Below are 108,400 nucleotides of genomic sequence, written 5' to 3' on the forward strand. Positions count from 1 at the left end.
GAATGGCTGAGTTGTGAACGAGCTATCAAGCATTTTCAATTATTCCCATACACTTTCAACTTAATAAAATGTAGTTTTGTGGGTGCCTTAAAATTTTGAGTTTAGTGAACTTATATGGTAATTAAACAGAACTTAAGACACAAAGACCAAATTTATAAAACTCAACTAACATTGTTATACTACGAAAAATGTGAGGCATAGTAAATAAGTATCTTTCATAATGTCACTGTGGCAGTGATTAGCACATGCTTATCTTCTTAATGCTGCTGTATTTTCTCTTGTGTCCTTGGCAAGAGCCAAACAAATTTGTCATGTAAATGAGGTCTTACAAATTTAAGACCTACTCCAAGTCAGGCTCATTTTGGCTGCCAGAATGGATACAATGAAAGAAACAATAACAAAGAAATAAAGAAAATAAAATTCTCAGAAATACAGTTACAGGGACAAACTGTTGGGAAATAACAGTAAATTGTTTGGTGATGATGCATTTGACTTTTAATCAATAAACAATGTTTCTTTATCAGGAAATACTGTTAATACTGCAGCAACTTAAAATTTAGTTTTGATTGTAGGATTTAGGATTAAATAGCATGTAATATTTCATTTCTCAGAGGTAAAAAAACCAAGCCTTTTCCTATTCATAATGCATAATTCATTCAACAATTGTTATAAACATAAATTGAAGTGTAATATATGGTAATCTTTTCCACATAATTAAAATCATTCCAAAATTTTATGGTATGCCAGCCATTTTAGCTTTGTGTTGTTTTTCTTGATCTCAGAAATTAATTTTAAAATTCCACATTTCTAAAAACTAGTAAGTATCATGTTTTAACATTTCAGGTTTTTTTTACTAGTAAAAATGCAATTTTTACATGTGTAAATAAAAAATGTACACACTGGTAATCCTTTATTTATGAATGAGTGCCATAAGTGCCATAAGATTTTTGAGTGAAACAGTTTGTATGAGAATGAGTAAAGAGGAAAAAAACATGAAAAAATATGATGTGCATGCAAGGAGGGCCTGGGTTCAAGTCCCCGACTGGGTGACCACGGTCCTCTCTGTGTGGAGTTTGGATGTTCTCCCCGTGTCTATGTGGGTTTCCTCCGGGTTCTTTGGTTACCTCTCACAGTCCAAAGACATGCAGTCAGGCTATTTGGACATGCTAAAATTGCCCCTAGGTGTGAGTGTGTGAGGTGTGAGTCTGTCTGCCCTGCGATGGACTGGCGACCTGTCCAGAGTGTATCCGGCCTTCCGTCCGATGACAGCTGGGATAGGCTCCAGCCCCCGCCAAACATCCCACCACCTTGACCCAGAAGGAGAAGTGGCTTAGAAGAGTGAATGTGTGTGTGTGTGTGCACTGCTGCAAGTCACCCTGAAAGCCTGAAATCATACTTCAAAAGGCAGAAGCATCCAGTTCTATTTCACAGGAGTTTTTTGGACCATGTCACATTCACAGTCTCAAAAAGACATGTGTGGGTCTTAAATGCATATCAACATTATACTGAGGAAGATATGATGACAGTAGAACAGAAAACACTTACATCCTGGAAGACATGTCCTTCACTTGAACACTCCTTCAACATGCTTGCAATCCTCAGATTCTTCTTGTTGGGGAAGGGGTTACAAAATGGCCTACTGTATTGTTGGCTGTTGCCTCTCAACATTGGTCCCTCCCACTTGTCAGGCCAAATTCACACCCTTACCTACATGGATGCCTCGCACATATTACAGCAGCAGGAATTTCTACATGTAATCAGTTTATAGAAGCTCAAAGCTACATCTCTACATTCAATATTAGTTCTACTCTTTTAGAGGCACTCATACTAATACAGTGAAGCATATAGGAGCACTCTTATCAGTGTTTTGGCAATGATTTAGTACTAGCTTTCAGCTCCACTACCCATCACGCCAGTGGCAAATGAGTAAGAGGCTGCTGCATAGCTCATTCCATGAACAGACAGACCATGCCCTTTGGTCAATATATACCTCCTACTGTCAATAATACTGTAATTAGAAAGTCACATTGAGCTTTGAGTGCAGTTATCGCAAACATGGTCGTAAAAGCTAAATAAATCAAATTATATTTATCATCAGAATGCAAACCACGTATATATGCTTGCAGTCGTTTCAAGTAAGTCGTAAGAGTGCTGACCTTGGGTCAGTTTTTTTGCCCTATGACTACAGCTTCATGGTCAATGGCACCTGGTTCTAGTTCATGCTTGAGACCATATGTGACCAGCCAGTCAATGATAATATTGTCGCGTTTTTATGGTCTCTATGTTTATGGAGTTTACTTGCGTGGGTGTAGAAGCAAGCCGCGACAAAGACACTTGAAGGTAGTTAGCCGTAGTTAGCCGAGTTGTTTACTGAGAATCTTCGGCAGTACAGGGCAATGAAATAACCAACACTCACCACAGTCTCAAAATCAATGGGATGCTGTTACAGTCTCTGTGTGGTTACGGTCTGGCTACAGGTGTTGAGGCACTCTTGCTCGGGCACAGAACGCTATTATTTTCGTCCATGCGGTGAGCTACGAGCTGCCTTCATCATAAACCAAACTTAGACTACTGTTCTCCTACTGCGGCTGCGCATGACTTGCAAAACAATATTAAACACAATTTAAAGTAAGCTAAATGATTTTAATCCATCTACACTACAATATGGTCTGAAGATATCTTTCAGCAGCTGGCTAATGGCACCCATCTGATCCTTTCCATGTGTACGTTTATATATAATGTTAAGGTTAAATACCACCTGTGAATATTTTTGGAAGGACACTGGTGGAAACTATAAGAGGCAAACCCACTTTGAACTGCACTATTTGTTCAGTAGGTTTGTAGGCACCTGCTTTATTCTACAATTATGCATATTAATAGAGAGTTTGTCCCCTTTTGCTGCAGTAATGCCCCCTGCTCTTCTAAAAATGCTCTACATTAGATGTTGGAACATTGCTATGAAGATTTGATTGCATTCAGCCAAAAGTGTGCATTGGTGAGATCAGCTGCTGATGTTGAATGATTCTGGATCACAAACGTCACTCCACCTCATCCCAAAGGTATTGGATGGCGCTCCATCACTAATGCAGACCTGTTGCTCCACAGCCCAATCCTAGGGGGCTTTGTACCCCTTTAGCCATCCTGACCTGACCTTAGCCTCATGTGTGACTGCACTAGAGAGTCACATTCTGCCCTAATGCTTTTTTATAGAGATTTTACAAGCTGTATGTGCAACTAAACTGAAAAGGATAGATCACTGAACTATCATTGTTTTTTTTAGTTTTAAATAAAAGAATTAGATGTAGTATGAAGATATTGTTAAAGTGTCAAAACATCCCATTTGCAAAAACAACTCATTTTTGTCTTGGAAAACCAACACATTTACATATATCCATCTATTCAGTAGTTTAGCCCCATCCATTCAAGTTGAAGTTAAAATATTGTTTCAGCCTAGAGTGCTTTTTGAATGAGGCACAATACAGAGCTGCCAATCATAACAGAATTCATTTACATGCATCAGTCTTTTTCCTTGACTCAATACACCTGATCCAGCTCATTAACTGATAGAGCCCTTTTGTGGGTCATCAGGAGCAGGCTAATGAAATGTTACTGTAAGTGGCAAAGTGAGTCATTTAAAATGAATTATGACCTTTGTTGGTACATAAAACTACACGGATGTTGTAATTCAACATAAAAAAGAGACATATGTAGGATATGGGCAGTTTAAAGGGGAATTCCACAGTATTTTTAAAATGTCTGAGATGAAAACAGTCAGTCAAAGTGATTTGACATGAAAGTCAGAATTGTTCACAGCAGTGGTGATAGGAACCAGATGTCCAACGCACTAAGTGCCTTTAAAAGCTACCTGACAGAAAAATATTACAAGTTGGTGCAAATGTGGCACAAATATCTCTTTTGAGATAATGCCCTAAATGGTATTTTAAAAAATGTAAACTCGTGGTAACTACATGCAGGGTGTTCTGTGGCAAACTGCCTGAAGAAAGCATATTTCTCTTTGATTTACCATTATTTTACTGTTATCAGCATTACATATAAAAATAAATTGCTATATTTACAACATTGAGACACCTGGCTCCTATCACCACCACGGTGAAGAAATCTGAGCTGGTAAGTCTACAGTTAACTATTTAGCATTAAACCACTCTAAATGAGTTTATTCATGTCAGTGATTGAATTATGCAGTTTTTAAAAAATAGGTGGAATTCCTGTAAAAATAACTGAAATTAATTTGAAGAGGTGTCCAGATACTTTTGGACATACAATGTTTAGATAAGACCATTCTCTCATTGTAGTCTTGCTGAAAGACTCCACTAACTCTAGTTCACCTAAATGCCTTTGTGAGGACATTTATGTGGACGAACTTCAAGTAGATTGGCTATATAATTTTTACATTAACAGAATTAATGAGGTGGCTGTTAGATGTAATGATTGCAGATGAGTTTATGGGCTGTGGTGTTCATTTGTCTGTGGCTAGAGTAATTGCTAGCAGGCCTGATGGTTGGCATCAAGATGGCTGGAGTACACACTCTGTTTACAGCCATAAGTTGTATATAGAACAATTTCATGCTTACAGGCTTCTTTGCATGATGAAATGGTTTTTCAGGTTGATGGAGAATGTGTTGTAGACTATATTGCCAAATGTATTCAGTCACCCATTCAAATAATTGAATTCAGGTGTTCCAATCACTTCCATGGCCACAGGTGTATAAAACCAAGCACCTAGGCCTGCAGAGTGCTTTTATAAACATTAGTGAAAGAATGGATCACTCTCAGGAGCTCACTGAATTCCAGCATGGTAGCCATGATAGGATACCACATTTGCAATAAGTCCAGTCATGAAATTTCTTCACTACCAAATATAAGTGGAAGTGATTGGGAATGACAGCAACTCAGCCACAAAGAGGTAGGCCACGTAAAAAGACAGAGTAGGCTCAGCAGGTGCTGAGGTGCATAGTGCGCAGAGGTCGGCAACTTTCTGCAGAATCAATTGCTACAGACCTTAAAACTTCATGTGGCCTTCAGATTAGCTCAAGAACAATGTGCCGAAAGCTTTGTGGAATTGTTTCCATGGCTGAGCAGCTGCATCCAAGCCTTACATCACCACGTGCAAGGCAAAGCGTCGAATGCAGTGGTGTAAAGTGCCGCCACTGGACTCTAGAGCAGTGGAGACGTGTTCTCTGGAGTGATGAATCACGCTTCTCCGTCTGGCAATCTGATAAACGAGTCTGGGTTTGGCAGTTGCCAGGAGAACAGTATTTGTCTGACTGCACTGTGTCAAGTGTAAAGTTTGGTGGAGGGGGGATTATGGTGTGGGGTTGTTTTTCAGGAGTTGGGCTCAGCCCCTTAGTTCCAGTGAAAGGAACTCTTAATGCTTCAGCAGACCAAGAGATTTTGGACAATTTCACACTCCCAACTTTGTGGGAGCAGTTCGGGGATGGCCCCTTCCTGTTCCAACATGACTGCACACCAGTGCACAAAGCAAGGTCCATAAAGACATGGAAGAACTTGACTGCACTGAGTCCTGATCTCAACCCGATAAAACACCTTTGGGATGAGTTAGAGCAGAGACTGCAAGCCAGGCCTTCTCGTCCAACATCAGTGTCTGACCTCACAAATGCGCTTCTGGAAGAATGGTCCTAAACCTTGTGGAAATGAGGAAAAAAAATGCACAAATCGCCTTAACCTTGTGGAAAGCCTTCCCAGAAGAGTTGAAGCTGTTATAGCTGCAAAGAGTGGGCTGACATCATATTAAACCCTATGGATCAAGAATGGGATCTCACACAAGTTCATTTGAGCGAATACTTTTATATATTTTATAGAAATATAGTGTATATGGTTCCATATATCAAATAAAATCAAATCAAATTGATTTGTATAGCGCTTTTTACAACTGATGTCACAAAGCAGCTTCACAGAATTCCAGAAAAGTCAAGGTTTTAACATGAATGTAAAAACCCCCAGGTGAGCAAGCCAGGGGCAACAGTGGCAAGGAGAACCTCCCTCAGAGCTGAGGAAGAAACCTTGGGAGAAACTAAAGCTCACAAGGGGGGACCCATCCCTCTCTGGTCAAACTACCTAGAAATGATTATACTACTAATATTAATAGCAGTAGTACTAGTAGTAGTAATAGCGAGGAGTCTGTGAACACTTCATTGTAGGGTGGGCAGCTAGTAAAAGGCTGATGGCAGTAGCTGGGGTGTGGGCAGCTGGTCTGAAGTGGGTAGCAGGAGAGTTCAACACTCAGTCATCCTTCAGTGTCCAGCCGGACAGGTGGGTGGTCGTATACTTGGAAAAGGGCAGGGAGATGGAATTAGTTTTATTCAGTTTTTTTGTACATAAAACAGGGAATGTGAACATTTCCATAGTGTGGCTAATGACTCCGGCAGATCTGACTATAACAGCTTAACTAAAAGAAGAACCAGAAGGACACAGAGACACGAGAGCACTCTGAAACAGTTTGCCATCCCTCCGCTCCACCATCCACAAACCTGAGTGACCGCGTGCAAGCAGCAGGACGACAGCACCAGCATCTCAGTTTATTATAATTCCCTGTGTCCATGGACCCCTGGATCTGCTACCTTTATCTAAGGGGGAACATTACCTACCAAAAACGAAATTGAACAAGTAAGTTTTCAGCCTAGTTTTAAAGAATTGAGACTGTGTCTGAGTTCCAAACATTTTCTGGAAGATCATTCCAGAGTTTGGGGGTTTTATAAGAAAAGGCTCTTCCCCCAGCTGAAACCTTCTGAATTCTAGGAACTATTAATAAGCCAGCACTTTGGGATCTGAGTAGTTGTGATGGCTGTTAATAGGAAATAAGGTCTTGCAGGTACTCAGAAGTGAGCCCAAGTAGGACTTTATATGTCAATAAAAGAATTTTATAATTAATACAGAATTTAACAGGCAGCCAATGAAGTGATGATAGCACTGGACTGATATGATCAAATTTTCTAGATTTAGTGAAGACCCTGGCTGCAGCATTTTGGACTAGTTGAAGTTTGCTTAGATTCCTGCTCGTACATCCTGACAGTAATGCATTACAGTAGTCTAGCCTAGAAGTAATAAAGGCATGTACTAGTGTTTCTGCATCACACAGGGATAAGGTATTTCTTATCTTGGCAATGTTGCAAAGATGTAAAAAAGCTGTCCTAGTGATGCTGTCTATGTGTTGATTGAATGATAAATCTGAACCAATTATGACACCAAGATTTTTTGCTGCTGAGCCAGGTGTAACTGGAAAGTCAACGAGGTTTAAATGAAATCTGATCATTTATTTCTTGCCAATTTTGGACCCAGAAGGAGAACTTCTGTTTTATTACTGTTTAGTAGGAAGAAGTTACGTAACAAGCCTGTATTTGTCATCAGGCTTGGCTGATATGTACAATTGCCTATCGCCTGCATGACAATGAAAGTTGATACCATTTACTTGTACTTATAACTGTGCCTAACTGTAACATGTATAGTGTAAATAATAATGATCCTAAAATAGAGCCTTGCGGAATTCCAAATCTTACTTTTGAATAATTGGAAGATAAATTGTTTACACTGATGAACTGATAACTAGAGCTGTCTCAGGGCTGTGATGTGGCCTGAATCCAGATTGGAATTTTTCATATATATGGTTCTTATGTAGATATGAACTAAGTTGTTGGGCCATGGCTTTTTCTAAGATCTTAGATATAAATGGTAAGTTAGAAATTAGTACAAAATAATTAGACAATACGCTAAAATCAAGATTTGGTTCCTTGATCAAAAGTTTGATAACTGCTAGTTTAAAAGCTTTGGGTAGATGGTCCAGGCTAAGGGACAAGTTCACTATAGTTAAAAGAGGGTTTATAATAACTGCCAGTACTTCTTTGAGTCATTTTGAGGGAATTGCATTGAGTGTGCATATTGTGCAATTTGCAGAGGAGATAATCTTCTCTAGTTCTAGCTGTGGGAGTGGGTGAAAGTTTCCAACCTTTCTTCTACAACTATGTTTTGTTTTATAACAGCCATGTCAGATGACAGTCAAGTTGGATTTAATACTGTGGGTTGAATTTGTTGTCTTATATTTAAAATTTTATTATTAAAGAAGTCCATAAAACCATGAGAGTTGCTGGAATTTGTGGTTCAGTACCTGCCTGATTTTTTGTGATTCTGGAAATCACACTAAACAGAACTCTAGGATTATATTTATTATTCTCGATCAGCGAGGCCACATATGCTGATCGAGCTTTAGTGAGAGCATTTCTATACTCTATAAGGCTGTCCTTCCAGGTAGAGTGGAACACCTCAGCTTGCTTTGTTGCCATTTCCGCTCTAGTTTCCGAACTGTTTGTTTTAAGGCATGGGTTTTATCGTTGTACCACGGGGTGAGCTTTTTCTGCCTTATCCTTTTTATTTTAAGTGGCGCCACATTTTCTGAAGTGGATCGGAAGGTATTTTCTAAATAATCCGTTAGTAAATCTAACTCCATTTGGTCTGATGGAGTGGAGACTGGGGTTGATAGTTCTGGATGGTTTTCTATGAATTGTAGAGCGGTAAAAGGTTTTATTGAGTGCTTTGTAGAATAGCGAGGGGACGTACATATATTATGGCTAAGACGTAGCTCATAGGAAATTAGGTAGTGGTCGGAGATTGCTGAGGTTTGCGGTAGGATATTAAGCCTGTCTATGTTAAGACCTAGTGTCAAAACTAAATCTAACGTGTGACTACAGTAGTGTGTAGGCCCTGTTACATTTTGGGTAATACCAACAGAGTCTAGATTTGAGGTAAATGCCTTTTTTAGTGGGTCATCTACCTTCTCAAAGTGGATATTAAAATCTCCTACAATTATTACTTTATCATTGCACACAGCTAGGTTTGCAGCGAAATCACTAAATTCTTTTAAAAATTCAGTGTAGGGCCCTGGTGGTCTGTAAATATTAAATAATGAAAATGCGTTCTTTTTTGTGAACGGATTTGTAATCTGAATGGAACGGACTTCAAAAGGAGTGAAGGTGTTACATTGTTTCTGACTAATATCTATGGTATTTTGGTACATTACACATACTCCTCCTCCCTTGCCTGATAATCTTGGCCCATGTACAGAATTATAGCCTACAGGGGTGGCTTCATTTAGTGCTGAATATTCATCTGGTCTAACCCATGTTACAGTGAGACAGAAAACGTCAAATTTATGATCACTTATAATTTCACTTATGATGACTGCTGTTGAGTTTAGTGATCTTATATTGAGTAGTCCAAACTTTAGATCTAAGGTGCTATCATCTGAATATGGATATATGTTGATTAGATTGTTGAAACGGGCTGATGGAGTTTGTCTACAATTAAATTTGGTTTTAATTCGGGGCAAAGACACATTCTCAATAAAGTTGAACCTGGGTGACACCTCAAGGCAGTTCGCAGACAGTCGGTTTAGCCTGTCTGTCTGCAGCCTGGTCCTGGCTCTGGATTGTTAAAAAGAACATTAAAAATGTTCTATATAGCACCAAAAACGGTTCTTGTGTTGTGTCAAAAAACATTTCACCATGCAAAGAATCATTTAAGCATGCAGACGTTTCTATATACATCTCATGGTTTTAAATAGAACCACTGCTTTTATTAATGGGGTAAAATCAACTGGTGATCAACTGACTACCAAGGTTTGTCTCCCTCTTCTGCCACTGTTTCCCCATTTGTAGGGGTAATAGATAGTTTTGGGGTGTGTGTCTGTGTGTGTGTGTTTGTGTGTGTGTGTGTGTGTGAGAGAGAGAGAGAGAGAGAGAGAGAGAGAGAGAGAGAGAGAGTGTACAATGGAGGTGAGGGTGTGTCGGAGTTACACGCGTAACATCTTTATCTTGGTTAAAGCTGTGACATACAGGCTAACTGGCTAACAAAGGCATCCTCTCTGGGAGCCTCTAACCAACCCCCCCCCCCCCCCCCAAATCCCCTCAACACACACACACACACACACACACACACACACACATATATATATATATATATATATATATATATATATATATATATATATATATATATATATATACAGACACACATACACACACAATAATTTACCACTCCCGTGATTAAATTCAAACACTTGTGAGAGAGAGAGAGAGAGAGAGAGAGAGAGAGAGAGAGAGATTGGCGTAGAATGAGGAGAGAGATAAAGGGAGAGAGATGGAGAATGAGAACAGGAACAAAAGGGGAAAATAAGAGGGAGAAAGTGAGTGAGAGAGGGACAGAGAGATAGAGAGAGAGAGAGAGAGAGAGAGAGATAGAGAGAGAGAGATGGGAGAGATGAGTACGTAAGAGAACGAAGGAGATAGAGAGAGAATGGCAGAGAATGAGGGAGAGACCTATAGAGAGAAATAGAGGCAACAGAGGAAAAAGAGAACACAGGACTCGATAAAACAGCAACGAACGACGAAGCGGCGAAGTTATGCGAGCCACATTCTAATCACAGTTTAACCGCCACGCGTCCATTATTAATTTAGTGCAGTGTTATAGTGCTACGCAGCAGTGGGTGGCTTTCCTCTTTCACACAGACAGTCTATCGGAAAGCAGGACGAGAGAGAGAGAGAGAGAGAGAGAAAGAGAGGCTGGCACATGATTGTAATGATGATGACTGAGGCTGACTGACGGGGCTGCGCTGGACGGGCGACTTAATTTGGGACTACAATCCAGTTAAGACTGCCGTCTCTTTTATCCGCCAAACTGACAAAATCGAGCGGTGGAACTTACTGCCGGCGCGGAGAACCAGCGAAGGAAAGGACAGCACAGGCTCGGCTCGGAGAGATGAGAGACGGGCGAGAGAGAGACAGAGAGAGCGCCCAATGCTGAGAAGGTAAGGCAGCGCAAACACGCCTGTCCCCGCGATGCTGAACTTGAGCCTCTGTTCCGAAATTTCCGTTCCACCTTAAAATGGCTTTTGTGCAAGCGCCGAAATGCAACTGCGGCAACATTTAAGGTGGAACGGATAATTCGAGTGAGACGCTGGCGAGCACGAAGCTAACTTCAGCCCCGTTTATCCGTCGAATTAACGTGTGTGCTTCTGATTCATGTGTCTTTTGGTCGCTGTGCTGCCGTTATGTGAACATGTCGGGGCTTCTGAATGAGTGAAAGGAGCTGATATAACAGCCAGTGTCCAGCCCACCCCCAATTTAATGATAAGGAAACAAGCACGGAATATAAAGCACCTGCCACCGTTCCCCCTCTTCTCCTTTTATCTCTGTTTTTTGCTGATGCCGTGCGATTTAAAACATTCAGCCCAGCCCATAATGCAGTGAAGGGACATTCAACATATGCACATAAGTTATGGACGTGGCAAAAAGCTGAGCATGAGTCACACTTTTCCCTTTTATGTGAAGTATGTGTGATATTGAGTATTTATTTTGTTTTACTGAGAATGGCTAAATGAAGAGCTGAAGTGTGGTCGTTGTACTGTTGCTTTCGCCTGTGGAGAAATCGCAGCCTAAAGCTAAGCGCTCTTCTATAAGTAATGAAGGCGAATAGCTTTCACGGCTACATTGTGAACAGGTTTGGAGGGGACAGCACTTCTGACTTAAAGACTAAATCCAACGATTTCAAAACACCTTCATAATTAAGTGGTTAAAATGCACACAGAGTCATTCAGAGTGGTTTGACGCAAAATGTGCCTTTTTGGAGAAATGTACAGACTCAGAATTCTTCACAGTGGTGGTGATGGGAACCAGACGTCCGAATGCCTTTAAAAGCTACCTCACAGAAAGTTGTTCCATGAAATGCTTATGAATATTGCTGCCTGTTGCTTTTGACATTGTTTTATTACAGTTTTGAGATAAAGTTTTGGTCTAAAATAAATGAGTATCCCAAAATATCCTTTTTTCACATTTACCACTATTTTAGCATTATATTGTTATTAAAAACTTTGGCATGTGTATGTTCACTCTTGTACACATCACAATCCCTATCACCACCACTGTAAAGAAATCCAAGTCAAGTTTCTCTGCAGTGCTTCATTTCACATCAGACTCTGAATAACTTTGTTTACATCTCAACTCCTGGCTTATACAGGCATGCTGAAATATCTGTGTAATTCCCTTTTAACCTCCACTGCCTTTATCCTCTTATCTGAGCTTTCCAGAGGCAGTGTGCGACAAGGTATAGTCGATAGGGGAAGCTGTGGTCGATTTTAGCTCGACAAGGAGTTGAGGGCTGAGCTTCAGTGTAACGGCTACGTAAAACATCACCTGAGGGCTACACAGAAGAAGTTAGCTAACTGTTAGCTGCTGGGAGTTAAACCTAGAGGGGTGACAAGGCACTTTGTTTTCCACTGACTAATGCCTGCCTTAGCCTTGAGCTTTCAGGATGCTGAGGATGGTAATTGCGCATGAGTGTGCAGTTCTGGGCCCACATTAGTGTGTAGGAACTATCTTGTTAGCTAACAAATGACTAGCTTACATTGTGGCCTAGCTTCTGAGCCATTTTTACTCAAATATGTGTCGATGAAAACAGAGCTGTGACACATAGTTTAGGTTCTTCCAGTGTTGCTGCCTCCATTTTTCTCAGCAAGTTGCCAGAACGTAGGTGTCCATGCAGATGTCTACTAAGGACTGGCTACACTAACAAAACCATCCTTTCCTCATAGGGAGAGATGCACCTATATGGGAACTGTGGGCCAACACTGACACCAAACATGATTTGTGCGTGATTTAGCTGATATTGATGCATAAACATTCATAAGATGTGGAAAATGGGGTCTGGATTAGCATTACAGAGGAATAGGCTAAAAACATTTATACTCATATATGGTTACAAATGAGTAAAATGTAGACAGTGGAGCTCATTGGCCCTGCATTGCCTATGTAGCTCCAATAAACTGTAAAAGTGAGATAAGGGCAATTTTAAAAATCTAAACTTAGTCCGTATATCTTAATATTTTCTTTTATTAGATTTGTGTAAGTGTTATGTGATTATTCAGCTTATTTCTAGATGTTTTTTGTTTGTTTTAAGCAGTTTTATGCAGATAAACTGTCATTCTATGGCAGATATTTTTGCTTTGATACAGGTAGTTTAGGTTATTTTAAAAATGAATGCCTGTAGACGTGTGCTGCATACAACAAAAATGATCACTGGGTCCATAGCATGTATCTGGGCTCTGTTGTGACCACTGTTTTGACACACCCTCATAAATAAACAATAGACAGCAGGAAATTTCTGCCATTCTCTCTCACAGGCTCAACAGAAGCGGATAGGCTTGTTCTGTCATATTTTCATTATGAATATTTATAGAAATGGAAAGACTGAATCATTTTTGTCACTAATTGAATGGCACATTTATATCAAAATGTGGAAAAGACACCTGCTCCTACCCCAGTGCTGGATATGAGCTTTTCATGTCGATAGTTAAGGATGGGTTTGTTTTTTCATTAAGTAGTGTCTCTCTTTCCTTCTTTTCTCTCTCTCTCTCTTTGCATCTATCTTTCCTTCTGTCCCTCCTTTTTTCCCTCAGCAGTGAGTGTGTTAGTGGCTTTTTCTCCTGATGGAATAGTCTCTCTGTTCCAGCTTGTTGTTCTTCACCTGTGTATGTCCTTTCTCTGCACATCTCACTTCAGTTCTCCTCCCAGAAGACTGCATCATGTTTTCAGCTCCTCCAACATCGAGGGACTCTCTCTTAGCTGTAAACATGCAACACAACTGCACGTGACCAGTTCCTCACTCTCTTCTCTCTCTCTCTCTCTCTCTCCTTCTCTCTCCTAACACAGAATCTTTTTCCTATACAACCCATATATATATATATAAACTCTGTCTCTCTTCCACCTCTCTCTTCCACCCTCTCTGTCCCTCTCCCCCTCCCTCTCTCTCCATCTCTTTCTGTCTTCAGTTCTTTCCCTCTCTCTATCTCTGTCCTTTTCCATCCTCATCTTTCTTTTCTGATTTCTCATTCTTTCCCTCTCGCTCTTGTTTCCCTCTCTTTTGCTCTTACTCTTTCTTTCCCTCTTTTCTCCCTCTCTCTTTTCTCCCTGTTTCTCTGTGACTCTTTACTATATTTTTTAGCAGCATCTGTCTTTTGCTTTCTGCTATACATCCCATTTATTCTCTCTTTGGCTTTCTTTGTTGTCTCATAGTGAATCCTTAGTAGATTTTCTCTCTCTCTCCTTCTCTCTCTCTTTCTCTCTCTGATGTGTCACCATCTCTCTCTCAGCCCAGGCCGCATCTATGTCTCTGCCTCTTGCTTTCTCCTTTACACCCCACATCTCTCTCTCTCTCTCTCTCTCTCTCTCTCTCTCTCTCTCTTACATTATTGTGATGCATCCATCATTTATATCCACTTGGTACAACAGTCAGTGTTTTCATATTTTCCTGCATTGTGTCTGTCTTCTAAATGAGGGACTGTGAATGTGGCCTCTGAATGAGATCTACTTTAAATGGACCATCGTAACATAAAATATTTACTGTCGTATTGACATCATATAGAGCTGCATATATATCTGGTACCCTTTGAGTTGTACTGTATAGCTGTTCATTTGCATCCCCACCCCCTTTCTCTTTTTCTCTCGACTGCCATCGTTTGAAAGGCAAATAACGAAGCGCAGGACGACGTTTAAATAGTGGATCCTTGTCCTTGTGCCAACAGTCTATCCTAATTATAGCAGGAAACGTTTGGAATGGCTGATGCCGAAAGACTAAGGGTCAATCAGCGGGCTCTTTGTAAAGACAAAGCTACAAACGCATGGGCCTAATTACCTCGTCTCGTGGCTCATCTCTGAACGTTAAACACAGCTGTGTGGGTTTGTGAACATATAGGACAAATGCAAATTTCCCTTGCTTGGATTCGTGTCTCTCGCTCTTTCATTAACTTTGCACCAACTTATTCTCTCTCTCTCTCTTGTTTATATCTTCCTGTCTTTCACTCTCAGTTTAATGATGCTTAGTTGGAATGCTGCCTTTTAAAGTTTTTCTCTTGCTTGAACACATTTGTCCATTCAGAAGTCTTATTCTCACAGCACTAAACAGAATACACCTGGCTAACAGAATACACCTTCTTTGCAAAGTGGTCTAACCCTTACAGAACACAAAACCCTTTTCCCATGTGAAGAGCTAATAGCAGGTTTTACAGTGATCTGGTTGTGTATTTGTGTTGTATTTCTGGGTTGTGGGTTGTTAGAGCTGGTTTCTTTCACTCTGGCTAGTGATGACAGGTTCCTCTGAGTGTTCTGGTGTGTGAATCATGTCTCTATTTTGAACCCTTTGTTTATAATATAAAGGCTAAATGCAGAGATGTAACAGTAGCGAGTGGTTTTTGGGTAATTTTGGAGCTGGATTTCTGGCTGATGGATGAAATCACTCTGAATTGTGACTGATGGATGATTTGATGTGTGATTCATGTCACTGATTTAACCCATTTTTGAAAAATGAAGGCAAAAAAACAGAGCAATAATATCAGAAATTAGGGTGATTTTCAGAGCTGAATTGCTCACTGATATTGACATCACAACTTGATAGCTAGTTTGGACCAGGTCTGCTGAATGGTCTGATATGTGTATCATGTCTGTAGCTTTATCCATTTCGATGTTATAAAGGCTAGAAGTTATCATTGCCCACAAATTGCAGGCATTAAGTTAAAAGGCAAACTTTGCTAACACTACAACTTGAAATAAAATGAGAAAATTCTTTGTCACCCACTTAACACTGACCAAAAAAACAACATCCCGCTTTCAGTTTGAACCTATTCAGCCTTCTTGAGTGTTTGTGCTGTTAAATCTGGCAATACTTTATAGGAAGCAGATTTAGAATGTGTCCAAATGTGAGAAAATTACAGAATGGAATCTGTTCTTGTGTCCTAGGTAGTATGTACTGCACAATCTCAACCAGCCAAAAAGATTTCATCCAAAATACTTAGAAACATTTTTCTTTTTAGACTCTGAAAAGGCAGCACTGTAACAAATGATGATGCCAATTCGCAGGCCTGATATGTCAGTAGAGAGATATACTGTGTTCCAAACAGTCCTTGGCTCACATATAAAACAGAGATTTCCAGTAAAGTTCGGACAATTAGACACCATGTCATCAATCTTAGCTTGTCCATTACAGAAGATGGAAGGAGGTCTAACCCAAATCTAAGCTGACACACTGACGCATCCAGTGCAGTTTTTTTAAAAACAGTCTCAGTAGGTAAGTGTGACATTGTATAAATATTTAAAAAGCAGCCGACTTGCCTGCTACAAATCCCTCTGCTGACAAAGACTCCAGCCCCCTGTTTGTCATCACTGTTCGCTATTCTCACCTTTTTCATGTTCAGAAAGCACAAATGTTTTACTGAAAATCTCAGGTGAAATGTTCTTTTTTAGGTGGATGGGAGTGTGCAATAAATTGCCTTGAACATATCTTTATATGATTTCTGGTAGAATCCATTGTTCTTTTATGTTTACAGTCTGAATAAGTAAGTCTATCATTGTGAAAATCAGCTTCAAGGTCTTACCTAGCACCTGTTCCTGAATTGGAGAATGACAGTCTCCTTTATCCATGCATACAGTCGGCAACTGGTAACAACAAATAACTGAGTTAACAATTGTGCACTTTGTTGTTTGCAAAGGTACAGAAAGCAGCTATGACTGAGAGTATTTATAATCTATAAGCTGTCACTTCATTTCTGTCATCATCCAAAGAACATTTGTGTTTTTCTGTGAGATATGTGTTAACTGTTTTGTAAAACTATGTGAAAAATGAGCAGGTGAGAAAAACTGAGTGAAATGGTCTTTTCCTTTCCAAGCCACAGTGATATCTTGGCAGTAGTCAGAGGTCAGGCTGCTGAAACTCTCTTCCAAAGTGCCTGTATTGGAGCTTTAATTTAAGGTGATAATGTCTGTCTTAATCCCTCTGGTACAGTCCAAATGCTTTTCCTAGAGCTCTGGACAGCTAGCTAGTATACGCTCCAATGCATTTATTGCTTTCCTTCCAAAACAGAATAAAACCAATTCAAATTGCACTGGGCATTAACACTGACACAGCTGAGTTTAGCACATGGTTCGTTATATATATATTTTTGTTTTTTGAGCTGCTTAAAAACTTTAAAAAGGCTATATGGACTAATCCATTATATGTATTAAGACCTTAAATATTTACAATGATAGAGTTATGATTTCCATTAGCTTGGCTTATTTCAAATTTTATTGAAGGAAAATCCGGAATCCAAAATTCTGCATAGTTCAATTGTTTGGATATAAACAGTTAAACAGAGTGGTTTGGTGTGAAATGATCTGTTCTATAGAAATTTACCAGAATTTCAGTCAGAACTGTTCGTAGAGATGGTGATAGGATGCCTGAAGAGTTGCATCTAAAAGCTCCCTCACAAAAAGTTAATACATGAAATGGCTATAATTACGTTATCTGATGACTGAGAATATTATTGCGATTTTCTGATAGTTTTGTGATAAAATCTATACGTAGATAGGGGTACATGCAGGGTGTTCTAAAATAAAATAGTACCTGCAACAAAGCCTATTTTTCAGATTTACCATTAGTTTAGCTACACATGAAAACATATAAAATAATTTCAAATCCTTAAGCCCTGTCTTAAGTAGTAAAAACTAACTAATGCGCCTGTCACTTTCACATGATGACAACATGGTCAGAACAAACATATAAACCTGCTGCCATGGAAACACAACAGCAGCTTGTGATGACGTTTTCCTTGGAAAACACCAAGTATAGATTAGAACAAAGTGTACAAGTTGAACTGGTTCAAACCAATTACCAGTAGCAAATGTGTGTTTATTTTTTATTACTTTGTTGTGACACTGTAAACATTTTGGCAGCTGCTGAGTCTTACTGAGCTAGAGCTGTGAGTGTTAGCTTCATGATCGGAGTTAAAACCAGGGCAGTAGTTAGAGCTGTAAACAAAATCACAGCATAACGTTTTGAGCGTAGTTAACCTTTTATGGTTTCAATAGGTTTCCCCAACACTAACATCTGCTAAGAGGGAGGGGTGAATAATTAATCACTACAAGCTTAACATAAAAACTAGTTTGTGTGGTGCAGCCTGTTCTGATTTAGTAATGCGTAAATCCAAACTTATTTATATAAGTAACTAGCCCATTTTTGAACACGTAGAAATGATGCAACCAGCCCCCAGTTCCTTTCACTACCATTATAAAGTAAATATGAGTCAGAAAGTTCTTACACAATGAAACATTTCACATCCGACACACTCTGAATTGCTTTGTTTGCATATATATATATATGCAAGCAAAGCAATTCAGAGTGTGTATATATATATATATATATATATATATATATATATATATATATATATATATATATATGCAAACAAAGCAATTCAGAGTGTGTCAGATGTGAAATATATATATATATATATATATATATATATGAATAAATAAATAAAGATTACTCAATCAGTAAAGTGAAGCTTATCTTGAGCTTTACATTAGTATTCAGTAGAATATTCTAAAATAAAAATATTGGATAGTTGCAGCCTGTCATGCTGTATGTCTGTGTAAGAGTGGAATCAGAGTGGAATCTGTTCTTGGAAATATATTTCTGTGTATTGTACTGCTATCTCTAATAAGCGTTTGTCAATGCCAAGGTCACTTTTTTCAGAATTCTTAACTCACTGTAGAAACAGGCAGCTTGGCATAGCATCTCATATTACACACACAGCTACCAGAACACTGCATTCAAAAACTCCATAAAAAAAAAATCAACATTAGTGTTAATATTGATCAGAGCACAGTCACCTATAAAGAACACCAACAACACTCGGCATTGAGATAGAGCCGCTATTTTATGTAAATCTGTGAAGTACTTTGCTTGATAATATAACTTTTTTTTTTTCAAAAACTCATTACATCAGAAAGCATAAGTATATTATTACTGTATAGAAACAAATAAAGTGATAAAAAACAAAAAGAATGCAATACTTTACATAATCAAGCTACTCACAGCTACACTCTTAAAATGATGGTTTTTCAAGCGATCTTTAGTAAAGGCAGTGGTTCTATTTAGTTTTATGCTTAAGTGGTTGTTTGCATGGTGAAATGGTTCTTCAGATTCATGGAGAATGTGTTGTATGTGGTTCTATATAGGACCTTTTTGAAAATGGTTCTATGTAGCAGTGTAGCAGCAAAAAGGGTTCTTATATTGTTACAAGCTTGACATTTTAACAAAGCAGAACCCTTTATGATGCTACATAGAACACTTTTCAAAACACATTCTCCATCAATCTGATTATTTCACCATGCAAAAAACCCTTCACACATGCAAATAGATATTTGAGTGTTCATTGTTCTATTTAGAACCATTGTCTTTAATAAAGAATTGTTTTCTTTGCTTAAGAGTGTCTGTAAATGCTTAGTCTAACTGACCTTCGTCCTGCATTAAAAACCAACAATGTTAGCCACATATGCTTGTCCACATCACATCTGATGTTCCCTCTTGCTTCTACACAGTGCTGGGCCTGTTACAGACTGCCCATTGTGAACAGAAGTGACTTTTTATAGATGGTGAACATTTTAGAATTACAGTTATCAGCAGTTTTATCTTTATCACCACTATAATATTTTTTAATTGTTGTCCAGTATGGTACAAACCCATTTCCAAAAAAACTTAGCACAGTATATTAAATGACAAATTTAAATTTAAAAAATTTAATTTAAAATTAAAATTTAAGATAGCAGTGACCTGTAGATCTACTTTGACTGTATTAAAACAAAAACAGTACAAAAATAAGAAAAGATTGTCTTTTAAGGTTTCTTTTAACTTAACAGGTTTCTTTTAACTTAACAACTTTTTTTAATGAATATGTTCATTCTGAATTGCTTGTGACACATTCCAAAAACTTTGGGACATGGACAATTTAAGACTATGAAATATATATATATATATATATATATATATATATATATATATATATATATATATATATATATATAAGAGCATGGAAAGACATTTATGAGCAAGGATGGGTCAAAGTGTGCCAAAAATAATCCAACAGTTTCAGAACAACACTCACTCCTCAGTGAACAGTTATAATGATTTGAGGTATTTCACCCTATTGTGCATATTATGATCAAACATAGGAGAATTTGGAGAAATGTCTGTGGCAAAGGGCAAGGCCACAAAAGCACTGACCGACCCCTCAGATGGTGCTGCATTAAAAACCAACGTGTTTCTGTGATGGATATCACTGCATGGGCTCTGGGATACCATGATAAACCATTTTCATTAAACATCAACTGACTGTAGAAAACACGTTCTTCTCTTCTCTTTGAATACTCTTCCAACACGCTCGCAATCACCCGATTCATCTGCCCATGGAGGGGGTCCGAAGCACAACCAGCATTACAAAATATTCTTTTCCATCGGAAAGGTCTCCAAATCCTCAGATCTTTAAATAATATGATGTTTTTGTTGCTGTGCCTTTAAGATAAATATATAATTGTCCTCTGTTTTGGGTGTCTGGCCTGTATAAAAGTGAAGTGAGTGGGTGGGGCTAAACTGCTGTAGGCTGAAAAGGTGGATGGGTGTCAAAGCAGAAAGTGTGACATCACATGAACTGGCTTGAAAATCGGCTACTTTGGCAGCTTAAATGAAGTGTACATACTGAGTGGTGCATTTAACACTTCAAAAAAGAGCGGAAAATTTGGTTTTCCACTAAATTGGCACTTGTGATGCAAATGAATGAATCAGAACAGAGAAGGCAACAGAAATGACATTGATTTGAATGGAATATTTAGTACTGAGACATTTATTTAATGTGGGATAATATTTATTCCCCTCTGTTTCTGAGTTCCATTGTACCAGAAGAGAAATTAAACAGGGCAGAGGATGAGTTTTCTTTTGTGTCTGACTACAATGGGGAGTTGCTCAGTACTGGCAGAACTTTTTTTCTCCCTTTTTCGCAAAAAAATCTCTCTGGTGGTTTTTATTGAGGACAGTGGAGCAGGAAATAAATCTCCTCCACAAGCTCATAGACATAAGCCCCCCAACCCCCCCACCCCCATCAAGCCTCCTTGCTCTTTTTGCTGTATGAACACTGATGCTCATTTCGTCTCTCTCACTGCATCCCTCTCTTTTGTCAGCCTCTGCCGGGCAGCCATGTTGCTTGTGTCATCAGGGAGAGAAGACAGAGAGGAGAGAGACACGGAGCCTTAGGGTGTGTGTCCTCATACTGACACACACACACACACACACGCGCACACACACACACACACACATGCACACACAGTCATATCCCCCCACCTCCGTTTTTCTCTTCCGTTTCCATCCACCCCTCCATCCCTCTCTCGTTGCTTCCTCTCTCTCTCCCCCCACTTTCTCTCTGCCTCTCTCTCTATGTGACAGCTGGCAGTCAGTAGGGCATAGTGGCTCATGCCAATGCAGGAAAGACTTTCACCAGTGTACAGACCCACACCCAAGATGTGAGCACACACACACACACGGATCACGTGTTTAGACACGTGAACACACCCACATTTAACCATGGAATTTAGTGCTGTAACTTTAATAAGCTGTTATTCGATTGAATTAATCTTATCTAGAAATATAAGGAAAGAAGTGTATTATTTATTCTTATTATTATGGTTATTATTCATTTGGTTATCATCATTGTTATTATTATTTATTAATGAAAAATGGAGCAGTATTTGAGAGCATAAATGAACAGTCTCTGTTTTTTTTTTTTCAGTCTTAACATCATTTGTACTGGACTGGTGTTAACATGGATTCTGAAATTCTTCTAGAGATTAGGCAAGTGTGATGTCTCCATCTGAGGTGATTAGGATAGGAACCATTTTCTGTCATTATTGAATATCAACAAAACCTTCAGACAGAATAAAATGTCTTTTCTCTACATGTTCAAATAAAATGTTCTGCTGATTGAGGATCTAATTGATTCTTTCCATGTTGGCTTGTCTAGATATTATTATTTGTCTTTTGATGTTCATTGGTTCTAAAATTCAAACATCCCCTTAGTGCAGATTAAAATTGTGTTATTACTATGTTTTTATTTAATGATAAAAATGCATTCATGTTGTGTGGTTTATGTTCATTTCACCCTCCCCCATGACCCTGAGGGAGAAGCGGCTTAGAAAATGTGTGTGTGTGAGTGTGTGCTTTCAAATGGTACAATGCAAAGTTATACTAAGACAATAATAATAATTTGTAGTATTTTAAGGCTATAAATGATCTGGTTTCGGTCTTTTCTCAGACTTGACGCTATTGATCTTGACTACAACACTATTAATAAAACCTGAAATACTACAAAGTAATAGAAAGGAAGTATTGTGTTAGAAAGTAGCATATGTCCAATCTGGCAACCCTGATCAGGTTGCCGAGGCTGTTTAAACATTTCATTGTTGAGCTGTACAGGAGAGCAGACTGCTTTCTCTTTTTTTGGCAGTCAATGTTTAGGTGACCCTGTGTTAGATTCTATATGACCAAGTTTTTTAAGATGCTTTATGCCAGCTTATGCTAAACTCTGCCACCTGGGGCAGCCTTAATGTGTTTCTTTTTGCTCCTTATGGACTGTACCAGAAATCAAATCTTAAATAGAAATGCAATCATATCAAACCGGAAAGTTAATGTATTGGTACAACCCTATAATTATGATTTATTAGATATAAGTTACGGCCTACTGCATAGGTACATGGGTATTACAGGATTATGTTCTGAAGCGCTGCCAGGGCTACTCAGAGGCATACAGACCCATTCACTCTCTTGCTCTCTCACACACACACACACACCCATCACCCTTTTACCTTGGCAAATGGAGCATGGCGGATCATAGCAGCAGTGTGCAAAGCTCTGACATATTGAAGGACCGGATTGTAACATTGGATTTGGATGTAAAACTGTGAAACAGTACAGCTGTTGAGATGCTTAAACTGCACACACACACACACTCGTACACTAGCATGCCCCAGACCACACTGAGTGGATTAGGACCACCTGCCTTAAGGGTAGATGAAATGGCAAAAATATAACCTGACAATACTAAAAGACATTTTCATGTGAAACATGAGATTCATTTTATTGAGGTACACAATCTCAAGAGTATGTATAGTAAAATATTTTGGGTTTTTTTTCTAAGGTTTGGCAAAGAAGTTGGATAGAGCATAATGAATCAAAAAAAGGGAAAAGTGAAAAAGGAAAATTATTGAGCAGTGGGAAAAATAAATTAATAAAATAAGATGATGACATAATGGACTGGCATCAAAACAACTTGCTCTGCGTGTTATAGACCAAATCACAGTGGTTGTACTTCTAGCTTAATTTTGGACACAAATTACAGTAAATTCAAACATAACATTGACAATAACTAGAAAATCTTGTTGTGTTTGCAGCTGTGATATCAAACATACCTATGTATGTAGTGGATTTTACTTGGCTACTTGGTTTTCCTGTTTTCCAGCTTTTAGAAGCAGGTAGAGCTCTTCCAGATGAAGATGAACTTGCCAAGTGCTACTGTATAACCAGTAAGTGTACCAGACTACAAACTAGGTTTGTGTGATGATGTGTTGATTGATATGTTTGAGAATTACTACTTTGTAATAGAGTTCCATATGAGGTGATAAAAGCTATAAGAAGCTAACACTATTAGCATTTATACTCTAGGATAAGCTTGTTTGCTCATGTTTTACTCTCACAGAGAAAATATAAGCTTCGTTTAATTCTACACATTAAAATATAGATATTTATGTGAGTACCAGCTGACATTAGCATATTGTTTCATATCAGCTAATAAAGTAAGTAGATAATTAGCCAAATTAGATGCTTTAATGTGACATAAAATGCCCAAATAGACAATCAAAGCATTAGTCATGGTTGTTCTAAATGGGTCCAGCTGTCTCTTGAGCAGGTGGGAAATGAACTAGAACTAGAATTGTAAGTTCGAGTCATTTCTTGTTTTTGAACGTGCTGTGGGAAAACGGTTTTACAAAGCAAATGGTTCTTTATTAAACTCTTGCACATGTTCAGGATTATATGGTCTCAGAATTAGTACAGAATCCTGTTGTACTGTTTACTGTTGCGCAGTAAGGCTGCTTTATACAAGCACTGTACTTAGGGCAGTCACCATCACGAAAATTTCAATAGTATCCAAATGCTGACCTGCAATACAACACTTTCAGACCTGCACTATCAGCTCCTTACATGTACGCCTCTAGTGGTTCATTTCAGAGTTGCAGTCAAACTTTCCTGCCCTTAGGCGAGAATTTTTAAATGTGATATTTTTGGGTTTTTTAGCATTAAAGTGTATGCAGTACATAGTAATTCTGCATTCAAATGCAAGTGAAGCGATAGTTTTGTATGAGGAGAAACACTGTTGTATGCCTTCAAGTGGTTTTTGTGACAAAGAGAATACTGGGATTATGAAATGGGTGTTTATTAGCTTACCGGTATATATCGGTTTTGGCCTATTTTACTGGTGTTTTGAACCCTTTGACTTTTAATAAGGATAGATGATGCTTCTTCAAGGGTTATTTAGTTAAGGCAATGGTTCTATCTAGAAATATGAGGTCGACATAGAACCATTTCTTGGTTAAATAGGTCCTGGTGAAATGGTTGTTCAGATTGATATCTGAGATATATGCTTCTTAAACATTATGGAGTAAAAGTAGAGTGGTTCTCTGGTAATAGGCATCTGTACCAAGTCTCCGATGCTGCCTCTTGACCTTTATGTAACCTCATATCCAGAGCTGAGAGTGTAGTACTGTGGCCCTGCAGCTAGACCCTTCAAATATTTAGGAATAGGCAATTGTGTACTGATTCAGTTATACAGATACTTTACACTGGTGCTTGTTGTTTACAGGTTCTCTATCATTGGTCTTATGCAGTTCTAGAAGAACTGATCATATCCTTGATATACTCAGAAAAGCATTGACATGTAATTCATCACAATAATGATCGCATTGTCCATCCCTAACCTGTCATCAAGGAAAAAGGAACTGCTTTATACAGTATACTTACAAACTGCTTTATACAGTAGGAATCCACTGGATTGCAGGCCTAGACATTCTGACCTACCCCTGCCTTTTTGAGTATCACCTCTAATTAATTCAACAACTTCCCACTATGAGGAGCACAGCACACACTCGGTTTGAGTTAATATGCTGCAGATCCCCTGCTTTCCACAGGGCTAGCTCTCAAGGTCTTAAGCTTTTTCACTTTCAGCACTGTTTTTCTCTTAAACACGTTGGAAATCAGGTACACGATTCATCTGGACTGTCGTCTGGCCCATTAAAGAACAGCAAAATTGCACAGGCTGTCCAATTTCCCTGCACCATTTAGACACAAGGCTAGGGGTTGGTCTTTTGTTGTCGATTTGATTGCAGCGCTCTTTTCCCCAGGCGCTTTTTTTTCCCTTTAACTAAATTTTTTTAAACAATTTTTCTTTTTCTTCACGTACCCGATAATCCTTTAGATTTCCCCTTTCAGCATGTATATCAAAGTGTGTGCAGAGTCTTATTATGCAATGTGATGCAGAATTGATGTAAAATTGATTTGCTAATTTCCTGCTTGCACAGGATCTCTTGAGTCCTTGCTGGTTGAAACCAGACAGACCTTGCTGTTTTCAAGTGGCAGAGAACATGTGATAGAGACTTTTATGTATGACAATAGGAACAAGGCTCTAACTGTAACTGATTTTCCTCCTAATTATAGTGTAGCTGATGAGAGAAGGACTCTCAGCATTTATTGTGAATATATGCATCTTATGAATATACAAACTATAAATAAACTCATAAAAAAGAAACACAAATAGGTCGAAAGCCCTCAGTCATTCAGCACTATGACAATCTCCCAAACGACAATCAGATACTACCTACATAACCATGAGTTGTGTGAGAGGGTTGCCAGAAGAAAGCCTCTCCTGTACAGTTTGCCAAACATTACTGGATGTTTCAGTGGAACTGTGTCCTATGGTCACATGACACTGAAATAGAGGTTTTGGCAACAAGCACCAGTGGTGAGTTTGGTGTGGACACAAAGATAGCCATTCAGAAAAGAACCTCATCCTCACTGTAAGATATGATGGTGGATCTGTGATGTTGTGGGGCTGTTTTTCTTCCACAGGCCCTGGACAACTTATTCAGGTACATGGACTGCCTCAGCTTAAACTGGGTCCTAGTTTGGATCTTCCAGCAGGACAGTGATCCAAAGCTCACCTAAAAATCAACAGAAAAAGGTTCACTGGCCACAGAATTAAGGTTTTGCCATGACCACGCCCGTCCCCTGACCTAAACCCCATAGAAAAAACTGTGGGATGAGCTGAAGAGTCCAGAAACGTGGCCCTTGGAAGTATATGAAGTAATATAGGAGGAGACTCAGAGCTGTTATCTTTGAAATGAGAGGCTGTACAAAGTGCTAAATGAAGGGGTGCCAAGAATTGTGACACACATAGATTTGAGAAAAGTATTTCCTGATAAGATTTTTTTTTTCAATCATTGTACTTCAAAGTAAGGCTATATCTTTGTTAATATTTTGAATGAAAGATCAAAATGTATACCAGGGTTGCCAACATTTATGGAGGGCATTACATGTGAAATACAATTGAAATTAAGTAGTTATGCACTGGAATTTTGATCATTGAAGATTTTTGGCTGAAAATTGTGCTTTCGCTTTTCAGCTCACCATGAAAAAAGGCAAAAAAACAAAATATTAAATAGGTCTACAGTGAAGTGTCAAAATCATTTCAGAATCGTTCACAGTGGTAGTGACAGTAACCACTAAAAAAGCTGTAACATGAAACGGTTATGAATATGCTGCCTAATGTCTGGGACGAAAATGCATTTTTTTAAGTCACATTCATGGCAGAGAGAAATGTGCAGGCAAAAATTTGTCCCTAAAGAAAACATATTTTTTTTAAAAATTGACTGTGTTAGCAGTATACAGAGTACAGACTCTGCAGCTGTGTTCAGTATGCTCTCTAGCTTTTACATGCTTTTCCAGCATTAACTGATTTATGTTCTTTAACCCTTTAAAGTCCCAGGCTTGTTACATATTTAGGTTTATTATTCAGTACCTACAGGGACTTCAGTGCAAACTGGCTGAGCTTTTCTTAGGTTATAGCAGTATGTAATTAAACTTTGCTGGTGGGCCATTTCTGGCCATTTAATCAAAAACAAGTACATAGTACTGAGTAGTACGATATCTTTTGGTAAAAGACACAGTTCTTTAACTGTGAAATGTCCTGCTGACTTTTATCACTGTTTCTTCTATAAATGACAAACACTAAAGTTACTTGCGTGTTACCAGCATTCTCTGCTGGAGAAGCTTCAGACTGCAGGTTGAGCGTTCCAGTGCCACGTCCATAGTCTTTATATGTTTAAAGATGAGGTGTTTTCCTTTGTTACAGTGGAGGAGCTCTGGAATTCATGGAATTCAACACAATGGCTTTTGGGAAACCATAATGTATTACATTGCTGTAATTTTGAAGTTGTAATATTTTGTATTTAATATTTAACATTATTTAATTTAAAAGTAAACAAGTCACCTAGTTCACTGTAGCTGTGGTCGCAAGGTAGTTGTCGGGGCGGTAATCCTCGAACCCGGTGGTGGACACCCCAGGTAAGAGATGCCGTCAAGCTGAAGAAGGAGTCCTACCGGGCATGGTTGGCCTGTAGGACACCAGAGGCAGCTGGCAGGTATCGACAGGCCAAGCGATCTGCGGCTTCAGTCGTTGCCAAGGCAAAACCCGGGTGTGGGAAGAGTTTGGTGAGGCCTTGGAAAGTGACTTTAAGTCGGCTCAGAAAAGATTCTGGCAAACCGTCAGGCGACTCAGAAGGGGAAAGCAGTGTGCCACTGTATATAGTGGAGATGGTGTGCTGTTGACTTCGACTGAAGACGTCATTGGGCGGTGGAAGGAATACTTTGAGGACCTTCTCAATCCCACCGACACATTCTCCAGTGAGGAGGAAGAGTTTGGGGACATGGGAATAGGCTTGTCCATTACTGAGGCCGAACTCGCTAAGGTAGTTATAAAGCTCCTTGGCGGCAGGGCTCCAGGGGTGGATGAGATCCGTTCCGAGTTCAAGGCTCTGGATGTTGTGGGGCTGTCTTGGCTGACACGCCTTTTCAACATTGCGTGGACATCGGGGGCGGTGCCACTGGATTGGCAGACTGGGGTGGTGGTGCCTCTTTTTAAAAAGGGGGACCGGAGGGTGTGTTCCAAATACAGGGGAATCACACTCCTCAGCCTCCCTGGTAAGGTCTATGCAGGGGTACTGTAGAAGAGAGTCTTATAGTGGAACATCGGATTCAGGAGGAGCAGTGCGGGTTCCGCCCTGGTTGTGGAACACTGGACCAACTCTTTACCCTCTCCAGGATTCTGGAGGGTTCATAGGAGTTTGCCCAACCAGTCCACATGTGCTTTGTGTGTTTGGAGAAGGCATTCGACTGTGTTCCCCAGGGTGTTCTGTGGGAGGTGCTTCGGGAGTATGGGGTACATGGCTCTTTGCTACGAGCCATTCAGGCTTTGTACAAACAAAGCAGGAGTTTGGTTCGCATGGCTGGCAGTAAGTCAGAGTCGTGAGAGTTGGACTCCGTCAGGGCTGCCCTTTGTCACCGATTCTATTCATAATTTTTATGGATAGAATTTCTAGGTGCAGTCAGGGGATGGAGGGTGTCCGGTTTGGTGACCTCAAGGTCACATCGCTGCTGTTTGCAGATGATGTGGTCCTATTGGGGACATCAGGCCGTGAACTTCAGTTTTCGCTGGATCGGTTTGCAGCCGAGTGTGAAGCAGCCGGGATGAGGATCAGTACCTCCAAATCCGAGGCCATGGTTCTCAGGCGGGAAAGAGTGGAGAGCCCTCTCTGGGTCGGGGATGAGCTCTTGCCTCATGTGGAGGAGTTTAAGGATCTCGGGGTCTTGTTCATGAGTGATGGTACAAGGGAGCGGGGGATTGACAGGCGGATTGGTGCTGGGTCAGCAGTGATGCGGGCTCTTTACCAGTCTGTTGTCATAAAGAAAGCTGAGCCATAAGGCAAGGCTCTCGATTTACTGGTCGATCTACATTCCCACCCTCGCCTATGGTCATGACCTTTGGGTAATGACCGAAAGAACGAGATTGCGAATACAAGTGGCCGAAATGAGTTTCCTCTGAAGGGTGTCTGGACTGTCCCTTAGAGGTAGGGTGAGAAGTTCGGTCATCCGGGAGGGACTCAGAGTAGAGCCTCTGCTTCTCCACGTCGAGAGGAGCCAGTTGAGGTGGTTCGGGCATCTGGTTAGAATGCCTCCTGGACGCCTCCCTTGGGAGGTGTCACAGGCAAGTCCACCCGGGAGGAGACCCCAGGGAAGACCCAGGACACGCTGGCATGACTATATCGCCCAGCTGGCCTGGGAATGCCTCGGAATCCCCCCAGGGAGCTAGTGGAAGTGGCTGGGGAAAGGGAGGTCTGGGCCTCATTGCTTAGGATGCTGCCCCCGTGACCCGAACCCCGGAGAAGTGGAAGATGATGGATGAATGGATGGACCTAGTTCTCTCAGTTCTCTGTCCCAAATGGCCAATGGTGATACTTTTGAAACATCATCAGCATTATTACCTGCATTCAACAGCATAAATAAAATGGCAAATTATGTATAACAGAATCATGGCATTCATTTTTTGGCAAAGTGTGTCCTGAATTTCAGTTTTGTTCAAGAATCTCCATTTCAGTGCATCACTAAAATGAATCCAGGCTAAATTCTATCTATCTAAAATCTGCAAGTGATCAAAAAATGTCAGTGTGATGTGCATAATTACATTAGATTTCAACAAGTTTAATAAAGTAGACAGATTCCGGTTTGAGAGGTCTGTTCATTGATGAGCACTTGCGTTTGTAGAACGTGCTTTTGCAACAAGTTGAACCTGCTTTTGCTCATGTAATATTTCAAAAGCAACCTCCTCTTTAATGTTTTTAGTTGTTCTCTTGGTTTCAGCACTATTTTGAAATTAAAAACAGCTTAATCAAAATTCACTATATTGTATAGAAACAAAATCTATTTCAAACCAGTTGCACTGATATTTACTGTTCTACTTAGTCAAAAACAAGTTTGCCACATTTGACAGGTTCTTTTCACTGATCATATTTATTTGTTTGCTTTTTATACAGCATACTTTTTGTGTATTTAAGTTGAAAATCTTTCATAAAATTGTGTTGAATTAATTGTTTAAATTGATTTACCCTCATTTTTACCAAGTGTTACAATCAGCTCCTCAGTCTGTTACAGTTGACCCCACCTATGGGGTATATAGTAACGTTTGCATTCATTCTGCTCTCAGCTGAATTGTTCATAATCAGCAGGTGCCTTTTCATTTGTAACAAAAGTGTGAGGGTTGATGTATAAAAATATTAATCTTGCTCAGATACCTTTAAAGTTATTTAGCAAAAAATCAAAATGTATTATGTTGTGCACTGCACTTCCCTACATGGAGTTGTTTACAGCAATTATGCAAATGCATTTCGTTGACTGGATTAATTTGCGTGACATTTAGCTCACCAAATTTTGTGTGGCAGTCCCATCAGACACTGGACAGCGACTTGTGATGGGACCTCATTGAAACATAAAATTCGATTCTAACCATATTTGGTAATAGATTTCATACATTTTTGCCATTTATTGCCTCTAATCAAAGAAAAAAATGCAGTTAAAATGTGAGTCAAAACTGCTAATGTAGTTCATTGCTTAATTACATTGAAATAGTAGAGGAAAAACCACAGAATAACCCCAGACTTATAAGATTTTATGTACACAATTCGGCTTCCGTTATTATACAGAATTCATTATTTCCTGTCCTTTTTGTGTTTTCATCCATCACCATTCTGTCACTAAAATATCCAGCATGCACTGCGCAAACCCCAGGCAACAATGAAGTGTACCACTGATATAATGATAACTAATAAACTTAGATGTGATATTTGACTTTCTTCAGCTATCTGGTTCCCTCTGCATTAGTCAGCTAGTCACATTTTAAACAGCTCACCCCTCAAAAATCCCTAAAGCAATCGTAGTTTTTGAAACGTTCCTCCCACCTCCAAGATGAACTGAATCATCAGGTATTTCTTAATCAACAAGCAGAAAAATCTTACTCTTGAGACAACTATGACACCACTGTAACCATGTCTACTGCAGATGCAGCAATGGTTAAAAAGTGGCCCCATAAGTACACAGATGATATTCTTTCAAGATATTTCAGCCTTTCTATTAACCTAAGAATGTAATCTTTTATGAGTAACATTAAAAACTAATGCTTGAAGACACGTCTACAAAAGCTACACTCTTGTGGAGCTATTTTATTTATTGACACTATTAGTCACGCTGGTCTTGAGAGTAAAACATGGAAATGAGAGAGAGAGTTGTGAATTGCATGTCAAAGTTAAAATAAATTATTTGAAGCTTAGCGAGGAAAGATGCAGAAATGTTTTGAAAGCTTAACTTGCCTCTCAACCAGACATCAGCCATTTGTTATACCAGGCTGAGGTTTTAATGTTAATGCAAAAACAAAATCATTGATTACAGGCCAGTCTACTAGAATACCTCTATTTACAAGCACAGGGCGTCTTATGTAGTCTGTCTTTGATCTGTTGCTACTTTTACATTATCACTAAGCAAACAATTCCTCCCATCACTTCCACCAACTATCTGTGAAATATTATCTCTGTTCTAACATTATCTCCATCATTTAAATCTATTAAAATAATTGGACAATAGTTCCTTTCACTAATATACTTTAAACGGAGTGAATTTCAGTGGTAAAATATTCTCATCTCATCTGTATCATATTCAACCAGACTTTAAATTCAAATATTTACTAAATGAGTACTTGTAAAATGGCATACAAAGTACTTGAACAAAGGCTACTCTTAAAGTGAATTAAGCCAGGAACCAGGGACATCAGGGCCCATTTAGATTTGAAAAGAGAGTTAAATTGAAATGCAAAGCGGAAAATTTGTCTATCATGAATTGTTTTTCTCTGTGGTATCTTGGTAATTAGTTCTCTGTGGTATCTAGTAACTGGTTATCTGTTCTATCTAGTAATTAGTTGTCTGTGCTATCTAGATAATTAGTTATCTGTGGTATCTAGTAATTGGTTATCTGTGTTATCTAGTAATTTGTTGTCTGTGGTATCTAGGTAATTAGTTATATGTGGAATCTAGTAATTCGTTATCTGTGATATCCAGTAATAAGTTAACTGTGGTATCTTGGTAATTAGTTATCTGTGCTATCTAGTAATTTGTTGTCTGTGATATCTAGGTAATTAGCTATCTGTGGAATCTAGTAATTGGTTATCTGTGGAATCTAGTAATTGGTTATCTGTGATATCTAGTAATAAGTTATCTGTGGTATCTTGGTAATTAGTTATCTGTGGTATCTAGGTGGTTATTTGTGATGTCTAGGTAATTAGTTATCTGTGGTATCTAATAATTAGTTATTTGTGGTGTCCAGGTAAATGATTATCTGTGGTATCTAGGTAGTTATCTGTGATGTCCAGGTAATTAGGTATCTGTGGTATCTAGGTAGTTATCTGTGATGTCCAAGTAATTAGTTATCTGTGGTATCTAGTAATTAGTTATCTGTGGTGTGTAGGTAATTAGTTATCTGTGGTGTGTAGGTAATTAGTTATCTGTGCTACCTAATAATTAGTTATCTGTGGTATATAGTAATTAGTTATCATTGCTTAATTCAAATACTTCTGTCCAATAGATAATAATTTCTTTATTTTTAATATTCTATACTAATGGTAAAACTTTATTCTCTGTTCATTTTACTATCAAGGTTTCTTCCTCTTCTGTCGCTTCCTCTTCCCCACTGTCACCTCTAGTGTTCTGTTGGGGTCTTTTAATTTTTCTGTAAAGTTGTTTTGTGACCGTGCTTGTTGTAAAAATTGCTGTATAAGTAAACTTTGACTTGAGTAAGTAGACATAGTTAAGCGAGCTCTCCAATAGCTTAGACTTCAAAAGCTTAAGATTAGGCCTAACACATGAAATTACCATCATAAATACGACGTGACAGTTAACTAATCACATTTTACAATTTAGTGAGAAAGAACATGACTGTAGGCCTTTTGGATATCCTAGACACATCTATGACTGAAAAAGAGCAGCAGCCTAATCAGTGGCATGTTAGAAATGGAAAATATTGGCAGCTGCTCTATATCAGGACTTCTTACTGAAAGAATCATTGTGATACTGCTACAAGGTAAAATATATGCTAATGTGTCTGTTTTAGGTAAAACATTAGATTAACATCTTTAAGAATCTTTAAATGTGTTTAATCTAGAACTACTTTTTTTATGTCTTCGACACACCATACACACTGCAACAGTTGCATTCTGAGTTATTTGCATTGAATGTAACTGCTGTACCATGTAAGGTGGAAAGGAAAACTTCAATAAGAAGCTAACTTTTAGCTTTATCAGAAAATGTTCATGCGAATCACTGTAAGCATATTGCTAACAAGCAACTAGAATCCTGTAGGGATGCTGGCAGAGGTCAGCTTTATTGTTGTGGTGGGTTTTTTTCCACAGCCTGAGTTTTGACATTTATAGTCCCAATTGAAGGTCTAGCTCTAATATTAATGGTTTACCACTGGTGAAGTTGGCAAATTGGTGATTTTTATGACTATTTTACACATATTATGAGTGTGGAATTAACACACACAACTTTTATCATCCCAAAATAGATTTTATATCATCTTGTTTACTTTTTTTAATCAACAACAGGACAAGGTCTGGACATTTATGCAGTATCAACCTTTATCTCTGAGTTGACCAAAAAATCTACTTGTATTTAGAGCTTAATTTTGGGTGTCGGTTTCATGCCCTGGTGGTCACATGATTTTAGACAGCTCCAGAGTAGTTAATTTGTTTGTTGCAGCTCATATGATGGAGTCGGCCAAGTAACCACCTGGGAATGGCTAATTAAATGAACAGAACATAAAAATAGACCTACATTTCTCTTTAATTTTAAGAACAACTGTTGCGTATATACTGGAAAAATGTTAACCACCTTTTTCCTGTTCCTTACAAACCATACCACCTGTGTTAAACATATAACCTTAACAACATCTTTTCTGCTTGCTGGTAAATAAATATCACTAGAGAGGCTGAATCAAGTGATTCATAACAGTGTGACTATATTAGTTATTAATAATTGATTTCATTACAGTTACAGATAGGCTATATGTAGTATATTATAGAGCAGGCACTATGCATATGTTCATGCTTATGTTAAAGGTACATATTTTTATAGTAATTCACCCAGACACATGCTTGGAGATGTCTAACATCACAAAGTGCTTGACAAACTGCTGCTCCTAGCTAGGAAATATATTCTTAATAACTGGCTGAGAGACATGCCCCTTTCTTTTATTCAGTAGTGTAGGGAAATATTTAGGAGACTTCCTCATGGATGACTCGCTGCAGCACTCAGGAGCAACAACCTGTCATTTTTGAAAATTTACAGACCATTAATGGAACATTTGCCTTCTGAACTGATAGACACTATCTTACAAGGTAACCTGTCTTTACAATGGAAATCCCCTCTAAGCCCAAATGGTATGTAGTGTATGTGGGAATTTAATGAAGTGATGCACAATGAATGGGATCAGCAATGTCCAGTTTTTGTAAATGGTGAAGAATGTGGAATTTTGTTTTCCTTTGTCTCTCTTTGAACTGTATTTAATTCATTGGGTTTCTTGAGGTAGGCCAAACGCTCCATCTTCGGCTGTACCCCGTTATAATCAATCGTTAACCCTGTAGAATCTCCCAGCCTCTCTGCATTCCACTTTAATTACATGCCAAGGCCGGCTGTAAATTCTGACAGGAAACAAAGGAACCTGACCTTCATCACAGACTTGATATTCAAACAAAATATTCCAGTTTTACACATTCAAACATCCCACTTTGTGATGGACGCCTGAAAGAAGGTTAAAATGTGCTGTAAGGTTTTGTTAAAGAGACAGTTGAGTCAGTTTCACAGATACTTCAGCTGCTTTCCTGAATGGATCCAACTTCATATTCCATTGCTAATTTAAACCAAGTATTAACTTGCACTGAGTGGTCCAAGTTCAAGATCTTTTGTATGTTTAAACTTTGTTTTGCACTTTAATATCTTTCCCTAACATATCTCGCTTCATTCTTTAAAAGAGGCCTTTTCCTATGACATGGCCTTATGTCATGATCCATCACAAAGTGATAATACTGAATATCACTATTGTCGTCAGTTCATTACATATTTCTATTCTTCAATTCTAGGAAATGTGATTTTTGTTAATAAATTGTGTTTTCAACAATACAATTGGAGACTCTTTAAAACTGTCAAGCGTCCACAAGAATTAAGAATTGTATTCTAAACTGCTGCTACTGGATTATGTCTAAAAATAATATTGTAAATAACTGGAATATAGTAATTCAGTAATATGTATTAATGTTATTTGCATTAATTCTAATATTAGTGTTTTTCTGAACAGGTTAACACTTACTAGCCAGATAGGCAGCTTTTTAATTAGATTTTTCTCAATACAGCACACACACACACACACACACACACACACACACACACACACACACACCCCTTCTCCTTCTGGGGGGTGGCTGGGGCCTATACCCGCAGTCGTCGAGTGGAAGGCAGGATACAACCTGTACAGGTCACCAGTCCATTGCAGAGAGACAGACATGACTGCATGTCTTTGGACTGTGGGAGGAAACCCACGCCGACATTTGGAGAATATGCAAACTCCACACAGAAAGGACCCTGGTCACCCAGCCGGGGAATGCCACTACTAACAAAACTGGATAATTATCCCTCAGTGGTAATATTAGTTTCTGCTAGCTTCACTATGAAAGTATATTTCATAAATTTCACTTATATGTTAACAAGCAGGCCCTGCGATGGACTGGCGACCTGTCCAGGGTGTATCCTGCCTTACGCCCTTTGACTGCTGCGATAGGCTCCGACACCCCCCCCCCTCCCGCAACCCTGAGGGAGAAGCGGCTTAGAAAATGATGTGTGTGTGTGTGTTAACCAGTGGTGGACAGTAACTAAGTAAATGTAATTAGTTACTGTACTTAAGTAGTTTTTTCGTGTATGTGCACTTTTTACTCAACTTTTTACTTTCACTCCACTACATTTCAAAGTCAAATATCTTACTTTTTACTCCACTTCTTTGAGAAATCTGTCATTCCTTTTGGTTTTTGTCTGTATAAAAATGTAACATGTCAAAACAAAAGAACCACAAAGCATCATACCAACCCAGTGGAGCACACGGTTCAAGATCAGTGCAGCAGTGTAAAAATTTGGGAGCACATACATCTACCTAAATGATGGAACTAACCTAACTTTGTGTAAATAGACCACAATATAGTAATATGTACACATATATGCAGTTTTGACTGGCATGTTTCTTTTTTTCTGAATTCACTTTCATTTTCTAGTAAATTAGTTTCGGTTAGTTTGTTTATGGACAGAGAACTATAGATCAATACAGTAAAGGAAAACTTATTTGTGATCCTGAGTTTAAAGCAAGTTTTTATTCAACTTGTAGCTAATTTACAAAGTAATCTTAAACTGAAACTTTGCTTGTTTGTAAAAGTGATTTCAGCGCGACTCGGTTCTACCTGATGGAAACTGTTTGCCTTCAGTGTTTTGTGCTTACGATCATTTTAATAGACATCAGTGTCACTAATTAATGACGTTCTATTAAAAGACTGGTTTACCAAGAGAGACACTGGAGGATTTTCACCTGAAATGAGTTCATGAAGCGAGTCTTGTTATAAAAATGATAACAGGACATCAGAGCCATAATTAATCTTTTAGTACTTTTACTTTCGATACTTAAGTACATTTGAAGGCAAATACTTTTGTACTTTTACTCAAGTTGAGGTCTAGAGTAAGGACTTCTACTTTTTACCTTGGGTATCCCTACTGTAACTCACGTTCCTGATTTGTGTACTTCGTCCACCTCTGGTGTTAACAAGCAGCTAAAAGTGATTTCATAGAAATTTATTTTGATTGTTCTGGATTAAACATATCTTGCTTGTAAAACACATTCAGTGTTTTATGTGAAGCCTGTAACAGGTATATTACTATATATTTTACCTTGTATCAGCAGTGGGTGCTGGCATAGAGCTGACGCTGTTTTCCATTTTAACATCTAACTGAAACTCACTGGTCGGTCTACGATTGGTATTCACAGTCAGTGATGTATCTATGACTTCTCGAAGGCCTAGAGTGATATTTTCTCACAAAATTGGTTCTAATCATTGTCAATCAAAAAGTGAGTGGTTGATTCTACTATCAATTCTTAACTATGGTAGTGGTTATACTGACATGTTAGGATTTCAGTTCAGCTCCTGAAGTCCTAAACAACAGGAGAACTTGCTTGAATCTACTTAGATTGGATATTTTATCATATTACTACAATACTTGCAGAGTCTAAATGTTAAAACTTCAAAATTACAGAAATCATTAGGGCGACTGAGGCACATGCTACAGAACTTTTAGGGTCACAAGAGAAATTTGTTACAACACATGGTGTATTGCACCCTGCTACATATGGGGCTGCATAGCTAGTTAGCGGATTGCCCATGATAACCCCTGTCCACAATCAAAAGCGCTGACAATGTGCATGCAATTGTTGGAAGAGGACCTTGAAGCAGTGGAAACTCACTTGGTCCTCTTTTCTTTTACATCATATAAATTACTGGGTAAATGTGCACCATTTATCTGGGAAAGTGATGGCACCAGGATGTGCTGTGGAAAAAAGACAAGCCGGTGGAGGGAGTGTGATGCTCTAGATAATGTTGTGCTGGGAAAACCTGAGTCCGGGTATTCATGTGGACGTCAGTTTAACACGTGCCACAGTTATGTAGAATTCTATTGGGGTCTAAAAGGTTAATGAAATTACTGGTGATATTGAGGGTGATTTCAGATACAATTTGCTGTTTTTGTTTTGTTTCACTGATGTGGGTTTAAGAGCAGCTTTTGTGTGTTTTGAGTGTGTGTTTGTGAGTGTATATGTGAGTGTGTGTGTGTCTGAGAGAGAGACAGAGACAGAGAGAGAGAGAGAGAGAGAGAGAAAACCTCTGGGCCAGATTACGGCTCTGCAGATACTGGACCTGTGGAAAAGATTAACACACACACATTCCTGCACTCAAACAGCAGATTATACTTTCACACACACACACACACACACACACACACACACACACACACACACACACACACACACATGCACTACACTAGACCCCCTCCCTCCACACAAATTCAAACACTAACCTGAACACATTTTTACATAACATTGACCCTACAGTACTGACTCTGCACTGAGTAGAGCTAACAAATGAGTGAAATCTCCACACACGCACACTTTATGGCTGTGTGAGTAATCCTTTATTACAGCGCAGATGCAGCAGCAGTCTAACACTCCACATTACAGCACACAATGCAATACCCGATTAAACACACACACATACACACACTGCTGACAATGTGCAGCCAGATTAGAGCAGAAGAGTGCAGGAAAAGAAGATGAATCCAGCCAAACTGACAAAGCTGAGGGATATGGCTGGTGTTGGTAGACGCTTTATACTGATCTGAGACCCGTTTTATAGCAGTTAATTCCAGGATTTAGGCTGCGAAAGCTGGCCAGAGATAAACGCTAAAAGGCGACTTTCAGCGCCTGGCCAGATACGCCAGGACAAGCTGAGGACAAAAGAACCCCATGCAAAGAGGATAGGGGTGGACATGGTTATTCTAACATGCAGACATCTGACCTCTCACTGTAAAAAGTGGAACATGGCACATGAGTTTTTCGAGCTTTGAACGGACTATTATTTATTTAAAAAGTGACTCCTAACCTCTGCACAAAATCTGTCACCATCAGATAAATAGTACACACAAAAAGATGGTTCTTTGTTGTTTTTTTGTGTAACATAATTGGTTCTATATAGAACCATAAACACTCAAAGAACCCTTTGCATGATTTAGGGTTCTTTGATTTGATGTGCTGTAAATGGTTCTATTACAACCTTTTTGAAAAGGGTTCTATATAGCACTAAAAAGGGTTCTGCTATTGTTACAAGCTTGGCATCATAACAACAGAAGAACCCTTTCTGGTGCTCTATAGAACTGTTTTCAAAACCATATATAGCACATTCTCCATTTATCTGAAGTAGTAGCATACGTCCACCTTTCAGCTTTAAGAGATAGGAGATCTCTCAAGCTCCACTCTTGCTTTATATTTGAAAAAAATCTACTTGTTTCTGTCCATTCATCCACCATAAGAAAACTTAACACAAGACAGATTGCAAATCAAACAAAAAAATCTACTGGTGTTCTCAGAACAATGGACTGACTCCCCCCCCAGAGTCCAGACCTCAACATCACTGAATGTGTTTGGGATTATTTAGATCGTGCAATTATTTCGAAGCAGAAAATGCAACCAACTTCTGCGACTGAACTTTGGAGGGGTGGAAAAACATCCCTGCAAATTTCTTTGACAAACTTAAAGAAAAGTTCTCTAAAACAGTGGAAGTTGTAATGAAGGCAAAGGCTGGACATACTAAAGATTCAAAATGATGATGATATTATATTTAGTTATCGGGGCCTCTGTGTAACTGTCTGTTAAATATGTTTTCTACTTGTTTTCTGGATGCTAAAAAATAATTAACGTGGACTTAATAGCTGTTTTGGATATTTTTGCTAGATATTTTTTAAAATATAGCACAAACTATGTAGAGCTGGACCATCTCTCACCACATAGAGCACGGATAATGTGAGTTATCCAGTGGAGTGCAAAATAAAGGACGATAAAAAAAAAGCACCATTCAGCACATCATGGTCAATGTATATGCTGCTTAACATTTCCACCTTCCCACGCCCCTTAGCACAACACAGAATGGCAGGCAATGCTAAGACACAAGCAGCTGAACAGTTAAAAGTCCATCACTAATCTAGATTGGAGCAAATAACTTTTTCGCTGGGGGCTGTGATTTTACAAAATGAGCGGGGCGCTGTGTGTCCCTCCGAGACTGTGCTACCCTATCAGACCAATATCACTGCTTCTGCTATTTTTAGTTATCACCACTAATTAATGATAAGCAATCCTGATTTGATTAGCATATGCTGGGGTTGCAAGGCTCCACTTGAGGCAGTGACAGGCTACACATTAACAGAGCGCATGCACACACAGCACATGGTTCCACTTAATCACTCCACTGCTGAGAGAGATGCAGAGCTCTAGTTTATGAATGAGGCCCCATTTTCCTCCTACATTAATCAACAGTGAAGAACATCCGAATATGTCTGATTCATACATGTGTTGTACCATGCCAGGATGTTTCTAGTTTAAGAGGTGGTTTGTAAAGTGAAGTATTATTTAGTTCATGTCTATGTTCTGTCTGTGATTTGTGACAATGTCAAGGTAATAATAAATATGGCTGTAGATGATTCCGTATTTTTTGAGAATCTGTAATATTGATAATAAAGTTCTCACTAGAATAAATACAGAAAATGTGTGGTTGGTATAGTGTAGTGGTTAACACCTCTGCCTTCAACGCTGTAGACTGGGGTTCAATCCCCACCTGGGTAAGCACCCTGCACTAAACCAATACAAATCCTGGGGCAAGACTCCTAACACCACCTCTGCATACCTGTGTAAAAAAAATGATCAAACTGTAAGTCACTCTGGATAAGAGCGTCAGCCAAATGCTGTAAATGTAAATATATGTCATATTTGAAAGATCAAACCGCAAAGCTGATAAGAAATTACCTTTGCTAGTTCCTGTAGGTGGGCAGCATTTTAGCATTATTGTGATATTACACCCAATATCATCGCTATCAGACAAAAAACGTTGTATCTCCGAAGAACCCTTTCCATGATTAAATGGTTCTTTGCATGGTGAAATGGGTTTTTAGATTGATGGAGAATGTGCTGTATATGGTTGTCTATAGAACGTTTTTGAAAAGAAAAAGTTCTTCTGTTTTTATAATGTCAAGCTTGTAGCAATACAGGAACCCTTTTTCACAAGAACCATTTACACATTCTCTATCAATCTGAAAAAATATTTCAGAATGTGACAAAGCCTTTGATCAAACAAAGGGTTCTTTGAGTGTTCATGGTTCTATATAGAACTTTTTTTTTTTTACTAAAGAACCCTTCAAGAACCATCTTTTTTGAATTATCAGTAGTGTTGATACATTGCAAGCTTTAAGTGGGGAAATTTAACATAATTACTTGGTGCTCGTAAACTGCTTTTAGGCAAATCTGATCATTCAGAAGCAACCAAACATCTGTGTGTTGCGACATCACAATCACAAATAACTGGCAGGCTGGAGCACTGTGGCCTTTTCTATGCTTTCTTACCCCAGGGGTCGCGACCTAAATGTTAAGAACATTTTGTCCTTTCAACAAAAATCAAACCACCTTGGGAGCCACAACATTTTATGTTTGTTTTACTATCTTGGAAGTAAATATGTCTCAGTATGTGCGTATGTACTAATATTTGCTAAAAATAGCACCTACTTTGCTCTACTTTAAACTTTACCTCAGTTATATCCACTTTTCTTGCATCTCTAGCAGGAAACTTTTACAAAAGAAGAACAGTTTCTTGTTAAATGTCTCTGAACATTCAAGCTTTTTATGAGGCTGATGTCAGCTTCTCATTCACCAGCTTTTTGTTCACATTTTTCCATTCTTAGCCAGTAACTATGAGCAGTTAACACCACATTTCAATAATTTTGTTTATTTTTTTTAAAATGAAAAGTCCTAAAAGGGACAAACTTTAATATGACAGTTTCTGTTTGTTTGCTGGGTTTAACATATTAGAAAAAAAATATAAAATGTGTAAGACCTTTGCCCTTTTTGCACAATCTTTGCCAAAAAGTTCAATTCAGCAAGCACATGGAAATAGTACATTAAAATGTGCAGAACTGTGTTTTCTGTAGAAGATGTGTTAACTTATTTTCACTTAGAAAAACAACAAAAAGTCATTTGAACAGGGGTGCCTTAACTTTTGCTTATTACTGTATATTATACTAAAAATTTCAGCATCACAACTCAAAACAGTTTTCCAAGCCAGTATCGTCAAAATGACCTCAGTTCAATTATGGTTTGTTATTTAAAATTTAATAAGTTCTTGACTTTGTTAAAAAATACATACATGCATGTATAAAAATACCTTTTTGTGTCTAGTTTATAATCAAATCAGATTTATTGTCACATCACAAGAGTACAGGAGTACAGGTGAGTGAAAAACTTGGGTGCAAGTTCCCACTGAATGCAGCGACAGTATTTACAACATGGAGTAGAATGGTGAGAGAAAATAGTAATAATCATAATAGTAAGTAGAAGAAGAAGAAGAAGAGAGAAAAAAAAATACATACATATAAATTAAAATAAAAATTATATTCATATATATATATATATATATATATATATATACAATATACAATAAACTAACTTAAACAATATACACAGACATACATTATATACATAATCTTATTGCACTGAATGTTAGGTAAAAAGTCATAAAATATAGATACTGCAATGCTGTGTACATGTGCAATAATCTATGTATGTGTGTGAGTGCGGAGATAGTCCAGTAGGTGACTTAGAGTAACTCAGAGTAAAGTGCATGGTAGAGAATGAGTCCGAATGTGCAGTATAAAGTAAAGTAAGTGGAGTGCAGGGTAAAGTGCAGAGTGCATTGAGTAGCAATCTACATACTGAAATCTACATTGTATCTAAAAAGAACTGGATAATTAACAGTAAAAACTGATTTCGTACTTATTTTTTTTGTGTGGTAGAGTAGAAGGGTATGTTGGCTGCAGAGAATTCAGCAAAATGTGTTGGCTGGCTGTTGTTGATGGCTTCTTACTAGGGCAGTATAACAGCCCATCTGTCCTGTTTGTCACAAGCTACGTGAAATCAATGAATTTGTCGATCAATCAGTCTGCTTTTATTGAATGGTCTGCTTTAAAAGCCACACACAAGCGTGCACAGAAGCTTGGTGTAATGCAATAAGGTATGAGGGCTGGCCATAATGGGATTACATTAGCAGATCGCATTCAAAACAACAGAGATAAAGAGAGAGGGAGAGAGTGTGAGAGAGAGAGGAGGCATGAATGAGGTGTCAAGAGTGAGGAGTTAAGCTGAAAACAGAGCGTGTCGCTGAGGAGATTGGATCCTGTGCAGGTGAGTGATGCGAAAGAGGTGTGGAACACGCATATGCACAGAGTAAGGATCTTTAGACTTTAAATACAGCGACCAACAACTTCATCATGTACACCTGCCATGTTTCTACACTCATTGTCCATTTTATCAGCTCCTCTTACCATGTAGGTGCACTTTGTAGTTCTACAATTACAGACTATACTCCATCTGTTTCTCTGCATACTTTATAAGCCCCCTTTTTAGGCTAGTGATGGACACTTCTACCCTGTTCTTCAATAGTCAGGACCCCCACAGCACCACCACAGAGCAGGTATTGTTTGGGTGGTGGATCATTCTCAGCACTGCAGTGACACTGATGTGGTGGTGGTGTGTTAGTGTGTGTTGTGCTGGTACGAGTGGTTCAGACACAGCAGTGCTGCTGGAGTTTTTATACACGGTGTCCACTCACTGTCCACTCTATTGGACACTCCTACCTTGTTTGTCCACTTTGTGGATGTGAAAAAAGAGACAACAGTTTATGTTGGTCACCCTCATGAGTGGTCACAGGACACTGCCCACAGGATGCTGTCGGCTGTATATTTATGCTTGTACTACTTTCATTGCAGCAGTGACACTGGGGTATTTTAAAACTCTAGCAGCACTGCTGGGTATGACTGAGAATGATTGACTATTTTTGTGCATCATTACTAGGGATGAGTCTGACTTTTTGAATCCCAGCAGTCTACGGGCAGAAGGCAGGATACACCTTGGACAGGTCGCCAGTTCATCGCAGGGCAGACACAGACAGACAGTCACTCACTCACACACTCGCAATTTAGCATGTCCTATTGGCCTGACTGCATGTCTTTGGACTGTGGGAGGAAACCGGAGAACTTGGAGGAAACCCACGCAGACACAGGGAGAACATGCAAACTCCACACAGAGAGGACCCTGGTCGCCCGGCCGGGGAATCGAACCCAGGCCCTCCTTGCTGTGAGGCGACAGCACTACCCACCATGCCGCCCCTATTCGAATAGTCATTAAAGTTTAAAATAAACTGAATTGTAAATTTGATTTTATATGCAGATTAGCTTCTTTCTAATTTTGTTATTAGTGATGGGCATTCCATCTCTGTTCAGTGAGTCAGACCAGTTAGCTCAACTCACATACAAGGGTTGGTTCTTTAGAGGACCGCACTCCCTGTGACATGTGTTTACCAGGATGGTAAAAATTCTGAAACCCCTGCTCTGGACAGACACCATGAGAGTGTGGGAGGTGTGGCCTTACAGAGCTTCCTGCATCTTCTCTACTGGTGCCACAGTATAGTGTAGTGTTGTGCACAGAGGGAATATTGTAAAGCTCTTTAGGTGGACACGGAAGTAAACATTGTGATAGCATGACTTAAAGCGCAGTTCAATAAAAGTTGTGATCGTAGTATATTGTCATATTTAATTTGGCCCTGAAACTGTAAATAACCTAGTTATAAAGAACAAAATTGTGAATAGCACACATATCTTACCAGCCGAGGCCTTGGTGTCTGAGTGAAGCTCCTGCTCACAGGATAGTAGCTCACTGTAGTTCATTTGATACAATTTTTTCTGGTGCTGTTTTCCCTGATGAGCTGAGATGATGTGGGTGTTTTGACGAGGCTCAAAGCCATTTTGTCTGATGTCTGAAACCTGATGTTGTGGTCTGACAACGTCCTAAAACGTACATTATGGCCTAGGTGGCTTTTTGTTCGGACGTAATGTCTGCATGACACAGTGGAACCCCTCCAAGCATGTCTAGAAGTGTCTTATCTGTGTTAGGTACAGTTAGGCTGTGTTCACATTACCAGGGTGAAGTGGCACAAATCACAAAATACAGATCTGATGTTTTCAAAGAAGTGTGGACAGACACGTCCTTCTGCTTTTCTTATCTTCTCAAAACAGCTCTGAGTGTCTTCATATGTGGTTCTAGATAGGATATGTATCCAATTTGCAGCCATACAACCATAATGAGAACATTCAAATTGGAATCTATGTGCGTTTTTTTCACTGCGCATGCACCATCCTCCAGTGTTAATGTGGCAGCAGCATCTATCCTAATGTTAGTGCCAGTAAACGCAGCAGAAGCAATGCATCTGACCCTTTTTGCCCTTGTCTCACTCTAATAATGAACAGCTGACTACTTGCATTTTTGCACATTTTATGTCTTTAAAAATATCAGGTGCTAGAATACTGTATCAAATACTGTATTCCGTTGCAGTTGTTCTGGTTGCTACCTCAGTGACTGCTGTGCTCAGATATGCTAGGCTGTCTGCTAATATGTCATAGTATGTCACATCCTGCTGTGCACATCTTGGCATATTCTCAGTACCATGAACTGCTTGTGTTCTGTTTTTTTGTATTTATTGTAAGTCTTTTGTGTTTACTGCACTGTATCGTCTGCACTGTGTATAGTTTTGCACTTGGGGTTCTTGTTGCACCATAGTCCTGGAAGAGTCTTGTTTCATTTACCAGTGTGCTTGTATATAGCTGAAATGACAATAAAGCCTCTTGAACTTGAACTCATGACAAAGGCTGTGTGAAGGCTATGAATGTGTTTATGTAACATTACTGATTTGGATATGCGCATGCGAGTCAGGACACTGTTAGGTTTGCAGTAATGATAAGTATGAGTCACTTATCTACACAAATGTGAAGCATCAAGAGCAAAGATCAGATCTGAGCAAAACATCAGAACATCAGCACTGTAAAACAAGATAACCAGGTTACTTACTGTAAACTTTAAAAAGTAACAAGATTAACTTGAAATTTTGAGCTCATAAAACTTCATATTAACAGAAGAATAACTTATGTTTTACATGTATTTATTATTTGAAATTCAATGCATTTAGCATTTCAAGTTAACCCAGCTACTTACTTTTTAAGATTAAAATCTACGTAGTGTTTTTGTAGTATAATGTGAATGTAGCCTAGATGTGGTACTTTAGGATATCATCCAGAATATTCAAAAGATCGATTATGTTTACGTGTGGGAATCTTTGCATCTTACTCTGTTTTGCACGAGACAAATCAATAAATAAACAATGTTTTTAAACTAGCGGAGTTGCTGGGGGCTGTTACCACAGTAACTCAGTTAACGGTCACCAGCTGCAGGCCTATATTACATAATCAATTATTTGAATTGTAGCTCCTTAAAATGGGTATTGGTCACAGAATTTTCATATCAATTGGCCCTAACACATTCATTTCTCATGCACGCTGCCATACCAGGGTTGCAGTTCGCTGTGGGCTGTGGAGCTCTGTACATAGGAAACAAACTCAGATAATCATTGACACAGTTCGAGTTCACATGCAGTGCCAATGCAGAGCAAATTTGCAGATGATGATGTGCCACAGGCCAGCTGACGCCATTCATTAAATTGTGCTTATTTTTATACAAGTCCAAGAGCAAGTCATCTGCTTTTGGGAATGACAGGACATATAGTTTGCCAGCTTTAAACAGCTTGTACAGAATGCGCCATCCATGGATTTGGATTCTAATCATTTCCCATCTTCTTTTTCATTTCAAATTCATTTTGCAATAATACTGTTATTTTATGTGAATATAAATGAAACAGAATAGAAGTGAATTATCAAAAATGGGTGTTTGTGAAATGTAACATTTTCCATATGGACCATTTTATTTTTTGCTAAATTAAATTGGAGTTTGGAAGTACCTCGCGTTTGATAGCCAGATTACGATTTTGCCAGCCAAACCCCACTGTTTACTCCTCCATAGCCAAGAAAAACAAGATAATAACAATAATAACAATGCTGATGGCAAACTGCCTCTGCTGGCATAGGATGCGATAGGAATAGCAACGGCATTGAGCGCGAATGCAATTATTGTTTCCCCCTATTGCTTCCCCACTATTTCCTCATATAATTGCATTGTTTACTGTATGTAAATAGGCCTTTTCCTTGTTTCTTTTTTCCGGGCGCTAATCAGCCGCTTGGTGCAAGACCCAACCTCAAAGCAAGAACCTCTCAAAATCCAGCTGTTAAGCCAAGAGGGTTTCAAAGCAGCACAGCCAAAATAATGAGCAGTTTTTCTGAAAATAAAATGAGAGTGAAGTCACCACTGCAGGTGAACTGGGTGATATCGTAGGCTTGTTTTCAAAAGCTCAGTACAGTTCGGCTCAGTGTGACAGTATTTTACTCTGGTGTTTTATTGCTGAGTGGGTCTGCATATGACAGTGCCAGTCCAATTCTCATAGACATATGGCGACAACCGCATTTAGCTAATATTCAGACTGCCTTTGTTTAGATTATTGTCCCACAATGCTTTAACAGCCTTCCGTGAACTGAGTCCACCTAATGAGAAATTCAATTTCGCTAAGTGTCAAATACAAAAGGATCTTTTTAACAGAGGTCCATAAGTCAAAGAGAGCCATATGGAGATGGATACAGTCCAGTCGCTCCTGCTGTTTGGGGAGGAAAAGAGCAAATTGGATCAGAGCTGGCCAGATGTTGCCAGGTTGTTGGTTGGGGGTGTGTTGCAAGAACATTGTAGGGACAATGGGGGATTTTGTGGGGATATTGTGAGGGCATCAGGGTATGTTGTGGGGAAATTGGAGGAAATGTTATGGGGACATTGTGGTAACACTGGGGGACATTGGGGATGTTGTGGAGACATGTTATGGGGCATTAGGGCATATTGTAGGGACAATGGGGGATTTTGTTTGGATATTGTGAGGGCATCAGGGGATGTTGTGGGGAAATTGGGGAAAATGTTATGGGGGCATTGTGGAATGTTGTGGTAACACTGGGGGAAATGTTATGGGGACACTGGGGGATGTTGTAGGGTTACTGAAGAAAATGTGAGGACATTGGAGGATGTTATGGGACATTGGGGGAAATGTTATGGGGACATTGGGGATGTGAGAGTGTTGAGGAGGGTCATTTGGGATATGTGAAAACATTTTTGGGACTTTGGGGAATATTTTGGAAATGTAGGAATATTGTGGAGTATTTTGGAATTATTGGAGGAATTTTTTGAAGACATTGGGGTAATGTGATGGGGACATGTCGGGGAATGTATTGGATACATTTGGGAAACATTGGAACATTGGGGGACATTTTGTAGAGCTGTTGGGAAAATTGTGGAAGTTTTGGGGGAGAATGTTGGGACGTTGGGGGGAAGAAAAAGTACGTGAAGACGAGTGAAATGAAATGGCGACTGTGGTTACAGTGAACAGTGCACTTTAGTCCATTATATGCTGGATCAGAGGCTGAGGCTGGAGCAATGCAGAATAATGGAAATGTGGAGAGGGTAGAGGGGAGGAAGTGATGGAGAGAACAGACGTTTGGGAAAGAACAGAGGGAAGCGTACTCTGCTAGAGTCAGATCTTCAAGCCATGTACAATTCTCTCTGTCTCTGTCTGTCTCTCTTTCTTACACGAATGCTAGTGTTACACAGCCCTTAACAGTGGCTCAAGTGGCCCAAAGCCTGTGGGATGTGTCAACATGCAGACCCATTAAATCATTAGACTCTATTCATTATTAACTCCAACAGACATGCTCCCATACACTCACACACACACAGGGTCTGCAGGCATTCCATATTCATGCCTTGAGCCTGAGAACAGGACTGACTTTAACAGGCTGATCTGGTAGAAGAGGAGGCCACACACACACACACACACACACACACACACACACACATTTTTATACTGTCTCAGGATTATACATATAAATGACTGGAGTGTCGTAATATGTTAATTTTCATTTTTTCAATACAGGGGTCACGAGACGACATGCGCCAGTTAAATGCAGTTAGATTCTATGTTCTAAAGTGCGATGTCAGGAATGGGTTATATAGTTCTATTTAACACAGTCTATTACAATTCCTTAAAATATTGACCATGAATGTCAAAAAACTGGTATGGTTAGCTGAGCTTGGGTGGTTGAATGCAGACGGCATTTGAAATGGTGAGCTTTCTCAGTCACAATGCACAGTAACAATGGACAAATCACAGTAACAATGGACAAACAAAGGTGGAACTCAGGATGACTGTGCCGACATTACTCACTGTGCGGATGTTAAATATACTAACCTTTTAAAACAACACCCAAACATGACAACGCCACGTTAGTGTTGAGAGTGGTGGGGTGAAGTGTTGGGGGGGTCAAGGCCGTCTAAACTGAGGTTTTTCAGAGGCACCCTCCAAATGAAGTGTCGTTAGAAAAAAGAAAAAAACAGTAAGATGATTGCACAAGCTACCAAAGAAACCCACAGATGTGAGTATTTTAAAAAAGTATGATAACCATTGTATTGTCTTAGTTTAATGTCATTTCAATGTATTATGGTCCTTCATAAAAAGCATAAAAAATCACTAGTTGTAGCTACCTAGTTGATTCTCGTTAGCTACCTAGCTACATTTCTCATTCTACCTTAAATGATGCCACAGGCATCAGAACTGCTTCCCTCTTTGAGGTGGAAAAGGAAAATTCGAACTAGAAGCTGGTGAATAGCTGACTTCAGCTTCATATCACTGAAGAATTAAGGGTGGGCAATAATAACTGCCATAGCCCCCTCTTTGAAGACATGTGATGTCCTTAAACTTAACTGAAGACCAGCAGTGAGGTGGCTGAACTTTACCCTCCTTTGCTGTCACTGCAGACTGGCAGGATCACATACAGAGCAGCGCTAGTAGCATGTTAATGAGGTAATGTTTGTGTTTATTTGCAGGTCCCATTTTATAGGGGAAGATTTCGACCATTACCCCTTGGGGTAAACAAAAGAAATGGGATTGGACCCTACTCTTTCTATTTATCTCTATATCTTACTCTCACTTCATCTCTCTTTCTTTCTTGCTCTCTCTTTCTTCCTCTCTCTCTTTCTCTCCTTCTCTTGCTGTGTTTATATCTGTCATCCTCCATCTTTCCCTCTCCCTTTATCTGTCTGTCTTTCAATTCTTTTTTTTCCACTATGGTTCTTTGCATGACTGTCTCAAATACAAGGTTGCCAAAGAATACTTTTGAAATCTAATAATAATTATTATATTGTAATAACAATATGAATGCCAATATTAGTCAGAACAAAACACAATAAGAAAAGATATGAAAACATATTAAAATAAAATGAAACAACACTAATGAAATAATATTAATAGTAAGCACACAAACAGTACATTTCATTCTTATGTACATTTCTTTGAACCTCCACTGTCTCTCTCTCTCACTCTCTCTCTCCCTGTGCATTGACCTTGCTCCCTCTCTCAACCTGTGTGTGGCAGAGTGTGACAGCAGCAGGGAGAGGAGTGTGTGTGTGTGTGGGTAAGAGAGCACTGAGGTGTCCAGCACTTAAATTGCCTGTTTATTTCCAGTCACTGCGTCATTTACAGAGAGGAGGTAGAGACAGTGTTGTGTGTGTGTGTTTGTGGGAGTAAAGAGGAGAGAGGACGAAAATTCAGATAAGGATGTGTGTATGTGTGAGTGTGTGTGTGTGCTTGTGTGCGTGTGTGTGAGACCAAAGCAGAAGCAGATTTTTCATCGTGTATGTGTGTGTGTGGGGGGGTGGTGGAGGGTTTGGGGGTTGTAAAAGGAGTGAGGAGAAGTATTGGGCCATTGTTAATTGTGTGTGGGTGTCCATCTCTGTGATGGAGGAACTGTATGTGTGTGTGTGTGTGTGTGTGTGTGTGTGTGTGTGTGTGTGTGTGTGTGTGTGTGTGTGTGTGTGTGCGTGTGAGTGATTAGTGGGTTTGTGTTGGCTCAGTGCATCACTCTGTACAGAGCAGCAGCTCCAGTCTCCCTCTGCTGCCTTTGTTTTATCATCTGCCACCAACAATCAAGACTAAACACATATAAGCACATATACGTTTATATTCCTATATTTTAGGGCTGCTTTGATTCATCAACATTTAAGGGTGACTGATATGTTTTTAACAGCCAATACCAGTACTGATCATTAGCAGACAGAGGCAGCAGCCATACATTTACCAAAAACATATATCATCAGTAACCTTTAATGAAATATTAACACTAAACATGAATATTACAGGAAATACATTGCATGGAGCTTCATGATAGTATAAACATTTGGAAATTATGATGAGGAAATATGAAAATGAGCAATTGATAAATCTAAAAAAGTATAGCTAAATTTTAGGGCATGATTTGATAAACTTTGCTTAATTTAACATAATGGAAAGAAAAATACACTTCAAGTCACTGTTTTCTGCGCTGCTGATTGGCTAAGGGCAGCGCACTGAATCTCTGATCTTAAGTAGCTAGGGATTATTTATTGAGTATTTATTAAGTATTTATGGTTATTTCTTTTTTTGGCTCGTTGTTTATCGGTGGAAAGGAACCCCAGCACCCATTATAGAATATAGAACACGAAAGTGTTGAAGTCTGAACTCTGGGGTGGTCATTCAGCAAAGATGCGTAGCATTGCATATCCTTCTAAAAATACTAGGTTTTGCTTTATGGACCAGCCATTCAGGAAAGAGGTCATTTACATCTGTCAATACTAAGGAAGGAGAGGTTGGGAAATAGGGTTAGGGTTAGGGTTAGGGTTAGAAAAAAATGAATTATTATTGTTATTATTTTGGTGCAGAAAACCACTCAGATGTTGTGAGTGGATTTGCAAAAATAAACAAACAACAGCTAAATAATTAAACAAACAAACAAAATTAAAGAAAACTGCAGAATATGGGCCAAATTGAACACAGTCCATCCTTCAGAGATCGTCAGAGATCTCCTTCCTGTCATAATCATTTCTTCTGCCTCTCTTCCTCTCTGTTTCATTATCTCTCTCTTTTTTCTCTGTCTTACTCTTTCCTGAGGTCCCACGCCTCCGCTGTGAAAAACATCAGCTCCCTCTTTGTCTCACTTTATTTCTCCTTTCCTCTTTTCATTCTCTCCCCCACGCCGTCCTTGAACTGGCTTTTCTCCTTCTCTCCCCTCTGCCTGAATATGGCATGTCAGAGCTCATCTCCTCCAGCGCTTCTAAATGAGTGCGGATGGAGGGAGAGACAGAGAGAAAGAGAGAGAGAACAAAAACGAGGCGGTAACTGTACAGCCAGGCTCAAAATGGCACCGTCTCCAAGGGCGCAAGAAAAGAGAGATGGGGGGGAAAAAAGGGAAAGAGCGATGGACTGAAGGAGAGATAGATTTATCCGGCAAGGGGAGGAGAGGGGGTCACAGTGACTGATTCGGAATCAGATTAGAGAGAGAGAGAGTTGGAGCGAGAGAGCTTGAAAGACAGCGGATGAGCAGTGGTAAATTGAGCATCACTCTGCATATGGATGACTCTTAATTATGTGAGCTAAAAGCTTTCTTATTAGGAGCACTCAATCGAAGAGAGAGAGTGAGAGAGCACTCCCTCTATCTTTTATCTCTCTCTTCACTTCCTTTTCTTTCTCTGTCGCTCTTTCTCTCACTGCCCATGGTCAAAAGATGAAGAGATGCTTTTGCAGTAGTTAATGCCTGACTTTTTACTATATGTAACGGTCTCTCTCTCTCTCTCTCTCTCTCTCTCTCTCTCTCTCTCATTCTCTTTGTCTCTTTCTTGCTCACCTCTTTGTTTCTTTTTCCCTCTCTCTCTCTCTCTCTCTCTCTCTCTCTCTCTCTCTTGTTCTCTTTGTTTGAAAAAAATTCTATCCTTTTATTTCTGTTTTTCTTTTGTTTCTATCCCTTTCACTCTCTTTCTTTGTGTCTATTACTGTAGCTCTCTCTTTTCCTCTTCCTGTCTCTTTTCTATTTCTTTCTCTCATTCTCTCCTTCAATTTGTCTTTCTATTTCTATTTTTATTTCTTTGTCTAATTCTATTTTTCCTCTTCTTTTTGTTTCAACTGTTCTGATTGTCTATTATTCTGGAGTGTGTGTGTGTGTTTGTGTGTGTGCTCTCTCTCTTCAAAGGTCATTACAGGAGTTTTCTCTGCTCAGATAGTTCCATATAACAGAAAGAGAGAGAGAGAGAGAGAGAGAGACTGAGGGAAAGCTTTATATATATATATATATATATAGAGAGAGAGAGAGAGAGAGATCATTTTAATAATAGAGTAAGCTAATTAACAATACGCCATAAAACTGACACTTCTTCACATTTACTGCTCAGTGTGACTTCTAGTCTCAGAGCAGCCATTACACACAAATGTATACACACACATACACACACAAACACACACACATACACAGAGGCATTAATGTTAAATCTACTTTCACTGAAGTACATTCATCATAGTGTCACACTGTGTACTTTTGCCTTTTCCCCATGTTAAAACAAACACACACACACACACACGCACACACACACACGCACAGGCACACACACAAACGCACACACACAAACACACACATGCACACTCAGATATCAGGGGTTTTGTCTCGTGTCAGTGAATGAGTTCAGTGTCCAATTAATGTAAGCGTTCCTCTGCCTGACAGTCATTCCTGCCTTCAACTTATTCTCCAATGAGTTCACGACCCTCTCTCTCTCTCTGTCTCTCTCTGTCTCTCTCTCTCTCTCTCTCTCTCTCTCTCTCTCTCTCTCTCTGTCTGTGTGTCTTTCTTTTTCTCTCTCTACCTCTCCTTCTCCCTACCTGCCTTTCTCTCTCTCCCTTTTTGCTTTCTCCCTCTCTCCTTTTTTCTCCCTCCCTCTTACTTTATCTTTCTTTTTGTATTTTTTCTCACTGTTAAAGAACAACAATAACATCACCTACAGCAAACAACAACACTAATAACAATATTAATAACCATAATTACAGTAACTGCAATTTTTATTATTATAATTAAAATAATCAGCAAACCAGTGCTTTGCATATGGTGTGTAGTGGTAGGGATCCTCTCTCTCTCTCTCTCTCTTTCATTTAGTCTGTCTCACCCTGCTCTCTCACTTTCTCTCTCGCTCACTCTATCCCTCAGTTTCTTTCTCACTCTGTCTGTATTTTCCCTCTGCCTCTCTTTTTTTAACTCTCTCTCTCTCTCTCTCTCTCTCACTCTGGCTCTCTTCCTCTCAAATGAATTGAGAAGAAGAAATGAGGTGTTGGTGTGTGCTGAATGGTTAAGCAGTAAGGGACATGTGCACGCACACACACACACACACATACACACACACACACACACACACACACACACACAAACCAAAAATCCTATTTACACTCGGCCTCTTAGAGTGACTAGTATATGGATTGCATCCTGATAAGATTTTAGCCACATGCATTTACACTTAGTATTCAAATGTGTACCCAGTTAGTCAGGCTGTAGGACTGAATATGCAGATCCACTCAATACATTGCAAACAATTACCAATTCATCCCCTTATAAGGTTTTATCTAACATTTTTGTTGTTTGATGTTCTTATTCTATGAGAACTTCTTAACATTATGTGAGGTGGGGTTTTTTTGCGTTCTATACATTTTGGACTCTTTTTCCAGGAAACAAAAAGGTTCTATTTCCAAAGTGAGACTCTAACATAGTTCTATAAGGTTCTATCTGCAAGCCAGTTAGCCCTTTGAATACACACAAGAGGACCAGTCAGGTTCTGCTTCTTTGTCATGTCACCACTCTGCTCAGTGACTGCAGGAAAGGTTCACTGAACTTTATTAAAGATGAAAATGCTGGTGAAACCGTGCAATTGTAATTGTGTTACTGTCTGAAACTCTATAAATATTTAGCCTTAACGGTAATTAAACAATATACATTTGAATGGAGGGGGTTTTAGGTCTTAATTACAACATAAACATTAGTTTTATTCATTCATCCATCTTTTTTCTTTTTTCCAAAATACATTTTGTTGCATTAGAGTGAAAAATTTTGATATTAAACAAAAACTCATATTGACCTGCCACACTTAATTGCTGGGACAGCTTATTACAGTAGCCGGTCTCTGTCTAATCTAATAGAAACTTAAACTAAAGGTCCTAAAACTGACCTCTGCACTGGACAATATATTTAGCACTGACCTTTATACTTAGTCTACAGTGCTCTTTTGAATAAGAAAAAAATGATTTGTACCTGCGATCCTGAGGGAGAAGCGGCCCTGAGGGAAAATGTTTGTGTGTGTGTGTGTGTGTGTGTGTGTGTTATTACAGAAGCAAATCTTATCTTAATTTAAGAATCTTATCCTACAGTATCTTGTCTCAAGTTAGGAAATCTTAAGTCGATTGAAGTTGACAATCAACTGTCATGTTTGTTACTTAGCAACCGACCATACGCGCACAGCTGAAATGTTAGTTAGCCAGACAGTTAATGTAAGCTGCCGTTGCCAATTTAAAAAAGGTCAAACAAAACTAAAGCACGATAAACCTGAAGTTAAGAATATTGTGTCAACACTTCGTGATGTTTATCACAACATCGCTGCTCCACAGTTTCAGTTTTCCAAACGCTTTAGCTGAGCACTTGTTCCTCCTAATAAGCACACACATGCTCAGCTCTGTCTCCTCATTATTCACCACCATCACTCTGATATTTTATCAGAGTTTTCATCAGCATTATTAAAGATAATAAGAGGGGATGATGGAGATCGTGTCTTCAGGGTCTGGGGTTTTAAAACGCTGTTTAAAAAACCCTCACAAGTAAAAGCACTGTTTTCAGCGTAGATAAATATAACGTCACTATGCTAGTTATAGTGAACTGTGCTGCCTGTCACTGCACAAAACAATAGAACTAGATGGTTGCAACAGAAGTCAAGACAGCTTTGCTGTTGATTTATAAAGCTTTAGGATGTTTCTGTTATATTGTTTTTATATCTGGAGTTAGCATAAGATTATGAGCTTAAGAACTGAAATATTTTCTGTCCTAAATTCAGTCCTAACTGAAGTCATGGTATATATTAAAGACGCATGAAGTGACGAGGTGTAAACCCGTCAAAGATTAAGCAAATAAGATCTATAAACATGCAGTTCTGTTTCTATGCCACATTTCTGTCAGTTCTGCTGACATGTACACACACATACACACACACACACCCTCACACACACATACACATGGTGATCCTTGAACTGGAGTGTATTCACTGGAGTGTATTCATATCAGTACGGTTTTAAAGAGCGAGGCTGTTTTTCCCTTTTCAGCACAGCCTCGTTCAAAAGAGATGCTGCACTCTGAATTGAAATGTTAATCTATAAACTGCTCATCACTTCCACATCCGCATGACTCAGAGTCCATTAGGTGGACATAGGGGTGGGAGATCAGATGATGCGCCGTTGTCTTTGTGATGAATTATGTCTCAATTTGCTGTCGTCAGCAGTTACGTAACTGAAATCTAAATGTATGTTAGGGTTTCCATTTAAGATTTAAAAATGGTAAACAAAATGAGTATATCGCTTTTATGAAGGATCCATTTAAAAACAGTTACCCCGGATGGGAGTGATTTTGAATAAGGGGGAATAAACAAACGTCATGGCTGTCTGTGTAGTGTTTATGGAAGCTAACTGGTGGGATATGGCGTCTGTGAGTCATGGCTGTACATGTCAGTATGTATATGATGGGCCCAGTAAAGATTTTAGGCAGTCCGGTTGCCACAGGCTCCCCTTCATCACTGGCTTATTTCTTGACCCATTTTAAGCTTGTGAGATGTAGACAGAAAACATGTTCTTTACTTTGGATGTCTTAGCCTCTGTAAAGGCTTAATCTCTTTTATTTTTAGAAGTTTAGTTTGCGGGTGACCTGTTAACCTGCTTAGCCTCTGTTAAACGCAGAATATATCCAGTTACAGGGAATATTAAGTGTAAATTTGTTAAAGAGAGTCAGTTCTTTGAAGTATAGTGCATTCCTGAGAGGTTTATACTCGTAATGTTCTTGTTCTTGCCATAGTTCTTGCTACATGTATCTATAAGTGCCATTTTCTGTACAGTCACATGGAAGGTGTTGGGGGGGGGGGTGTTCGAAAGGATGAATAGTCAAGTGGTGTGAGAAATAGATATGTTCTGAAGTGTTCTCCAGACTGTACATTGAAAGTGTCTGGCAGATCTCTCTCTCTCTCTCTCTCTATGATAATCTAAATCCATTTCTCCCTCGGTTTAAACACTCATGTTTTCCACTGCAGACCATAGATTTGTAGGGGGGGGATTCCAGTTTGGAATCTAATCTTGGCTTAGCCTGTGCCAGGCAGCAGGTGTATATATTATCTATTAATACAGTCAGATGTAAGTGCTTTGTGGCAGGCATCCCACAATTGATTTAAGATGGCGTGCAACTCATGGACATTCATAATTGCCAAACAATTGCCTGGAAGATTTGAAACTTAAAATGCAGGGAGTCTAGAATTGTTAACAGAAGCAGGTTTTCTATTAATAGGCACTGTGAGTCAGTGAGAACTATCTTGACTGTCTTTGATTGTTAGCTCAGAGTGTTTTAGAGCTAAATTACATGAAACCCAACTAATTTCAGACTGTTAAATACAGTCGTTTGCAAGTTTGGGTCAAATCACATGTTTAGTTGATTTTCTAAATGAAAGTAAGTAAACATATCCTTTACAGAGAATACATTTAAATGTGCATGTTTTTCTGATCATTTTAGTGCACAAATTCTTTTTATTTGCTGAGTTTAACTTTTTTTTTTCCCAAACATGCAGTATTAAATGTGTCATAACCTTTGCACAGGCCACTTTTTTTTCAGCTCAGTATGTTTAATTCTGAACATTTAAAATTAAAACATGTAGTACTGTGGTCTCTGTAGAGGATTTATGAACTTATCTTCACTTGGAAAATCAATAAAACATGTCATTGTATCAGAGGCACCCAAACTTTTGCATAGGAATGTATATACAAACATTAAAAACATAATTAAATGAACAGATCAAATATAGACTACAAATATTGTGATATAGTAGATTGATACGTTGCCAGAGTATTGATATTTTATTATTTGAGAGGTTTTTTTCAAAATGCAACATATGTCACTTCCATGGGTTTTTATAATACATATTTTGATATATACAAGATGCATACAAGGAATATCAGTGCTACATAACAATTAATGCAACCTTTAATAGCGAAATACAAATGGTTGTTGACTGTGCTATATGTCAGCTGTTAGTCTTTTAAAACAATGTTTGTAACACTTTATAAACGCACATGCATTTGAGAAAAATCTTTCTCCATTTTGGCCTTCTGTCCACACTGAAATAGTGTTTTAGATTAAAATAAAGCTCCCCCAGAGTGGGAAAGATTTGAAAGTTTTCTTGTGGTGTGGATGGAGGATAACAGACAATGCCATAACAACATTGTCACCTATATTGTCTTTGCTTACTCCTTGAAATGTCATCCCAGCTCCATAAGTGCTATGTTTCCAATACTCTATTGGAATTGAACATAGTGTATCTACACACAGCTCTATGGCACACCTGTGCATGATGCCTTTGCATTGTTACTTAGTCTAGCCATCTTTGCTAGGCTCATGTACTCAGTATAGCTGTATTCCTGCAGACAAAAACTTTGAAAACCATGTAAAAATCCTAATGAAGACAGAAACAAAATATATTCCTATAATTGTGGTAAAATAATATCTCGTCCACAAGATCATCCTTGTCACGCCTCAGGCGGACTCGGACTCTATCTCAGACTCCATCTCCCAGACTGCATCGGGAGATCACATGACTCAGGACAAGCGCCCGCGTCACTACCAACACTCGCAGGCTCCTGATTATTGATCAGACACACCTGTACAGGTTGACCTACTTTGGCACTATTTAAGACTGGTCCACAGTAGGGTTCGGTGCGAGGTATTGCCTCTCAACCATAAGAACATTCTTTTCTTATTTTTACTGACTTCGTCTTTAGTTTCACCCTTTTGTACTTTTGCTGGCGGTTTTTGGCTTTTTCCGTGTTTAGACTTGGAACTGGTTTGTGGATTATTAATTCTGTCTATCCCTGGGATATTGTTAGATTCGTATTTAACTGTCTCTCCGTGTTCGTCTCTCCCCTGTCAAATGTTCCAGTCCTGAAAATGTCTTTTTCTTTTAAGAGCAAGGCTTTAAGCCTTCTATTGTTTGGATAATGTAAGGGATAGCATCATTACCCCACACATTCAAATCAAATTCTAGGTAATTTGATTTTATATTCAGGAAGCAAATACTGCTGACAAAAGTCCATGGACTAGACTCCTAATGTTACATTACTTTGTCAACTTTTGATTCATTAATGTGAGTGTAAACTTTATTATATAAATCACAGAAACTTTTCTTAGGCATATTTAATCATTTGCAGTTAAAATAACTGTCATATTACAAAACTACTTACGTATTCTACATATAATAAATCTATGAAAATTGAAATAGAACTTATCATGACTTAAATATGATAGTTCTGTATTGTATCCCCTATTGACTGCCACCCCTAGCTTTCCTCTTAAAGAATTGATTTCCCAGTTTTCCTTAATGGGCCTTTCAGTTTCCCATTATGTAAGTGGCCTTGCACTCTTTTGCTGATATATATTGACTTTATTGATCTTGTTTGGTTTTATTAACACTGATTGAATTTGGCACTACACTTGATGTGTTTTGCCAGCATAGTGTTTTAGCTGCTAAGCTACATAAGCTATGCAGTAGCACACAATGGGCATGACAAATTGTAGGTAATATCCTGAGTTTTAGGCTCATTAACCTTTGAAGAGATTATGTATATGTGTGTTTGTGTGAATCAGAGGACAGCTCGACCTGCTGTTTAGTTGCTTTGGTACTGTCAGCACAGGCAGTAATTTATTTGTCCCAAATCTCCTTCACACACTCACCGTTACCTCATTGCCTCATGCATACGCACAAACATAAACAGGCTGCTCAGTGCAGCACTGGTCTGGTGGTCTTTATCGGCCACTTACTCGTCTGACTAACATATATTTTTGCCGTCTATACTTAAGGATTTTTTGTAAAGGACATTACTTTGAAGTGGTGATTAGGCCTGTCATGGTTATTACATAATCACCTGTTTAGCATGTGTTTGACCTAAACACAGTTATTCCAACTGATCGCAACTAGGACTGAAAGATTTGTGGACAATATCAAATTGCGATTGTAATGACATAATAATAATATTGTGTTTGCAATTTAAATTTGATTGTTTTCTTTTTTGGGCTTGAGGCTCTGTTACCATTAAATTATTTAAATTTTCTCAAGTTAAAACTCAAGATAACTGTGAATAATGTCAAATTTAATTAAAATCATAACTGTGGTGATTCAAAAAATTGCACTCTTTCAAAATGCTATTTTCATTTGAAATGATTCATTTTTCAGCTGTAATCACAAATATTAAAGCTAATCATTATAATTCATTATTATAATATTATTATAATTCATTATTCATTATAATTCATAATTCATGCATGTTTACACTGCAACAAATTGAATGTAAATGGTTCTTGTCTTGTTCTTGTTTTAAATTTGTAATCATTGACACAGCATGTTCGGCCTTTTACCATCTATACCAAAGGACTATTTATAAACAGGGCTTACCTGAGTGCTGATTAGACCTGTCGTAGTTATCATGATTGCAGTAAGACGAGCAGATCACAATTATTTAAACTGACATTTAGAAATGTTTATTTGAACTTGAGCTGTGTCTCTCATCAGTTGGGAAATAAGTATCGACATCTTCAAAGTAAGAAAGCGCTAATCAGCCAATGCGGCCGTTATAGGCTTGTATATAAATACAATTTAATTGTCTTTATAAAAAAAAGAAAAAGAAAAAAAGACCAACACACACACACACATTTTGTATTCCACTTATCCATATGGGTCATGGGGGGTGGGGGGTGGGGTCCCTAGTTCCCCCTTGTTCCTATGTCTGTTTCTTGCCCTGTGTTGTAGACATGTGTTTTCTGCCATGTGCTTGTGTTGTTGTTTTTGGTTCTTGTGCTCCACCCCTTCCCCACCTTCCCCATTAGTATGTACCTGTCTGTAGTCTCTGTCTCCTTCCTTTCCCAGGTGTTCCCCATTTGTTGTAACCTTTATCTAGCCCTTTGCTTCAGTCAGTGTTTGTCTGGTCTATTAGTCACTTGTCACTCATCCTGATGTAGTTGTTCTTTCCCTGCCTCATGTTTCGCTCACTCTGTGTGTTTCTTTGTTTAAGCCCTTTAGTTAGTTATTTTGTATTTTGATTGTTTGTTTTTGTTATTAAAGTCTGCTCGCACTTAGATCCAGCCTCTCTGAACTTTCCATACTTGACAAGCCCCAAACCAAGAGCCTTCTTGGACTCTAGGCCGATGAAAGTGTACAAGTTAAGCTTGTCGATTTGTGTCATCACAGTGAAAAAACTAAACAAAAGTTAAACGGATAAAACATATGTGTTGACATGCTTTTTATGCTGGGAAAGTAAAATCATATCTCATCTGGTCACACAGAGTGCATTTTTGTGATAAGTGTAAATGTAATCTGGCTGTGGTGCATCCACAATGCTGACAGAAAACATGTTAAGGCAAGGTGTAAACAGGCTTGTACAGACTTGCTATGATTTGCATGAAATACGTCAGTATACAAACATTTTTTTTATCATTAAACTGTTGAATGTTTTTGACTGGAGTAAATGGTTTCTGACGGGTCTCTGTACACTGCTGGAACTCAGGTGTAACAAATAATTATGTTTCATTATTTAAACATAAAAGTTTCATATCCACATCTGTTCAATGTGAACCACTATGAACGAAAGTCAAAGACTATCAATAGTCATTGAAAAGTTGGATGTACAAAAAGTCAATTGAACACTCTAGAACTTAATAAAAAAAAAGATAATCCATCTTCCCTGATCTCATTTATAACTGATAGAAGCAGATATTGACATTCAAAGTTTGACGCACTGCTTCTCTGCTGTTATGCACCATTCTGTCACTGCATCCTTGAATAAGTCATGTGTGTAGTGCAAATATGACATAGAAGTTCTTACTTTTGGCCACAAGTGCAATGTTTACAAAGGCTCTATTTTCTTTTCCTCAAAGAGTGTATACTGGAATACTGGTATAATTTAATGAATGACCCCTGTACATTAATAACAGAAGTGATCTGCGATGATTCCATGTGAAATTATTAAATTATTTGTCATTTTATATGATTTTTCAAAGTTTTAGATACCCTAAACCCCCTTTGCTACAATAACAGACTCTATTCTTCTAAGAAGAAAGATTTTGGAGTGTTTATGTGGCGGTTTGTGCCAATTTAATCAAAAAACAGTGAGGTCAGGCATGAAATGGACGAGAAGGCCTGGCACGCAATCGACATTCCAGCTGTTCCCAGAGGTGTTCAGTAGGGTTGAGGTCAGGGCTTTGTGCAGGCCACGTGAGTTCCTCTACACCAAACTCGTCATGTTTTTATGGAGCTTGCTTTGCACACAGGGGCACAGTCTTTCTTGAACAGGAAAGAGCCTTCCTCAAGCTGCTGCCACAAAGTTGGAAGTATATAATTGTCAAAAATGTGTTTGTATCCTGTACAATTAACATTACCCTTCACAGGAACTAAACCCTGAAAAACAGCCCCAGACCATTATCCCTCCTCTACCAAACGTTACTGTTGGCAGTGTTCTAGTAGGTGGCATTCTCCTGGTATTGGTCAACCCCAGATTTGTCTGCTAGATCAGACTACTAGATAGTGAAGTATGATGTATCACTTCAGAGAATGTTTTCACTGCTCCAGAGTGCAGTGGCAGTGTGCTTTACACCACTCCAGCTGATGCTTGGCAATGCACATACTGACCTTCAGCTGCTTGGCCATGGAAACCCATTTCCTGAAGCTTCTGGCACACAGTTCTTGTGCTGGTATTGCTTCCAGATACAGTTTGGAACTGTGTAGTGAGTGATGCTATGAGGCTGCGCCTACTTGCTTCTTGAAATAACATGAACAGATCTACCAGGGCAGAAATTTCACTTAAGCTGACTTATGTCAAAGGTGGCATGACAGCGCCTCATTTAATGTCAGCACGCTTAGATTGCCTAGCTATGTGCTTTGTTTTTACATCTATTGTGTAGATTGAAATTAGGAGACATTTGAATTTACTTGAAGGTTATTTTTAAAAGTGTAGACAAAAAGTCTGCATAGGTAAGATACTGGAACATTCTGTGTAATTCTAAGGGTCCACCGAGGGTCCACCCAGGACCACTTGAGGTTTTTTTCTGTATAAGCCTAATCAAAGGTATTCACACATCAAGAGGCCCAGTGCCACTGTTTCTTCTCAGCAATGACTGTTATAAGCACTTGATGTCACATTAGCTAATATGATGTTAACTCTAATAAATACCTCCATTTCTTTTCTCTGCAGAACAAGGCTTTTCTGGACTAAACAAAGATCAATGGTCTCTTCTTCTCTCAAACCATCGCTGGCAAACACAGGGGACTTCAATTGAATTACCGGGGATGTCCAAGAGCAGTCTTTTTTCTCTACAAAACTAGAACAAACGGCATCGTAAGGAAAAGCTACAACACACCAGGGATGGTAGGAAGTTGTTGCAGGCGGTGAGGGGAAAGGCTTGAAGGAAGTGCACTGCATTTTTGATGCAACATGATTACAAATAACACAATTCATCTGTCTGTGGGGTTTTGAATGTTAAGGCTATGCTGAATGCTGAATGAGAAAGCAGCGGCTGCCATCAGATCAAAGGTGATATTGGAGAGGCTTGACTTGGAGTCAGCAGCGTTGTGGACGTCACGTGGGAACTGGCCTTTTGTTGTTCCCGTAAGAACAAATACAGATGACTCTAAAATCATATTGTTTTTTCACAGAAGCAGCTTGCAGATGGATTATGTTGATAAAATGAATCGGACCTTCGTAATCCTATATCGTCTTTGCTTGGTTTGCCACTTCCTGATGACATCTCATTCTCCTGAACTTCAGTCTAGTGTTCTTTTGGAATAAAAACACCCAAACACCCTGAAAACTCCTTCAGACCCTGGGAAAACTAATGACTACAGAACCCCAAATGTGGAGGAAAACTATCTACAGCTTGGATAGTGATCTCTTATTTCAGTGAAGTGGACTGCAGCATCCCTTGGTCTGCTCCAGGATTGTCCTTGAAGGCCTTACATCTCTACTTGTGTCAAAGGTAAATGCCCTCAATTTTATGTGTGTATGTGTGAGTCTGGCTTACCTTGATCCATCAATGGATCTAATGTTCTATCCAAACTGCCAGAGGCAGTGTTTTTTGTGCCCATTTGATTTTCAAGTGTGCATGTTTCACATGGTCTTAAACATACTGTGGATTGACTGCAGTGCTTATTAACTGGTTGGAAGGAGTAAATGTTCACAAATTAGCACAAGTGAGTGATAAGAATGACAGAGCATCATTAAGTGGAAGATTCTTCTGACCAGACAATAATTGGCAAATAAAACAGGGAAGAGTCTTTTTAACTCCCAGGCTTTGTTTCAGCCAATATCCCTGAAGCATCTTATCAAATAATTACAATGATCGAGTGAGTCACTAACTGTCAGCTGCAGTTGTTGATTGGCATGAAAGTGTTTGATACACAGTAGTGAATGCAGAGGGTTTAGAGTGATTGCACACAAAAGTAAAAGACTGAGTTCAGATAGAATATTAGTGATCAACATGATATTTAGCACTATGTAATAGCCTGTGTACTGTATCCCTAAACTCTAATACAATAACTCATATTCAACTAAGTATTGGGGTTTATTAAACAGTTGGGACGTAGTCATAGTATAAGCACATTCTGTATATCATTAGTGTATATAATGACTTTTTTGTGGCTTGTTTTATTTTGTACAGCATCTGAAAGCACCAGCTGCCCTTTGCATTTTGTTTCATGACAGTCAGAGCGATACAGATGGTCCAAGATTACTTGGGATAAAATTTGAATAAATTTTGTTATACAAAGTTTATCAAAGTTCAGAATATTTTCTTTCTTTTATAATAAGCGTTGCCATTTATTTCATGCCAGGGCCCACAAGTGGATTTGCTGTTCAGTAAAACATGATGCTTTTGGTTGCCTGAATATGTCCTATAAAATAAAAACAGGCATACCATAAGCTACCATACCATAAGCCATCCATATATGACATACAGCATATCTTGATAGCAGCCAACCCTGTCTTTGCAGAACTGGAGCTAGCACAGGGGTGTGTTTAGGGTTTGGCTATTGGGCTGTAGCCTCTGGTCTATTTTTACTGCCAAAATATTTAATATGAATATGAATTATGGGCTCACACAACCTCTGAATCTTTTGTGGTAAATGTATCCCTTCCTAAGCTGCTAGACTTTTGAGACCCATTGTATGGGAGTGAAGCAACACATTTAATCCTTTATAGGAGTATTGTGATTTATTCCCACTCATGCTGATTATTTTCTTTATCAAGTGTTCCATAGTTTACCATAGCTTTGGATGGTGGGCTACTGTATAATTTTCTGACATGGTTTAGTTGAGTACCCAATTTTATCAGTCAGCATTATTCACAGTACACCAGTTGCTATGGTCAAAATAAATGAAACTCACAGTGCCCCCCTTTTTTCATTGAAAAGAACATTGGATCTTGACTGCTGAACTAAAAATATCCATGGTTTTCATTTCAGAAATCTCGTCACCCTATGTTACACAGCTCCAAGGATGTGCTGTTTATGATGTAGTTGAGAAGGCTGAGATCAGTAGCTAGGCTAGCTTCTCTAGCTGATGTTAGCAAAGGCTAGAAACCAGGCCAGTGAATACATATTTTTCTAATAAATAACATGTCAGCACCTAATCCACTGAGGAGGAAATACATTATGTAGAAGACAGCGAGTCCTCATCAGCATCCAATCTGACTCTTGTTAGCCCTGTTAGCTCACCTGAAGAGGTATCCTCCATTACTCATCCAACACAAAAACCTACTAATTTCCCCTGGCAATGTTCAAAGAAAAAGTATCTTGCTGTATTGTTTGTGCAACAGCAGTACAGTCATCTAAAAGGTAAGCTTAGGTATATGCAATACTGTATTCAGACATTTTTTCTTAGTTTTTTTGTTGTTTTCCTTTCCTGCAGTTATCGTTGTGTATCGATGTGGATATCCATGATAATTGAATATCAAAATCAATCAGAATGCATGTACGATTTAGGTGCAAGTCAGTATAAAGGATTACACAGTGAGCAGTCCATCTACATGACCATAGAGTTGAGTGTGAGGCATCTAACATTTCATTTGTAATGCAGGATCAACTCTGCATCCAAGCGGGCAGCTGTCCGTAGTTGTTCATTACAACATGATGTGATTGAATAGCATGAAAAAGAATAGGACAGAGGTGCGCATGTTCCAGGGTGATGCAGAATGAGACCCAGTGTCTTGCAATCCGATTACTGCTGTTTGTTTGGCCAGTGGGAACAGGGACATTGGCAGATTGTTGTTTTTTTTTTTTTTTTGGTGCGGGTGAAGGTTTTCATCAGCTGAAAGAGAAAAGGACAGAAAAAGAAAAGGATTAAAGGAGAGGCGTGGAAGATGAGGGAGAGAAAGAAAGAAAGAAAAAGAGGGAGAAAAAAGGGGGATGAGAAAAGGAGAGCGGCTGATGTGGCTCTCTCAAGCAGAATGGGTTGCAGAAAAGAAGGGAGAGGCAGCAAAGAAAAAGACAGATGAAATGAAGGAATCAAAGGCAAACGAATTGGGAGGAGGAGGAGATGAAAGGGGGTTTATGGACAGGAAGAAGAGCTAGATTATGAAATGCTGGGGAGAGACAGTGTTTGTGTGTGTGTGTGTGTGTGTGTGTGTATGTGTGTGTGTGTGTGTGTGTGTGTGTGTGTGTGTGTGTGTGTGTGTGTGTGTGTGTGTGTGTGTGTGTGTGTGTGTGTGTGAAAGAGGGAAGACAGACAGTGAAGGAAAAAAAAAGACCGAGGTTGGGAAAAAAGGCATGATGAAACAGAAGGGCTTGCATGAGAGCGGCAGAGAGAAATTGCGACTCAATCAGCTGCCTTGTTTCTTATTCAGAGCACGTTCAGATATGGAGTATAACGGAGGAGAGAGAAGGGAGAGAGAGAGAGAGGGAGAGATGGAGGGAGAAAAAGAGATAGAGGTTGTTCAATTTGGATTTAAAAACCCTGCCATCTTTTTTTTTATCTAAGCGAAAATGATGGATTGAATACAAATGAAATATTCAGACATGCTAAGTATCCACCTAGCCTAGGACAGACCTGCAGCTTGAAAGGCAACACCCTCATGTCTAAATCTCTCAGTTTGCAGCCCTGCACATGCATGTGCTACAAACGCTGAGGATTCAACCCATCATTTGACAGAACCGAAAACAAGAGAGCTACCTTTGTGAACAATCAATGCAAGACTGAATACTAAAGGGGAGTCGGCAAAGGACTGAAGCTTGCATCAGTGCAGCCATTTTAGCTAAAGCCGACACAGTGTCTCAGTCAAAAAAAAGCTTTAAGACTAGCAGATTGGCACAAACACATTTGAAAGCTAGAACACACTGCTATGAATAAAGCCATCAGACTTTCACGGAACTGCACTGCATAAAAACCACAGGCTCATTAAAACGCCCTAGCACAGCATGCTACTGAAACACAGGAGACCATGCAAGAACACTAAAGCACAGTATACAGTGTTTCCAACAAATTTTAAACGTACTTTGCTGCTGACGCAGAGGAACAGCTCTAAAACATAAAGCAACTCAGTTCACAATAATAACAATATACACACCAACCATCCACTTCAGTAAGCACACTCTGTTCGTTCTGTCAGCTCAATTTACCCTATAGGTGCAGTTTGTAGTTCTACAATTACAGACTATCGTCCATGTGTTTCTCTGCATACTTTCTTTTTAACCCTGTTCTTCAATGGTCGGGACCCCCACAGTGTTGGGAGGTGGATCATTCTCAGCAATACAGTAACACTGATGTGGTGTTAGTGTTGGTAGTGTGTTAGTGTGTATTGTGCTGGTGCGAGTGAATGAGGCACAGCAGTGCTGCTGGAGTTTTTAAATGCTGTGTTCACTCACTGGCCACTTAGATGCACCTGCATTTTGGTCCACCCTGTACATGTAAAGTCAGAGACGACAGCTCATCTCTTGCTGTACAATATGAGCTAATCATCCTCTAGTCCTTCATTGGTGGTCACAGGATGCTGCCCACTGGATGCTGTTGGCTGGATATTTTTGGTTGGTGGACTATTCTCAGTCCAGCAGTGACATTGAGGTGTTTAAAACTCCAGCAGCACTGCTGTGTCTGATCCACTCAGAACAGCACAACACACACTAACACACAACCACCATGTCAGTGTTACTGCAGTGCTGAGAATGATCCACCACCCAAACAGTACCTGCTTTGTGAGGGTCCATGGGGTCCTGACCACTGAAGAACAGGGTAAAAAGGACTTACAAAGTATGCAGAGAAACAGATGGACTACAGTCGGCTGATGTCGGCTCACCCTTTGCAGCTATAACAGCTTCAGCTCTTCTGGGAAGGCTTTCCACAAGGTTTAGGAGTGTGTTTATGGGAATTTTTGACCATTGTCTGAGAAGCGCATTTGTGAGGTCAGACACAGATTTTGGATGAGAAGGCTTGGCTCACAGTCTTCGCTCTAATTCATCCCAAAGGTGTTCTATCGGGTAGAGGTCAGGAAACTGTGCAGGCCATCCATGTCTTTATGGACCTTGTTTTGTGCACTGGTACACAGTCATGTTGGAACAGGAAGGGGCCATCCCCAAACTGTTACCACAAAGTTAGAAGCATGAAATTGTCCAAAATATCTCGGTCTGCTGAAGCATTAAGAGTTCCTTTCACTGGATCTAAGGGGCTAAGCCCAGCTCCTGAAAAACATCCTCACACCATAATGCCCCCTCCACCAAAGTTTATGCTTGGCACTGATTCGTCACTCCAGAGAACACATCTCCACTGCTCTAGAGTCCAGTGGCGACGCTTTACACCACTGCATTCGACCCTTTGCATTGCGCTTGGTGATGTAAGGCTTGGTTGCGTTGGAAGCTCATTCCATAAAGCTCTCTATGCACTGTTCTTGAGCTAATGTTCTTGAACTTGGAACATTAGAACATATAAAAATCACAGAAGCAAGGGTTTGTTTTATGTGGTTTAGTTGGCAGTTGGCTGTGAAATTTCATGCTAATGATAACACTCATGATATTGTATATTCGCTTAAGACAGCAAGACAGGTGGTTATGGTAAATAAAATAATAAAAAAGGAGTGTTGTAACATTTGCTACTCTTTTCTGGAGTAAAGGCAGTAAATAGAAAAGTGACTCCTATTTCTATCACACTGTCACACCTCAGTTACACTAAAAGTTACACTAAAAGTTACACTTTTTTATCCCATGCGGTGGTCATAAACATAGACATACAGATGTCCTGTGGTAATTTGGCTTTACCCCACCTACTCATCCCTGTCTGAAAAGTTCTTTACGTACATGCTTTTGAATCTGTTTGTAAACAAGCATGGTATACTTTAGCTCCTATTTAACTCCTAAGGGCCTAGCTAATGCTGGCTAGAAAGTTTTTTGCTATGTTGCTAATGTTGTGAAGTTAAAATAAAAGTATGTGTAAAAAATATTAAAATCCTAACTACCATTAAAGTTCTTGCTCTTATTCACTGAAATGTCCAACTGAATGCTTTACTAAGGGAATCTATTTGAAAGCAGCATGTCCAAAAACCCAATTTCATATATTATGTCAAAATATGTAAAAGAAATAACATGGAGGCATTAAGTTAATTTGGTTTCTACATTGGAGACATATTATTGAGAAAAAAATGAAGCTGAAATGTGGAGCCCTGGGAACCTAAAGTTGTTTCCAAGAAAAATTTACTTAGGGAACACAGGGCCCTGGAAACATACAGCTGTCTCTTAGACATTTAATTGAGCAAATAAAGAGCCCAGGGAACATAACAGTGATGGGCATTCTGGCTCTTCTCAGTGAGTCAGATCAGTTTGTTCAGCTCACAAATAAGAGCCAGCTCTTTCAGCTCCCAAACAGCTCTTCATTCAGGAGCATTAACAGGGTTTTTTTTTGGGAACAAAACTAACTAGTTAGCGATATTATATATAATTAAATTTTTTATAAAAAACTTTCTCACTCTTAAAAAAGATGGATCTTCAAGGGTTCTTGAAAAGGAATTGGTTCTATAAAGGACCATGAACACTCAAAGTATCTTCTTTGCATCATGAAAAGGGTTCTTAAGAATGTGCTGTAAATGGTTCTATATAGAATCTTTTTGAAAAGGTTCTATATAGCACCAAAAGGTGATTCTTTGAGTGTTCATGGTTCTTCATAGAACCATTTTCTTTAACTAATTAACTAATTGAGCCCTTCCAATGAAAAACAGTACATGGGTCATTAAAAAAAATCATATAAGCATGGGATGGCATTGTTTGATATTCTGTATTTAAAGCAAAGAGGTCACTAAAATGTATACAAAGCATAACTTGGCTTTTCTAATGTAAAAGATTCTATAATATATTGTAGAAAACAAAATAACCAAAAAATAACCCAGAAAAGGGTGGAATGGTTAATATATGGTCTTTCACTAGAAGGCTCAGTTAACAAAAAATACATTATGTTTGTTATTTTAAAAAAGTGATGATGTTATGTTGATTAGAAGTTTCACAGAATTTATTTCATGAGGTTAGGGTCACCAGATGGACAAAATGCAGGCAAATCCACTAACCAGTCTTCAAGAAACAGATGAAAAAAAGAAAGAAAAAAACAACAGAAACAGAAGAACTAATGAAACACATTTGGAAACATAGCTAACAATTATGTGAAATCCACCAAGAATAAAACCAGAGACAAATTAACACAGCAAGCAGCAGGTTTTGGGGATAATGAGGCAATTAGCTTCAACTAGTTGTTTTCTTGCCTCTAAAGTAAGAGCTGTTCCTTAAATAATCAAATAAAAACCACTTTAGCTTTAGCTTCATGATAATTTGTTCAACATGAAATTTAAGATAAATTCTACTGGTCTACCCAGATCAGAGAAATAAGATGTCATGATTAATAGTGTCAAAGGCTTTTGATCTACAGCCCCAATTCCAATGAAGTTGGGACGTTGTGTAAAACATAAATAAAAACAGAATACGGTGATTTGCAAATCAACCTTTTCAACCTACATTCAATTAAATACACTACAAAGACAAGATATTTAATGCTCAAACAGATAAACCTTATTGTTTTTTGCAAATATTCACTCATTTTGAATTTGATGCCTGCGACACGTTCCAAAGAAGTTGGGACAGGGGCAACAAAAGACTGGGAAAGTTGAGGAATGCACAAAAAACACCTGTTTGGAACATTCCACAGGTGAACAGGTTAATTGGAAACAGGTGAGTGTCATGACTGGGTATAAAGGGAGCATCCCTGAAAGGCTCAGTCATTCACAAGCAAGGATGGGGTGAGGTTCACCACTTTGTGAACAACGGCGTGAGCAAATAGTCCAGCAGTTTAAGAACGTTCTCAATGTGCAATTGCAACGAATGTAGGGATTTCATCATCTACAATCCATAATCAAAAGATTCAGAGAATCTGGAGAAATCTCTGCAAGCAAGCGGCAAGGCAGAAAACCAACATTGAATACCATAATCCCCCCTCCACCAAACTTTACACTTGACACAATGCAGTCAGACAAGTACCGTTCTCCTGACAACTGCCAAACCCAGACTCATCCATCGGATTGCCAGATGGAGAAGTGTGAATTGTCACTCCAGAGAACACGTCTCCACTGCTGTAGAGTCCAATGGCGGCGCTTTACACCACTGCTTTTGACGCTTTGCATCACGCATGGTGATGTAAGGATTGGATGCAGCTTTGCCTTGGAAACTCATTCCATGAAGCTCTCTATGCATTGTTCTGATCTGAAGGCCACATGAAGATTGGAGGTCTGTAGCGATTGACACTGCATAATGTTGGTGACCTCAGCACAGTATGTGCCTCAGCATCCGCTAACCCTTTGTAATCTTTTTACAAGTCCTACTACTTTGTGGCTGAGTTGCTGTCATTCCCAATCACTTCCACTTTGTTATAATACCACTGACAATTTACTGTGGAATATTTAGTAATGAGGAAATTTCACAACTGGACTTGCACAGATGGCATCCTATCATGGTACCATGCTGGAATTCACTGAGCTCCTGAAAGCGACCCATTCTTTCACAAATGTTTGTATAAGCAGTCTGCATGCCTGTTTGCTTGGTTTTATACACATGTGGCCATGGAAGTGATTGGAAGACCTGAATTCAATGATTTGGATGGGTGAGGGAATACATTTGGAAATATAGTGTATATAGCGTAGCATCACATGATTTATTTGCAGTTTTTTTGGAACATGCTGATTACACCTTTAATGGATGTTCTCTGCCTTTTAATTTCTACTCTGGTGAAGATGAAGGCACAAGTCGGCTGAGTTGAAGTGTGGAAAAATAAATGTATCCTTTTGGGAGTTGCAACACAACAGCATTGTTCTGATGAATCACAGACTGACTTTTTGGAGGGGATGGGAAAAAATAACAAGGAAAGGGATGGAGGGGAAATTACAGTTAGTTGAAGGGAAAAAGAAAGCATGACTGAATCACACAGCTTAAAAAAAACATTTCCTAGTACAAATAGCGTTTCTTATCATAAAAATATGGCATGTTAAAGAACTGTCAATGGCACTTTAAGCCTGGAGACTGCCTTGAGCTTTGAAGCCAAAGTTGTTTGAAAGAAAGACTAAAGGGACATGATTAAGAAATGAATGCAGAGGGAGGGAAGGACGGAGAAAAGACAAAGTCAGAGAAGGGGGAAGAATGAGCAAGACGTGTATAATTTGCCCAAATGTGAAATTTGCATGGCTGCTGCATGACTGTCGGCGTCGCTCCACTTAGCGACAGTGACAGATTAATCACACTCCTCTCTGAGGCTGATGCAGTGTTTGAGGACACTGCGGTTACACACTGCCAGTGGAAACCATGCACCAGCGAGCGTTTAGAGTAATTGCATGTGCAATAGAGAACTCTTATGATTATGTTTAAACTTAAACACAGACACACTAATAACATTGATATGTAATACAATAATAACCCTTTCTCATTTGTGAATTCAGCTACTGCGGTTGTTGGAGTGACGGAGCTCCTTCCGGTACCTTTGTGAAGAGCTGGAGTGGCATTTGAGATCCAGTACTAATCATACACCTGACCTCACTCATGCTTTTGTGACTAAATGAAGTCAGATCCTCACAGCAATGTTCCATCTACTGTTATGCCTTCCCAGAACAGTAGAGGCTGTTGCTGCAACGTCTACAGAAACCTTGGATGAGCAGATATCTACAAACCTTTGGACATACAGTCGTATGCAGTCTGTAACTCCCAGTCAAATTAGTGGAAATCAGTTAATCCACCCAAATAAATCCTACTCTGTGGTAGTCCTGACCATTGAAGAAAAGGGTAAAAGGGCGCTAGTAAAGTATGCAGAGAATGGACTACAGTCTATAATTGTGGAACTACATACATAGTGCACCTATATTGTAAATGGATCTAATAGAATGAACAAAGAGTGCAAATACAAGGAGGTGTACTAACTGAATCGACCAGTAGGTATATATATATATATTGTTTATAGGATAAATAGAAACCATGATAACATGAAAGAGAGACACTTAACAGATTTCCCATAATATTGCATCATTCTTATCAGAATGGATCCCTTCAGACAGTCTACCAGTGATATCACACGGTCGTGCATTTAAATGCCTGAAAAAAATACAGAAGGAATGAATCCTTGGAAAATGCGTGGCCCATTACTTATTCATTTATTCGTGTTTTAATATTCTCTCTGTTTTTTTTTCTTTCCTTTCCTCACAGGGCAGCGAGCCTTCTTTGCTCGGTTGCTTGCCATTTTGCCATGGGTGAGAGTCGGCTGCTCGGTCGTTAATGCTTTGAGGATTTATATTTAATCTGTGTTTCTGTGGGGAAAAGACATTGAGCCAAATGAATTCTGTGGCAACAGGTTTTGATTGTGGAACAGACTCCTTTAGTGGCCAACAGGGATTTGCCTAGTAAACGTCATTGCTGGAGAGGCGGGCGGAGGGAGGGTGGAACAAGAGAAAGCGGGCAATTGAGAAAGAGAGAGCAACAGATCTTAGATCTTAATCAGTCAGTAAAGTGTGGAGATTTTTCCGATCTTGGTCGGTCAGTGGAGTGGAGCTGGAAAGCTGTTGATGTAGAGGATGAATGTGGCTATGATTGGCATTGGCTTTTGCTGCTAAAAGCAAAGTTCTCAATAAATAAGACAGATCTCTGTATGTCATATTATCAGGGTACCAGTATTAAAAGGCCTGGATCTAAAGTAAGGCTAATCCCCCAAATCTGTTTAATCTGTTTTTGAACACCCTTCCAAAAGAGTTTTGGGCAATTTCAAAATATATGTGTGAAGTCAACCATCAGTCCACAATCCTTCCAACAAGAACTGATGTATTGCTGGATTTTGAAGAAATCGATGAAGTGTCAAAATACCACATTTTCCTATCAAATTCCCCCATGTTGGGCTGTTTATCTCCTGCTTTGAATGTTTCCTCCCATTTTTCAGCTGTTGTTTTAAAATTTGCTTCCAACTCCCATTTTTCGTTGTCCTTCATATTGTTATCATGAGATTCAGGTTGTAGTGGTTTGTACTTTTTTGACCCAACTTTTGTTTTTTGTCTCTTCCTCTGTAAATGACATTAACAGCCCCTCTTGTTTGGATGGTTGGTTTTGTTGTAACGCGGAGCGATGTTGAGGCAGACGCATGTGCGGAGACAAGTGAGATTTATTATGGGCAAATCCAAAATCAGGGTCAAGACAGTCCAAGTTCAGGTAGCCAACACAAAGAGCAGGAGGGACAGACATGACAAGGAACACAGAAGTCCAAACACTTAACAAAAACTCTTCAGATAATACATATACTACGCACACAACCCTTACATCAAACAGCACATACAAACACGATCAAACACCACAAAGACCAGCAAAAACTAAGGGCAAACACGAGGCTTATAAAACACAGGGATAATGAGGGACAGACTGAAAACAGGTGGCGACAATCAGGGGTGGAGTCACGAAACAAGGGGCTGGACTAAGAACCAAAACAAAGCACGTGGATGAAAAAGTAAACAGCACATGGACAGGACTGGGAGGGGCCAATCATGACATTTGTCTATACACTTAAAAATATGGTTAATAATAAAGGGAATGCTTTTCTTTAGAACAATAAGTTTTGTGTAGAATCATTTCATGCTTAAATGGTTCTTTGCATGGTGAAATTGTTCTTCAGATTGATGGAGAATGTATTGTATATAGTTCTGTATAGAATCTTCCTCAAAAATTACAAGTACAGTATAACCATTGTTAGCCATATTGTCACGTATTCATTAACCCTTTTGTGTCAGACTTATCTCACCCCAGTCCTAGAGGAATACTATTTCTATGAGATTTCGTAAGTTAAAAGATGCCAGTCTTTTCTCCTAACTGGAATTTAGGAGGAAGAATTCAGAAATAAGTAACCCTTCATTAATATAACATTAAGATCTACTTTGAGATTTTTCTCTGGGTATAGCTATAAATCAAGTGGCTAAAATGGCTTGATTTTAGGGTTGATTTTAATAGTTGCAAATGATGAACAAAAAAGACAAGTACATCATTAATTGCAATTGCACAAAATCAAAATTCTCTCACTTCCCATGAAGTGAGTTAGAGTCAGATGTTAGCTAGTCCAGTTTGCTGTTGCATGAGCAAACATCACAGTGTACTGAGTTAATCAGTTAAGGGAGGAAAGAGAGTGGAAGGAGCATGAAGACTGTCCGGCTTTTCATGCACACTGCCTAGGTCATCCAGCTGCTTTAGGCTATGTTGTGGTCTCTGGCCTTGTCCTCGCTACAAGCCAAGAGGCTCTGCAGCTTCTCAGCTAAGATAGATAATGTGAATGGCCTCTAATATTTACCAAATTCCAGCAGAGTCTGGTGGTCATAGAGGAAATCGAATGTAAGAAATGCTAGTATGAGACAAATTACTTGGGAAATTTGGATGTAAAATAACATTCAGTAGCGTTTTTGCTCACATGCACTCATCTTAATCTCATTAAGGTTAGAAAGCTATATTGTTGATTTCTGTTTGCCCAATAAAGATTTACTGCAGTTTTTAAATATGGTTCTTATTAAAAGTGAAGGGACATCCCAGAATCACACACTGTTATTAATCTGAAAAAACAGGTTTAATTAAGCATCCAAAATGTTTGGCCATACCACCCACTACTACTACTAGAGATGTGCAAATATGTAATTTCTGGGCTGTGACAATAAGCGATAATATGCCTTCTTGGTTCTGATACTTTTACGTATAATTGAAATTTTTTAATTTTTTTTTTACATTTTCTTTCACTTGTGGGCAGTGGTATTATTCTCTGTGCTATCTCTAAGTGAAAATGAAAATGCCCAGCCCTAGTGGCTGCATATGCATCAACAATTGCATGAGCTATAAGTAAAATATTAAATTACATTCTAAATGATCTGCCACATTTTAAATATTGTTTGCCTAAGCTTTGTGAGATCATAAGCTCAATCCCTGGTGATAATAATAAAAATAAACTTTATTTGCACAACACACATCATCGTTGTGGAGCATATTCAGTTAGACAGTCTGATATATAAAAGATGCTAGACCCTTAATGGCTTAAAAAACAAATAAAACCTTCAACTGTAGTCTGTATTGTATTGAAGTGCTGCTGTTCATTCCTTTGTGTTTTTTGAGAAATTTTGGTGCATTCTGTGCGAGCTGTAGTTTATCTATACTCTCATGAGTCAGCTTTTCAGTATCATGCAGTGTGAGGTAAGGTCTGACCTTAGCAGTGATTTTAAGATGAAAAAATTAGGTTTTGCACTTCAGATTTAACTTCCTAGTTCATCAATAATTTTTGCTTTGTGTGTGTGTAGATCCCATAAGTAGCACTTCAGTTTTGTCCTCATTAACATTCGAGAACTTGCTGTGCACCCCCCCCTTTGTTTAAAATAGTTTCCACTGTTTTGGAAAGGCTTTCAACACAATTTCCATCGGTGTCTGTAGGAATTTGTAATCCTTCAGTTAACCCCTTAAAATCCAAGGCCTATTACATACTAAGTCTCATTGTTCAGGGACAAAGTCTCATTGTACAGGGGCTTCAGTGCTAACTGACTAAGATCTTCTGAGGTTATAGAAGTGTGTAAGAAAATTTTGGCCATTTGTGAGGTCAGGCACTGATGTTGAACAAAGAAGCATGGGTCGCAATCAATGTTCATTTTATATGCTGCATGCTTGATGCTTTGATGGGCCTATTCTGTAACTTGACATGGTCTACCATTTTGTGGCTGAGGTGTTGCTGCTCCAAGACTCCAAGACACTTCCATTTCACAATAATAGCACTTACAGTTGTCTAGCAGGGCAGGAATTTCACAAACTGTTTATGGCAAAGGTAGCATTTGACATTCACTGAGCTCTTCATTATGACTGGCTCTACTGCCAGTGTTAGTCTCTAAAGATGGTATGGCTATGTGCTTGGTTTTAGCAGTGAGTGTGGCTGAAACACCTGAACTCAGTAATTAAGAAGTGTGTCTATATGCTTTTGCCCAAATAGTGTATTTTGTGATATGCAACGATGTTTTCACATAATGTGATTATATTTATGCCATATCACCCAAGATTAGTTGTCAGTCATTTGTTAAAGTCGTAACTGACTTGCTTCTGTGTGAAATTAGGCGAGTTGGTTTCCACAAGAAGCGTTACAGCAAGAAGCCCCTTCTGATCTCCTATGTGAAATTTTAATGTGTCTGAGCTCTTTCTACATACTCTTTTCTCAACAAAACTTGGAACTACATGCTCTTGATCTGCTGGCTTTTATTGGAAGTAAGAGCGAGAATTTGACATTTTGAAACACACAAATCTGGAACATTCATGGACAAGAATATATTAAATTAACATTTTCACACTATCACATATTTACCACTGACAGTGCTTACTACTGAAAGGCCACATCGTTTAGTCCCAACTGCCAGTCTAGCTCTCCTCACAGTCGCCAAAATGTGCATGTGTGCTTTTGTTTTATTTATTGCAATTTGCACAAGTGTGGACAACAGTTGCAAAGAGTAATTATGCAGGCACAAGCATTAGCTGGCAAGATGTTTGGCTGCAAATACAAGGAAAAGCTAAATTAGACCACCTGTAAAACCTCCCTGTTTAGCATTATAGTGTTAGTTCATTCCATGTGTTCAGGCAAAATTGTATTTCTGACAGTTATGCCAGTGATTTATTGACTGTAAATCTCTTGAGGTCTGTAAATCTTGGATGAAAACCAAGTAAGCTCATCAGATGAAAGGTGAAGCTGTAGGGAATAGAGGTGTAACAATTTACAAAATTCATTCAATAATTTTTTTTGGAAAAGTAGACATAAGAAGTGCCTGAAAATTTGCCTTGTGTGAAAACCCTATAATATATAATATAGTAGTACGATAGTAATGTTTTGACATTTGTATGATATTCTAGTAACTTATAATACTTACCAAGTTTCCTGTAGTAAACAATTAGTAGTATAACAATTTACAAGAACTAAAGCAGTTATCTTAGAAGTTAGATTGATCGTTTTCATAAGGTTGTTTTATTGTTAATACTGTATGTTATTCTGTCTATTTGTAGTTTTTAATCAGTCAATAGTATACAGTCATTTGACAAAATAAGGAAAAACAGTTTGGTCAGCACAAGCTGGCAGAACAACTTCAGACACAAAGTGTCTTGGCATAGATTCTACAAGTCTCTCAAAGTGTAGTAGAGCACCATTGTTCAAAAAGATACTCTCTTGGTGTTTTGATGATGGTGTTAAAGAGTGCTAACACACTGGTCCAAGATCTCCCATAGATGTTCAGTTGGGTTGAGATCTGGTAACTGCAAAGGTCATAGCTTATGATTTACATCAGTTCATTATTCATTATAAACCATTCAGTGACCCCTTGTGCCCTGTGGATAGGGACAATATCTTCCTGGAAAAGACCACTCCCATCAGAATAGAGTGTTTCATCATAAGATATTGAGTTTAAAGAACTTTGCATTTGTATTGATTTGTGGTAACAAGTGGATCCCAGTCATGCCCGAAAATGTCTTCAGGAGATAACACTCTCTTGGTCCACATGCACTTGGCCACTTATGGAGAATATGGCGAAGATGACTAATCTGACCATATGGCTTTTCTCCACATCTCTATGGATCAGTGTCCATGGTTTTTGCACCACTGAACGTATTTGTAATGAGGGGTTTAAGCACTGAAACTCTACAAAAATATCCCTCTCTATGTAGCTGTGGATGCACTGTTCATGCTTACTGTCTGATCATGTTGATTGACTAATGTACACATATCATGCTGATAGTCCATATATGTGTATGATGTATGTGCTTTCCCATTGCATATTCATTGTGCGGTAAAGAGTTTAACCTCTTAAAAGGCAAGGGCCCACTAGTGTTTTATTGCACACTTCTATAACCTAAGAATAACTCAGCCAGTTTGCATTGAAGTCCATGTAGTTGCTGAATAATAAGCCTTAATATGTAATAAACCTGAGATTTTAAGGGATTTAACATTTTAGAACACCTCACGTAATATAAGTACTATTAAAATTAGTAATTTATTGCTCCAGTCTGTTCAGAAATGCTCACATGTGTAGAATCATTATGTCTCAAACAATACACTAAATGAATTACACTAAACAATTTTAGAAAAACAATGTTTAAACCTTTCTTAATATTTTGGATATATTTTACACATTTTACTCTGTCAGGCAGGTTTTGCCTAAATAATAATTTGACAGTTTTCTTTTCCGAATGATTGTTAAAAACACATATTAATGTTCATTACTGTGCATTCTGGCTTCTATGGCAATAGAAGTGCTCCAAAACTACTGGGGAAAAAAGCTGTTTCACATTAGCTTCCTTTCAAAGTTAAGGATGTTTTTTCCTTCTCCTATAAAATTACTGTTTTAGAGATGCAATTTTTTTTCTCCTACCTGGTGGAAACAGGCTTTCATATAAAAAAGTGGTTGTATTACACTGGTAATATATAAATTACAAAGTTGCACCTGTGTTCATTTGCATGGATGTTCAAATATATAGTTGCTATCCCACAAAACTGGCCACTCCCTTCAGCGCAAAGTGTCAGTAGACTGTAATTAGTGCATCTCTTAATAAACCTGTTCCTTAACCTTTAAAGTATGTACTAAACTAAATGTTGCCTTCTTGCTTCTAAATCATTTTAGGCAGTGGGCATGTTTAACAGTGACATCACCCTTGTAATTTCTGACTTCTGGTGAAACTGAACTACTAGAATTGCTAGAAACTAATAGAATTTTTTCATTTTGAATAATCTAATTGTGCACATATCTGGACTATAATTAAACTGGCAATATTAAGCAAAGTGCTTCAATTACAAATATCTTATTTTAAAGCGTTCATTATCAGCACTGGTATCACAAAAAGCAAAAGCACTATCATGCCATCTCTGTTTTTCATTTCTTCTTGTATCCCTCCATTTCCTCAATCACTGCCATTTGTGTCTGCATCGCTCTGTCCATCTCTCCAGCCAGCATCCTTCCATTTTCTTTTCCCATTTCCCAAATTCAAAAAGCTGATATTTGCGGACATGCATGGGCATTCAGATAAGCATTCTCTTTGGCTTTATCTTTAGCACGCCATCAAATATGGGAGCATCTTCCCATATGCCACTGTTCCATCCTGATAAACCGCCGGTTTTTATTTCGCACACACGCACGTGACAGCCTGGAGCACCAGATATGATTTTTTATTGTTATGCTGTGAATTTTATGAGCAGAGATAGTGCAGCTGTGGACACGCTTAGTCGCTCTTGCTCGGGCCTGTCCCACAGTCCCTGGGTGTAAATTGATATAGTCCCGGGCTGCCCTCACGTTGGCTGGGATATTGGAGAAGTGAGGGGGGCCGAGGAGGAGCCACAGGCGACAGGCTGTCTGGACAGCCCCATTTCAGCCTGTTCCCCAGTGATTCAGAGACACTCCTTACACACACACACACACACACACACATACACACTCACACACACACACACACACACACACACACACACACACACACACAGACTTGCTTTTGTATGCGGTCAGGGCATCAGGTATCATTTGTATTATATAAATATAACTGTTTATACACTGACTGGCCACTTCACTAAGTTAACCTCCTTGTATCTACACTCTTAGTCCATTTTATCAGCTCCACTTGTCATATAGGTGTGGATTGTAGTTTTACAATTAGAAACTGTAGTCCATCTGTTTGTGTGCATACTTTGTTAGGCCTCCTTTACCCAGTTCTTCAGTGGTCAGGACCCCCACAGGACCACCACAGAGCAGGTATTATTTGGGTGGTGATTTGTTCTCAGCTCTGGAGTGACATTGCCGTGGTGGTGGTGTATTACTGTATGTTGCTGGTATGAGACACAGCAGTGCTGCTGGAGTTTTTAAACACCTCAGTGTCACTGCTGGACTGACAATAGTCCACCAACCAGAAATATCCAGCCAGCAGTGTCCTGTGGGCAGCGTCCTGTAACTACTGATGAGGCAATAGAGGATGACCAACACAAACTGTGCAGCAAAAGATGAGCTACTGTCTCTGACATCTACAAGGTGGGCCAACAAGGCAAGGTAGGAAGGTCTAAAAGAATGGACAGTGTCAGTGTCACTTCAGTGCTGAGGATGATCCACCACCCAAATAATACCTGCTGTGTGGTGGTCTTATGGGGATCCTGACCAATGAAGGACAGGATAAATCACACTAGAGCCCATGGTACAATGGGGCCCCCTTAAAACTGTTATTGGCCCCTCATAGAGATACTCTGACATTCCTTTAATTCACATAAAGATTATATTTCTCAACAGCACTCTTAACAACAAGTGGTGGAATGGCATGCCTTAAAGGCATCAACTTGCTTAGAGACATACCAATAACAAATAAAGAAGTAGATTACATTGTAATTTTTTATTTGTTGAAAGTAATTAATCACCATCACTTAATCACAATTCACAAAGCAATGTTATGTAGCACAAATGTATTTTCACTTTACAGTGAAAATTAGGATTGCAAATCTCTGATTGCTTTTTGACCGCTCATTTGATTATGATTACAATTCTTTGTGTAATGCTTTGATGCATTTCACAAATTTCACCCTGATTGGATGACTTTTTTTTTAATACACTGCATGCACAGTATACCTGGAGGGCTCTGTGGTGGCCATTCCATTGTTTTCAGAACACCAACTTTTTACATCTAAGTACATCATGGTCTTCTTGCTTCATCAGCTTATATACTGCTTTCTTTTGCTTCGTTTCATAAGTCTATAAAATCTTATTCCACTAAAAACAAAAAAAACTGCAGTTTTTAGAATTATACTTTTTTTTTGTCTTTCATTTTATCTGCAATGTCTTCTTGACAGCTACACATCCTTTCAAACCCATAGCAATGAGTTGCCTTATCACAATGAAAGAATAGATAGAAACACTTGTGGATTTTTTCAGATCTGAAGCAAAAGTAGAATTTGATTTCATCCTGTCCCTCAAAGGTAAAAGCTTTAAGTACTCTTTATGTGATGGGGACAGTTTTGGTGGTCTACTAGTTTTATATGGTTGTTAGAAGTCCAGTTTCTCTATCAATTTTAATCGGTGGAAACTTCTGGGTTTTTTTTTTCACTTTTGCCTTCATCTTCTTTATATGAATTGTTTTATGTATAATTATTTAATCAATAAATAATTAAAGTGAATAACTCTTACTTAATGGCTACTTTGACTAGAAATTGAACAAACAAAAGGGTGGACTCTGACTTTTGGACAGTACTGGATGTGCTTGTAGCATAAATATACACTGCTCAAAAAAATAAAGTGAACGCTTAAACAACACAATATAACTCCAAGTAAGTCAAACTTCTGTGAAATCAAACTGTCCACTTAGGAAGCAACATTGATTGACGATCAATTTCACAGCTGTTGTGCAAATGGAATAGACAACAGGTGGAAATTATTGGCAATTAGCAAGACACACTCAGTAAAGGAGTGATTCTGCAGGTGGGGACCACAGACCACTTCTCAGTACCTTTCTGCTTTCTGGCTGATGTTTTGGTCACTTTTGAATGTTGGTGGTGCTTTCACACTCATGGTAGCATGAGACGGACTCTACAACCCACAGAAGTGGCTCAGGTAGTGCAGCTCATCCAGGATGGCACATCAATGCAAGCTGTGGCAAGAAGGTTTGCTGTGTCTGTCAGCGTAGTGTCCAGAGGCTGGAGGCGCTACCAGGAGACAGGCCAGTACACCAGGAGACGTGGAGAAGGCCGTAGGAGGGCAACAACCCAGCAGCAGGACTGCTACCTTCGCCTTTGTGCAAGGAGGAACAGGAGGAGCACTGCCAGAGCCCTGCAAAATGACCTCCAGGAGGCCACAAACATGCATGTGTCTGCACAAACGGTGAGAAACCGACTCCATGAGGATGGTATGAGGGCCCGACGACCACGGATGGGGGTTGTGCTCACAGCCCAACACCGTGCAGGACGCTTAGTATTTTCAGAGAACACCAGGATTGGCAAATTCGCCACTGGCGCCCTGTGCACTTCACAGATGAAAGCAGGTTCACACTCAGCACATGTGACAGACGTGACAGAGTCTGGAGATGGCGTGGAGAGCGATCTGTTGCCTGCAATATCCTTCAACATGACCGGTTTGGCAGTGGGTCAGTAATGGTGTGGGGTGGCATTTCCTCATGTGCTCACCAGAGGTAGCCTGACTGCCATTAGGTACCGAGATGAGATCCTCAGACCCCTTGTGAGACCATATCCTGGTGCGGTTGGCCCTGGGTTCCTCCTAATGCACATCTGGGACATCATGTCTCTCTCCATTCACCAACGCCACGTTGCACCACAGACTGTCCAGGAGTTGGTGGATGCTTTAGTTCAGGTCTGGGAGGAGATCCCTCAGGAGACCATCCGCCACCTCATCAGGAGCATGCCCAGGTGTTGTAGGGAGGTCATACAGGCACGTGGAGGCCACACACAATACTGAGCCTCATTTTGACTTGTTTTAAGGACATTACATCAAAGTTGGATCAGCCTGTAGTGTGTTTTTCCACTTTAATTTTGTGTGTGACTCCAAATCCAGGCCTCCATTGGTTAATAAATTTGATTTCCATTGATGATTTTTTTGTGATTTTATTGTCAGCACATTCAACTTTGTACAGAACAAAGTATTCAATGAGAATATTTCATTCATTCAGATCTAGGATGTGTTCCCTTTATTTTTTTGAGCAGTGTATATACACACAGTCATGTGATACACAATAAGATGTCTTCATCAAGTTCACTATGTGCTTCTAAGCACAGCAAAAGAACAAATGCATCTGATGTATATTATCTTTCTTAGTAGCTGCCATTAGTGACACCTGGAGAAATGTCTCGGTGTTTGGTATTGTTTCGCTGTGTCGCATTCTCCCTAGCACCTGCTTAATCCACACAATCACAACTCCATATGCTTCATAATCCCCCACACTCCTCTTAGCATCAGTCTCTCTCTCTCTCTCTCTCTCTCTCTCTCTCTCTCTCTCTCTCTCTCTCTCTCTCTCTCTCTCTTTCTGTTGTCTATGAGGGAAGTGACCCAAATACCCTGCAATTTGACCAGCTGTTCAATCTCAAACACACACCCTTATCCCTCACCCTAAACCCACCCTCCCATATTGATACTGACAGATTGTCAAACATATGCACACAAACACAGATGCAAACTCACACATGTACACACAGTTGATACCTTCAAGGAGTGTCATCATACTCTGGGCTGGACTCAGGAGCAATCGAAGGGTGCTTGTGTTTGAAAATATTTGCAATGTTCGCTATGTGCACGCACTTCAGAGCAAAAGCAATGCAAATACTCGGCACAGCCATTTAGAATGTGCAGTACATCAACAGCCATTTGTCATTGATAATGTTTATGTCAATACCTTTTTATGACTTTGACTTATGTTCTGTTACATTAAGCTCCACATTTCAGTGAACACCATTTTGCTCAGATGGGAGATGTCTTAGAGTCGCTCTAGCCCATTTCTCTTAATCTTCCTCGAAGTGCTTTCATACTGCACAATGACTGGTGGATCCTAGGCAGTATAGGCAGATTAATCTAACTTCAGTCTGGTTGTGACTGGGCATAATTGTTTTGGATCTGTTTGGATATGTTATTTGAACAAGAATATCATCCATGTTGGAACAAAACCTTGTATTTCCATTTTTGTCATTTTTTAATAATTTGAAAATGCCAGCTGCCCTTTACATTGTGTCAAAATGGCATGACAAATGAACCAATAGATTAGTCCAAAATGCAATGATATGCTGTGTGTGGCATCAAAGCGATATTAATTGCTTTTAGGAATTAATTCAAGCTTGTTTCTCTCTCCTTTCCCCAGGGTAACCAGACTGGTCTGCTGTGAGCAAACGCTAGACTCCTTTGCATCTGAACAGCAGTCCATATATTCTGGGAACTCCAAAGAAGCTGAGCAAAAGAGGAGGGTGGTGCCTCACAGAAAAGAGGAAGAAAGGAAGCCATAGGCATCATGGCTCATGAAGGTGTGGCCGAGCTTCGTGACTTGCTCTTCCTTCTTCTGCTATGTCTCACACTATTGGTTGAGGTGCTGGAATATGCTGCAGCTGCCTCACAAGGATTGGATAGCGAGGGGGATATTGTGTGCCCTTCTGTGTGTCGCTGTGATGAAGACTTCATATATTGTAATGACCGTGGGCTCAGTGCTATCCCGCCATTGCCCCCATCTGCCACTGTTCTTTATCTTCAAAATAATCACATAGATAATGCAGGACTGCCCACTTCCTTGGAGCACCTCACTACAGTGCGGGTTATATATCTCTATGATAATGAGCTCGATGACTTTCCTATGCACCTACCACCATCATTACGAGAGCTACATCTCCAGGACAACAACATCCGGGTGTTGCCCCGGGCTGCATTAGCTAGGCTACCCCAACTTGAGAAGTTGCACTTGGATGACAATTCGGTGTCCACAGTTAGTATAGAAGACCAGGCCTTTGCCGACAACCCTCGCCTTCGTCTGCTCTTCCTTTCCCGAAACCACCTTTCCAGCATACCGTCTGGGCTTCCAGCCTCGCTGGAAGAGCTCCGCTTAGATGACAACCGGATTTCGACGATTCCCACACACGCCTTCCGTGGCTTGTCTTCTCTTCGCCGCCTTGTCTTAGATGGTAACCTTCTAGCCAATCAGCGCATTGCTGATGACACCTTCTCACGCCTCTCCAACCTCACAGAGCTCTCACTGGTGCGGAACTCCCTTCAGACTCCGCCTCTCAATTTACCTAGTGCACACCTGCAAAGACTCTCTCTTCAGGACAATGCTTTGATCCACATGCCTCGAGGCTCTCTAGATGGAATGCGTAGACTTCAAAGGTTGGATCTTTCTGGGAACAACTTGACTACACTTCCTAGAGGTTTATTTCGAGACTTGGAGAGTCTAGGACAGTTACTTGTGCGTGGTAACCCTTGGCACTGTGGATGCAATCTGCGCTGGTTGTATGACTGGCTAGAAGCCAAAGGGAACACCATTACAGTCCGAGGACTCACTTGCCAGTCACCAGAGCGTGTGCGTGACATGGCACTAAGGGACCTTACCAGCCAGATGGATGACTGTGAATTAGCAGCTGCGGGAGGTGGAGGAGTAGCTGGTGTGGGCTCAGCAGGTGCGGGAAATGCTGGTAGCAACAGGATGGGTGGAACAGGTGTAGCAGCCAGCTCCACCACTCTTTCCCCCCCACAAGGCTCTCTGTTCACCCTACGGTCCAAACGACCAGGTTTGGGACTTCCAGATACAGGAATGGACTACACACTTGGCAGCAGTGGCGTAGGAAAGAACTTGGCCCTGAATGTGAAACCTCTGTCCCATGACAGCATCAGGGTTACATGGAGTGTGGCACAACCATCTTCTTCCTTTAGGCTCAGCTGGCTCCGTTTAGGGACTAGTGCTGCCATGGGCTCCATCACAGAGACACTGGTGAGGGGCGATCGCAGAGAGTATCTTCTTACTGCCCTCCAGCCAGCGTCTAGCTACATCATCTGCATGGTGCCACTAGTCTCTGGCAGTGGGAGCAAAGGCAGCATGTCCAGCGGGGACACAGATTCAGATGAGGCTCCAGTGTGTGCCAAAGCTGAGACATCCGATCCCAGCCTGTCTGAAGTGGACCAGGGACAGAATGAAGGCTCAGAGCAGATCACTTCGCTCCCACTTGCTGGGATAATTGGTGGAGCTACCGCCATAGTCTCCCTCGCATTTATCTTTGGCATTTTCTGTTGGTATGGGCATCGTGCAGGACGTCTCTCCTCTAGGGACCACTATAGCCGCAGTAGCTCACGCAAGAGCAAGCATTATGATGACTACATTGAATCAGGCACTAAGAAGGACACTACTATCCTGGAAATCCGTGGACCTGGGTTCCAGATGACACCGATGGCGACCAGAGAGCCCCTACAGCCCAAGCCAATCCGAGAAGATTATATCATACATACAATTTTCCCCTCTAATGGCACAGGTCTATACAAACCACCCAATCACATGACCAACTCGGGCTATGGCACAAACCGCGGCTACAGAGAAGGAGGTATCCCAGATATAGACTACTCCTACACGTGATAGGCCTAAATTAGCAAACACTGTTAGGAATCATGTACTGGGTAGATGCACAGTTTTTTAATCAGTGTGGGGTCCACAGCACCCCTTTGTGCCTTCTGGTCTCCATTCCAAACTAGCCTGCTATTCATGGCACCGAGGAAGTTCTTAATTGGCCCAGATGCCTGCTAGGAAACAGCTTTCTGTGCCTGGTGCCAAGAGGTGGCCACACCATTTCAGGTGGTTATACCAACTGCTATTTTCACTCCCCCCAGTGTAACCTGGTGTGTCTGCGGCATCATTGCTTTATCCCTGGCTTCCTCGACGAGGCAGATTCAAGGGCAGCACATAATGTATTTAACACACTTTTATTTTGAGCTCAGATCATATAAAATCTTGATAAGTGGCACTTCTTGGAAAAAAAAATGACTTGGATGTAAACCTACAACTACAACCTTCCACTACACCTTGTGGCTCTGATTATTAGCTGCCTAACAGCTGCACACCTGACTTGTATTTGTGGATGCCTAGCTTGAGGAATCCATTGTTGGCCAGGGTGTCTGAAAAGAGAAAAGAGCAACATTGTGGATAAGGATTACCCAGAGACTTACTGTTGCAGGGGGAATCTGAGGTTGTCTTGGTAGTGCTCTTGTTCTGGGAAGGGTCAGGGAAGAAGACTTGAGATGACATTTTGGATCCAATTTTTACAAGAGACCAGTGACTTTGGACATCTGGTGTTCCCTTTATTATGGGATTAGGAATATTTGGAGTTACAAACATTGATCACAAATGGTGATGCGTCACTAGTTTTAAACGCCTCAATAAATGATCTTGAAATGCCAGCAAGTTGCCTGACTAAAAAAAATGTAACATAGTGCAGAAAGCATTATGCTGTCTGGATCTTTTTAATATGGACCTATTGAAGGAGTGAGGTCACTGGACATGGTTCAATTAGACTGACTGACTCTTTCACAATGAAAATTGCAACACTGCGCTAATATATATATTGAATACAGGCAAGATGTGTAGATACTTGGATACAACACACATCAGACTTTTTGGACTTGTGAAAGTAAAAAATAACATATTCTGTGTTTCAGACTTGTTATGTTTTCTTTTCTTGTTTGTTAGTTTATTTATCCCATGTTGCTGTCTTTTTATTTGTTTACATTTGTTGTATGTTTTAAATGAATTTGTTTAGGTACAACTGAGTCAGTCCTGCTGCTGGTGACATTAAAACACTGTGGTTTTGCCTAGTCCTGTAACTTATCTAACGATGTGAAGGGTTATTTTGCGTCAAATGGGTTGTCATTACTTTAATACAAGCCCTCCCCTTGAGCAGTCAGAGCCCATATTGCACTAAGCAGACCTTCCTACCATCCCACCAGTTGAACCCAGGTTGTATTAGTATGATTCCTTGCAAAGAGACAGGAAGCAGCAGTGTCACCATCCATGCTAAAGTAAAAGCATCAAGAAGCCACCCCAAGTCACAGCATATGTATTAAAGCCCAGTCTCCTGAACTGAGGTAAGTTTTGCTGTGTACCTTGCCAAGTTTGAAGTTAGTGCAGAGACAGTGATTCTAATTCAGTACAAATTAATACTTTTAACCAATAGACTCCTTTGCCAGTTCCTGAAAATGGAGTCTGTTTATTGTCCTTTGAACATGACAAGTGGGCAGGAGGAATCGAAGCTAACGCACCCAACATTACATTAATATTCCTAACACTGTAGGAGCTGAGGCTGCAGCACAATCTTTTGCTACCCAGCTTCAGTCTTTAGCTATAGCTGTGAGTGAAAGATTATGGAGAGCAGAAAACCAAACCATAACACTGTGGACCAGCACTGTGTATGAGTGGGCAGAGGACTTCTGAACGGTGCACGCATTGCAAAGACATGTATTTGTTTATGTTTTTCTATGATATTCATTGGTGTAGGGACGTAACCAATGCAAGGAGGGCAGGGTCTTATAGGCTGTATTCCCATTAGGCTGTGTTCAGGCATTAATAGGCTGTGAGGAGTGTAGAAAGTTATAGAGAGGGAGAGAGATTACACAGGAAAGACGTGTGTTATGAACCATAGCAGGAGTCTAAGTTGAAATGAAGCATTAGGCCTCTGTGGCACGTGGTGGTTATCCATGCATACAATTGTTTGTCATCCCCTACGTGTCTGCCTCTACATTAATACTCTAGATCCCTCTTCCTCTTCTATTTTTTTATTTCCTCTCTTTCAGTCTTCACTGGCCTCTTCTTTAGAGTTTTAATCGGGCCTAAATTTTTGATCCAAAGGCAAATATAGCCCAGAAACCTTCTGTCCAAACCACATCATCAGGTTTCTTCATTAAAAGTCAGAAACTGGCCCAAGCCCAAATGAGCCTAAATAAATTGTTTCTCACAGTTATTTATACGACAATTGATCGTCAGCTAAAATTTTATCATTGTGACAGGTCGACGCGAATGTTAAATTCAAACCTGACAAAACCGACAAAACTTTGGAAATGACGTCCAGACTCAACCAAACTTGATATGACATTGGGTCCCATTGGGTTTGGACAAATTTCAAGCTCTACTCTATTTCTGTCCTTGCCTCCCCTTTATCATCCTTCCTCTCCTCTACCCCTCTTTCCTCTCCTTCACTTACCTCTCCTCATTGTTTCTCCTCTTCTATCTCCTTTCACTTTCTCTATCCTATACTCACCAAACAACTGTTTGCTACTCCTCAGATGGAAGCAAATTGAGCTTGCCTGTCAGTTTTGTCTGGCTTGCTTTTGTGATTGTGTTTGACAGTACAACTTACTGGAATGGCAGGTTTTTTTTTGCCTCCCCTCCTGAGTACAAATCAAACATGGGCCTTGGATTTTTACTGACATGATCTGGCTATTTCGAGTCCATGTTACTGTTCTTTTTTTTGCTGGTTTGTTTTATGTCTGCTTACTAAAGGATTCAGATCAGCTGTCAAATGTTTCTGTGGTATCTGCAACTACTAATAGCACCTGGATACCCAGGCCTGCTCTCTCAAAGAAAAAGAAGCCCTTGTTTAACAAAAGACTGCCTGAGATTTTTAATGATTACTGTAATAAAAATCCACTTGGCATTACTGGAGCACAAAAGGAGGGAAATTGCAACCTTGTCTTGACAGTATCACAGGTGAGTGTGGTACCTAAAGCAGAGGCTTCAGTTCTGACTCTAATCCTTATCGCAGAGGGTCCAGCTTGCACATGAAAAAGATGCGCTTGCATGTTGCATCTTTCATTCCTCGTCCATGCACAACTTTCTCACATTTGAAAAGTCTCTTTGATGTATTATCGTCATTTTCTTTTTGACTTTGCAGAATGTGGGACAAGGTTGTGTGCATGTGTGTGTTTGTGAACGCCTATTAGGACACACAAATTTTGGAGTCCATGTGCTGTCAAGGAACTTAATACAGTAACTGTAATTAACTTCTTAATGTGGCTGATAAAAATACCAATATTGTATATCCGAAACGAGTTCATACTTGGATCCATGTAATCGTGAACTGAATCTACATAGCTAAATCAGACAGTTGTTGTAACCACTTGCATATTTAGCCAATACTGGCCCTGTTTAGACTTGACATTAACATTCGAACCCTGTGATCTGAACTTGGTGATTGGATTGTCAATAAAGTAACAGCGCATTTACTTGCCCTCCGCAAAAGTGGATTCTGCATCCAGATGTTGATTGGAACTCAGATACAGGATGCATTGCAAACAGGGCCACTCTTACCTGTGGCATCTTACAGTGGTAGGTGAATGTAATGTTAGGAATCTTGTCCAATGACTCTTATTAGTTATAGCATTGGTGTTCCTGCCCAAACAAGGAATCAAACGTGATACTCCGTGCGCTGGATGATGATATCCACTCTTACCCACTTCAGCAAGGGATTTATTCACAAAAGATTCTTTTAAAAGAATGGAATTGTTTATTCACTAGTGACAACGCAAGTGTCAGTGCTGCATAAGCTAAAAAATAAAGTGCAGAATCATTGGTTGTATTTAGTCACTGTAGGTTTAAAAATTTAATAATAATTCATATACAGTTCTGATCACGTTTGACTACTTTGCGTATACAGTCAACATCCAGGTACATCCACGACGATGCCAAATAAAAACAGAATCCGCTGATGCCCATAATAAGTTATAATTGTGACATAAGGAGTCTTTCCCTCTTGCGTTTCTGCCTGAATAGGGAATGGAACATTGTGTGGGATGATGATGATGTTATCCACTGTTATTCATTTCAGCAAGTGATTTGTTTGCAAAATAATCACCTGTTCAGTAGTGTGTACACAAGCGTCAGTGCATGCTCAAGCTAAAAATAGGGTGCCAAATCATCAGTAGTAAGTGCTGGCTGTAATTTTCATCAACAAACAATATATCGGCTGCCAATATATTGTGCAGCCCTAGTTAGGAGCATATGGGGGCACTCGTTTTCCCCCTAGGTTTTTTTTTTCGTTGTCTTCTTTTTGAAACCATCTGCAGATTCTGTACCTATTGCCGCCTCGGACCAGCAGTGCTTCCACCTGCAGCCCATTAACGCAGATGTCTCCCTACACACAAACACGCACACACACGGGCCCAAACTCAACCACAGTCACACACACACAGGCACTGCTGTGCTGTCTCACCCCTGAGACAAAGCTCTCACATCCACACTCTCCAAAAATAACACCGTTTTCCTTGTTCCCTCCTCACGAAATAATGTCACTGTCACATTGCACTCGCAAACAGGTTCACCTGAGGTCTGTATTTTGCCTCCTGCCTTTCCCTGTCCTTTTCTTGTTCTTTATTCCTCTCTATCTCTTTCTATGTGCCTTTCTCTGTCACTCTCCCACTCTCTCTACCTTTCCAGAACATTCCCTCAGGTGATGCCATTGCTCCTCTCTGATCATCATCATTTCAGAGCTTGATTCATTATATGTGAAGGGAGATATATAACTCTTTTCGTTCAGTCTAAGGCATGCATTTTGCCTTCAGTATCAGTGTACTGATAGAGATTACAGCAGTTATGCAGTGTGTGTGTGGGGAGGGGGCAACTCAGAGAACCCTCATATCACACCCTTCAGGTCCTGGTACCAATTCACGCTGCTATACCACCACTTTACGGCCACTAGAGTCAATCTAGTTGTAAAGCAACCATCTCGGATCTAAAGGCTTGGCTTCCAGCCTGTATTACCAAGCCGCAGCAATGATGCCAAAACATGTTCCTATGGTGAATGCCCCATTCCATCGTGTCCGTATAGCTGCTGCTCAGTCAAAACAACCACAACATTATCCTTTCCCTTATTACGTACAGGAACATTAAAACTGCAATCTCAGCATCGTTAGCTGCAGACATAACAAAACCATAATCGTTAAAGAGCTTAGAACTACATCCATTACTTGGAAAACAGATGTTTTTCTACCAAACAAAATACATGCTGTTCTATCACACTTTATACTCAGTGGTCACTTTATCGGAAACACCTACTTACCTTAGAAGTAGATTCATCTTGTGGGTGTATGGCTGTGCCTGGCTCACACTGCAGTATAATTGGGCCACCTTTGAGGCTAATTTGCCTTTTCCAACAATAGAGCAATGTAATTGGGGTGGTCAGAACAGTGCTTCATGCTAGGATGGCTTGCCACTCCAATTTCCAATTATGGAAAGTGAAACAGTCAGCCATCATCAATAAAACATCAGTTATGCTTTATGGTGAAAATCTGCTTTCAGAGTGGTGACCAATCAGTTTTAAGAGTCTGATGATACTGCATCTCTTGCTGTGATAGACTAATTTGCTCAGCAAACACACACGTGAACATGCACTGTGTCCCAGCAGTGCTGCTCTGCGAGCTACATTATAAACATGGTGCATTTAATTTACTTGATTCATATACAGCATTTCCTCATTAATGACTAAAATACATTGCATCAGCACAGTTTTGTCTTTCAGTTTATTTTAGGCAGTCGTTGTATTGAGGTAATATATTCAAGATCACTTTTTATGTCATTTTAATACAGTAACGCTATTTTATTTTCCCTTGATGTGTGCCACCCCAATATCATCTCTTAAACATTACAAAAGCTCTATTTGTGTCAGAATTTAACTCATTGCACAGCTGTTGCTTTCCTCTGTGCAGTACTTCAAACAACCTTAAACAAACATAGATCTTTTACTTTTTAATTAATATTTTCTGCATGTCATACTTCATATGTGCATTACATTATGATTGCATTTCAGTGAGGCTTACAAAGTCTGAGACCACAGAAGAGAACACTTCTATTTTGAATTCCTTTCTAATTTCTTGGAAATATTTGCTTATTCTATCATCAGTATAACATTTTGAATGAGAAGTAGAAAATATTTTAATGAATTTCAGAATTTCATTACTTGATATGTCCTTGTATTCTTGCTTTAACGACAGCAACGACAGCATGAACTTGAGCTGGTACAGGCTCCCCAAGTTTGTGTAAAAGTGTCTAATGAGTAGACCAAAGAGATAGATAAGAAGAGATAACACTAAAAATGTGACTTTTTGTACAAAGGCCTCAACATGGGTCACAAATTTGCTTAAATTCGAATGGTGATCTACAAATAGTGCAGAATTGTACTTGTTATTTTTTTATCTAAAATTCTTAGTTTATTTCCAGGTTTAAAGGGCAAAAATCAAGATTTTCTATTCAGTCTCAGACTTTCAGACACCGCTGTATATGTTTGAAGTACTGCACAATAGAGAGCAATATAGCTGTGTACTGACTACATTTTAAAGCTGATTTCAGGCTGGACTTAAATATCTTCCCAATTTAACCTGTGGTGTGGGGTGTGTATAGTCCAATTTTATTGTAATGTGGGTCAAGAATAAGAAGACGTCACAAATCTGTTGATGCTCATTTTGTTTCATTCATCTTCTGACCTTTCAACATTGGTCAGTTTTAGTTTAGTTTATTTAATTTATAGTAGCTGGAAAAAAAAGCATATTAACATTTCTGTAAAAGTACCAGTTTAGCCAGTTAGTCGCTGGACATGTACAAAAAGCATAAAATGACATACAAACATGAATATATTCAGGCTGTCCCAAACTCTAACCCCTAAATTTCCACACTTCTGAAAATAATACTTACATGTTCTAAAATATATTTTTGATTTATTTAAAAATTTTATCATGGGTTTAATTTTTTTTTAAAATTCAACTTATATTTTTTATTGAAGAAATGCTCTCCTATGTTTTCATGTCATTGCCACAGCACAAACACTGTGCCCCAATCCACATACTACGACACTATACATTGTATACTAATGAATGCATTTCTAATGGTGGTGTACTATTTAGTGTTGTTGTATGCAGTTTTGAACACAGTCAGATACGGTGTTGGAAATGGTCCCCTGATCACTATACCGCTAAAAGTCTGGATAACTGTATAGAACACTTTTAAAGGGAGCAGAATTTGCGGTAGTAGTAAAGGATATCTGACACTACGTCATTGGGGTTCTTTCATTACTATGCGAGAGCAGATTCTGGCGCATAAACATCCTAACACAAGTCCACTATGACCTCCGAGCCTCACTGCACATATGAGAAGAGTTTACGTCTGTAACAGGTCTGAACAGAAGACTGTGGAGATGCTGCCATTTTAGCTGGGTTTGGTCACACTCCTTAGAGAAGAGCCGTGTGAATCTTTAAACCAAACAATGCAGCACAATACTGGCATCTCCTGTCCCCCAGGATGCATTGGTTGTACACTAGTTATTGTGGTGCATTGTGGGATTGTTTGAGTGCACTGGGTTTTCTGTGCTACAAAATGATGGAACCTCAAAACAATGTATAGGGCACAGTTTTAGGCACAACTAAAGTGTTTTAGTCCATAGGTGGAGCCTTATTTTAGCCACATCCACGCATATTAAAGCAGGAAGTGAGACTGCATCCCTGTCCCTCATGGCCACATGGTGGGCAGTTAGATCCCATTGAAATGTATCCCAAAGTCATAAAATCAGTGTGTAAGATTAAGAACTGTCACTTAACTGCAATTATGTCAATTATTTCGTTTTAATGAAACATTTTCTGATTTTATGAGTGTACAACTGTTCAAAGCTGTTTGCTGGTCACATACTGGCTAGCGTTTTGAGGTCTGCTCACAATTAGCTGAAACATTGAGTCACTGCTGAAACATTTGGTCAAGTTTCCGTACTGTTATAATTGTATTGGTAGAGACAAAAAGAATGTTCAATCATTTATTTTAATAAAATAAACAAAATTAAGGTACACGGTCACTCAAAGTCAGTTAAAAGATCAAAGTGTGTTTAAACTATGACTTTGAACCAATTCTGAAGAATGATCCATATAGTACACATATAAGGTAGGTGTTTCTAATAAAGTGGACAAGGAGAGTGTGTTGTAAACCATCAATACAGCAAACTAGATATTAGAGTGTTCACAGAGGTGAATATGCTGTGGTTTGATGAATTGGTCCCCTGTTGTCCTTACAAGTCCTGTACATTGCCTATAGGAGCCCTGTGGGAGGCCATAGTGAACTGTTGTCTCATCAGTATGTCCCGGTGGAACGGCTGGGCAAGGAAAATATCGGCTGCCGCTATCAGTCCTAAACAAACAAGAAATTCCTGAGATAATCCTAAACAAACAAGAAATTCCTGAGAGAATCCGACATGTCCGATGTTTATTTCTATTTATTTTTACCCCCCCACCCTGTTCATTTTTCAAGGTAACAATGCAACAAGGACACTGACTGTTAAGTGCAGTATGTTTATTTGTTCTTTGTCTACCTTGCCAGAGAAACAGAGAGAAAAAAATAAACAACAACAACAAAAAAATTCCCTTCAGCCATTCTTGTTTTGTTCACTGCTTTTGAAATCATGGCTCTCTCATTCTCTGTTGGACTGGGTGATTATGATTCAAAGAGAATGGAAAAAAAGACTATTTTGTATAAAGTATGTTTCTTTTGTATGTGATTAAAAAGAGATGTACTGAAACTGACTGCGGGTTTGATGTCTTCGGAAAAGTAAGGTGGAGGGAGTGTGTTGGTTGACAGTATTGTGTGTGTGTTTGATTTATCTTTTCTTTTTTATGGCTGTTTTTCTTACTCATTTGCACTCATTTTCTGCCAGTTCAGTTCAAGATAGCTTTATTGGCACGACTGTATAAAGTGCAGTATTGCTGGAGCACAATGACAACAGTGGTAACAACAACAGCAAATAAGAATAATGACATAAACAATAACATTTTAATAATATCCACTCCAATTATACTATCTTGTATGCGATAAAGAAAAAGAATGAATACCTAATTAATACATAGTTAATACCTCTCTCACAATGCAAATTCAAGCCATATTTTTCCTTTTTTATTTTTTTTTTCAATCTGAAGACAAAGCTAAGAGCTAAAAATGGAGTTTGATTTGACCCAATTCCTTAATCGTCAAGTTTATGACAGGACAACTGAAACACTTGCTGTAAAGTCTCCTCTCTTGTCCAGTGTTGTCTTTTGGGACCATATTTACCATTTAGCCACAACTTGTTGTTCTGAAGTGTAGCCCCTGTCTCATAATGCTGACCTAAACATCCATGTGATGATAGATCATTTATCCTGTATGAATCAGGCATTTTTAGATTGTATTGAAACCCCATTAATAAAACATTGTGGGTCGTGAAACAGAATTCCCACCATACTATCTGGTGTGGCCTCTAGCAGTGTGACAAATCTTTAGGGAAAATCTAGGAAAAAACTTTTTTTCTTTTGTTTTGTTTAGATCAAACTGTTGATGGGAGCAAACCCCAAAGTGTTGTGCTTTTTTGTTCAGTATATAATTTTAGCCCAAATAAAAACAGGTTCAAAACAGTAACTCTAAGCAGGCAAAAATGCTCTTAATTTTTAATGCAAGTTTTGTCAAAAGTAAATTTGGAGCATGTCTATTGGTCCATTTATGCAGTGGCTGAGCAGACGCAACAAACTGCAAATAAAAAAAATGAGCTACAAAAGCAGAAAACACTTTCATCAACATGACAACATGTGCCATGCATTTTGCGAACTCTGTAAATTAATAAAATGTGCTGTACATTCATAGATGCTCTAAAACTAAAAAAAAAACCCACTTTCCTCAAAACGATGACAGCAGTGCTACATTTCACAAACCTGCTGCAAATACAGAAAACACAGGCAGCTGCAGAAACACTACAGCGTCAGTCACAAAGCTGCAGAAATGTTTCCAGCGGAAAGCTTTTCAAGATGAGTGGTGACCATTTTGAAGTCGTCCATTTTGGATCCAACTTTAGTTTTTTCAATGGGAAGAGGGTCGTGTGACACATCAAACTTATTGAGAATTTCACAAGAAAAATAATTTTATTCTTTCATGAGTTATTTACAAGTTTCTGACCACTTATAAAATGTGTTCAAAGTGCTGCCCATTGTGTTGGATTGTCAATGCAACCCTCTTCTCCCACTCTTCACACACTGATAGCAACACCGCAGAGGAAATGCTAGCACAGGCTTCCAGTATCTGTAGTTTCAGGTGCTGCACATCTCGTATCTTCACAGCATAGACAATTGCCTTCAGATGACCCCAAAGATAAAAGTCTAAGGGGGTCAGATCGGCAGACCTTGGGGGCCATTCAACTGGCCCACGACGACCAATCCACTTTCCAGGAAACTGTTTGTCTAGGAATGCTCAGACCTGACACCCATAATGTGGGGCTGCACCATCTTGCTGGAAAAACTCAGGGAACGTGCCAGCTTCCAAAGTGGATTGGTCATCGTGAGCCAGTTGAATGCCCCCCAAGGTCTCCCGATGGGCAGCACTTTGAACACATTTCATAAGTGGTCAGAAACTTGTAAATAACTCATGAAGGAATAACGTTATGTTAAAACCAAGCACACCATTGTTTTTCCTGTGAAATTCTCAATACGTTTGATGTGTCACACGACCCTCTTCCCATTGAAAAAACTAAAGTTGGATCCAAAATGGACGACTTCAAAATGGCCGCCATGGTCAACACCCATCTTGAAAAGTTTTCCCCTCCCATATACTAATGTGCCACAAACAGGAAGTTAATATCACCAACCATTCCCATTTTATTTGGGGGTATCCATATAAATGGCCCACCCTGTAGTCATTTTCTGAATTTGCAGCATGTATTTAATTGTACTGTGCATAGGGTCTTGTTGAGGAACATGCTATTCATCACAAAAAAACCCATGAAAGGACCTGAGAAATCTGCCACTGTCAGAAGGCTGACCCTGATTTGTCAGAAGCTGGATTGGCTGAAGAGCTTTTCATGGGCTGGTTTTCGTGAGCTGGTTAGATCTGCAGCAGAAGTTGTCTACTATACCCTATACCTTAATTATGTGTAGTTTATGTGTTCATTAAGTAATTAATTTATTTCTCACTAAAGAAACAATCATAACACTTCCAATACTTTACTAAATGTTTGGTGACAATTTTAGGTAATTGTGAGCATAGCTCAAATACGATAACCAGCGCATACCAGTAAACACAGTTTTGAACATTTATACACACATCATAATATTTTTACATTTAAAATGTATAATATTTCACATAATCTTTTTATTAAAACAAAAAAGGTTTCCTTAACTGCAGAAAATGTGTGTTTCAGTAGTGACAACTCTTATTGCTACACTGATTTTCTGACTTTGGGGCACATTTACTTTAAAACAGTGGGATATAACTGCTCACCGTGTGGCCATGAGGGACATTCCTGCTCTAAAATGGATGGCTGTGGTTACCATAAGGCTCTGCCTATGGACTAAAACTCTGTGATTCAGCAGTGACATGAATGATTACAATTTGAACTAATTTAGTCTAACAATTCATATACAGCGAGTTATGGAAAACTATTTTAAAGAATCAGAACAAATAATCTCAGCACGGTGGTGTGGTTGGTAGTGCTGTCGTCTCACAGCAAGGAGGGCCTGGGTTTGATTCCCCGGCCGGGCGACCGGGATCCTCTATGTGTGGAGTTTGCATGTTCTCCCTGTGTCTGCGTCGGTTTCCTCCCACAATCCAAAGACATGCAGTCAGGCCAACTGGACATGCTACATTGCCCCTAGGTGTGAGTGTGTGTTTGATTGTGTATGTCTGTCTATCTGCTCATTTTAGATGTGACTGTTACGTTTTGATGGAAGATTACGGGACAAGAATTTTGTCCTTCAAATGATATGATGAGTTGTGCTTTAAGTGACAAGATAAAAATAGGGCCAATTTACATTTCAGATTGACTTTAATCTGCCTAGTTCTGCACTACATGATTGCTTGGTGGTTTACTTTTGGTTTTAAGAACTGTTCTGCAGGCCTTCTATTGGATGTTTGTCACATCTAGCGTGGCTGTGCTCATCAGAAGGACCACAGTACCTCACTCCTCACTCCAGCGCAATGGGCTGGATCCACTCTCAGGTAAGTGACATCAGCCTGAGAGGAGACTATTATTACTGTAGAATTTACTCCTAATTACACACAGTAACTGAACCTTTTCCTTCAGTGTGTTCACCACCATGCAGAGACTCCCTGCAGTAATGAAGAGCCTGAGGTGTGTGCACTCACACATTCTCTCTCATTCTTGATCTCTCACTGTCATTCTCTCTCTTGCCGTCTCTATCTGATGCACTCACTCCTTTCTCTCATTCACTCTCTTTTTCTCACTCATTCCCTTTCTGTCTCTTTCACACTTTTCATGCTCCCTCATGCATCTCACTAATTTCTCTCTATTTCACAGTTTTCCTTTCTGTCTCTCTCTCTCATGCACTCTTATTTCCTCTGTCATTCTGTCTCTCTCTTTTTTATAATTGACTGCATTCACATTTTTACCCTTTCTTATTCATTTACTCTCATTTTCTCTGTCTGTTTCTTTCGTTTTTTCTTTGTCCCTCTCATGTGATCTTTTTTTTGGCTCATTTTATCTAATTCAGTCTTTTTCTCTCTCCCTCACTCTCTCTTCCTTTCTCTCTCTCCCTTATTATTTCTCTTTTTCTCTCATTTTCCTCCAATCCCTTTTACTCATTCAATCATTCTCTCTCCTTCCTCTGTCTTAGCTCCAGTCAAAACCTGCTATAACAGACATGAACAGACTTGAAAGTGGTAACCAATACACAATTAGATTTATGCTTTAAAGGGGAACTCCACCTCTTTTTCAATGTTCCTGCATAAATAAATGAGATGTAAACAAGGTCATTCAGAGAGGTTTGATGTGAATTGACACATTTTAGAGGAATGAGAACCAATCAGAATAGTCTACAGTGGTGGTGATAGGAACCAGACATCTGAACTGCTTAATGCTTCTCAAAGCTACATCACAGAGCATGAACACCACTGCCTAATGCCTGAGATAATATTTTATGCTAGTTTTACAGAGTCTTTTATGATGGAGAGGGCATCGTAAGGCAAAACATCCTCCAAAGGCAACATACTATAGTTTCTCTAATTTACCACTATAATCAACATTAAACCTAAAAACTCAGCAGACATGTCGGTTCACTGGTTGTTTTCTAGCAATAGGTCATAAAATGGTTACATTTGCATTGTAGACATTGTAACATGTGTGGTCCTCTGAACCCCAATGTAAATAATGTTTCTCAATTAACCTTTTTACACCAAACCTTTCTGAATGGCTGCTTACATCTCAGTGACTGAATTATGCAGAAATCTGGAAAAATTGGGAGAATTCCCCTTTAAATCTGTCTCACTGATTTATTATAATCATATGCTGGCACTGAAATACAGTCACACCACGTTTCAAGCCTCAGCATATACTCTGAAATGTGGTATAAAAGGATAATCGATAGAAATATGAGGCAGGAATATGCAAATAGAAATAAGCAGGTCCAGACATGCTCAGAATTTAGATTCATCTTGGACTTGCACACTCACTCACTCGCTTTCTCTCTAGCTGTCACACTCCTGGATTGTACTCTGCCCTCGCCACCTATTCTCATTCCACTTCTGCTTCTCATTGCTTCACTGCCCTTAGTGCCACACTGACCAGTTGCAGCAGGCAGGGAGAGTGAGAGAGAAATATGGGGTAAGGGACAGCGAGAAGCTGTATACCAGACCATAAAGAAAATGCAAAGACAGAAAAAACAAAACGCAGGTTTAGAATTACATTGAACATCAATTTAGGCTTGGAAAGAGCAATTGTTTCTGTCTATCTGTGCACCTGGGTTCTCTCTGAACAGAAGGACAGAGAGAGAGAGAGAGAGAGAACACAAGCCACCAGAATTATTATTCTGAGTCAACAGCCTTCCAGTCCATGGGGAAATAATCTGCTGAAAAAATAATTCTTTTAGTCGACACATTTGGCTGTTCAGAAATACGTTTCTCACCTCGGTGGAGAGAGAGGGAGGAAAAAGACTCTGCATTGTTGTTACCATACAATCTCTCATGTTTTAATGGGGGACCGCCTCATTCCCAGCCCACGCTTTAAGCCCTACACAGCCCCTCACTCTGACTGAACACACCTTTGGAGTGTTGAATTAATTGTTTTGTGATGTCACAAAAACAAGCACATTTGCATCTATTCGCCTATTCAGCCTACAGCAGTTAGGAGGCCCCGCCCATTTGCATCAAAGAAGTGTTTCATTCCAGACTGCTATTTAATGATGCACAATTCAGAGCATTAGTGTTAAGTAAGGTGGGGTCATCATGTTAGATGTGCAGTTGGGTCCAAAAGTCTGAGACCACACTGAAAATCTGAGATTGTTTTCATTTAATCCTGGAAAGAAACAACAGAACATTTCAGAATTCTTGAAAAAATGAAAACATAGGAAAGTTCATTATTGTGCACTATTTCTAGGCCACTCTGCATATTTAAGCATGTTGAGGCCTTTGTACAAAAAAGTCAGCTTATTTTAATCTTATTCCTTCTGTAGAAGCTCATGTTCAGACAACACTCAGGTGGACTTGATAAACTCATCAGAGGATTTTGTCACTGTTAGTGTTCAGAGTCCTTGCCAGCCACACTGTACGCACTGCTGTTAAAGCTAAAGGGTGACAAATGCCAAGAAATTCTAAAATTCATGTATATATCTCAAGGAGGGCGGCGCGGTGGGTAGCGCTGTCGCCTCACAGTGAGGAAGGCCTGGGTTCGATTCCCTGGCCTGGTAACCAGGGTCCTCTCTGTGTGGAGTTTGCATGTTCTCCCTGGGTCTGCGTGGGTTTCCTCCCACAGTCCAAAGACATGCAGTCAGGCCGATTGGACATGCTAAATTGCCCCTAGGTGTGAGTATGTTAGTGACTGTCTGTGTTTGTCTGTCTGCCCTGTGATGGACTGGCAACCCATCCAGGGTGTATCCTGCCTTCTGCCCGATGACTGCTGGAATAGGATCCAGTGACCCTGAGGGAGAAGCGCTTAGAAAATGGATGGATATCTCAAGGATTCTACTTTCATTAGATTATGCTGATAACATTTATAATTAAATACTTTGTATTAAATTGGAAAAGAGTCGTCTCAGCCTTTTGGTCACCACAGTAGGTTGAAACCTAACGCTGCAGTGAAGTAGGTCTTCAGGAGAAGAGTTGGAGAATACTGAGCTAGAGCAATACTAAGGCACTTATAGCCATTCTGCAGGGGAGGAAGGTTACATCACTGAAAGCTCTCTCATTTTGTAGGATCCTTCGATCGAGGCTGAGAAATGGACCCTTCTTTTCAGAGAAATCAAAAGACGCAGCTGTGCAAAACTACTTGAAAAAGAGGTAAACAGCTGTGAATTGCGAGATGCTGTGGCACCAGACTTTATAATGAAATGTAAAATTGAATTTAATGCTTTTAAATATAAGTTATATTAAGGTGAAACTGCCTGGCTGGGTCAAATGTGTGACTGAGCATTGCAGTGGAGTATACCAGTGCTAGCAAATTCTTTCCTACCTTTACTTTATTCAACCTTAGCTCCACCCCTTTGTTTTGTCCACCTGTTTTATTTGTGACCCTGCCATGTAATCATTGTTCACTGTCCTAGGAAGTCTCCTGGCGGCCAATTTGTGACACAATATTTTAATAGTGTTAAATAGTGTTAAAACATACTGTTCATTCCTCAGTCGTCAGTGTCACTAATTAATGACATTCTATTAAAAGACTGGTTTACCAAGAAAGACACTGGATGATTTTCACCTAAAATGAGTTCAGGAAGCGAGTCTTGTTATAAAAATGATATCAGGACATCAGAGCCATAATTAATCTTTTAGTACTTTTACTTTCGATACTTAAGTACATTTGAAGGCAAATACTTTTGTACTTTTACTCAAGTTGAGGTCTAGAGTAAGGACTTCTACTTTTACTGGAGTAATATTTTACCTTGGGTATCTCTACTTTAACTCAAGTACATGATTTGTGTACTTCGTACACCTCTGTAAATAATGAATTATGTTACCACATCTTTAAAAATGATTCAGTTTTTGTTGGCATGGTGACAACCAAGAAGACAGACTGCTTGTGTCTTTCAAACATCAAAATGATTAGTTTGCCCTCTGCTTTGTCCATGATGGTATTAACATCTCCAAAAGCCAGTGGCAATGTCTGTTAAACTGGATTAAAGACATCCAAACTCTTTGTGAAAGCTTTCATAAGATCCTGAATGAGGTGGTGAAACTTTTAGTATAGCTACTCATAAAATATAAAATATGTACCATCTTAAAAATGAAATGCCATAAATACTTATGTATCTGTTTAAAATCATTGCACATACTGATAAATCAATGTGATGATTAGTCATAATTTCAGTGATAAAGAGTTTTATTAAAGCCTGAGTAGACTGATAAAACAATGTGATGATTAGTAATTAATCTCAGTCTTAATAAGATCTACAAAAGCCTGAGTCAACTGATAAATCAATGTGATGAGCCAGTTATTAATATCGATATTACAAAACTACTTTGAGGGATGATTGAACTCCTCAGTAATGGACGTGTTCACAAGTGATGATATCAGCATCATTATAATCAAATTTACAAGACTGTGTCATTGGAATATGGTGAATTGTTTGCTTCATTCAAGAGATGGCAGTGGGTTTATGGGAAAAGAAGCGGGATCATGGGAGTGCCAGTGGATTATGGGAGCATCGGCGGGATTTTGGAAGCCATAGTTGACTGAATGAGAGCCAAAATAATGTTAAGAATTTTGTAACTTCATTTAATTCAGTGAACATTTTATGAAACATGTTAACAGAAGAACTGCATTAAGAAAACTGCACAGTTACCAACCAGTAACAGCAAAAAATTGATCTAAATAAATTCTGAACACTTTTATGTATTCTAATATATTACTGTGTACTTTTTTCAAAGTTTTCTGCCCAACACTGGAAATAATAATAGTGTTTTTCATTTAATCATTTTAAATAAGGCATTTTGAAAAGGTATAGGTATAGGTAAAGGTAAAGGTGTGATCTCTAACATTTATGGCTACTTCACAAGAAAGAGCAAGAAAAAGAGCAATAAAAGAAGACACATGCACATACACACACAGAGTGGAGTCCTGTCCTATCCACTCAGTGGATCTGTAGAGTCAGGCAGATTAAGATGAAGACAGATGCAGATCTCAATGTAATGTGACATGTCTGGAGGCTGCGTATTTGTACAAGCACATTTATGTGTGTGTGTGTGTGTGTGTGTGTGTGTGTGTGTGTGTGTGTAGACCAGGATTTCGCACACTAGAGGTCACAGCAAAGGGTACAGTTCTGCATTTTCTTGGTATGATAACGTGGCCAAAAAACATCACAACTTCGTGCTATCACAATATTAAGCAAATATTTTTTTAAAAACTTACTATGAGCTGGTTAGAAATAAAGCAAAAAAATGATCATAAAATATTATTTTCAACAATTTCTTCATCCACTCCTTATTTATTTTAGTTTTTTGTGTGGTGAGATGTTTAAGTCCAAATACCTCACATCAATTTGTATGAAACAAACAGGAATAAAAAGGAAATAAAAAAAGGAATAAAAAGATCAGATTATTTATCACCTTTATATTGTTACCTCAATTAGTAGCCTCAATTATGTGATTTTTTTTCTGAGATCTCTTTTCAGTAAAGATCTGGTTAGTTTGGTCAGCAATAGTTGCTAAGCAGTGAGAAAGTTGAGAAAATAAGATGGAACTTGGGATTGGTTGATTGGACTATACATTCAGGTATGAGGGGGTTTCCTGTGTGGGTTTCCTCTGGGTACTCCGGTTTCCCCCCACAGTCCAAAGACATGCAGTCAGGCCAATTGGACATGGTAAACTGCCCCTAGGTGTGAGTGAATGTGTCGGTGTGTCTGTCTGTCTGCCCTGCAATGGACTGGCGACCTGTCCAGGGTGTATCCTGCCTTCTGCCCGATGACTGCTGGGATAGGCTCCAGCACCCCCCGCAACCCAGAAGGAGAAGCACCTTAGATGTGTGTGTGTGTGTGTGTGTGTGTGTGTGTGTGTGTGTGTGTGTGTGTGTGTATATGTATAACACAATGACATCACATTTCATCATTTGCATCTAATTAAAAATGCAGCTTAATAACTATGAATTAGCCTACCTGTGGCTACACCCCTGAATTTAGACTAGCTGTTATCCAACACAACGACTAGCTAACTAAAGTAATGTAGCATGCAAACCTCCACCATAAATGTCTTCTTAAAATATGTTTAGCCCAAAATTTTATCTTGCAGCAGTGCTAGAATGGGACTTGTTTTCATACCTGGAGTTATATGATGCGGACCAGCCTGCCCAATAGTTGACAAAGGCACAAAATATTGTTTTTTAGCAAATTTTGCATTTTCTTTTTTCTTCCCATTTTTAACTTTTATTTATTATTTTGGTGCAACACTGAGATAATCAAGGTGGCTAGCTAGTGATAAAGTAAAAACTGACTAAAGCTTTATCTGAAATATGACATAATGGCTGCCAATATGCTAAAAACTAATGCAGGCTAAATAAGTTAAGGTCAGCATTTCGCACTGCCCACCTACTCAGATACAGCACGTCTTCATCCTCCTTAAGTAGCCTTTTCATTTCAAGTAGCGGTGTATTTCACATAATTGTTTTCTATAAAGTAGCTTTCAGAGGCATTAAATCAGATCAGATATCTGGTTCCTGTCACAACCACTGACTCTAAAACAGAGCATATCACATCAGACCACTCTCAATGCATTTGTTTACTTCTCAACCATTTAATTATACAGAAACTTTGAAAAATCAGTGGAATTCCCTTTTAATAGAGTTTTAACTGACATGCTTGTAGTAATTAGATAGCATAGTGTATGATGTTACTGGATAGTATTGAGATTGAGATTCAAATCCATCTTTGGGCAGTAAAGCTAGTATTTTTGGCTGCGTTAAAGGGGAATTTCACCTATTTCTAAAAACATCTGTATAGTTTAATGTTTAAGATGTCAACAAAATACTACAGAGTGGCTGGATTTGAGGTGCTCTGTTCTAAATAAACTCTAGTCAGAGGTGAAGATAGGAATCAGACATCTGAAGGGTTGAATGCTTCTTAAACCTCTCTGAGACATTGTTGTACAAACATTTTAAGATTAGAATTAGCCATAAAATATACAACCCCAATTCCAATGAAGTTGGGATGTTCTGTATAACATAAAAATTAAAACAGAATACGATGACTTGCAAATCCTTTTCAACCTATATTCAATTGAATACACTACAAAGACAAGATATTTAATGTTCAAACGGATAAACTTTATTGTTTTTTGCAAATATTCACTCATTTTGAATTTAATGCCTGCAAAACGTTCCAAAGAAGTTGGGACAGGGGCAACAAAAGACTGGGAAAGTTGAGGAATGCTCATTCCACCATGGAACATTCCACAGGTGTGTGTCATGATTGGGTATAAAGGGAGCATCCCTGAAAGGCTCAGTCATTCACAAGCAAGGATGGGGTGAGGTTCATCACTTTGTGATCAACTGCGTGAGCAAATAGTCCAACAGTTTAAGAACAACGTTTCTCTATGTGCAATTGCAAAGAATTTAGGGATTTCATCATCTACAGTCCATAATATCATCAAAAGATTCAGAGAATCTGGAGAAATCTCTGCAAGTAAGCGGCAAGGCAGAAAACCAACACTGAATGCCTGTGACCTTCGATCCCTCAGACGGCACTGCATTAAAAACCAACATCATTCTGTAATGGATATTACCACATGGGCTCAGGAACACTTCAAAAAAACACTGTCAGTGAACACAGTTTGTCCCTCCATCTACAAGTGCAAGTTAAAACTCTGCCATGCAAAGCGAAAGCCATATATCAACAACATCCAGAAACGCCGCCGGCTTCTCTGGGCCCGAGCTCATCTGAGATGGACTGACCTGTGGTCTGACGAGTCCACATTTCATATTGTTTTTGGAAATCATGGACATTGTCTCCTCTGGGCCAAAGAGGAAAAGGACTGTCCGGATTGTTGTCAGCACAAAGTTCAAAAGCCAACATTTCTGATGGTGTGGGGGTGTGTTAGTGCCCATGACATGGGTAATATGCATATCTGTGAAGGCACCATTAATGCTGAAAGGTACTTACAGGTTTTGGAGCAACATATGCTGCAATCCAAGCAACGTCTTTTTCAGGGACATCCTGCTTATTTCAGCAAGACAATGCCAAGCCACATTCTGCACGTGTTACAACAGCAGTGTGGCTTCATAGTAAAAGAGTGCGGGTACTAGACTGGCCTGCCTGCAGTCCAGACCTGTCTCCCATTGAAAATGTGTG

At 39.4% G+C, this 108,400-nt stretch overlaps 1 protein-coding gene across 1 annotated transcript; it reads left to right on the forward strand.

Annotated features, from left to right (window-relative positions):
• The first annotated feature begins 10,699 nt into the window (after positions 1-10,699).
• Positions 10,700-96,615, forward strand: flrt1a (fibronectin leucine rich transmembrane protein 1a). The gene is made up of 3 exons (XM_017698249.2): positions 10,700-10,834; positions 63,329-64,109; positions 85,476-96,615. The coding sequence occupies exon 3, from the start codon at positions 85,623-85,625 to the stop codon at positions 87,720-87,722; it is 2,100 nt and encodes a 699-aa protein (XP_017553738.1). The 5' UTR covers positions 10,700-10,834; positions 63,329-64,109; positions 85,476-85,622; the 3' UTR covers positions 87,723-96,615.
• The last annotated feature ends 11,785 nt before the right edge of the window (positions 96,616-108,400 follow it).

The sequence above is a fragment of the Pygocentrus nattereri genome, chromosome 23 (genome assembly GCF_015220715.1).
Source record: "Pygocentrus nattereri isolate fPygNat1 chromosome 23, fPygNat1.pri, whole genome shotgun sequence".
Taxonomy (NCBI): Eukaryota; Metazoa; Chordata; class Actinopteri; order Characiformes; family Serrasalmidae; genus Pygocentrus; species Pygocentrus nattereri.

What these genes read in the sequence shown, in the direction of transcription:
- flrt1a (XM_017698249.2), top strand. Translation starts at nt 85,623, where the DNA reads ATGGCTCATGAAGGTGTGGCCGAGCTTCGTGACTTGCTCTTCCTTCTT.